Below are 123,111 nucleotides of genomic sequence, written 5' to 3' on the forward strand. Positions count from 1 at the left end.
CTGCACAGCTGCTCCTCCACCAGTCACCCCCAGCCTGTGTTGTAGCCTGGGGGTTATTCCTTCCCAAACACTGGACTTGGTATTTGCCCTGGATGAAGTCCATGAATATCCTTGCAGTATCAAGTCAAAGAGAGTGAGGAGGCAGCAAGCTCTTGTGGACTTTCCCGAGTCACAGGGACTTTCACTTTGTAATGGTTTGGAAAGTCCCTTCTAGCAGATCATACCCACACCTTAGAGGGGAAAATCTGCTTCTTTGGGATGTTGTGATGGCTGGAAGCTCAGGCAGGAATATGGGTCAGTGATATAACCAGGAATCAGAACCACCCAGTGCCGAGGTGGGGACTTGGGGAACACAGGGCTTTTCACACCAGTATGTCATTGCAAAACCCTCAGGAGTTAGGGGCTTCTGTGTCCTCCAGTGGCATGGTACAGAAAGGAGGGAAGGGGAAATGTGTCCTTCCTGGCTTTGGGAGTCCCTTTGGCTGCCTGGGTAAGATGTCCCTCCACACACGTTCTGTTTACACAGCCCTTCTGAGTCAGGCATTTGTGCATTGCAGGAGCTGAGCTTTGCATCATTTGGACTTCTTCTTGCTGGTTGTTTCCCCTTGTGCCCAGGTCCCCCTGGAGCCCACTCTCAGACAGTTTGGTGTTTTGGTCTGGGATTTGTTAATCACCTTCCTCTGCCGTGTGTGTCCTTTGGCCAATGAGTGTGTCAGGAGATGGGCATTGCCTTGGTGGAGACAAGGGGTGTTCTTCCCTGAGGAATATCCAGGGAGAGCAGGATCCTTACAGGCCCTTGTGAGACCCCATCTGGACTGCTGTGTCCAGATTTGGGGTCCTCAGAACAAGAAAGACATGGAGTTTTTGGAACAGGTCTAGAGGAGACCACAGAGAAGCTCAAAGGGCTGGAGCCCCTCTCCTTTGCAGACAGACTGGGAGAGTTGGGGTGGATCAGCCTGGAGAAGAGAAGGCTCTGGGATGACCTTAGAGAGCTTCCCAGTAATTGAAGAGAGCTTATAAAAAAGAGGGAGAGCAGCTTCTTACACGAGTAGATACTGATAGGACAGAGGGGAATACTAAGAGGCAAGAGTTTTAGTCTAGATGTTAGGAAGAAATTCTTTACTCAAAGTGTGGTGAGGTACTATCACAAATTGGCCAGAGAAGCTGTAGATCCCTGGAAATGTTCAGGGCTGGGTTGTTTGGGGCTTGGAGCAATCTGGTCCGGTGGGTGGCATCCCTGCCCATGGCAGAGAGGTTGGAACAAGATGATCTTTAGAGGTTCTTCCAACCCAAACCATTCCATCATTCATGTGAAGTGAGACATGTAGGAACACGTCATTGCTTTTCTGGGGATGAAGACAAAGACCCCCTTGGCTCCCATTCTTCTCCAGCTCACCACAGCAGCAGTGCAGGGTCTCACCCTCACCATAGAAAGGTCCCTTCCCTAGACCAGAGTATTTATTCCCAGGACTTCCCCGCCCCAGGGCTGCTCATTCATCTCTTGCAGACAGAATGGAGCCTGTCACAAGAGCAGATGCAGAGCAGGCAGAGCTCCCCATGAGACCCTTCACCACCAGAGACGATAAACAGATGGGGAAATCTGCTGGGAAATGCATTGACGTAAGGAGGTGAGAGGCTGGAGCAGTGTCCCCAAGGAGGTGCAAAGACGCTGAGAAAGCTGCATGCAGAGCCCGGTGCACAATAGCTCTTTGATTCCCCCAGACGCTGCTAATGGGCCGTTTCCTCTCCCAGCCCTCCCTGTGGATCCGAGATGTCTTGCTGGATGTTTTTGCCCTCCCCTTATCTGTCTCCCTGACTTCTCTCTGGGATTTCCTCTGATCAGGCTGCTGGGTCATCCCAGGCTAGTGTCCCCTGTAGGATCCCTCTGTCCCCAGAGCTGCTGTGGCCAGAAGCATTTCTCTTCAGAGGATAACTGCAGGATATGTGAAGGGAGCGTGGAGAAGCCTCAGCTTTCCCATCTGGAGGGAGAATTGGGCTCAGGTACTTCAGGATCTCAATCTGACCCAACAGCCATCCTTGGCGGGGGGGTTTACACCAGGACTCCACCCTGATGCATTGATCATTGATCCTTCTTGGAAAGATGAGGCCATCAATGCAATTATTTGTATAATCTATGTGATACGCCTCTCCCTTTCCCTCCAGAAATTAAATGTGGGACCCCCTGGCAGCCCACTCTCCCAGCCAGACATCCAGGAGAGCAATCCTGGGACCACCACACTGGGCACAGCAGGGACAGGCACATGCCTGAGAAATTCATCCCTGCAGCTTCAAGGTGCTGAGCAGGTCTTTATTATCAAATTTTAATTACTGTGGCTGAATTTTAATAGAGCAATTGTGCAATTCCACTTTAGATCACATCCCCTAGGCCAGGTTGCTCGCGTCACACTCCCTGATGCTGCTGCTATGAGTTTTTTTGGCTAATGCAGCAAAAATTCTTATTGGATTTGGAAATAGAAGAAATTAGTTGCCCTGGGGGAAGGGGAGGCAGAGGTCTGCCTGGCATGCAGAGCTGCCAGGAGGCTCTGACAGCCAGACATCTATTGCTGTTTATAATACTTAATAGTGAGCAGCTCTACAAAGTCCTTTCTTTATTCATTTCTCTCCCTAGCACTTCACAGCATGCAATAACTTGGATTTATAAATTAAACATGTTCCTTGTTTTAATACATCATCTACTTTTTATTCCTTAGTCCCATAATGGGATTTTTAATTGCCTGTCATAGAATCGTGCATCCTCCTGGCAGCCTGGGAGAGCGAGTGCAGCCATGAGTTCATTGGCCCATGTTGGCATTAAATGGTGCATTTAAATCTTCACATTAACAAAGGCAGGGAACACGAGCGGGAATGTGGAACAGTCATCATTAAGAAGAATTGTTTTCTGTGGCAGAAAATGAGGAAAACCAGGCCAAAAATACAAACAGATTTCCCCCTCCCTCCCCCCGGCTCCCCAAAGGGAAAAGCGCTGCACAGTGTTTTAATTATTGCTGGGTTTATTTTCAACTGATGCGTATCCAACAGCTCGAGCCCACATTAGAGTCCAAGGGGCTGAGGCAGGGGCTGGAAGATCCACTCCAGGGGTGGCCACACACACACATTATCTGATGCCTGAACTGGACCATCCAGGTCCAGACCCCTGTCCTGCTGCATTTGCTGCAGAGCCATGGCTGCCTTTCCCTGCTTCTGTGCTCAGCAGTGCTCAGATCTGTGTGTCTGGGTGAGGCAGTCCAGCCAAGACGTCCCTGCCAGAGCCCAGGAACAGGCAGGAGGGGACACAGGTGAGGGAGATGGAGAGTGGGGCGCCAGGTACCCCCTGTTGCTGTGTTCAGCCCCAGTGTGGCCAGTGAGCCCCATGTACTGCTCAGATCCCTGCACCCAAAGAGGGTGTGCTGGGGGACAAGGGACAGAAAAAGGCAGATAAAAGGTTAACAGGGATGGAGCTCCTGCCCTGATGCAATTTAATGTGATTGCCTCTTGCAACACTTGAATATCTGCTCTTTGTAAGAATTGGCTGTATCCAGGAGCTTTTTATCACAGCTTCTCCTTCCTGGCAAAATAAAGTTAAATCCTCCAACCTTTCTACTTTTTTCTTCGTATCTTAATCTTTTTTAATTAATTAACATCTTTGCCAAAGCGTGCCCTAAATAGGAGACTTGGTCCAGCTGAGACCTTATCAGCATAGAGGCAAGCTGAGCAATTACCTCCTCTGGCTTACACACAGCACTCCAGTATTGCATCCAGAAAGGAGATTTGCTTCTGCTGGTGTTTTCCCAACTGCAGATTTCTCACCCCCATCCTTTGTGAATTGCCATTCCCCTTCCATTTCTGCTGTACTGTCACTGGATAAGAGCTCCCCTGTGGGTACTGTGTGTTTGATATGCTCCTGTCAGAGCCATAGTTTGTATTGTTATTTACTGGATTTCCACTGATTCAAGTCAGGCTTTTTCTCCAATTTTTTCCAGGTAGTTTTGAATTCTCATCCAGTCCTCCCAGGTGCTTGATATCCAGCACAACCTGCATATTTTAGAAAAGCATTCCCTGGGCCATGGCTTGAGTCAGTAAATTAAAAGGCTGAATAGGATCACCTTTATGCCTGATCCAGGAACACCCTGCTCAAAATCTCCTCCTTGTGTGACTGAAAATTATCTGCAGTGACTCCAGCTGTATTTTATTAAATTGTCCCTAAATTCACTTTCTCGTATTTCCTTAATTTAAGAAAATTGGTAAAATGTCAGATGGGACTATCTCAAAAGCTTGGCTTAAATCATGGCACATTTCAGCTGCCCAAGAGGGAAGCAGAGTTGAACATTACTCTGGTTTGGGCAATTTATTTTTGACAAATTTATCTTCTCTTCTTATTCCGATGTCTATATCTCCTCTGGCTTTGTATCAGCTGTTTGTTTAATAATTTGTTCTGGGTCTTTTCCAAGACTCGGAGTTAGGCTCTGATGTATAAATCTTGCTTTTTAAAGGGAGATATTGTGCCTGCTGATTTCTGCTCCATAGGGTATTTCCTAGCCCAGGGTGTCTGGGAAGAACATCCCAACTCCTTCCACTGCTCACCTCCCTCAGGATCATCCTCTGCTTGTGGTGACTCCATCTCCTCTGTCCCACCTAAACCACCTCTGGATGATTTCTCTCTGCTCCACCCCTTGGTGTGATTAACTGGTAATTACAGTCAGCTGATGATAAGGAACCTTTTTTGTGAACACAGCACTGGCCTTTCCCAAGTCATCCCTTTGTTCCTCTCCTTCTTCTTTCTTCTGATGTGTTTACAGATCCTCCTATCGGTTTCCAACTCGTGCTAGCTGAAACTCATTCAGGCTGTGTGGTTTCACAATGGGGCAGGTTTTGATGTAAATACACAACGACCTCCCACAGTTCCACCTCCCTCTGCCCTGGCTTTGCAGCTGGGCCTCTGGTGTAGGGCTCAGTGTTCAGGTTGTCTGCCTTCCTCCTGGTAGGATAAACCACCCAGTGTCCTTAGGCCTTTCCCTGCTGTGCTGGCTCTCCTTCTCCCTCAGGAGGTATCCACAGCTTCCCCATGTGTGCCAAAATCACCTGGTTTGGGTCCAGACTCCCTCTGCTCCTGCTCTTGCATCTCCCTGTTTGTGAGAAAGATTAATTCTGCCACTTTGTGATTGCTCTCCCCAAAATCACTGTTCCTTCAGTTCCCAGCTGGCTCCTCATGGCCAGAGCCTGATGAATGTACTGTTTGTTCATCTGAGCTGAAATGTTGTCCCCAGCATCCTAGGGATTCACTGGACTGGGATTCTGTCTCATTTCCAGTTGTGGGGAATTAAAATAACATCCCTCACTATCACTGTTGTTAACTGGAAAATCCTCTCCTACCTCCTCCTCCTCCTCAGCTCTCCTGCCATGGTCACATCCCAGGCCCTGCTGTGTGCCCTTCTGGGACTGCCTTCCTTTCCTCTGCTCTTCCCAGATTTTCTCCTTAAGGACAGAAATAGGTTTCTGTGCTGTGCATTCTCTGTGCATTATCTCATCATTTGGACTGTGTCTAAGAATTCACGGTGTATTTATTTATCTCCTTGACTCCTGGGGTAAGTTGATAATCACTGCATTGTCCTTTTCCCTTTGTTGGGTCACTCTTAGGCCAGCACTGCAATTTCTCCAAGAAAACTGGATCCTCCCTCTTCTCCTATAATTGTGGATCAAGGTGGAGGGTTCTCAGCTGTGAAAATTCAGCCCCCAAAATCTTCATTCCCAGCCAGAACTGGCTGCCTTTTCTCTCATTGCTCATCCCAGTGACCACACAGTTTGAAGAATGAGGTGTTTGGGGGGTAAGGAACTTGCACCTCCCAGCTTTGGTGTCCCACAGGCATCCAAGCCTAAGCACTGAGCCCTCTTCTTTTCCATTGGCACCCGGGGAACCCCAAGCCCCACAGGCACCAGGGGCTGGGGCTCACAAGTCCCCACCCAAACCAGCAGGTTTAGCCAACCTGCATCACAAACAGGAGACCCAGCATGTAGCAAAGGGGTATTTAACATGAAAATTGGATTCTGAGAGTGGCCTCAGACTGTTCAGGCACGTAGTATTATAATTAACTGTGAGATGTCTCTGCAAATGTGGCTGGCTGGAGCAAGAGACTCGAGCATCCTTTCTCCGGTCTTATTCTGCAATGCAAGAATTTATTTACTGTACATTTCAAAACAGAGCCCTTCCCCCCTCCCCATTTTGTGTGGAACAAACAATGCTATGTCTCTCCTGCCACTGCAGTATTAGAAAAAAACTGGGTCATGCATATAATTCTGTAGAGGGAAACAAAAGGCCATTCTGCCCCTCTTGGATCTCGTATTTATGGATGCTGTGGCACATTATGGTAATTCTCGCTTGAATCCAGCATATAATTAATAGCTAATAATTAGGCTGGGGCATTTTTACATGCAGATACAGGCAGAGATTCATGACACAGTGGACAAGACAGTAAAATATGACTGACACATAAAACTGCTTGCACACTTTCCAAGGCACCAGATTCCCATCTCTGCTTTGCCTTCTGGCTTTTCACACGCTTGAGTGTGAAAAAACTCTCTCCCTTTTTGGTTGTTGATAATAAATTCTTTCCTTTGTTTGTATTCTGTCCAACTTAAACAAAAAAAAAAAATTACACCATGTCTGCATGCAAGGCTGGACGGTTGGTGGATTTATTATAAGTTTGAAGTCGACATCTGTTCTGGACTCACAGAGGGGTAATTCCAGGAAGGCAGTAAACTGTGGGGACACAGAATAGACTTGCTTGTAGGCTGTACATGTTGATTTTATAAATGCTCATGTACAAAGTAGAAAGAACAGCTTTGGCTTGATGAACAGCTTGAAACCACCAGAAGTGAAATCTAGTGTAAATATATTGATTTCTGGTACATTTTAGTGTTTCTTTGTGCTCCCCGGTGCATTTAGCCAAGTATTGTCTGTTATATATGCACCCAGTGACTCGTTGCAGTAAGAACATCCCCGGGCTGAAGAGATGAAAATAAAATAAATAAAAAAACCCTAGAAAACTGTTTCCATGGCTGTGACTGGGAACAGAAATGTTCCTGCTTTGCTGAGGTCAGGATGTGACATAACCACTCCCCTGCCAGCAAGGCTGAAGCAAAGAAGGTGATGAAGCAAAAATCACTCCCATTATCACTCTGGGATTATCCAACATAATACTGCAGGGTGAGATGAGGTCTCAGGGAATAAACATTGCCCTCTAAGTGTGTCCATCTCTGCACACTGCTGCTCCTCCCTGGCAAATCTGGGGTAACATATGGTCCAGGAAATCAAGGCTACAGACCCCCCTCTAACTTCCCCAGGCACACACACAGCTCTGCATCATTACACATCACCTGAACACTAAATATCTGCTGCACATTTTGTTTGTGGGTTTAATTTTCAAAAAACAGCCAGCTAAGGTTGTGGGTGTAGTGGGTTGGTGCTGGTTGGATGCCAGGCACTCATCAAAGCTTCTCTATCTTTCCCCTCTGCAGATGGACAGGGGAAAGAAAATGTAACAAAGGGTTCATGGGTGGAGATAAGGACAGAGGGAGATCATTCACCACATATCATCACGGGCAAAACAGACTTGAATTAGAGATATTAATTTCATTTATTAGTAACAAAACCAGAGCAGGGTAATGAGAAGCAAAATCAGACCTTAAAAATACATTCCCCCCACCTCTCCCTCTTTCCCAGCTCTACCTCCTCCCCCAGCATCTCAGGGAGACAGGGAGGGGAGGTTATGGTCAGTTCATCACCCGTGGCTTCTCCCACTGCTCAGGGACAGGAGTCGCTCCCCTGCTGCACCCTGGGTCCCTCCCTCCAGAAACTTCTCTAGCATGAGTCCATCCCATGGGCAAGAGTTCTCCCCAGACTGCTGCACTGTGGGTCCCTCTTCCATGGGGTCAGTCCTTCAGGAACAGGCTGCCCCATCGTGGGGCCCCACAGGGTCACAATCCTACCAGGAAACCTGCTCCAGCATTGTCTTCTCTTCTCCACAGCTCCCTGCCAGGACCCTGCTCCTGCACAGGCTTCCCACAGGGTCCCAGCCTCCTCCCAGGCATCCACCTACTGCAGTGGGAGCTCCTCCATGGGCTGCAGGTGGAGCTCTGCTCTCCCATGGATCTCCATGGGCTGCAGGGGAATCCCAGCTGTGGTGCCTGGAGCAGCTCCTGCTCCTCCTTCTCCAGTGACCTGCGGAGCTGTCAGTGTGTCTGCAGTGTGTCACAGTGGCTGCAGAGCTCTTCCTCTCACGTATTCTCACTCTGCTCTTCTCTGGCTGCAATTACACCTGCTCAATAACTTTTTTTTCTTCTTCCTAATTATCACAGAGGCATTACCACTATTTCTAATTGGCCTGGCCTTGGCCAGCAGTGGGTCCATCCTGGAGCTGCCAGGGATTGGCTCTGCTGGACATGGGGGAAGCTTCTGGCAGCTTCTCACAGAAGCCACTCCTGTAGCTCTCCTCCAACCAAAACCTGGCCATGCCAACCCAACACACAGATCTGCACAACCCCATTGCAGCATCTCCTGGTACTGCAGTGCCCACATATGCCTCACCCAGGAAAGCTCAATGTGTGCCATTTATGTAAATTGTAGGGTGGTTTGGGTTGGAAGGGACCTTAAAGAACATCCAGTTCCAACCCCCTGGCATGGGCAGGGACACCTTCCACTAGCCCAGGTTGCTCCAAGCCCCATCCAGCCTGGCCTTGAACACTTGCAGGGGTGGAGCATTCACAAATTGTTTGGGCAATATGTGCCTGTGAGTATTTCCCCTCACTGACACTCCAAATAACTGGTGTGACTCAAGGCACTGGAAGAACTTGTGTGATAATTCAAAGCACCATTAAAAGCTGATATTGCTCTATAGCATCCCATTCAGAAGGATTTTAAGCAGCCCAAGCCCTGGTACACAATCCTTTGTGGGTTTGCCCCTACTGACCTGAAAAGCAGTGGAACAGCACTGGGAGTGATGGCTACAGCATTCCTGCTCCTGGATAACCATGACAAACACACCCAGCATCCCTGCAACCCCTTGTTACACATGGAGCTGGGGAATGCAGTCCCTTGGGATCATGGGGGAGAGCAGGAGGTGTGTGGGGCTGGGGCTGCAGGAATGGCCAGGCCATGCACACCCTGCCCTGGAGGGGAGAGGACTCTGCTGCTCTGATTAAACACACCTTACACCAGGGTCATGCTGGCACTGACACATTTTACCACCTTAACCCATGGACTTTCTGGGCTTAGGGAAAATACTTGACATGCCCCATTCCTCACCTGCTCTCTGCCCAGTTCCTTCCTGCTGGTTTTGTGCCTATTGTAGCTGCTCCACTCTAGATGAAAAGAAAGAAAAATGTGAGTGGAAAAGAGGGAGGCTGAGGCATACATACATTTAATTTTTATGGGCCTTTCACTGTTTTTCATCTGTCTTTCCTTTAACACACTGGTGACATTTATGCATTTCCTGAAATGCCACCTAGGAAAGAAAACACATTAAGGAACAACTGGACATAAAGAGTGAGGTATCCTTCAATGGGCTTGGCTGGAAATGTGCAGAGCAGCCTGCAGGCACAGGCATCCCTCTGTGCTGAGCCATCCCTGGAACCTCTGGGTTCCAGTGATGAGATGCTCCAGTTCCATGCAGCAGATCAAAGCAGCTCCTGCTCCCTAGTTTTGTCTTGTGTGATCCAGCTGCCACTTGGAAGCAAAGCTTCAGTCTGGAAAATAGGAATCATATTTGCACAGAAGTGCTCTCCCAGCTCCTCCAGCTGTGCTTGTACTGTGTGCTGTTCACTGCTTTAGTGACCTGTCCTTTCTAGGAAACTGCAGGCAGGCACAGGGGAGACCATCATAGTAGTAATAATATTAGTAATAATGATGATGATGATGATGATGATGAAGGCTGTTAGTGCTGGGATGCAGATAGCTCCTGGTTCTGGGATGCTCCCTGGGCCAGGCACACCAAGGGAACAGGAGCAGGCTGGTGAATTATTTTGCCCTTTAGACACAGGAGCTTTGGAGCTAATAACACCCATCCTTTACCAAGGAACTGCTGCTCAGAGCCTTAATTTGGGTGATGGATGGTCTCTGCTGGGAACAAAACACCTCTGCAGCTGTAGCTGACAGGCGTGGTACAGACAGGCAGGACCACACTTCCTATCCTCCATAGTGTATACCACAGAGTCACAGAGGTTTGAGGCTGGAAAGGACCTTACAGATCATCTAATTCCACCCTCTGCCACGGGCAGGGAGATCTCCCACTAGACCAGGTTTCTCCAAGTCCCATCCAACCTTGTCTTGAGCCCTTCCAGGGCTGGGGCATCCGCAACCTCCCTGGGGAACCTGTCCCACTGTCTCATCACCCTCACAGAAAAAAATTTCTTACTTGTATCCAACCTAAGTTTCTCCTCTTTGAATTTGTACCCCAATATGATTTTACACCTGCTGTGGCAGTTTGGGTGTGCAGCTTAGCCCATAGAGACCATGAGTCCTTTGTCCCCTAACCCTGGGTGAAGACCTAACCCACCACTTGTGTGTGTCCCTCCCAGGGGAAGGGGTGGGGTGCTCCACACCCACCTGTCTGAGCACAGCCCTGGGGCTCTCCAGTTCCAGGCTCAAGAGCAGCTCTGGAGCTGAGCTGTTTCATGCTCTTGGGCAAATCCCTGGTACAGAGATCATCATGGCCAATGCCAGTCTCTGAGGGGAGCACAGAAGCTTCATTAGCTGATGTTTAGGGAAGGCTTTGGGCAGGAAAAGTGTATTCAGTGTTAAAAATGAATGAGCATCAGTAATGCCAAAAATGTCTGTGATAGAGGGAGAGAAAGACAATACTGGAGGACAGAATGCTCAGGGAGCTGGGAGCTGGCCCAGCAGAGCCACAGAATTCCTAGTGCCCAGGCACAGGGCATGGCTGCAGCCCTGGCTGTGCACAGTGTCCTTCAGGGACCTGTGGCCCAACTGGCTTGCCCCACCTTGTCCTGGCACATGGATCAATGGAATACTCAGCACTCTCTGGGGAGCAGCAAGCAGGAGATGTGCTGGTACCACTGTCCTTCCTCCATCCCTTCATCTCAGTCCTAGACTTGTTGGGCTGAAGACACCTCCCTTCCCCTGAGAAATGGGGAAGAAACTGCTCATGCTTCCCCCCCCACCACTGCCCAGTTTTACATTTCCAAGGCCACACTGAGGAATGACACTCACACAACAGCACTGGACACCTTGAAATGGGAATACAAGCTCTGCCTCTCCTGGTCATTGAGCAGATCTGCTTATACAGGGTCTGTAACAAAACTACTGAGCATTCAGCAGGTCTCTTACAGGGAGCAGCCCTGGGAAACCAGACTCACTCCTCCCTCTTCTCCTAGGACTGAATGTAATCCTTGGTCCTGATCAGGAGGCTGCAATTTCCTTGATTACAGAAGCAGGTCAGCATGGAGACCTCCCCACGGGGAGATGAGCCACAGCTCTCTGGGCTGTCCTTGCTTTTGTGGTGACATTGGCTCGGGCTTTGTGCTGAAGAGCTGGGGGTGAGAAGGTGTGGAAAGGAGGAGCTGGGAGCATGAGCACAGCAATGACTGAGAAGGTGAATTTGCTGACTCACATGGCTTCCCTGCTGCTCTCCAGGGTCCATCTCACACTGCAAGGAACCTGCTAGCATCCCTGTCCATGGCTTTGCTCCCTGGAGCAGCTCCTGTCCCTCCCAGGCAGCTCATATCTTGGCCAGCAGGAACACAGAGGCTCTCTGCAATTCCAGCAGAGTTCCCAAAGGCTTGGATGGGAAAGCACCTTATAACCCTTCTCTTCCCAGCCCTCTAGCAGAAAAACATCTTTGATCTCTTGTGTATTACTACAATCTCCCTTGTGACGTGGCTCTGTAAGAGGGAAGGAAATGTCCCTTGGTCCCATCCCAGGTGAAGGTACAGCTCTCATGCACACATGCTGGAGCACACTGTGCCTCGTGCTCGTGGGGAAATGAGGACACTTCCTCCTCCCTCCCTGAGGAGCACAGCTGAGCTGCTTGCAGGGAAAGTGCTGCCAAGCTTCCCAGATGAGCTGCATGTCACTTCCCACGTCCCTGGTGTAGCAGCTCTGACATTGAGTTAACAAGTGCTGCCAGCACGCTGGGAGCATTCCCCCTTCTGGATGTTTTTCCAAAGCAAATCCAAGCTCTGAGCCCATTTCACTGGTGACCCACTGTTGCTGCAGGGCAGGGAGGCAGAGCAAATTATATGAGAGCCAGGACAATGATAGCAGGGACCAGGAGAACCTTTGGAATGAGAGAGATCCCACACCATTGCAGTGGGATCTGCAGAAGGTTCATGCTATAGGATTCAGGCAGGATTGAATGCAAAGTGAGCAGGACAAGGTTTTGCTGTAATCAGAACTTCTGCTCAAAAGCAACTTTCCCAATACCAGTGCTGGGTGCAGCCTTTCACAACCACAGCTTTCTCAGCCAGCCCACTCCAATCTAAGGGGGGAAAAGAAAGGAAAAGCAATGAAAACTGTTTGATATTCCTCATTCAAGAGAGAGAAAGATTCAGAAGATGGATGTTGGCCACGGGGCTTAACAGACGTCTTCACATTTCTTTTTTTATGATAAATATCATGTGTGACCCTTGGCAAATCAAAAACTTACACTCCATTGGAACATCTCATTTGCTTTCTTGTTTGACACAGAATTATAAGATGTAACCAGCTCCTCCTGTTGTGTCCAACAGCTTGTGTTTGACTAAAGCACAGATTTCCCATCTGTTCTGCAGTCTCAGTCCTTTTTGCTGCAACACTGCATTGAGAGCTGGTACAGATGATCCCCCTAAATCCCTCAAATCCTCTTCTAGACACAGTGAGTCCCCATTCTATAGGCACTGCCTGTGTTTCTTGTTCTCCTCTACATCCCACAGCATGGAGAAATATTCATCCTACGCTCTTGGAAGAGAGACAGGCCATGGTACAACTGCTCTCTCACTGATTACTGATTATCCCACCAGTCTTTCTGCAATCCCCAGCTCTTAACAGCAATTATATTAATTTTTTTCCCTCAGTCTAGTGGCAGAGTTGATCAGTACTGGAATTAGCAGCTCTCCCTCCAGTTTCCAGTTAGGGAAACAGAGACTTTTATTTTGCCTGTAGCTATCTGCACCATTTCAGGCTAACTGGGGGTTATTGCTTCAGTAGGTCTGGATCATCCTGCACCCTGTAAGGCTCTGACACATGGGCTACTGCCCCAAAGCAGCCCCTCCATGGGAAGACCTCAAGGAGAGCCCATCTTTAACAGAAGAAGAAAAGGAAGCTGCTGGAAGCTATTACATAGAAGGATATGGAAACTCCTGGACTTTGGCTCAGGTTAAGACCTTGTCCTCTTGCTTCTTGCTCTTCTGGAAAACTGGCACAGTGTTCCCTAAAACCAGCACAGTGGTGCCTCCAAGTCTCAGCAAGTGGAGGCACAACAGAAAGGAGGTAAAAGAAGGCTGACAATGCCAGAGCTGACTGGGAAGCCCCACTTCCTTGAAATTATGCTAGGATTTGCAGAGTTATTTTCATGTGGGATTAGAAGAGAACTTCAAACAACATTAAAGAAAGCAAAATCTTGCAGTTTTGTTTTGGAAACACAGATTTTTTTTTGAAAGCAAATCTGGCTTCCAAGATGCCTGGCAGCTTTTGGATCCAAATAACAGAATGCCCAGGGGTCTCAGGGCTGCTCAGGGGATGGGCAGCTGCCAGAGAGACCATGGCAGATGCCTCTGTTCAGTACAACAGGTACATGGACACTTTTACTGATTGCTGGGTTGTTATTTGATTACAGAGATCCCGAGAATCTGACATGAGATTTTGAAGAAGGCCAGTGGTGGAGGTGTTGGGAGGGGAAGGAGGATTAGTAGGAAAGGGAATAACCAATTTCATGCCCTTCGTGCATTTAGCTAGACCCACCTGGAGTTCTCATGATGCCAGCAGAGCACATAGGTGCAGACAAGGCTGGGAGTGAGACTGGTATGGATGAACAATTCTTTCCAATGTGATTTTTCCCTTCCATTCCTGCACTCGTGGGCAGCCAGCCTCCACCACAGGAATACTCCCACATCCCTCCCCTTGCTGCTGAGGGTCTCTGAGACACATCAGGTTCCACTCATCCAACACAGCAGGAGCTGTTGTGAACACAACCCCAAGATCTGCTGCCCCTCCTTCTGCTCCTACACCCCGTGGGCACTCTCTGTGCACAAGCCCGGGGTGTCCCAATGCTGATTTGAGGCTGGGGGCTAAAGCCAGGGGTAAATGTGACTGGTTAAGCAGGAACAGGAGTTCTACTGCTGAGAAAGCAGCTCCATATCAGCTCCTCCATATCAGAACTCAAAATCACAGCCATGCACAGCTGTGCTGGTGCTTCTCAGCAATGAAGGAGCTGATGCATTCCCTGCTGCTGATGTGAAGATTTTACTCAAGGAGGGAAATGTTTTAAGGAAAGTGGAGGCTCAGCAGAGCTTTTGATTGCAGATTTCAGTCCCTGAGTGATAACACAGTGAGGGTCCTGAAACAATTTGACACAGGAGACTTTTAGACACAGGAGGTTTTTAGACACAGGCTATTATCCTTCAGGGCTGATTTGAAACAAATCTTGGGGGCTAATTCTAAAATAGTGAACACATTGCACATCAGGGCACAGCAGGCATTAACACGTTAAAGCCTAGTCATCAAACACACCTTTCACTCATAAACACCTGAGAACTTTGCCATTTACCAATCAGCCCAGCCCAGGATGCTTTTGAGATGCCTTTGTATGGCAGCCCAGGGCCCAGTACAGAGAGCAAGGCTCCTTTTCATTGCTGTGAGTCATGAAGGCATCCTTAGGCAATAGATCCCCCAAGGATTTCAGTGCTCTTCAGGCTAGCCCTTTACAAGGCATCAAGGCATCTTCCTTGTGCAACCTTTACCCTGTCCTATCCTGCCCAAGCTGGATGAGTAATGATAAAACCCAGCACGGAGGCCAGCCCCTGTCTGCTTGGATTCTCAGCAAGACTGAGCCTGGGGAGAAGGGCCCCAGCACAGGTTCTGACCACAGAGTCAATGTGGAGCCTGCCAAGGCAAAGGCAGAGCAGTGGTTTGCAGCTCAGCTCAGTGGGAAGGAGATGGGCACCAGAAAAAGGGGAAAGGAGTGGCTGGAGGGCACATGGAGATGGGAGGGGAGAGAGGCACTGCTGCTCATTCCTAAGGCTGCTGCCCCTGAAGCACTGCCCTCATACCATGCAGGGCTGTCCTGGTTTGAGTTATGGGGCTGCTTTTTCCTCCTACACAGCCTGACCAAATGGCAGGAGGATGTCTCCTTCCCTGTGCTCAGTGGCGAAGAAGTGAGGCATGGGAAGACTGAGGATCTCAGAGAGCAACAGACCAGGCAACCCCAGCAGCAAATTGCTCAGGGCTTGGGCAGCCCTTTTGGAACTATGGGGCCGCTCCAGAGATCTTGGGGTCTTTTGCAAATTTTGTGGTAAGAGCAGAAATATGAGCAGTCACTGAAGCCCCCTGGTGATGGCTGCCATGGGTGGCTTACCCAAACAACAGCTGCATTCAGGGGATGGAGGTCCTGGGACGCATCCTGGAGTCTGGGCTTTTGTGACACACCAGCTGCCCAATCCAGCTGTGGTGCCTGGCACTGCTCCTGTGCCACCCTGTTGTGACCTTCTGCCAAAGCAGAGCAGGTGGGATGGGAGGGAAGGCACCTGGTGCCTTCCACAACTCCGCATTTCCACCAAACTGGCCCATGAAGTGGTCTGCACCAAGATGCCTGAACCACAGTCCTGCCCAGCCACGGTGTGGACACAGGTTCTGCACAGTCAGATCTGTTTGGGAGCTGTAGCTCCAGGGAGGACGTGGGACTGAGTTGAAAAGCAGGGCAGAGGCTCTGTAGATGGATGTAGCTATTTTTATAGTGCATGTGACATGGGGCTCTTTACATTTCCCTTCCAAATGGTGCCCTGCAGTGCCCAAGGGACATCCCCCAGAGAAGCTGACCCTGCTGAACACAGGGCTCTGGTGGCAGGTGGGAATAGGCAGAGCATGGTTTGTTCTGTGTGCTGGGCATGCTGTGCCAGCTTCCCTGAAGGAATGGCTTTCAGCCACTGTCTGTCCAAATGAGCACGCTCTTGCCTTGATTTGTCTGGAATTTGTCAAGGGAGCCAAAGCTCAGCATTGCTGAGAGAGAACATTTTAATTTCCATTTTGAAACATAATCACTTTCAGTTTTGTCTTATAAAAGTCTTCTTTGCCTTTTCCCTGACCTTGAGGTTGCATGGTATGATAAGGCTGCATCCATCCTGTTACACTTTTACCTTTTAAAGGAATGTGTGCATCCAGTTTGCTGCTGGGCATGGCTCCTGTGTTGGGTTAAGCCCTGAATACACCCCAGGACTTGCTTGGGGAGAGCTGTGGCCAAGTTTGTGTCTATGGCTGTCCCACCAAGATCAGCGTGCAGACAGCTGGGCACCAGTGCCTGGACACTGCATTCACACAGATGGGGCCTTTGTGTCCCTCTTTGGGACCAGGCACGCTGCCACCATGCAAGGGTCTTCTCTGGCAGCTCAGGGTCAAGGATTTGCCTTTGTGGAAATTCAAGTGGGAAAGTTTCTCACTTTCACTTCTCCATGGCTTTTATGTTCATAAATGAAAACACTCAGACATAGAGGAAATAAATAGAAAAGTGGAGGTAGTGGGAGGGAAGGCAGCAGGGTTTAAAAAGAAACAACAAAACATTGATAACAGAGTTGTAGTACCAGTTTAAGGTGAGGTTCCAGCTGAGAAATGCTCTGCACAGGCAATGTGTGTCCCTTGGGGATGGAAGGGCTTTGAAGGGGCTCAGCGTGGATAAAGGGGGGTCTTTCCAGCCCAGATCCAATGAAGTGACCAAGCCCCCCCATTCACAGGCAACCTCCTTCAAGTCAGCTCCAATCCCCTGAGGAAAATTTTTCTGTGCCTCTTCAGTGTAGAAATGGTGCCATCCCCTGCCTAAGGAACTTCAGAGACCTTTCTAAATCATACCCTGTGTGGTGAGGGAGAGAACAAAAATCACTGTTACAGTGTAGTACAGGATTCCTGAAGGGCAGAGGGGTCCAGGCTGGCTGGTCATTCCTCAGGGAAGAAATCCTAGAAGTGCAGGAGCATGCTGTCCCCATGTGACACAAGATGAGCTGGTGGAGGAGAGGACTTGGCCTGGCTGAAAAGATAGCTTTGGCTGGAACTCAGGCTAAATAAATGAGTTTACCAGCTTTGGAAGAAGGGGCTGGCAACTCAGGAGGACTACAAGGATGTTGGGGGGTTATGCAGGGAGAAAATTACAAGGGCCAAAGCCCAACTAGAAATTAATCTGGCTACTGCTGTAATGGACAATACAAAATGTTTCTATAAAGTTATTCACAACAAAAAGAGGGCTAAGGAGAATCTCTGTCCTTTATTGGACGCAAGGGACACATAGTGACAAAGGCTGAGGTACTTAATGCCTTATTTACCTCAATATTTAAGTCTTTTAAGACCAGTTGTTCTCCAGACAGCCAGGCCCCTGAGCTGGAGAACAGATATGAGGAGGAAATGAAGCCCCCCAAATGCAAGGGGAAATGGTCAGTGACCTGCTACACCACTTGGACAAACAGGAGCCTATGGGGCTGGATGGGGTCACTACCCCTGGAGGTATTTAAAAGATGTGTAGATGTGGTGCTTGGAGACATGGTTTAGTGCTGGGCTTGGCAATGCTGGGCTAAAGGTTGGGCTTGAGGACCTTAAGGGTTTTTTTCCAACCTAAATGATTCTATGATTCTAATTTTAGAGAACTAGCTCAGTTTTTTTAGATAACAGGTAAAGCTGCAGCCCCTTTTGCCAGCCTGGATGCTACTGTGTAGGTAAAAATCTGTTTATATGATTTAAACCACTCAGGCATTTGCCACCCTTGACAAATCTTCCTGATATCTCCATAGCAATATGCTCTAGCTGGAAAGGTTGCACTTTTCCCTGACTGTTCCAAGCCTGTCCTGTTCCATAAGAATGCTTTTGGCTTGCATCCCCAACCTAAATGTGTTCTCTATGAAACTCAATTTTTGATTTTGCACGGTCACAGGAGACAAACGCCAGTAAATTGAGTTGCCAGATAGGAAAAAAAGCCAAGCAGGTTGGACCTCTGGAGGCTTCCAGCATTAGGCATGGGAAGCGATGCTACAAGGCTCTGTTCTGAGCTGTATTTTCAGCAGTGTGGCGGATGGCAGCTGCTGCCTTCACCTGCTCGGTGCCTGAGGGCGCCCTGTGGCCAGTGGAGGTGCTCCCAGCGCTCTCGGGGATGCGATGCCGCTGTGGAAAGGCAGCTGCGGTGCCCGGGATGCTGCGGGCAGCAGGGCAGGGCTGCCGGGGCTGCTGAGCTGAGGTACCCACCCAGCGAGTGCCAGCAGCGCTCAGCCAGAGCTGGGATGGGCAGTGATGGGTGACTCCGTGCTCATCCTGGGCTGGACCTCCGGAGCCAGCAGGGTGGGATGGGCATCAGTTAAAAAAGAATAAAGGCAGGTTGGGAAAAATGACAGAGAAAACAGTGGCTAGACAGAACCCGTGGGGTTTTTCAGGTTTTGGGGCACCTCTAAATTTCCCCAGGCAGGAAGCAGGAGCTGCAGCAGCGCCGGCAGCCAGGCTGCCTCCCGCCCATCCCGAGCCCATCCCGAGCCCATCCTGAGCCCCAGTCCCGCCACAGCTCCGTGGTTATCCCGGCAGCGCCACGGCGTGCAGAGCCATCTACTGACAGAGAGATGCAACACAAGGAGGGATTTTTAATTTTTTTTTTTTCCTCTCCTGTAGGTTTTTTTCAACTTTGTCCATGCAGTTGAAGGGTTTTTTGCAATACAGCCCATGGGCAGTACAGACGGTGTGGTGTGGCTCCTGCACACAACTCAGCACAGGAATTACTCTGCCAGCCTGATACCTGCTCTTCTCTATAAGAAATGTTCCAACATTGCCCCATCTTGAGCTATGGATCTGTCATGCAAGACAAAGAAGGAAGAAATGAAATATTTTTTGAAGTATCCTTGGAAGCCAGGAGACAGATCCTTCCCTCCTCAAGCAGGAGCTCTGCCTGGAATCACAGCACTGTGAAATAATTGATAATGTGGACACAGGCCTGGAAGTTGTTTGAGGACATGGCAGCATCTGGAGCGAGAGGGACAGGCTGAGCAAAGCTGTGCTGAGGCCACAGGGCTGCAGTCCCTGAGTTACCAATGAGGCAGGGGCACATCTGCTCTAACAAAGTTTCTTTCCATGCCTTTTCTCGGGGCAGTTTTTTATCTGCTGAAAATGTACACAAGCCCCAGCACTTTCATTTTGCATCAGCTCATACGGATCGCTGCCTTCTCTCCAACAGCAGCACAAACAAACCTCTTCTGCCTGACCTAGGTCTGCAAAACAGACTGTGTGTTTATTCCACCACAATAACAACTTCTTTATCTGTGTGCAAACAGCAGGCTTCAGGAGGAGCATGATTCTCCTTTGCAAAGTGAGAATCATGCATAGCTCTGTGCCTTTGGGGTAGAAACTCACCTTTCCTTTAAAGCTATAAACAGATGCTGTGATTCTTGGGTTTGCAGGGTAGCTGCTTCACAGAAAGCGTAGAGCAGGCTAGAAAGAGCTGCTTTTGTAGCAAAATGTGGACATTAGGATGGAGTTTGAGAGGATCATAGAATGGTCTGGGTTGGAAGGAATCTTTAAAACTCACTTGACTCCAACCTCCCTGCCATGAAGTTTTTCCTTAGATCAGGTTGCTCAAGCTGACCTCAGGGTGACTGTTGCTCTCATGACTGCTGTAGTTGGTGCTCATCTTGTCCCAGGTGAGCACCTGTGGGTGGATCATCTCCCCTCTGCTCCCACCCTGGCTCACACTGTCAGTTCCAGCTGTTTGTGATACCAATCCACTGCCTCTATCTCCATCTGAGAGCCTCTTTCACAGCAGGAGCTGGGCTTGCATTTGCGGTTGCAACAGAAACTGGCGATTCAGTTTGTGATACTTTGGCAGAGATGAAATGAAATCAGAAATGAAGATGAAAAAAAAAAGAGTAACCAGGCTCAAAAAGTCATAATAGCCATTCCCCTAGGAAAAATAGGGGGCGAAGAAGAAAGCTTTTAAAAGGAAGGTGAGAGAGCTGAGTCTTTGTGCCATTTTTGGCTTGCCCAGAGTGGTACCAGGTGGAAGATTGCTGCTGGCTAATTAGGATATGCAGAAAAGGTGAAACTGGATCATGCTACTCCTGACACAAAGACTCTCCCCATGGCACAGAGCACAGGTCTGGCCTCTTTACCCTCAGCCTGGCTTTCATGCTGGCATATCTACACTTTTGTGGACAGGGACTGATGTGCATTGAACAAATATTTCAGTTCTGTGTCTGCACAGAATACTGATAGGAATGGGCAGGTTCTATGTATTGCATAAATAATAAACACCTTCATTCTCTCCAAAAAAACCCAACCATGTGTGAAATAGCATGTTACATACTTCAAAACAGAGCCTTAACTTTGCCCATTATCTTGAAATGCACCCTCATTGTGTGTGTGTCATCAGTGCATTTCAAGACCAAAGTGTGAAAAATGCCCTTTATATATTTGTTACTTACTTATAACATTTTATTTGTTTGATTTTAAGGATTTTTTTTATGACCCCATAGCAAGCCTGGGCTAAAACATGGTATTTCTGGAGTATTTTCATTAAGGCACCTATGACTGAAGTGCTTTATTTGCCCCACTGATGTGACACATCTGTCCTTTGCACCACATTCCCTCTAAAGTTTTATTGTCTTATTTTGGTGTTACGTTAAAGAACATTTGCAAGTCAGAGACATTCTTCAGTGCCATCTAACAACAGTGTGGCAGTGCTGCTCTCACTGCTGCCAGTGTGAGACACCCAAAGGGACACGGTGCTGCAGGGGGGCAGGTGCCCTTCTTTGCCCATCATTCCCTTCTGGGAAGGTCTGTGTGGCTTCAGAGAAGATGGAGCTGGTAACAAATTAGGATCAGAAAAGTAATGGAGCAAATCAGACAGCAGATCATAGAATCATTTAGGTTGGAAAGGACTCTTGAGATCTAATCCAGCCACTGACCTAACACACCAAGCCCACTACTGAATCAATGTCCCTGAGTGCCATGTTCTACACATCCTTTAAATACCTCCAGGAATGGTGGCTCCACTACTTCCCCGCTCTGAGCTGGGCCAGTCATCTTCACCTACTTTGCACCACTTTGGTCTGAATTGTCAATACAGACTTGTTTTCTGTTTTCACTTAACATCTTTCCCAGAACTGCTGCATGCCAAATACATCAGGTGACAAACACTTGGCAGGGCCACCTGCTTCCCTGCAGCCCTGCTGAGACCTCCCTGCATTCCCAGGAAAACATCTCAGGAAAACATCTCTGAGATATTCCCAGGGAGCATCAGAGGCTGGGTCACCACAGGCTGCAGTGGCATTTGCAGCCTCTTGTTTCTGCTTTGTCCCTAACAGAATGCAGTGGGGAGCACCAAGATCACATGAAGGTGGCATTGCTCAGTGTGGGAAGTACAGGACATCTCTACAAACAACCTCCCACACATTTGTTTGCAGCCAGCCCTGCTCAGTTTTCCTCTTAGATTCATCTGGACAGGGAGCTCTCAGTTTTCCTGGTGAATTTCACTCAGTTTGCCTTGATTAGGCTGCAGCATTTCAAGACAACAATCAACAATATCAATTCCATTTGGCCTGACCCACTGCCCCACACAAATCAGGTGGTGATTTGTGGCTGCTGATGGCCTCCACAGAGCTGTGCATGAGGGCCCTGGCCAAACTGGACAGCTCTGCACGGTGGGAAAACTCAAGTTTGCAGGGCCAGCTTGAGGCACGTGGATTTTGATAACACACAGGTACATCCTAAGTGTAAAATCATCACATTGCTTAGGTTGGAAAAGATCTTTAAAACCATTAAGCCCAACCTTTAATCCAGGGGTTGAGGGATGAACCTGCTGCCTGGGGCTCCAGCAGGAGCACCATGGGGTGGTGAAGATGGTCCCTCCTCTTCTCTGGGGGTATCTTGCATGGCCAGAGTGTTTGTGGGAGGCCACAATGCTCACCCAACCAAAAGGACTGTGGGACTGGCAGTGTGCAGAGCCCAAGCAAAAATCAGCTGTGGGGATGCTCTCCTGCTGGGTTCATGGTATTGACAGGCTGAGGGAGGATGAAAAAGGTGAAGGCTTTGTGTAGCTACCTCTCCTCCATGCTCAGGAGCTACAGTGAATATTGGTGTAATATATACCACTCCTTTGATCTTTCTAATAATTTTTTTTTTCAGGCAACTTCTCCATCTAAAATTCTTTTTGAATGAGTTCCATGACCAAGACACCAAGGAAAAATATGGAGTTTTTTTGCCAAATGCTCCCTTCCTCAGAGGACTTCTTGTGAGATCCTAAATTTGACCTGGTTTTGGATGGGTTTTTTGAAGTAATGTGACATTGTCTAAGACAATGAACAAACTGAGTTTTGTGGACCAGCCTGCTGGATGTGCAAAAATGGCCAAGTGCCCTCTTAAGTGGGGTTGTGATCACATGGAAAGAACTTTTGGCCTAAGGCTAGCTCTGTGCCTCTAGTTTTGCTTGGAGAGCTTTCCCAATATTTACACCTAGGAAAGGATGCATAGGAAAGGATGCACACATCCCTCTAGAGAGCAATGCTGGAAGGCAAATTATTCATGCATTTACTTAACACAGGATCTTTCCTACATTACAGTAACTTTAATATTCTGTCCTGGGGTGACTTTACAAAAAAAAAATTACTCAAGAAATTTCCTACAAGAAATTTCCCATTAAAAACATCAAGTTCTGTAAAAGCTCCATGGTTAATTAATGGTTGTGCATGCCAGCATTAATTATACTCTGTTAGATTATAGTTAAAAGGGTTTAATTTCAAAAATTATGTAATTAGTGCAATTTAATCTTTGGTGTGACTTCATTAAATCATTATGAATAGGAAAAGTATTTTAAGATTAAAGAAGAATATTGTTTTTAATGCTCTTTTGAGGTTCATTGGCTTCCAGTTTTACTTAACTTTGTTATACCAGAACATATATGTTAGAAAGAAGATTTCAAAATTCCATAAAAGAAGGGGCTGTATGGTGGGAATGGATCAAGCTTTGCCTGATATTAACAAAACTCCAGGCTTGAAAAATGCTAAAATTTTTATGCTCTGGGTCAAGTTTTATTCTGAAAAGCACAGGGATTTATTTCTGCCTATGGATGAAAAACTGTCAGTTAAAGGGTTAGCATGGACACCTCTAAGATGTTTCATGACAGAGCTGCCAAGCAGGTGGGAAATGACCCCGGGTTAGCAGTGAATCCTGCAAGCAGAGATGAGGAATCACTTTTCTTGGCTCAGCCCATGCAGAGGTGCTACAGATCCAGGAACAGAGCAATTCACCCCCAAGAAGAGACAGACCATATGCAGACACTCAGCACCACCAGTTATCAGCTATTTTTAGCAGTTTTTTGGTTTGGTTGGTTGGTTTTGTTTTGTTGTTGTTGTGTTGGTTTTAAGTTTTTTTTTGGTTTGGCTGGGTTTTTTTGTGAAACATTAGAATACTTTCACTTTATCTTTTCCCATATTTATTTAGTAATGATGCATTCAGAAAGGAAAGGAAGTATCAGCTGGTGTTCTTCAGCTCAAACAATATGCTTCTTGTAAAACTTCACAAGCAATTAATATCTGATTAAAGTTGGGCAAAACATTTTTCCCCTAACTTCAGAACTGCCTTTCTATTATGCTTCTCATGAAGGAAAATGCTTGTTGTGAACAATAAAAGGAAAGTCCCACTTTCCTGTGAATAGCTGTAACATCAAACCTCAGGCTTTCATATAATGGGCTCCTATTCTCTTCCTGGACTGAAGGGCGGCCTAAGTGAAACGTTCCCAAAAAGAGATGTGGAAAAAAATCCCCTAGAAACAATAAAAAAAATTTCCAAAAAACCATACACTCAGACTTTGCCTTGTGCCAAATCTCTCTGCTTTGCTATTTACCTGATTGTGTGCCAACAAATGCACAGATTATCCCAGAGCAAGACAGGATCCTTTTTCCTGCACCACAGCTTTCACAGGGAAAGTAGAGACCACGCAGATGGGAAAAAAAAGAAGTAGAATTTCTTTGTAAAAAGCAAGAGGACAAAGATGTGCAATATAGATATGAAAGAGATGGATGACTCATTGACTAAAAAGGAAGATGCAGCCATTTTTACCATCATGTAAAGCTTAATTAAATCATGCTCTGAATGGGGACACGGATGGGGACTCCCTCTGTGCCTCTTCAACTCACTGCACCATTTTGTCTCTTCCTGCCAGGCAGGAAGAAAGGACTTTACCTGCATTGCTGAGCTGTGAGAGATCACTTAATGATTGAAGAGGATTTTAAAGATGGGAAGTGTGCAGCAATACAACTGGTAAATACCAGGTGGCTCAAGCTTTGCCCTCAGCTCACGAAGGCAATCATCTGGACTTTCACATTTTCATTCATTTTGGAACAGGTTCAGTTTGTGCTTTGAATCATGCTTAGAGAAACGCTGCAAAAAACTACTGTCAAAACTCTCAACTATGTTTAAATAAAAACATATAAACAGTAGAAATAAGAAATATCAGAGAAAAACAGTATTATGGAAGCACTTCAGATCTGTCAAAATACTGTTTCCTGGCTAGTGTGGGAAACATTAAAAAAATACTCAGAAAATATTTGAGTTTGGGTTTATCCAACCTTTGCTAGAGCAGCTGTTTAATCATACAGTTAGATTTCAGGTATTCAAACAGAATAAAATGTGCTTTCAGTGATCAAATTGTTTCTCTCTTGCATGCCTAGTTATAAAAATGAAAAAATACCTTTGCAAAAAAATCTGTGGTATTTTAGTTAATATGTATTTGCTTACTGTTATCTGTCAGAGAAAAGCTAAGCTGCTGCCCCGTGTGACAAAAGTCCTGAATCGAATGGGTTTGGGCATGATGAATTCATGCCTATGACTACTATAACCATAGGGACAAATATGAAGGGCAGAATAAGATACAACCAGGAAATGGAATGAAAAATAACATGAGGACATTCTCCAAAGATACGAAAGATGAGTTAGTCCAGTATGTGAAAGGAAATGAGAAATAATAATAGGTGACAGGTTTAAGGCCTTTTTTCCTTCAGTAGTCACTTAAAGAAAGGAAGTTTATTTAAAATGGTTAAGTAGCTGTTGCAAGCAGGATGAGATGTTAGTGATCCTCCCTGAGAACAGTGTGGTGAGGACAGATGAGGTTCCAGGGCACTGGAGAAGAACAATTAGGGTGACTGTTTTCAGAAAAGAAGGAAGGGAGATTGAAGCAGTCAGGCTGGAGAAGGATTGTCCTTCTCGGACATCCCGACTGGCTATCCAGCACCGCTAGCACTACGGGGGCACTATCCCCATCTCCGTGGTTCGGGACAGCACCTGAGGCAAACACTCTGTGCTACGACAGCAGAGCGACCTTGTGGTAGGATGTGGCTTGGCTTATGGCTACAGTCAGCAGAAACAAGAAGAGAGCGCTCTGCAGCTGTGGTGAACCCAGGTTTATTGGGTCCCAGGGGAACCCACAGCCAAAGAGAAAGTCCGGGCGGGCGGGGGGGAGGGAGGGAAACAGGGGAGGAGTCAGTCCTTGGACAAATGGAGGTTTTAGAGGGGAGTGGGATACAAAAGATTGACTTAGGGAAAACCTCAATGGGGATAACTTGAGGGTGGGGCCCCAGCTCCGGGTGGGGCCCCAGCCCCTGAACCAATCACTCGATGCTGTAGCTGGAAGTTTCTAGAGAGAAGGGTGGGAGCACTGAGTGACGGACAGGGCACTGGGGAGGGATTTGAGAAAGGGTACATTAGTCTCCAGGGCAACTGGGGAGGAGTTGGGATAACTGGCAGCATAAAGGAGGGAAGGGAGAACCAGGGCAGAACCATTACATGATAGGGGGAACAGAACAGTCCAACTTATACAGACACAACACAACAGGAGATGTATTAGAATTGTCCCTAATCAACCTGATTGCATTTCCTGAAAAAAGAACAAAACAGTGTTTGTAAGATGCAGGAAACATCTTATTAAGAAAAGCCAAGGCAGGTTTGTAGACAATCAGTTGGTTCCACCTGTAAGATGCTAAAATATCCTTGCCAGTCTAGATGGCATTGACAAGGCTGCAGATGTCCTTGGTTTGGGAAAAACACTTGATATAGCCAACGAATCCATTTCTAGAAACTTCTAGACATTTCTAGAAAAAAGAGCAGCTGGAAAAGATTTTAACAACCCTTAAACATAAAATCACTGCTCAGAAGAGGAAAAGAATTGTTCTTCTTGTACACTGTGAAGGGAGATAGAATAATTAAATTACAGAAATTACACTTGCACTGATGTTTTGAAGTCCCAAGTGACTGAGCTGTTCCAGCTTGCATTTGCTGCAGTAAATTCTGTCCTCTCTTGCTCTGCAAACCAGTCCTGCTCCACAGTAAGTGATTTGTTTACACTAAATGCTCTCCTTTGTGGGAAGTTGGTCTGGCAAAAATCATTGTTATATCTCAAACAGTGAGTCACTGAGCTTCCTCTCTAGCAGGACAAATGAAACACTTTTCACCATCAACCAAATAATCCCTGTGGATCATGTGTTCTGATTGTTGGAAATCCTTGCAGACAATCATTATAAAATTTCCTTCCTCTGTACAGAGGCTCCTTCTTAATAATAGAGTGCAAGGGAACCAGGATTACCATATGCTGCTGCTCCTGGTCAAAGAATATCTTCCTATGATTTTTTCCTTTGAACCTATGCACAAGAGCTTGGAAGATGGCAGAAACAGGGGCAGTAGTGTGGAAATCTGAAGATCTTTGCTTCCTTTCCACAGCAGGTTCCTGAGACAGACCTGCAAGGCAAATGGTACAACAGACAGTTCAGGAGAAGAATTCACAAAGCCCAAATTCTCTGTGGGCTGGATGGGGAAGTTTCCAGACCAATGGACGGTGATCACCAGCAAGATGCTCCCAAGGGTAGGAGCTTCCTGAAGGTCTCTCTTTGCTTTTTGTCAAATTTTGGCTTTACATATCCACACAAAAAAAAAATCCAGCAAGCAATTCCCTAAGGGGCTCCAGCCCCAAATAAACACCTCCCAAGTCAGAAAAAGGGCTGCATGCCATGGATGTTTGGTCCATAGGGGCCTTCCCTTAACAGAGGTGGAGTCTTTGCTGAGACAGTCCTGTTAATTGGAGTACAGTATAGTGGGGATTCAAAGCATTTCAGGAAAAACTGCAGCTGTAATATGAAGTCTTCCTCCTGGGCAAGAGATCTGGGCAGTGGGGTTCCTACAAAAGATAAGCATTGCTCCTGGCTGTGTATGGGGGATCACAACATTGGTGTGCATGTTACACAACTGGAGTGAACCAGGCCTGTGAGGGTTCCCAGCTTCTAAATTCTAATTAGCCCTTGGCTAAAAATTAAGTCCAGAGAGGTTTAATCCAGACCAGTGTTTACTGAAAAACATGTGAGTAACCCTGGGATTCACATGTACTGCGTTCCCACTGAAAATGCTAGAAGCTCCAAAGCAGGCTGTGTGCTTCAAATGCCCTCAGTGTTAGTGAGACTCTTGATTTTTTAAGCATCAGAATTTTAACTGAGCTTGCTGTGGTATGGAGCCCCTGACAGTTAATTTTAGGTTGTGCTCCTGTGAGCAGAATTGTGCCATTCTGATGCAGCATGTGTGCAGTGTAGATATGGGGCATTTTATTGCCGTGGCCTGCTGCCATATCACCTTATTATTATCCCTTGAGAAGGAAACAATGTAGATTTATGTTTTTCTTGAGCTCTTTATTTTGGTTGTTTTTTCCTGCCTGGTTATTTTTAGTGCAAAATTGTTCCAAATTATGTCAAGGACAGGAGAAGTTGAACTACAACCATGATCGAAAGTGCTGATGTCTGTGAGGGATGTTTCTGTGAACAACAAAAGCCAGAGATATGTTCTATTGCACAACTCTAAAGAAATCTGTAAAAAGTGAAGTGCTGCTTCTGTTATCTCCAGACAGTCCCTATTCCAGCCCATCCTGGTGAGAAGAACCTGGCTGTCAATTTTAGCAGCTGCAGGATCATATTCTCTGACGTGAAAAAGCCTCTTTCAAGAAAAAACACATCTGTGTAAGGACATGAGCTAGCTGGCACAGTCCCTCCCCTTCCATTGCTTTTGAAGAATACACAATATTCAAACGCTGAAATCACTTGCAGGTTTACATCCTCTGCTCAAGACATTTAACATCTCCCTGGGTTATTTGCTTTTGGAGACAGACCCATGGCATTTCCCAGAAATTAATGAACAAATTCACAACCTCTTTTGCTGGCTTGGGAAACAGCAGCACGGATGAATTCTCCATGGATAAGGTTTTAATGTTGAGTTGTCAGAGACACAGGTACCTGACAGGTCTTGAAGATTAATTATGGAGCACAGCTTTCTCTGCTCCTGTCTGCCTGCTCCAAAGAGACAACTGTGTTTCCTTCCCTTTAATGAATGTGTGCTGTAATAACAGCTTGCAAATATTTTACCTCTGGAAGCAATTACTGAGTTTGTTTTAAAAGCTGAGCTAACACTGAAGACATGTTTACTCTCCAAGTAGACACCCTGTATTTGAGCTATTACATTTGTTACTATTTTTAAACCAATGTTGTGAATGCAAGTTGCTTCATCTGCTACAGCAAACACCCTAGTTTGTTAATAAATTAGCTAAAGGGGAAGCGAGGGAGAGGTTTCAAGAGCAAAACAATGTGTTGGGAAATCACCTCAATTCCAAATTAAATTAGAAGTGTGTGATGCTGCCAGACGTTGTGAAAGCCATAATGAGCTGTGTAATGCTCAAAGCCCCTCTGCTCCCCTCCCTCTGAATATTTCTCCATTCCATGGTGCCTGCAGCTCCTGCTAAAGACGTTTTACACTTCTGGGCTCTTTGCTTGGGTCCATCACTTTCTGTCTCCTGTGGGAAAACAGTGGCAGCAGCCAGGGACAAGGCTGGGACAATGCTGGCCTCCACTGGCACTTTCTAAATCCTTTCTGTAGCACTATAAACCTTAATCTCAAACAATCTGTAGAGATTAGGGCCAGTCTCCATTAGTCTGCTCTTGGGAGTAGCCTCAGATGGTTTTCTCCTCAATTAATAATTGCCACCAGCTCTTATGTCAGGGATTACTGAATTAGTGGAGACCACCTTTGGAAGTGACCCCTGGCAGGCATCTGTGTCACAGACAGAGTCAAATTCAAGGGAAGTTGTTCTTTACTGAATATGATGGAGTTTAGGAAGATGCAAGCTGGACAAGTGAAGTTATTTCCAATTTTTTCTGTGTTATTTTTCCTTCCTTTCCTGTGGGGAAGCTTGCTGTCAAAATCCTTCTCTAGCAATTGGGAAATGTAGGCAGAGTATCACACATCTTGTGTTGATGGCTCTCTGCATAAGAACTAATAAGACACCTTTGAGAAGAAGGAGGCAGCATTATATCCACAGTGGGTGGCATTGGATTTTGGGAAGTAGTATCCCATTTCCCCTCAAAAATACTGTGCTACAGCATCAGCACAGTGTGGGAGGCATCAGAGCCACCTCCTCTCTGCCACCACCATGGCACATTCAAGGTCAGGTTGAACGGGGCTTTCAGCAACCTGATATAGTTCAGGATGTCCCTGCTCATTGCAGGGGCCATGGACTTCAAAGCTCCCTCATAACCTAAACCCCTCTAAGATTTTATGGTGCTGTTTCAACTCAGTACAGCCCTCTGCCCCCATCCTTCCTTTGCTCCTTCCCCTTGTACCTCCACTGATCCTTTTTGCTCCATTGCTTGTCTCCTTTTGGCATTTTGGTGAAGAAAGGAAAAAGGACAACAGGTGGAAAATAGGGGGCAGTTCCTCCTGTCCCTGGGAGCAGAGAGTCAGTGCAACACAGCCTTGGTTCTGTTTCCTTTCCACATGGGGAAATTTAGGATTCCATCACACAGTAAAAATACAAAACTGCCTCATTGTCCTAGAAAGCTGTGTAAGAATCTGAAGCAACTTTTTTTGCACAATCAAAGTTGATGAGAGGTCTTCCCACCAAATTCACAAGCAGCAGGACCAAGTCTGTACAATTAAAATGGGAGCTCCAACATCAAAGGCAGGCAAAGAAAGGGCACAGCATGAGCTCATGGGATTGTTTACTATGCAACCGTGCTCTGCACGTTTTCAAACCTTTTGCTTGGTTTAAAAATGCTTGGCTTTTCCTTTGAACTCCAGGCAGCGTGCATGTTTAGGCCCACTAAAATACATGATGTTTTCTAACAAACTACAATGCAGATTAGATCAATTCTTTAATCTCATGTTTTCCTCTTGAAGACTGCAATCAACCATTTTATGCTCAGTTGGATATAAAATTAACCCAGGCACTTTAGCTTTATTTCAGAATGTTCTGTATTCTAAACTGTCTAATTTTGCTGGGAATATGCCAGGGTCTTCTCATCCATAAAGGTGAATAGATCTAAACAGAAGGTGCACAGCTACTTCACTGTGAAAATACTGGGTGAGGTAGAATCACACAAGATTTTGATGGATATTAAAGAGAGGCCACAATCACAGGCACTTTTTTTCCAGGGAAAATGAACAACATGGAGTATGCTGGTGAATCTGCATAAATAACTTCTGAAGAAAAAGCAGCTCAAGAAAATATTTTAAAGATCTGAAAATCCCAACAACAAGACCACCACTGACAAAGTGAACCATTTGCAGTTACTGCTCCAGCTACTGTCTGCCAGTGACTGTCTCTTACAGGCAAGTGTTTTCCTTGAGCACATGGATAGGGTATGGTAACAGTCAGAGAGCTCTTCTATTCTGTAAGAAAAGGTCTGAAAAGTATTGGGAAGCTTGTGATATCACAAGGTCTTTGTGATACTGGGAGACAGACCTTTATGTAATTTACAGGAAGTGCTTTTAGCAACTTTATGACTACAATTTCTATAAATATCTGTTGTAGAAAAAACACAGGGACAAAGGAAGCTTTCTCAGAAAAACAATAAACTGTCATAAGTGATTGCACTTTGCAAAAACTATACTCAGAAGCTTTGGTTTATATTTTGAAGAAGTAACCTGCAGCCTTCCACTCCTACTGGGCTAAACTCTGTTTTTCTAAAATCTGCCTGTTGCTGGATTCCTCTTCTTCCATTAAGTCCTTTTGATTCTCCTCCTGGGCTGGACTAGTACTATTTTCTTGTACTTCTTGGAATAAAATTTGATTCTGGGCAGAATTGTGGCCTGTGTCATTTCCCACATGGGGGGACTTTTGGGAGCAGGTTTTTTGGAACAGGTGTTTCACAGTGCTTAATGCAGTTGCAGCCTTTTTCCAACACCCCAGTAAACCATAAAAGTGCTCTCAGCTTTTCTATAATATTTCTGGAGAGCCCTGGATGGCAGCAATAAGGGCTGGCTTTGATATCTGTGAAGGACTGTTGTGAAAATTGGTTTGAGCCCCAGCCCAGACACCTGAGGAAATTTCCTTTCCCATCACACTAATGAATCACTGTGTTAAATATGACACCAACTTGTTAAAGGTGGAGAAGATAAAAAAAATAGCATGTAATGATCAGGAGCACTTCTCCCAAAGTTAAGCAATAAACAAAATAAAACCATTTGAATTCTCCTTCTGTAATTTCAGGGTTTGTGTCTCCAGTACTAACACCCCACAGGGCAGACTCTGCGCCCTGTCTCTCCTCCCAGGATAAAAAAAGCTGATGACTCAATTCTGAACAGCCCTTCAGCCAACCCAAGCTCCTTCTCTCTTCTGGCTCCTCTGGTAAGCAGCCCCTTTTTGACCATTATTCCTCTTCTTCAATCATTTCTACCCCAAGACCCAATGTCCCCCTAAGACCCTCCTTACTGTGATTCCTTCTCTCTCTTGTTTAAATGTACTTTCATGCCCTAAATCTGCAAGCTGTGAAAGATAGATCACTCACTCCAGGCCTGTTTTGGCTTGGTGAATTGGCTCAGGTTTTTCTTGTGTTAAGTAATTGTGTAATTTCCTCCCTTTTCTCATGTCTTTTTACTTTCTTTATTTTTTTAAACAGAAATTCTCCAAATATGAAGAACTTAAATGAAACTCCAACATCTTCCAGATGGCTTCCTCAAACACAAAAATTAATCAATTTCCCTAGGTGAAAGGCTTTAGTCTCCAAGGCTCAGCTCAGATCTATCTGGTACAAAGCTCTTGTGTGAGGTAAGTTTCCTCTCCAACACTTGTGCTCATTTCCTGGAGAAGGCCTTTGTTTCCCTGGTGTGTGTTTGCTGTGTGGGCTACAACTCTTTATCAGTCTTTTCCTCACTCTGACCTCCTGTCTTTTCAGCTTCTCTGGTTTGCATCTGTGCCTGGAGTTCCTTTGCCTTCCCAGATCATGGGTTTTCTATTCTCCTGCTCTGGTACTGCCTCACTGCTGCTGGGATCGAGCTGTGCTCCCACATGCAGACTATCTGAAATTGGGGCTAGGGGTTACTTTATGAAAACCAGGTGACTTATAAAATTAGACAGTCAAAATTACAGGCAGTTATAACACATTTGTGACTGTTACAACTTCTTTGGGGACTGACTTGACAGGGTTTTTAAGGCAGCAGGTGAATAGCTGGTACTTCAAAGACAAGAGTCATCCTGAAGCTCATTGCAAAAATTATCAGCATTTCCTGCAAATGGCAAGATACATAGAACAGACATCTGGATTAGATACCAACTCTTTTGTAAATGGTTTTACAGAAAGAAATAAAAATGAATACACAATTTAAACAAAAATAAATAGTGGAGATGGAGGTGAGAAGGACAAGGAGAAAAATTGAATGGGCAAAGGGAGATAGATTAAGCTGTTGAAAAAACGCCAAATATATATGAAAGTCAACACAGCAGAGCAATAGGAGACTGAGGACTGCATAGAGCAGTGCTGTTGTACTGACAAAAATAAGTAAGTAGCAGGAACAAAAATCTCATTTTCTAAGAAAAGAAGTCACCATGCAAAAATGACATAATGGGTCTTGTTTTTTTTCTCCCTTCCTCTCTTCAAATGCAGTCTAGGAGAATGTGGTTTCTACATCACATGCATCACATTTTCTCCTGGAAGTTACAATGCTGTTACCAGATACTGCCATGTCACTCATCCCACTGTGACCTTCTTCAAGGACCTTGTAGAGCAAAACTCCAGAGTGTAGTAAAATTAGGCATATTTTGTGTCTCTTTCTTGTCTTTGGTAGGGGTGAAATTTAACTCTGTGCATATTTTATGTGTCTCATAATAACACCCACTCATTCATTGCAGAAGAGGCATTCTATTGTCCTCCTGTGACACTTCCTTGGGATTGCAGCTGGAGGATGTGTCCCTGGGACTTCCCTTTGTTCCCTTGCTCTGAGCTAGACACTTGTGGCAGGTGCTGGATTGGCACCTTACAGAAACAGATACTCTAGGTCACAGCTTGCACAAGTGGAGACAGTTTAAGTGTCTGGCTTGTGTATGGCACTATCGCTGCTGCTGGAGCACAGGGGTTAATCAGCAGCTGTCAAACAGCACTGTTCCAGCACTCCTGGGCTGGGGTGGTATCTCAGTATTGTGGGACAACAGCCAAAGCTGAGAAGCTGAGAGAGAAGATTTCAGCTTTTTTTTTTTTTTTTTACCTTTTAGAGCAGGAGAGTGCTGTAGTCATTACTGCAGGTCTTGCCTCTACCTGCCCCTTTTTAAGGATGTCCTTCTGGCAATCTGAAGACTGTCCTTCCTGGGAAAAAGAAACAGAGGGAAAGTGGGACTGTGATAACCCATTAATAAACCTAGTCTGATGAGGAGCAGCTGAGAGAGCTTGGGGTGTTCAGCCTGGAAAGAGGGAGGCTCAGGGGGGATCTTCTCACTCTACATCTCCTGACAGGAGGTTGTACCAAGTGGGGGGTGCTTTTTCCTCTCAAGCAGAAAGTGACAGGACTAAAGGAAATGGCCTCAGGTTGCACTGGGGAGGTTTAGATTGGATATTATAAAAAAAACATTCTTTCCAAAAAGGTTGTCAAACATTGGAACAGGCTGCCCAGGGGAGGGGTTGAGTCACCATCCCTGGGGATATTTAAAAGATGAGTAAATGTGGCCCTTGCAGACATGGTTTATTGGTTGTGTGAACTTGGCAGTGCTGGGTGAAAGGTTGGACTTGGTGATCTCAGAGGTCTTTCCAACCTAAACAATTCCATCCTTCCATGCTATGACTTCAGACTGCAGACTGGCCAGCTCACTGAGATTTTTACCATGACTGCTGTCACCAGGACTCAGATTTGGCACTGCTAAGCTTGCCCTGGCACCTGTGTGCTGTGTTGGAGTTGCTCCTGCATGTTTGGACATCAAAGGCAAAACAGGAAAAGTGAAAGCCACACTGTACATGGTATCAGCCTGTGAAGGTACGCAGATGCCTGGGCCCTTTGTTTTCCACGGACTGGTAAGAACGTGACCCTTGTGCCCAGGACTTCTAGAAGATGAATAAAGAGCTGTATGCATACAGCACACACACACCTACAAACATATATTTGATATGTGTGTATGCTAATACATGGACTTAGGGAACAAGGTAACCAAGGCCTTTTTCTTGCTACTGAAGCAAATCACTGAATAATAATCCGGTACATAGAAGGAACAAGATTCATCCTGAGAACCATTACTGTCACTTCTCTCCAAACTCCTCTATCAATGCTGTTGCAGAATATCATGGCAGTGCTCTGCCATAATATCTCTTTTCTAATTTCCAGTCTAAGCACATCCACCACCATTTTGTGTCTATTGATTCTGAGCAGTGCTGCTTGTAAGCTTTAGTCATGAGCTAAATCTAACTCTGCATTGCTGATTTTGTTTGCAAGCAAAACAGAAGTTTAGCAGAACCTAAAGGCAAAACTAACACAGAGATGCTGCAAAATGAATTTATATGATGGCATTTGCTTTATCCAACTTAAGTCAAGTCTAAGGTGGTTGTGTGTTTTCCCTCCACAACCATCAGAAAGATGCTGGCACCTTTCCAGGGTTTTTATCACTCAGGCACTTATTTGAGGATCTGAAGAACTGTTTCCCATCAGTGCTTGCTTCTTCCTTTCCATAGATTGTCAAGTGAATCTGCATCACCAGAACAGCTGAAGCATGCACCTAAAAGCAGATGAAATGAGCCCCTCCTCACTGTTTATCTTAAAATCCAAAAGAATATTCCAGTCAATGAAACTTGGATTTTTTGCTCTTGAGAAGAAAAGGGATCACAGAGAAGTCAACTAGAATGCCAGAGAACTGTTTTAAAAGAACTAAACTCCCTAAATCTGGTCTTTATCGACAAGTCATGAGACAAATATAAACACTGAAAGAAAAACATGGAATGTTTAAATGATTTTTCTTTCCCCAGAAGCAAGTGGCTTTTAGAATATTCATCGCACAAATTGCTTTAATTACAAATTAGAACAAGAATAAGTTTTGGAATTCTGATTTCACATGTAGAGCTCTGATTCTATGGTGAAAAAATTGCTGAAACAGGAAATTTCCTTCCTTCAATAATGTGTTGCTCTCTGCCCTTATATCAGACCAATTCTATCTTCTAGGAGCTCGCTCTGAAAAAACATGATCTTTTAGCAGACCACTGTATTTAAACAAAACTATTGTTCTCCCTCTTCTTTGTGACAAAAGGTAATGAATGGAGACTGGGAGTTCTTGAATACAGCAGGAGTTCTGGAATAACTATTAACATGAATTTCTGAAAATGAAGGAATTTGATGTGAAGGGCTGAAGCATAAAGACAAATTAGATAGAAGAAGATATGCTGATTTTCCAGTCTGGGCTGGAAATAACGCCGATGGAGAAGTGAAAAAGAATAGGAAACATTGTGTCTGCAAACTGTTCTCTCAGTGGATGTTTGTGGGAGAGTGTCAGCTAAAGAATAATTTTTGGTAGGATAAGTATGTGTTACCCATGTCCAAATTTGTGGGTAATCAACTCACAAATCAGCTGATGAGTTAGTTAAATGTTGCTTCCTTAGGAAAAACACTCAGGTTTGCAAATACCTTTGATGATATACTTTTGGCAACTCAGGGGCATGCTGGAGCACGTTCCCCTTCTCTGTCACACGTTCCCCTCTGCACTTCCCCATGGGCAAATGCAAGTCCAAAAATGCAACAAACTATTCTGTATTAATTTCTTTGTGGTGTTTTTCTCTGCAAACAAAAAACTTCTGTAAATCCAATCTTCTGTTTGTGTCTCTAACTTCATTGGCTCTGAAAGCAAAACAGGAGCTGCTTTTCCTCCTTCAGGTTGAGATTTTGGTAACAGTTAAAATGGGATTACAGAGTCAAAATTTACACTTGTAGCCAATGAGTGAAACAGAAAACTCATAGTCTGCTGCTTTTGTGGGAGGGAATACACTGTGGTAAAATGAATAATCCTCAATACTTTAACTTCTTAGGAGGGAAAATATAAGGCAATCAGGTGCTCATGAAGTGCTCAGTCTGTTTGGCTCAGTTTGCTGCCTCTCTAGAAAACCTGATGTGTATTCTTGGCATCAGGCATCAGTGCCCCGAGGGAGAGGATATACAAGCCTGCAGGAATGTAGATAAACATCTAAGTTCTTACTCTGCATAACAACAACAAAAAATAATCAGTGAAAGCCTTCAAAGTGCTGCCAAGGGGCCCTTCTTCATAGTCACAAGTTCCATACTAAGAGGAGAGCTTACACTTCTCATTGAAAATATTTAATATTTAATAGATCCAATAATAATTCTGGCTTTTTTTTTTTTGACAACAGAAAATCTATAGGGTTTTATTTTTCTGGGGCCAAGCAGGGGGAATGGCCAAGCATGTGTGTTCTTTCTAGCACTGGGCTATGTTTTCCTTGTAGTAATGCCTAATGGTTTTGTCAGTTGTTATTAACATAATAACTTTCAGAACCAAAAATGCAGGAAATATTATTTTGTAAAATTTAGTAGCTTGCTGGGAATAATTATACACTTCACAGAAGCATCTACTGAAGCATCTACTCTAGAAGCACACAGAGTTCAGCTGGTATAACTGAAGGTGAGGGTGTGTAATTGTCAGGGGAAATCGTGTTTTATTATAGAATTTTCTAACAGTGGGTATTTGGTCAACTCTGGCAATTCCACAGATATTCAGAATGACTGCCCTTTGGGGATGCTATTTATAAACTCAAAAGCGCCTGAACGGCACTCACAAAAATGCTGCCAGTTTCAAGAAAATTAATGACAATCTGACATTGTTGGAGGATGAAGAGAGAAGAGGCTTTGTGCTGAGCTTAAGGCATGAAGTGTGTTCGCACTTTGTCTTGGTCTCTCTGTGGAAGCCTGGGGTATTGATGGGAGCACCCGGCTCACGGAGTTGTCAGTTTAGGCAAATCAATGCAGGAAAATGTAAACTTACAGGTAACCTCACATCCCTTTCTCCTAAAGGCTCTCGAGATAAAACGGTGTCTTTGTGACCTGGAGCCTTCAGGGTGTGTCTTTGCTGTACTTCCATTAAAAAACAATCCACAACAAAACCACAAAAGACAATCACACTCAAAATAGTTCCCTGAGTGCAAGTAGTTTGTGCAGAGTTTCTGCACTTGATCCAGCCTTTTGGTGATAGACTGGTTTTATATGGAATTTTAAAAATTCCAATCAGACATAGTTCAACTACACGTCCACACTGCTCTAAAGACTAACAGTTCCCTGCTTTAAATTTTCCTGCCGGATGTCAAAATTGAACTTACTGTGCATAACCATCAGATGAGCACCAGAACCAGCACAGGAGTGAGAGTGCCAGAAAGAGAAGTTCAGTGTCAAAGAATGACATATTCCAGTTGCTGTGTCAGTGCCTCAGCTGCTGGTGGCAACCCAGCAGAAAGGGCCTGCACAGGTATCAGTGACTGTCTTTGAATAAAAAAGCACTTTCAGTTGATACCATCATCCTGCCAGTGGCACAGAAATGCAGGCACATATATAATGTGTGTGCATTTACTGTGATATGAGTATTTAGATATCAAATGTTTTAATAAAACTGACTTCTGAGCAAACTTTTTATCTTCTAATCACTTCAAGTTGGGCTACATTGCTGTTACTGATGGAGTGAGGGGAAAATTACATTTCTAATGCTGTTTGTTTTGTATGAAGTCATCTGTGCAGAAAAAAGGCTTTGTATCCTGCTCGCAGAGCATGTGTGAGAACTGTTACAACAACAACAAGCAGCTTCCCGTCACTTTTATTTTGGAAGGACAAAATGGCTGAAGGCCACAGCTGCTGATTTATTCAGATGCCGAAGGAAACCATTAGCCCATTGGACCCTGAAGATGAGATTCCTTTGTGCTGAATGTTAATATAAGGAAATCCTAAACAGGGGCTGCCAAAGGGACATAATACAAATGCAAAATGCCAAATGTACCTAGAAAGGAAAGAGGTTGATGGTTGTTTATTAGAGAAGAGAAAAAAATCCAGTGGAAAGCACAGTTTGCTTTTTTTCTCCTTCTTCTTAAGTACAGTGTGATTTACAAACTATGAGATGAAAACTCTCCTGTGTTCAAATCAAACAGAATATCTTTGAAACACACAGCTATACATATGGTTGCAAGTTAATGACCGCATGTCCATGTGAACTGGTTTTTATCAGCATAATGCAGATGGAGCTGCTCCACACACTCCCTGCTGTTTGCAGCTTTGTTTTAATTAGTTGTAATAGCCCAGTATAAATGAATTGCATCCTCAGAAGAGAGGTCAAAGAACATACATAATAGCTGTCATCAGGGTAGGCAACTCCTCTTTCAGATTGCTGCTGTAATGGCCTCATGGCAGAAAAACATGATTAATCATTGCCTGTATTTAGCCTGAATTTCACAAACATCTCCCTCTCCCCCAGCTCTTTTCTTTCAAGATTCAACAGTTACAAGTACTTTATTCCATACCTGTGCAGGAGTGACATTTCTAATACTTTATTCAGAACTTCAAAAATATTTAGTACAGGACAAGCTGTCATCTACAGCAATGTTTAAATCAACATGGGGTCCTATTTGGAGGATGTATATTTATATGTCACAACAAGACCACAGAATTGAAACTTGTCCTGGCTCCCTGTCTTGTTCTCAGCCGAGCGAAATGGAGCTTCTGGCATGTGGCAAAGAAATGACAGAGGAAGAGCAACAGTACTCACGAGTCAAGGCTGAACTGATTATAGGAAAGAGAATGTGATTGACTGAGGAGGTTGATAATAGTAGAGGAAATAGACCAAGAGTGGCTGAAACAAAGGACAGAGGAATTTGTTTCCGCTGGCTGATGTTCCTCCACTTTTCCAACTAAGATTTTAACCAATAAAAAACAAACCATGTTTGTGGTGTTGTCACAACAGTTTCCAGTTAAAGACAAATCAAATCAGGATAAACTTCCAGCATCCCTCATTTTGGTTGGTTGCTAGCCAAATGAATGAGAATGCAAAATATGTTTGATTTACAAAGTTATTTGCAGACTGCTTCTTATAGAGTTCTTATATAGCATTGACCCACATTCCATGGTTTGAAAGATATGGCACTAGGACTTCATTCTTTCAGCAGCCAGAAAAATGGCCCCACAAATTCCTTATTATCACTGGCTGTATTCTGGTGATCCTTGCTGTGTCCAGCTGGTGACAGTTTTTCACTGTCCTTTAGCAATCATCTGCAAGGCAGACTCTGACCAGTGCTCTTGGCTGGCTGGAGGGAGCTGTGCTGTACCCAAAGGGTCCAGCCTGTGACCCTGTGTATCTGCTAAGATGTCCCTAATGGAGTGTCTGCAGGGGGGAGGAAGAACAGGAAAAACAAAGTTGGCTTTGCTTCTTTGAATAATGATAGAATCTGAGAATCATTAAAGTTGGTAAAGACCCCCACGATCATTGAATCCAAGCTTTGACTGGAAACCACCATGTCAAGTAACCCAAAGCACTGAGTGCCACATCCAGTCTTCCTTGAGGAGTTCCAGGCATGGTGACTCCACAACCTCCCTGGTGGCCCCTTGCAGTGCATGACTACCCCCCCTCACTGATGAAATTCTTCCTGATGTCAGTCTGAACATCCCCTGGCACAGCTTGAGGCCATTTCCTTTTGGTCTGCCCACCCCCCACCTGGCTGTCCCCTCCTGTCAGGAGCTGTGCAGAGCCAGAAGGTCCCCCCTGAGCCTCCTTTTCTCCAGGCTGAGCCCCTTTCCCAGCTCCCTCAGCTGCTCCTCCTCAGACCTGTGCTCCAGAGCCTTCCCCAGCTCCATTCCCTTCCCTGGACCATGCAACCACCTCCATAACAGGTAAAAAAAAAAAAAAAAAGTTTCAATATTAGTATGCAACCTTCTTTTTCCCCTTGCTTGAAAATCTGCATTTTGATACAATTTTTATTTACAAAAAAACCCTTCTCTGTGGTTTTATATTTTCTCCCTTATTTTTTTAATAAGAGTCCTGCCTCCTTCTGAGGAATAAACAGATTCACTCTTCACTGATTATGCAGTGAAGGGAAAAGTACTGTGTGTGTTGAATTAATATTTTTCCAGTTTGTATGTTTTTAAATGTAATATATCTGCTGCTACTTCAAACCAGCAGAGGGAGTTTGCTCATACAAATAATTTTTAAACTTCTCAACACAATCCTATTTTTTCAATACTGTTGTTACCTGGCAAGAGCTGCTGCTGAAAAGAAAAGGTGAAATTTTACCATCCAGACTGTTTAACTCCTTAGTCTTAGAGGCTGCTTGCTTCCAGTCAATTTCTATGGATGTCATTGTGCAGGAAGTTGCTGCAATGAAAAATTCATAGAGAACTAAAAACATGAAAAATCAAGTCAGCTGGAATGTTTGGGAGCAAACTACTTGGTTAAAGGGGAATGTACAATTATTGCAGTGCATGTGCCACTCAAAAGTGCATGAAACCACTGTGTGGTAACAGCTGACACACTTTTTTTTTTTTGGAAAAAAAAAAAAAAAGTCAGTTCCTTTATTTTTTGCACTCTAGAGAGAAGCTTTGAAAGTTCCTGGTTTAGGTTTCTTTATTTGGAAATAATGGAGTAGTTTTAAGATGACCACAGTGGCAAAAAAGGTCAAGTGAAATGTTCACTGTAGCAATACTAGGGAGAGTCCCATTACTACTAGGGGGTTTTGGGGTGTTTTTTTTTTTGTTGGTTTTTTTTTTTTTGTTTTGTTTTGTTTTGTTTGTTTGTTTTTGGTTTTTTTTTTTTTTGTGAGTGAAAAGAAAGCAGCTCTAGTGGTGACAAATTGTATAATTCTTATCTTGTGTTATAAAACTGCATAGCAGGAACTATACAATGACCTCTCTTGCAAAATAAAATTATAGCAGTTACTGATGTTAACAGTGGATATTATCTTGATCTGCAAGTATGTCACAACTCTTCCTCTCTCAAAAGCAAGGTAGAAATTCAGATATTTCATTAAGCTCAATCATAAAACACTTAAAATGCTAATCTTTCATTTAAAAAAGTTTTCTTGAACAAATTTGTGAGACGATTGTGTTATTTCTGGGAACCTAATTGGATTTGAAAATACTCTGAAACAAATATGCACTTTTATAATTCCATAGAGTCAGAATATCAATTCTCTACACCTGGAACTGAAAGGAAGGTCGGAATAAAAAGCAAGAGCCAGTTTTCCCTGTATATCTGTCAGAATATGAGTAAAACTATTTTCAAAGGACTGCATAAATACCAATTATTGGCTAATATTCAAGGGAAAATGGCTCATTACAATTTTCAGCTTTTACTGAAGTGGAAAATGAGGAAGGAAGTCATTGTAGGTGATTTAGAACGCAATTTTCAGTAAATAAGCATTTAGCACATGCCACCAGACATAGAGCATAGAGAAAAGAAATTAAGTAGTCATGTGATTTAACAGTTGAGTGAAAATAGTCAATAGGCTGGCACAGATGTATTTTCTTTACATGCATTACAATTGCCAACCTATATGAGATTGCTAAATACAGGTCCCCATGCTGCTCTGAGTCACACATGAGCAGACTCCTGCACTTTTGCAAACCTCAGTGCTGTGAAGTCTTGTCAGACTCAGCGAAGCGTGGGGCAGACACAGCTGCCAGTGCCACACACTTCACAGGGCACAGCCCAGCTCTAGGCAGAAAACTGCTCAGGCTGCAGGGCATGGATTCAGCAGCATCGCCCACAGAGAAAGAGACTGGGGCTCAGCAGCCCCCAGAGGGGCTCCCTCAGGAGCCATCCCATTTCTGCCTCACTGGTACTGGAAAGAGGATGGAGGCTGAAGCACAGGACCAGCAGATGCTGGTGCTTTAACATTGGAGCAGATGGCTCAGAATAAAACTCAGGTTTTGTACTCAGGCTGCTAAGAAGCTTTGAGCTAGACCTGGCCAGAGTTATCAAGGCATGTTGAAATAAAACAGAATTTCACAAAGCCAGTATTTTACCTGTCCACAGCATAAGAACCAAGAACCAGGGCTTTGCTCTCCAGCCTGTTCTAGGCTGAAGGGAGGGGCAAAGGCAGCTTTATGTCAGCATAAGTGAATATGAACTGGAAGGAGATTTGGCCAGCTTCCAGATAGAAGGCTACATGGAGCTCCCTCAATGCTCTCTAAACATGTACACTACTGACATTTTATTTCTCACCTCTTGTTCATGCACACTTAGCTTTGTGGCAGAATTTTAAAAAGTAAAAACTGCTACATTAGATAAAAATTATAATTCCTCTTATCCTTTATCCTTCTTTTTTAGCACATAGCTCTACAAAGGAAGTGGAAAAAAGTGATACATTAGACAGATGAGGATAATTCATTCTCATGGAAGTTATTTTCTGAATTTTTATTGGAAGAGGCTTCAGACTCTAATGCTGATGTTTCCTTTCTGTCCCGAACCTCCTCTTCTTATTAAGTACTTTAAACCTGGGGGTGCAGGAGGGTTGTAGTTTTATAAAAAACAAATTCTTCTTTTAAAGGTAGCATCATGGTGCCATTTATCAGCAAAACACTGCACCTGCTTCAAGGAAATTCTGATTATGACTTGTGTAGTCTCAGTTCTGCAGTTGAAAAAAATGGAAGCACCTGCCTCAAAGTATGGTGAAGCAGATAAAATACCATAATAAAATGTGATATATAGTTGTTTATACTCTCAGACTTCATGTTGTGTCTTTAGTGCTCATGATCTGACTCATTTTCCCTTTCTGTGCCATGAGAAAGATGCTAAGCAAAAGCTGACTCCTGGAAATACTTGACATTCTTTTCAGGCTAATTTTGTCCTGAGCTTGGCTGAAACAGCTCATTTGGAACCACTCATAAAAGGATGTCTGCAGCCAAAAAGAGGGAATATTTTCACTTCAGAGAGCCCTGCTGTGTTACATTCCCTGATTTTCATCAAAACCAGACCATGTTTACTTGTCCTTTTGGCCTCAGAGTCAGGGTTTTTTCTTTAAATTTCTTCAGTTCTAAGTAGTTGTTTCACTCATTCCTGAGTTTCCCACAAAGACCTAAACAGTGGCAGTCTGATATAGCTTGGAGCACTTTCCTACATGCATCTGAAGTAAAAAAAAAAAACCACACCCAACAAAAAAGACCCTTACCCCATAAACTCTTCAAAAGCAGTGCACAAGCCCACAAACACGTGTGTGATGTTGATAACATTGGCCAAGGGGATGGTTAGGTTGGGAAAGTCCTCTCAGACCATCCAGTCCAACTGTGACCAGGCAGCACCAGGTCAGCTAGATCCTGACACAAAGTGCCACATCCACTGCTTGCTGAACATCCCTCCAGGGATGAGACTCCACTGTCTCTGAGCTGCCCATTCCAGTGGGTAATCAACCTTTCTGTGAATTAACCTTTCTCCAATCTGAGCCTCCTCAGCCTTTCCTCCTAAGATTTGTGCTCCAGACCCAGAGGAAGAGGAGGACTGTGTGCTGGGAAGCAGGGCAGGGATGTGGGGTGGCCCAAGCAATGAAGGCAGTGGTGAGGGGGACAGTGCTGTTCGTGAGTCCTTGAGGGAAAAAGGCAAAAGGAATCCTGCGCACATTAGGAAGAACATTGCCAGCACATCAGAGAGGTGAGTCTGCACCTCTGCTCAGTCTTGCTGAGGCATATCTGGAGTGCTGTGTCCTGGTCTGGGCTCTGTGAGAGACATGGAGCTCCTGAAGTGAGTCCAGTGGAGACTATGGAGATGAAGGGAGTGGAACATCTTTCTTACAAGGAAAGGCTGAGGGAGCTGAGGCTGTTCAGCCTTGAGAGGGGCCTCATCCCGGTCTGTCCCGTTGCAGGGAGGGCTCAGAGCAGGGCCCAGGCTCAGCTCCTGGGGCTCAGCAATGGCACCAGAGGAACGGGCAGGAACTGATCCCAGCATGTTCCACCAGAACATGAGGAAGGACTTCTTTACAGTGCAGTGACTGAGCACTGAACAGATTGCCCAGAGAGAGTGTGGAGTCTCCCTCACTGGAGATGTTCCAGAACTGTCTGGACACAAATCCCACGCCATGTGCTCTGGGTAATTCTGCTTGAGCAGGGAGGTCGAACCACTGTGGTCCCTTCTGACCTGTCCTGTTCTGTGATTGTGTGAAGGGGGTGATGAGGGGAATGATGAGGAGGCTGATGAAGGGGCTGTGAGGGATGGTGAGTGGGTTATGAGAGAGGAGGCTGACTGGGGAGTGATGAGGGAGCTGTGAGGGGCTCATGAGAGGGGATTTGATGAGGGCAGTAATGAGAGGAGCGCTGAGGGGCGGAAGAGGCGTTTCACGCCAGGTCTAACGGGGGGGCCGATGAGGGTGTGCCGGGGGCGGGGCCGGGGGCGGTCCCTGCCCTGAGGGGCGGAGCCGAAGCGGTGACGTCACCCCCGCCTGGCAACGGCGTGGGGGCGGTGGCGGCGCGCGGCTCTCGCGGGACTTGGCGCCCCCCGCCGTGGGCGGAGCGGAGCTGCCGGTGCCCAAGCTCGGCTGAGGCGGCAGCGGGAGCGGCGGGACGGGACGGGCGAGCGGCGCTTCTGCCCCGGGCCGCCCGCGGCTCGGAGCCGCCCCTTCCACGTCCGTAGCGCCACGGATGGAGCCGCAGTGCCCGGCTTGAGCGTGTCGGCGGGACCCGGAGCCGCTCCGCCGAGCCTGGGCGGGCGGTCGCAGCATGGGTGAGCGCGGCGGGGCGGGCGGCGGCACCGGCCCCCTCTTCCCGCTTCTTCGGGGGCGCCTTCGCCGCCCTTTGTCTGAGGGCGCGGACCCGCGGGGCCCGGGGCAGCCCCCGAGATGCCCGGGGCGGGAGCGATGTCGGTATCCGGGGCACGGTGGAGGAGCTGCCGGGCCGGCGAGTGCGGCAGGTGCTCGGTGAGCGCTCCCTCCTGGGAGAGACCGGGGCCGCCCCGTCCCGCCCGGCCGGTCCCAGGAGCTGCGGAGGGGCCCGGGCTGGGAGGAGGCGCGGGGGGTTCCGTGCGTTTCGGTGGGGAGAGCGAGGTGTACACCAATACCTAGTGCTGCTTGGAGGGAGTGGCTTGGTGAGCATAAAAGTTTTTATGGTTAAATCCAGCCCTTTCACCTTTTTTTTTTTTTTTTCCACTCAGCGTCAATTTGAGCTGAGCCTTCGCCCATTTCTCCACCAAGGCGGAAGCACTCACTGTATTTTAAAGAGAGTGAGTGTAGACCCCCTGGGAATGTTCCTGTGTTCAGGATGTGCCAGTTCAGGTTCACACTGGGAACAGTCATTTGTGATGGGTCTGGTTTTTAGTGTAAGCGTCGGCATAGGGAAGTATCAACGAGTGAACTTAAAACACCGCTCTTGAGAGCCCTCTTTGCTTATTGCGACTTCCCCTTTATAGAGATTTCGGACCTCACTGGGGTCCAGAACGGTGCGCGGATCGGTTTGTCTGTCTGTCGTACCTCCACCCTGCTCTGCTGTGCAGCACCGCTGTACTCGTGCAGAGTGTGTGCAGGGGCGCGGGTGGCTGCGGCTTCAGTGTCCTGTGTGCTTATGCTGCTGCTCTGTGCAAACATGCTCCATCAGAACGGGAGTAAAGCTTTTTCAGTGGAAGGGTACCTGGGTTTTGGATAGCTTTTCTGCCTCCCCGTTGTGCATGGAAATGAAGTGCACGGTGTGCAGATCAAACGTGTAGTTAGTGAAGCGATAAGCGCTCCTCATGGCTGGTGTTCTGCTGATTATCAAGATCTGCTTTCAGTGTGCTCATCTCAGTGGAAGTTGTCTTATGAGGTCAAAGCACACTTAAAATGAAATCTGAAAATAGAAAATGAAATTAGTGTTTTGAATTCTGGTAGAAGCCAAACATCTCACTTTTAGATACTTTTTGTGATTATTCAGAATAGGTAAGACTTGCTCTTAATTGCTTTTTGGGCTGCATTGTTTTATTTGCAAGTGAGAAATGTCTGCCCAGGTCATTATAGTGGCCTGTGATGGTAGTTCCTAAAGCATAAAGGCTTAGTGTGCTAATTAAACATATTGAACTCAGGCTGTAATACTGAAATGGGAAATAACTCAGGATTGACCTATGGTGGTAGGTTTGGGTTATTAAAGTCCTTAGTATACTCAATTAGTACAGTTAGGAATACTGTATAGGGACTGAGTCCAGTTCATGATTGTATGTGATTGTTCTATGACATGGTTTTATGTATTTTTGTCCTTAAGTTTCCTTTTCTAAAGGAAATCCTCTTCTGATGAGCATAATGAGCATGTTATTACTGTTCTAGATATGACTGAACTGAGGGGGTGAACACACTGTGAGTATTGCTGTTGTGTGAGTTATTTATTACCATAACAATTTGTGTGTATGTGCAGTTGCAGAGAAGTTCCTGCCAGGATGGTGACCAAGCTCTAGAAAGGACTGTATAATAATCCCAGAGCCTTTTAAACAGATTTTCTCTGAAGGTGTTGTCCTTTATTCAGATTTTCAAGTATTGTTTATTGTGGTCAGAAGGGGTGAGGAATGTACAATAAAACAAAAAAGTAAGAGTGGAAAAAAAGTAACTGTAGTGTGCTGTGCACTCACTGTAATTAGTAGTTGCCTCCCAATTTATCTTGAGAAGTCATTAGTTGATTATTTTATTACTGGTCTCATGGTAGAGCTGGCTCTTGATAAGAGATTGTCTGTTTTGTCAGCTTGTGGAAGGGATTTTACGTGTAAGAGGTGGCTTAGAGGGGAGTGTTGAGGTATCTTTGATGAACTCAAGGATTTTTGAGATTTATGGAGAAGTAAGAACAGCCAGTATGACTCTGCAGGAACCAAAAGGAGAAGGGCAGAAGTACAGAATGCCTTGGAAACAAATTCTTTCATGTTCTTCTGGTAGCTGGAAATTAATGTTTCAAGAGCATGTGTCATTCAGGTGTCTGAAGGATGGGGAGGGAGATGTGATCAGAGGTGACACACACAAGACCATATAGAGTTATTGGTGATGTCCAGTGACACCCTTGAGTCCTGTCATTATAATTCTCTACCTTCTGCACTAGAGTAATCATATGTGTATGACTCTAGAAACAGCTTGGTAAACAGATTAAAGGGAAAAAAATGTATTCAGATGTTCTAGGTAGAAAAGACTTTATTTATTGATTTGTCTTTTGCTGTTTTGGGTTGATATTAACTTGGAGAGATTAGCTTCCAGCTAACTGTCATATGGGTTTATAACTAAGAAGGAAACATTCCAGCAGCAGCTGATAAATTGCCACAGTGGAAAACTGCAATCCACTGAACATCTGTCAGTATCTTCTTAGCTATACGCATCTCCCCATCTTTTTTATTTCCAAAAATTTATGCAGACTTTGATTTGTGGTTCCCATGGTTAGTATATCTGCACTTGCTACATGTTCTCTTCAGAAAAAATTATAATTTTCAGATACTTTAAGAAACCAGACATACTTCTTCATTGCCAACAAAATAAGTATAAATATATTTGGTCTACAGAGTAAGTTCATTAACATTAAACTTGTGTGAAGCCTTTTGATAGCTTCATGTTGGCAACAAAAAACAATCTAGGAGGTTTTTGTAAGCAGACTTAATATTTTTGACATATTGCTGTGCAGACAGTGTCAGTTTCAGTATTCCTCAGTAGTATTCCAAGAACCTGTTAGAACATTACTTCAGGATTCGTTCTTCAATTCAAAAAGAAACAAAAACCCCCTCACAGAACAATCCCCCAACCAAAAATCTACTCCATACACCCCCAATCAAATGGGGTAGGATAGATGAAGAGTCCTGCTGCTGCTGCTATTTTTACCAGGAAATATGTAAGGTGGGATGTGCAGTTGAGCGCATTTTGCAAAGTAAAATGATTATCAGAAGTTCAAGTTGTTAAAAAACCCTTCTGCACTCAGGTACTTGATGAGCCTGATGTTGACCAGCTGTACTTGTGGTGGTCAGCAAAGTGGTTTTGTACTACCATGTTCTTTTTTGTAGACAAAACTATAAGGGAGGGTGATGTAAAACTGACTCTGGAAGATACATGCCTAAGCTACTGGGAAACCAAATTACAGTAACTGGGAAGAGTTGATGGATCCTGACTTTGGGTGAAGACTGAGCAGAAATTGCTTCAAAAGGTGCTAGAGATTCTGTCAGCTCAACTCTTGCCTTTTTTGTTTTTTGGGTTTTTTTCCCCCAAGAATGTAAGAACTGCTGTGCTCAGAGTCCTGACTGTGGAGACAGGCAGGGAGGAAAAGGATATGGAAGGCAGGTTTGTAGTGGAAAGTTTTTTTGTTTGTGGTTGTTTGTTTTTGTTTTTGTTTTTTTTTTTTTTTTTATAAAAACCCCTAGTCTGGCAGTAAGTGATTATGAACTTTCTCGGAGGTGTTTGTGGTTTCACCAGATCTTTTTTTATACATAGTTCAAGTCCGTGGTTGTCCATCCCTAAGGGGCTCAAAAAAGTCTTGTGGTTTTTGCCAACCACTGTCTGTGACAGTGGGAATCCCTGTTTAGCATATATGGAAATGAGTGGGGGAAATATGTCCTTTCAGCGTGAGTTTTTTTTTGCCCTGAAACTGCTCCTTGTTCTGCCAGACTTCTTTGTGTTTTTGAGAAATGGTGGGTGATTGTTTGGTGGCTTCATACTGACAAGTCTTTCTCTACATGTACTTTTATCATGTGCCAGTCATTCCAGGTGCTGGTCACCTGGATAGTTAATTTAGTATTGATCATTTTTTCATCTTGTTGAAAAGAGTTTTTCATGTTATTCAAGAGTTAACTTTGTGTAGGGGTGGAATTATATTTAGTGTCTTGATTTCTTTTGTTTTTCTAAAAGTTCTTGAGAGCTTTAGTTTCAGCTAGGTAGGACCTTGCCCTCGAATTACCCTCACCTTCACAGGCTGTCTCCATTGTCTGCCTGTGCTTGTTTTTTTTCCCTTAGTGGGTTTTTGTTGCATAAACACAGGAAATGTGTGGTCGGGCACACTGCGCTGTCTGGGGCTAAGCGAGGTGGCTGCTCTGTCCTGCTCTGGCTGTCACAGCTCTGCTCTTCTCATTCATTTTCCTTCTCGAGATGCTGTCACATGTGACTGCTGGTCTGCTAGTTCCTTAACCTGGCTTGATAAAAATGATTTGTTAGGAAAGAGCAACAATGAAAAAGCTTCAAGTGACTGAAATCATCTTGACAGAAGTGGTGAGTCAATCAGGTGAAATTTGTTCCTAGTGGGTCTGGGTTGTAGCGATTTCTATCAGCTGTGATTGCTCTCTGGGCACTTAAAATGTGTTCTGGGCCTTGGCAGGGGTTTAACCTTTTTCTTCTGCTCCTTTTAAAGTGGGTATTTGTTTGTCTTTTTTTAAACTGGCATCCTGTAAGGTTGCTAAATTCCATTCTGCTTTTTCTTTCCATAATGTTGTTTTTTGTTTGTGGTCTGAGTTGTGAATGTGCTAATGATCTAAAATGTTCCCAGCATTCAGTGGAGGTGGTGCCTGAGCCTTTGCTGTCCCTTAGTTTGGATGTGGGGTGGTGAGAAACAGATTTCCCCAGTGCTGTGGTGTGGGAGCGCACCTCTGCTAGAGCATCACCCGTGGCTGTCCTGGTGCACTGGTGACTGCAGGACTGAAGTACTAACACTGCCTTTCCAGTTGCCTCTTTTCTGATGTGAACTCTTGCTATGTTAATAAGTGTCCTTTCACCCTAAATTATTCCCTGTTTCCCAGCATAAACTTCAGACTTCATTTCACCAGCATGGCTATTTACTTTCTCTGACTAATGCCAGCAAGAGTTTTTGGGTGGGATTGTGTTTTACTTCACTACTTCCATGCAGAATTGACTTTCTTCATATACAATCAGTATGAAATACTTCTTTTTCAGAAATCTTGAACAAAGAAAAGGATACATTGCAGATATTTTTGAACAAAAAATTAAGTCTTGCCACTGCCAGAGTCCTAAATCGGGCTGAAGGAAAAATTGCAGTATGTGTCTGTCTGCCAAATGAGTTAAATCTTTCCACTTTGGGATGATGTACATTGTAGAGAGTATAATATAAGGTAAATATTAAGTTCACTTTTCTTAAAGGAATATTTATTGCCTATAATATGCTCATGTCCCTGAGATTGGCTCAGCTCATCAGAGCCTGGTGCTAAAAACAGCAAGGTTATGAGTTTAGTCCCTGTATGGGCCATTTATTTAAGAGTTGGACTCAATGATCCTTGTGGGTCCCTTCCAACTCAGAACTTTCTGTGAAATCTGTATTAGACCAGGACTGCTTTCAGCAGAATAAATTAGAATATAATATTTTGAATAATTTAAAAAATGAAGCATTTTCCTGTAATTTCAGCAGTTTATGCAGTGCTGAGCTGTGGTGTTACAGATGAGGGCTGCAGTTGCTTTCCACTTAGTGCTGAAGAACTTTGTGATTGCAAATTGAGTTTAAATTTGACATTGTTGTTGAAGAAACTCAAAATGAATGTTATTGCTTTCTAGTTTTAACTAGATAAAGTGTTGCTTTAAATTATTTAAATGGCTTAAGACTGCACTGTTTCTTAATAGTAAATAAATCCCTGTAAACATGGTACATTTTGTCATTAGAGGCAAATGGTTTTGGAATTAAGCAGTGCTGGGCAATCTCATTATTTTTGCTTCTGCAGTAGCTGTGAATAGGTTTTTGTGGATGGCAGTTATTAATGATTTTTACTTTAATTTTAAATAAAGCAGTTTTGCTAGAGTTCCTGGAAACTTGCCTGACTTACTATTTAAAGAAGACTTTTAAGTCATCAGTTTCTGCCTCCTTGATAAAGTTACTAAGTGGTTGGCCTTTGTCAAATGTTTTTGACTGTGGATATAGTTCGATCTTTTTAAGCTGGCACTGGAGTTAAGTCTGAGCCTTTGCTTACCTCTGACTAATGAGCATTGTTCTCTTCCCTTGCTTGTATGAACCAAATAATCTGAAACTTCCCTGTCTTTCTGAATCAGCTTTCAGCCAGGCTGGCTGTCCAAAAACTGAGACTGAGCTCATGGCTGCAGGAGGAGGATGAGGATGCTACTGACACTGATACCAGCTTTGGCACACTTACAGGAGTTGTCAGTTTGGACACAACAGAAGTTTTGTGTCTTCCAGTTTTGGCTCTTCATTTCAATTGTGGCTGTATTGGTAACATACCAGTGTTACTTCATTCCTCTTAGTGTGTTTTTATTTCCCCAAGTTGCACTGTTTCTTCATTTTTCTGGAAAAATATAAAAGCAAACATTCTTATCAGAATGTTTCAAGTTGTTTCTTCTCAATGCATCTTTGGCACTCAGGGAGAAGGGTCTCCCTCTTTACTGCTTGAAGAAATAAAACCACTAGTTTCATGAAGTGGGGAAGAATCTCACCACTTAACTCTGAACTTGCACCTTGAGCTATGAACAGATTTGTTTGAAGGCTGCTTTGCATATAATCTCCCTTGTCACACTGTGGGTGCAGTTCCAGGCTGTGCTTTAGAGATAACTCCAGGCTGCTGCTGGAGCTGTGCAGCGCCTGTGTCTGGCTCCAGTGGCCATGGGCCCTGCTGGGAGCTGACCAGCTGCCTGGTGGGGGGAAACTCCTGTGCCAGCTTGGCCATCGTGCCAGCAAGCTGGATGGCCTCACTGGCTGCAGTCCTTACCTCTTGGGCAAGAGAGTGGACAGAATTTCAGGAGTCAGGGAATGTACAATGTTTTTCCTTTTCCATTTTAACCTGCAGTTACTTTGCACTAGATCCATGCTATAATTCCATAAGTTTCTTCGGTGTGTCTATATTAATTTTTCTCCCTAAGTGTTCATGATCAACCAAACTGGTTATTTCACAGCATTCTTTTTCTGAATCTTTAAAGGGTTTTTTTAATCCCTCCCAATCCATTTTAAGCCAGCCAAATGTTCCTTTTAAACTGTACCTCTAATTTGCAATTTTTTTATTGATTTAATAATACCTTTAAAGAGAAAATAGATTCTAAACAGTTAAAACCTGTTACTGAGGTGCCTTTTATATTTCTGTAGGTGTTGGTTTTGGTTGTTCTCAATAATGTGTATGTCTAGAGAAGAGACACATATGTGAAGACATACAATATGTAAAAGTATGCATCTGTTCTTCTGTATCCTGATTTTTTGCAGTTGGGCTGGACTTGCAATGTTCCCATCACTTAAATGCTTTTATGTAGTTTGTGTTTTTAGCACTATCATAAACCAGTAAATGCAAGATTAAGTAGAATAAGCCTGCCTAAAACTTGAGGTATATCACATTGCTATTTGCACTCATTTTAACATCTAAATGTTTCTGTCAGGGAAGTTATTAATTGCTAGAACAAACTGCCAGGAGAATGCTAGATCCATCATTTCTTGGTATGATCAATCCCTGGATAATGCAGATATCAGAGTGTTCTTTAATCTCCCCTTTTGGCAGGTTTAGTGATCATGTGTCCATACAATGATCTAGTCCAAGACACTGGCTAAGGCTGAATCCAGCTGGAAGAAAACCAGCTGGTTGATTTGGCAGCAAAATAGACTGACACACCCTGGAGCAGCACAACTGTGAGAGCAGCACAGGGGAAGAGGTGGTGAAATGAGAATGAGTACGGAGAGACCATGCAGGGTCACTGCTTTAGCCTCAGATTGGAGTCACTGTCAAACTCTGGTTTCTGTAAGTGACTAAAGCAGTCCTTCCTGGAAAGCAGAGCCTTGTCTGTTTCCCTTTCCAAAGAGGTTCAGTGAAGAATATTCTTTTGTTAAGATATTTTGGTACAGGACTTGACAAAATTAGCAGGATTTACAAGCTGCCTGAGTGTCTGCAGGGTGAGCCGTGGGCTATTTGTTTGAAACCTCAGTGTCCTAAGCAACACTTCTTGCTGTGTTCAGCTGAGTTGGTGCTGTTCAGAAGCCAGGTGGAATGAGATGCTGTGCTGCAAGTGGGGCAGTGGAAGTGCTGAGGTGAGCAAGGCTTTTGAAGCCATGAAGATAAAAGCAAATATGTTAATCCCATGCTCTCCTGGGTATGGTAGATAAAGAGGCAGTGGATTTTCTTGAGAAGTGCAAACAGCAGAATGTAGCCTTTTAATTAAGGATAAATTATCGTGAACTGTGCTGTTTTGCTCTTGAAAATCAAATACAGGGCTTCCTTTGCCTGACCCGCAGGTTACTGAAAATACATCTCATCCTTCAGCACAGGGAAGGAGAGTGTCTGTGAAGGGGAAGATTATACTAAAAACCACTACATTGACACATTCACATTATCAGAAGCCTAAGTATAACAGGGTCTGCTTTTACAGCCTACCAGTATCTGAAAAAGAATGTGGGGTCAGGAGGTAGGGGAATTGGAAACTATCTCCCTTTGCAGCTTGAGGAGAGCTTGAAGGCATTTTTAAAATCATTGTGTGCTATAGGGATGTATATATAAAAATTAACTGTGTGGGGTTGTCAAGTAAAAGCACAATTAAGAGTGTATAAAATTGCTTCCTCTTGTTTTCATGTGCTCATCACCTTACTAGATGCTTATTTTGTGGGAAGAGTTTGCTGTTTCAGTCTTAGCACTTCATCCTTACTGAGAGAGAACTATAAGGTACATGTATGGATTGTAATGTAAATAGCTTCTAATGTGTAGGTTGTAGGAGAAAACCTGCCCTGATAGATAACCAGTAACAGAAAGCCTCAGGCTGGATGAACAGCAGATGAAATAAAGCTGTTTATGAAACAGGAGATGTGCTGTCAGTACAATAAGGCACAGCCTGCCATCTCCATGCAGCAAGGAGACTGGAGTGATTTCCCATCAACACAGAGCTGCTGGATCCTGCTGTTCACTGCTGTATCCTGGTTTTTCAGTTCTGAGCAGTGACTGAAGTCGTAAATCCTGACCTTGGTGTTTGAAAAAGCTGAGGTTGTATTGCTGACTCTTCTCTCTTGATTTCACTTTTTTTTTTTTTTGTGTATGTTGCTGGGTTCCCAGGATTATGCCTGTACTTGTGAATATGTGGGAACAACCAAGGGTATTTCCTTTGTGTTTCTGAAATCCAAACTATGCCTTCAAGTGACTGTGTTGAGAACAGTGGAGGTGAGGGTTGGCTTTCTGTGAACTTGCCTCAGGTGCTTTGCCTCGTGATGGCAGCAACTGCTATCCCTTGCTTTTCTGCTATCCCAGACTGCTTTTCATGAACTCCTGTAAGGCCTCTGATCCCTTCTCAAATTCTTCAAATACCAATGGTGGTATTACTATCAATTAACTCTGTGAGACACAGCACATGCTGTAGCTGCTTCCAAGCTGCATATTTGGTGATCAGCCAGCCATCAGGTTAGAAGGATAAGTGTTGGGGCAGTCCTGAAGTCTTTTCCTTGGAAGGACTGAGATTTGAGTGCTTCAGTGCTGACTCTACAAAAAAACCTAAAAATAAAAAAATATACAGCTCTTTCTTTAGAGATGCTGCTCTTCTGGCATGTTTCAGCCAAATGGGTGTACAGGGGAAGAACTATTGGGAGTGAAGCAGGAGGATGGGCAGGTAGGGATGCTCACATTACACTGATTTCTTCAAATGCTCAAGATTATGACCAGGTACCTAAAAACTCTCCAGTGAATGGGGTGGGGGATGATTGGTGTGCTGCAGTAGTAATGAACTGTCTGCCAGGGGGCGTGGGCAGGACAGTAGCCAGCAGGTGATGGGAAGTGGTTGTTCCCTACTCCCTGGCACTCAGGCAGGCTGTAAAATACTGTGTCCAGTTTTGCTCCTCCCTCCCCTCAAATGCAGAGGGAATGCCACTGAACTGGAGAGTTGAGGGTGGTTGGGAGGCTGATGCATATGGTGTGCAAGGAGTAGGTGTAGCCTGGAGAGAACAACTTACTCTCCTTGGAGGCACGGTGAAAAATTATGAACCAATGCCTGCAGGTTAGGGCAGAGGTAATTCCCACTGAATATAATGTAGAAAAATTATTATGAGAATTCAGTATCAGAAAAAGGTGCTTGTGGTAGCTGTTTTATCTCCATCCTTTCAAGGCTTCTAAAATATAGTTGGACAAAGCCTTGAACCAACCTCATTTGACTTTGGGATTAACCTTGTTCTGACCAGTTTGGAATAAGTAAACTCCAGGGGTCTTTTCAAACCCTATTTTCCTGTGATTGGAAGCATTGCAAACCATGCAGAATGAAATAATGATCTTAATAAGAATTACTTAAATCCTTCTAAATACATGTGGAAATGGATATTTGAAGGACTTGCTCTTTGAACTTTTAGAACATAATTGACCTAATGAAACAATTTTGCCTCCTTTAAAACTGTCTGATTGAGATTGTAGGGTGCCCTTGAGCATCTGCTGTTTTGACTGGCTTTTGTGAAATCCATTTCATAGAGATTTCTTTCTGTGCTTTTCCATCAGATGTTCAGTTTATTTTCTTGACTAAAATGTCCACAATAAAAAGTAAATGAACTTTATGTCACAATTAGTATGCCCTGACAGCATGGAGTCAGATACACACACTTGCTCCTGTTGTAATGCTAAGCATATTTTGTGGTTTTTGCAAAATTCCAATCTGGGACCATTCAGACTCTTGCATCATGTCTGTTTTTACAGATGAAGGGAACACTTTGTGCATGCTCCAAATAATGCTTTTAAGTTCCTGTAAATTTATTTCAAAGCCAGATTCTTGCCATGTTTGCACAAGTACTAATTGTCATTCAGAATTAGAGATGTGCCAAATTGTAGGCTGTCTGTCAAAGCATTTCTGCATTTCTTCGGAGTGTAAAAGGAGTTTTCATTTAAACCCAAAAGGCTTTAGGAGATTTTCTTGTTTTCATAACTCTTGAATTCATAACCTGGGGCTATGATCATGGTGTCCTTTTTGGCTAGGAGACTCCTGGAACAAAAAATCTGCAGAAGAAGCTGAAGCTTTTATAGTAGTGTGGAGTCCTAACAGAAGAAAGGAAACTTCAAATACAGTTTTTTATTTTTCAGGGGAATGACTTAAAAGAGTTTTCAGATAAGCAACAGCTTCAAACTTATTTTTGTGAGCTAATTATGTATTGAAAGCTTTAAGGGAACATGAATAAATATGGCGTTGACCTTAAGGTACTTTCACTGCTTATTTGGTGCTTTGGATTTGAACAAAATATAGATGAGGTACGATTCTTTTGTTCTTCAGTGCTTTTTGGCATGGCTTTGTTTTAGCAGAACTTGTAATTCGGTGTTTTGTGACTCACCTTGAATGTTTTGCCAAATAGATGTTATAAAATTAACTTAAGGGAAGGAACAGAGGAAGAGGCATAAATCTATATATGGAACAATGTCTGAGTCATGGCTTCAGAAAATGTGGTGTGGTTTTTTTTAAATACATTCCCCTGTGCCCTCAAAGATCCCTGGTTTTCTCTGCAATGTGAATTAGTAGCATTTTTTCACTTCCGCTTGTGGAGACATTGGCTGCCTTTCCTGCAGGTGTCACCTCTCATTTCTGGGCTGGTTTCTTGCTCTGAGCTCTGCTCACACTGAGGGAAATCGCATGTAGCACAAACCATCACTTTCTGCTCCATCAGAAGCACTTCCCAGGAAAAATGTTTTGACCTCCCCTATCCTTATAAAGTATTAAATACCTGGAGGTAATTGAGGTTTTATTGTAATACTTCCCATTTATGTCTTGTGCTATAAAGGGAAGAGCCCAGCAATGCTGCTCGTAGAAGTGGGGGGTCAAATTAAATCCAAAACTGTAAAATTTATTAAATTTATGACTGAGTTTAAGACAAGTATTTCTGATAATATTGGAGGAGACACGATGGGGTTCTTCTTCTAGAGCTGATAAATCTGGAGTGAGGTATCCCTAAAACATTTTTCTTCCCATCTGGTTGTCAGTGGTGACTTATCATCTGCAGCACAGTTGTAAAATTATGAGGGTATGTGTGAAGACAATTTGCTTTAGGTAAGTGAAAATTGACAAACATTCAATTTTCAGTTGTGTTTTATCTTATACAGTGTTAAGCACTATAATGCACTCCAGAAGATTACAGGAACCTGGAGTGGGAAAATGAGGCATATGTGGTTTGTGTCTTTCAGAGCAGGCTGCTGGGCAGGGTTTCTGCTATACTTTCCTTCCCAAAGTCTCTTGCTAATTGCACCCGAGCTGGCACAAGAAACTGATGTTTGAGGTGGTTGCTGTTAGAATGCAATGAGTTTCTCATTAGTTAAAATAATTTGGGAGGAAAAGCCTACATTTTAAACTGTTTTCAACTGTTCATTTTCCTAATTATTTCAGGCATTCTTACTGGGCTTTAAAATTCAACACAAACTTTTTATTAAAAATGCATGGTGAGTCATATCTTGGAGAATGCAGCAGTGCCTTACCCAATCTAAAAATGCCAGGCGGATCCAGGGCGGCTTCCAGATGGACGAGTTCTGTGCTGACAGACCCAAGTCTCCTGGCTTTAGACTGTCTCAAGGGTAGACTGCTATTTTTGTTTTTATTTTCCTTTTTTTTAGGCAAGCTATGGATGTAGAGGAATTGTTGCTTTAAGTGGAAAGCTAGAACTGGGTAATGCAGCACAGAGCAAGTTACAAAATAAGTAAGGAAAAATAGTATAGGATACTGCAGGGTGGACAGAAAGAAAAGGAAAAAGAAACTTTGAATAAAGTTGCCTTGTCACAGACTTGAGACACTGGCACAGACTGCTCAGAGAGACTGCAGATGTTTCATCCCTGGAAGTGTTCAAGGCCAGGCTGGATGGGGCTTGCAGCAGCCAGGTCTGGTGGCAGGTGTCCCTGCCCATGGATGTTCTTTAAAGGTCATCCAAGCTATCCTGTGATTCAGGCACAAATTTATTTTATGATGTTTTTTGTTATAAAACATACAAATAAATTAACAAATCCCTGCCATTAGCATGTTCTTTTTCAGAGACATCTTGTAACTTTGTCAGATTTCTTATAATCCATGAGATCTCTCATATACCTCTCTGAAGTTTCTTACTTACACTTTTGATTTTACCTTTACAGCTGACAGGAAATTCTGCAAAAGTTGGCCAAACTGAAATTAGTCTCAGCCACTAAACACTTCTCCCACAAGTACCGTCTCACTGCAATGCTACTGACATCCAAATCACAAACTCTCAGACAGTACAGTCCCCAGCCAGCTCCTGGTGCTGTCTCACCACCCTCAGCAGCAGGGGTTCCTTCCTGAGGTCTAATCTCAATTTCCCCTCTGTCAGTTTAAAACAAATGCCTCTAGTCCTGTCAGTACAGACTTGGGAAAAAGTATATGCTGAAAGGATGTAATAAGGTAGTTATCACTAGAAAGGAGAAAATGTGGTGAGACCAAATGGGAAAATAGCAGAAGTGCCTTTGTGCCAGCTTGTTCCTTCCTCTCTTGCAATGGTAGTTTTTTTCCACTTAACGTGGGAAGCTGACAGTAGCTGGGCTGTTGGTGCTCAAGTGTGGGGAAGCAAAGACTCACCTGAGATAGGAGATACTGAGTTTCAAAGTTGCTTTGTTGCCATTGTTGTTGCTGGTTTTCTCTTTGGTGTGTGTTTATTCTGACTTAATTATTTTTTTTCCTAAAAGCTATCTTTATAGCAGTTTAAAATATTCTCAGTGTAAGCACTACAGAGTACTTACAAAGTTTTTAACAGGTCTTGTAAACTATCACATATCCAACAGTTCTGGCTGGTCAGCCCATGTGCTGAGGAAGCGGAAAGGGGTTTGTTGGGAATTTAGCCTGAATGCAGCAATGTCTGACTGCCCTCACTCATCTAATGCTGTTTTGAACTGCTGAGCCTTCTTAGATGGGGTGTGTTGAAGAGAGAGTGAAGGCTCTTACTCACTTCAACATGAAGTTACTTTAAACAGAGCAAATCCTGTTGTATCCAAACTGAGTCCCCACTGGGTGACAGCAGGGTGTTTGTGGTGCTTCCAGAGACTGGGTGGACATAGCTGAGCCGGTTTTATGTAGAATCAGCTTGGGTCCAACACTGTGTGTTTGTATGTATTGGAGGCATCCTGCTTGAAAGGAGTGTTTGTTTGCCCAGCAACCTGAACTAATAAATTGTACAGATTTAGGTCCTCTGTCTTTGAAATAATGCATGACCGGAATAATTAGCTTACAGCTCTTTGGGAATTGTATATGCTTAAAAGAAAATGTACATAAAATGGCATGAAAATATTTCTATTTTATTGGCATTGTGTTGTATTATTATAAACTAATGAAAGAATTCTCATGGCTCTGGGCATTTTGCTTAAAATAAGACCATAAGTCAATATTTGAATAAATGAGGTCAGCATTGTCTTAAACTGTAGAGAACCTCCTCTGCCACATCCCTTCCTTGTGGCAGCAGAGTTTGCTTGGCTGGCACATGGGATCAAAGCTTCAGGAGCAGGAGGAAGTGTGACTGCTTTGGGTACAAAGCTGTTTATCTGGTCTGGAGCTGCACAACTGGTGTGTGGCTCCCTGGGGAGGAGGCGCAGGTAGAAATGGCTCTGCCATGTGTCACTGCCACTCCAGGGGCTGTACAGGAGACACCCGACCTCCTTCTGAGCTCCTGTGAAGGTAAAACATCTCATTGGTGATGCTTAATGCTTGCTGTAGCCCTTGTGATGCAACTGTTTGTAAGTCCTCCACGTGGAGTGTGAGGCGATGGCTCTGCATGGCTCAGCCCAGTGAAATGTCTGCTCTTCTGTGTGGTGTGGCTCAAAACTGGTGACTGTACAGTTAAATATGTGTGGACTGTATGGTCTCCATTAGCTAATGACACTTGTTCAGTTTCTTAATAGCATGGAACTGCATCCTTACCCTCAGAGTTGACAGGAATCCAGTGGCCTTAAATCAATGATGTGTTATGTTAGGATGTGATTTCATGGCAGATATTGGCTTTGAGCAAAGCAGCAAGTGGTGAGGGGCAAGTTGAGTGGATCTGTAGGGGGAAATTGCTCGTGTGAGGGACCATATTCAGATTTCAAGTTTTGGACATTTTTATACCATTGTAGTTTTAGTCTTGTCCCATGAACACAATGCCTGTTAAAGATTAATGTGCATTAGGTGTATTCCTGGGTTTAGTTTCAGTGAAAATTCCAGATTACTTTGTGAGACTGTTCCACACTGAACTGAACCACCACAAATGAGGGTGGTTTGGAGCTTCACTGAGCAGGGCGCTCCTGATCTGGGATGTAACAGGGATGTAGAGGTTGATTTAAAGTGGGTTTGAAGCAGTCCTATGTCTGACCCTGCAGAGAGACATCTTAAGGAGATAAACTTGCAGAAAGTTGTCACTGCAAGCTTTCTCTTGAACTGTTTTCTTTATCTGATTCCCCAGTATTATAAATAACTACCAATTTAAGTAGAGAGCAGGGGAAGCGACCACTGAATGCACACAGAAGAAAGCAAGGGATCACAACATCCTTGGGTTAAGCTGTCTTGGAAATACAGCTCCATGGGTTTCCCTACTCTCTGTTGGTGATGTAGCTTTATTGGGCACCATGAGAAGGGAAGTAGGAAATACTGAATGTTTCCATTGTTCAAAGTTCAGTCCCTCGGGTGTTTCTCAGTTGGATGGTTATTGGGGTGTGAAGGGAAGGACTTTTGCACAAGACCAGTGCTCAGAGTGGTTTCCCTGATAGTGGGAAATGTGAGGTGCTCCCCTCAGATTGAGGGAGAGCAAACCTACATCTGTACCCCAAAGGAATACTTGGATCTTTGGGGAACAGGTCATTCTGGTCATTTGTAATCAGGAGTGTGAAGCAGATGCAGAGCCTGGAGGAAGCCTGGCTGCAGAGCAGTGGGAGCTCTTGGCCAGGAGGGATTTTTCCTTGGTTCCCAAACCCTGGTGCTCACCTTGTGCCTGTGTCTTTACAGGAGAGCTTTGTAGACAAAGCTCACAGTTTTGAGATCAGGAGCTAGAATTTTAAGGGTAAAGGGAAGTCTGTCAGGCCTTTCTATTTAAGCATCTGGGTTGTCATGAGTGAGTCAGGTCTGGGTGACAGGAAATTATATGGTATTGAAGTGGAAAGAAAACATTCTTATAATCACGTCTTATGTTTAACACTTACAGAAGTGTTTTCATTGTTCAGCGTTTAAACACCTGTGCTACTTTTTCACTGTAAAGGTCTGTCTTAAGTGGCTGAACATATACTATTGTATTAGTATTAAACCAGCTGGAATTCCCATAGCTCATCAATGGTAGAAGCATTTTTGTGGGAAAGCAGTTGGAAAGATCATTTTCCTTAAGTTTGGCACCTGATTTTGAAAGAGTTGTGAAGAGTATGGTAGTGAAAAGGGTAAGATTGTGTCCTCTGTGGTCTTTTGTCTTTAGCCTAAACTTGGTCTGCTATAAAATAAAATATCTTTGTAACTCTATTCATACATAATAACAAAATTGTTAGGCTTTGTTTTATAAGAGACTAAACTTGGCTGGTTTTACATGATAAATGTACAAGTGGAAATAACAGTACTAATGAAGTTTTAGACATCTAGCAGCTGTCTGTTGTGATAAATTGGAAAAGCAAAAGCTCAGTTTCTAACATAACTGCAGTTCTGCTGGCAAGGTACTTCTGGAGGTCACACGACTTTACAGGGTTGTTGTTCCAATAAATGACTTTGAACTGGCCTGAAACCTGCCTGAAGAGACCTTTATGGAGCACTGCAGCAATTCTTGCTGCTTCACATTGGACTCTGTCCCTCCAGGCCTGCAGCAAGTTTCAGCAAGACTTCCCAGTATATACAAGGATTTCAGTCATCTGATGAATCCCTCTCTCCTCTTTTTAAAAAAATGTATAAGCTATTAAAGTGTATTTTCAATGGAATTTATTTTAAATCTGGTTTGTCTTTTTTTTTGTCTACTACAGAAAAGTCACTGGATTCTGACAACATTGTAATACCCTAAACAAAGTACCAAGAATGTGAAATTGTGCTCTTTGCTGGATGTGTGCCTATTTCTGTTGAAGACACAGGCATGCTAGAATTTTGATATATTTTCCACTCTTCCTTGATTTGTGTTTTGATTTCTATTTTAGGGCTACCAGAGGGACTTAGTTACCTCTTACAGGCAACTTCAGAAAGTGTCTGAGTAGCTGAAGGCGTCCTTTGTTTAAAATCAGAGAAGATGGATATAATGTGGCCATGCTTTTTGGGAGACTTGGCCTCTGGTTTGGCACTGTGATGTGGTTGGCAGAAGAGCTGGTTGTGTAAGGTTTGGACAAGTGGGGAGTCCAGCTGTGCCAGCAGTGGCTGAATGCCTGGTGCAGGCAGTGTTGCTGTCTTGGCTGACAGTGGGAGCTGTTTTGTCAGAGGTGTTAGGTAGGACACTTTGTGCTGGGGGGAATAACATAGTCTGTAGCTGCTGCTGACTGGCTTTGATGGGTTTGGTGTGTTTTATCTCAGAATCAACCAGGTTGGAAAAGACCTCTGAGATCATGGAATCCAACCTATGACCAAACACCATCCAGACCACTAAGTGCCACATTCAGTCTTCCCTTAAACACCTCCCTGGGCTGGCCATTCCAATATATGAGCACTCTTTTCACCCTTTTATGAAGAATTTCTTACTAATGTCCAACCTAATTGTTTCACTCTTGTTTTGTTAGTGAAGTTGTCATCTTATTAAAAAAGCAAGAGCTGAGCAGACCCCTCCCACAGAGCCATCTTCCTCCAAGTATATCCAGTCAATAATTTTTTTTGTAGCTCTGTTGCTTTAATCAGTCAGTTGCCCCTGAAAATAGGTCAGAACCTTCAAAAAACACCATCTGGAAGGTTTCCTGAGTATGTTGGAAAGCTGTCATCGGATGACAGTGTGTTTATATATGTTTAAGTGGCATTTGTTTGTTTTCATTTTGTCCCACTGCCTCTTGTGTTTTCATTGGGCACTGCTTGGTCTTTTCCACACCCTGATCGATGAGATATTCCTGAGCCTTTTCCCAGCTCTTTCAGCCTTTCTTTGTATGCAGATACTGTGAAAACTCAGGAGAAAGTTGTCTGCCTCTCTCAGGTGAACTTTAGTGTTTCTGGATGTGCTAGAAAAGCACAGTAAACCTCACAGTGTTCCTGCTTAAGCCTAAGACTGTTTTTCATTTGAGACTTGATCGTTATGGACTTTAAGCTCCAGATAATTGATTTGAGTGAGGTTTGAAAAGGAGAAAGCAGTGTAAAAAAGCAGAGGGCAGATAAGATAGGGGGATTTGATAGCTTGTGTTGCTGAGGGGTTCTACACCTTCTACCAGTTGAGAATTTTTAAAAACAGTTTTGACTAGCTTATACTGCTGGAGTCCACCTTACTGCTGACTGATTGCAGTGTATCTGTTCTTGAGTAAAACTTTTAAAAGTGAGTACCTGAAGCATTCAGAACTAGTACAAGCATTAAGAAGTATAATCAGTAAACGAATGCAATTTCTAGTTAGTGTTGTTATAAGGAGTTGTGATTCCTTAAAAAAATTTTCTGTCATTGATGGACTCTGTTTTTACTTGGGTAAATATAATACTCTAGTATTTTTCAGAGATTTATTTAATCTGGACTGTTTTGGCAGTACAGAAGTTTCTTGCCCATCGCCCGGATGATTCAACTAGTGCTACTTGCTGATATTGAAAAGCAAAACTTGTAAGTGTTCTTGAGGACCACATGGTAGCAAGACATGGGATGTGTAGCTCCTTGCTGATCCTCTGCCATCATATGAAAAAAATCTATGGGATGAAACTATTTTAACATTCCCCATGGTCCCTTCCACTTCCACAGACAAGGCAACAGAATTCATACCTGTTTTGTCTATGTATCCATGACAGCAAGGGGTGGCTTTGGGTATCACTCACAAATACAGGAGGAAGTTCATCACCTCAATTTCATGTGTAAGAAGCTGATGAGTGTTTACTGCTATTTGTCTTTGGAACATAAAGACATGTGGATGATGACTGGGAGGTTTTTCAGGTTCTCTATTTGTTGTTGGCATGACCAAGTAAGTGTTTTGTAGTCTGGAAAGGTGACCAAATGAATGTTCTGTGCATTTCAAACACAAATACAGGAATGTTCTCCCGAGGGAATAAATAAGCTTTCAATAGAATTGGTTCATGTTGACACAGTGTGGGTGTGATTATCTACTGCTGCTGTGGAAAAAGGACCAGGTGTTTGGCAGTTCAGGTCACTGCTGTGAGCATTTGCCATGACTGACACTCTTGTGATCCATTTTCCATGTTTAGCTTTGTAAAGCTGTTCTATAGGATATGCTGTCTGCTGATGTGCTTCAAAACAGTGTATCATGAGAGAAATATGTGACATGGATATTTCTTACATCTTTCTACATTTATAGGTTTCCAGAATGGCTGGGTTGAATTGGTTGGAAGGTGATGTTTTCATTTGCAGACTCTTAGGTGATGAATGGCTGTTGTCTTTATGATTTGTGACTGCCAGACTTTCCTGTATGTTTGGCAATATTTTGTCAGCCACTCAAGAGACAATTGTGTGCAGAAGCAAGACAGAACTACTCTGCTTGCTGCAGGCAGTAGTGGGGGAATATGATGCTTTGAAACAAGCTTAAAGAGTACATTTGGCAAAGATACATATATACAGTACAGAAAGATGTGCTAGAAGTTCCAGGTGCATATCACAGGCAGATAACTCTGGTGATGACTTCTGTTCATAAGGAGGAAAATGATTGTTTTTTGTTAAAGGAAGAAAGTTTAAAAATTAAGTCTTCAAAAGTCTTCAAATTAACTCTGGCAAAATTAAGTCTTCATGTTGATGTCTACTGGTTCCTTTGTTAAAGGGTGCATTCAGAAAATAGTTTGCCTGACATATCATTCAAGCATCTCTTGCATTCATGGCACCATCATGTAGATTGGTGTTTTACTAAGGGTTTTCTGGCTGTCCATAGGCAGCAGAGGGATAAAGGCTTAATTGCAATCACTGCAGCTGCCCTTGTAATTAAAACTGCCCACAGATCAGAATTACACATTGGTTTAATGCAGCTTTAAGTTCAATAACAAGGAAATAATGCTTCTTCCTATTTGATTACTTCATTTTTAAATTAATTGCTGTGTATTATTATACACTGATGAAACAATCTAACCTGGGAAAAATACTTCTGCAACCTTTCAGGATTTCTGTCTTTTAAACTTGTGCTCTTGTGCATTGTGATCTGCAGAGGAGAGAGAGGTTTCAGTGAGGACAGTGTTTTAACATTTGGCAGTGCCTGGATATTTGACTGAATTTGAGTGAGAAGGAAGATTACTTGATTGCTGCAGGTTTGTGGAAATTTCAGGCATGAACAGAATTTCTTGATGAACAAATGGGTTTTTATTGCCAAACAAGCCTTAAGCTGCCAGTGAGCAACTCTCATGGATCTTGTGCAACAGATGGACATGTGTGTGAATACACTGCTGTGCTCCTCTGAGTAAACTTAATTGTATCAAAAGTAAAGCTCACTTGCTTATTCTACTTCAGACAAACCAAATGACTCTGAATGAGGGTGATTTTTTACATATTTGCAATTTAAGTTGTATGATATTGTCAATCACACGCCTTCTGGCTGTACTGAATTTCTTGGATCAAACCTGCAAAAATTCTGTGTGTGCAGCAATTAGTTTTTTGCAGACATAGTAGCAGGCTCAAGTATGAGGATTAACAAGGCATTGCAAGTATGTACCATACACACAGTGTCTGATCCTTGGCCCCAAATGGGCACTGAGTCAGAAGCACTTGCCCTGTGGGCAGTGATTCATAATTGGTAAATCTTCAGCTGGAACTTGGTGGGGAAAAAAATCACTGCCAGCAATTCCTTCCACTAGACTTGAACAAAAACTTACCCACGTCCACAAAAATATGATCTGGTGTCCTCTTCCTGAATTTACTTTATTCTAATAGGTGACTATCCAATTGTTTCTCCTTCTCAAAAATATGTGGGAACGTCACAGTTCACAAATGAGCATTGCTGTGAGGGAGATGCTCGTTGTTAGCGTTCATTGTTAGGTTTGCCTTTTGAACATGCATGGCTTTCAAGCTTGCATTTCCCAGTCTGGGTTGTATTCATTGTGCATGTTTGTTGTTTTTTTTTTTTTTCCTTTTTAGTGGACTATATTGTGGAATATGACTATGATGCAGTGCATGACGATGAGTTAACAATCCGAGTTGGGGAAATCATCAGGAATGTGAAAAAACTGGAAGAAGAAGGATGGCTGGAAGGGGAGTTAAATGGCAGAAGGGGCATGTTCCCTGACAATTTTGTGAAGGTGAGTTTTCTGCATTGGCTTGATTTTACTGTGATGGTGTGGCTGGGTCACTGTTACTGAAATAGTTGGAATACACAGAAGTTGTATTTGTAACAGGATGGTTTATTTTTTTAATGGGAAGACATTCAAGGTGCTAACATTTTTTTAATATGCTTTTGAAGATTTTTAAAATTAACTTCTGCTGTCTGTTCTTACTTTAGCATTTATTTTGCCCTGTATCCTTGCATTATGTGTTCTGTGTCACTCTGACTTCAACCAAATTGTTTGTAGCTATGGTTATCTGCTTTAGTGGGATGAACTTATTAAAAAAACAAGAATATAAAAAAACCCTAAACCTACCCCTGCAGAAGACAACCAGCCATGAGAGAGTTAGCAAAGCGGGGTCACAGGTCATCTATAATGAAAAACTGCATCCTCAGGCTGTGCTGATGTGGATTCTTCAGCCTTGTTCAAGCTGCTTTATTTGAAGGGGCAATTCTGTTTTACCCTGGACTCTGCTGCTGGCACTACCTTTTTTTGTGACCCTGCAAACTCCTTGGTGTAACAATTCCATATAGTCCAAGTGAATGTAGGTATTCCTGCCCCTTTTGAAGTGAAATGAATTCCTTTCAAACCAGAATTGTCCATTGTATCTTGCTGTGATACTTTCATGTTGCAAAAACCTAAGGGGATATTGGTCCAGTGCTATAAGCACTTCTTTACACTTACTTTAAATTTGACAATTTTTCTGAAAAATTGAAAAAGTGAAATTATTATTTTCTGATTTACTGTGAGGGGTTTTAAGATTTTCCTTTTAAAACTGATGGGAACAATCCAGTTGTTCTCAGAGAGGGTCTCCTACCAAGGGAAAGTTTGTACAAATGCTTTTCACTTGTCTAACATTTTCAAGTTGTTGGTAGTTTAGTTCAAAGTAATTTTTGGGTTTTGAGTCCTGTATAAATAGTAATTTGACCTCAATTGGTGTTTGATGATCACTGTGCTGATGTTCTTAATTAACTCTCAAGTGATGTGTAGGGAGAAAGCATCAGCCTTGGCTCTTTGCTGCTCTGTTTGTCAGCAACTTGTCCTGGGTCAGATGTGACATGTTTCTGTGTTAATTACCGTACTTGTTGGGTCTTTTCTTGCCCTTCTGCAGCTGTGGCTTTTATAAATTTTGTTTAAAATTATTTCCATCCTGATATCTCAGCTGCAGGTATTTTTAACTTTCCAGCTGTTCATATGTGCATGGCATGGTCGGATGTCCTGAATTACAGAGGACAGTCAGTTTTCTAGAAGGTGTAGGGTTTGGAGAAGCAGAAGGGAAGTTGTGTAGAAGAAAATGATCACTTTTGTTTCATGACAACAGGGGTTAACTTGCCTTTTTGGTGCTGGAGCTGAGTGCAGTTATGAGGCTGATCTTGGGAACTTTTCTTCAAGATGGTATGTTTAGGCTGGAAGGCTGTTGTGCAGTGGTGAGATCATGGGAAAGCATTAATTGTTATGGACGTGAAAATGGTGTGTTTTCTTCATGGTTAATTTAATTATAGTTTCTTTGTAAAAGTTAATTTACAGATAGTGATAGCTTGAGAGACTATTTCTGGGAAAGCTGTTGCAGGAAAGTGTTTTGGTGGTGTGTTGTTGTTGTTTGTTTGTTGTGCCTCCTCTCAAACCATGCTCATTTGCTGCTGAGGTGGGTTGTTGGATCATGCTGCAGGATCTATGGGATATTTCTATGACCAGACTGCTGCAAGTACCAAGCCTCAGCAGCTAAACTCAAATGCCCCTTCTTGGCCTGGTGTGCTGTTAACACCTGCAAGGTGTGGGTGGCCTGCTGGAGGGGGGGGGAAATGAGCTCAAGCAGGGCTGGACTTTGGCCCTGTGAATGAGGAAAGTCCCTGGAGAGATGGATTTCTTTGTTTGCTCCTGAGAGCAGCCACCACCATTGGGAGTGGTAAGAACAGCGAGGATGCTGACAAGAAATGAGTATTGCTGACTTCTCATGACCCACATGAAAGGGAAAGAGCACAAGAGTCTGAAAGAGGACAGAAATGTGACCAGAGAGCACAAATTGCTGTGGGCAGTACTAAGGGTTGCACCAAGTTTTACATGTTTGGTTATAAAATTCTGGGGCTCTACTTAAATATTTATCACTTCCTGAAAGGATCATCTTACTCTCCTGTTATGAGTGTAATTTCATGCATTAAATGAGGATCTGGCCTAAATGCATTATGTGGTTAAATTTGTGGCTTATTGGTAACATATATATATATATACACACACTGGTTTGTTATGAATTGAACTGTGGCCAGGATATAGCCTCTCCATGGATGGTAAATTTTAATTTGTGCTGATCTGGAAAAGATTAAAATTTGAAGCTGAAAGTGCAAGTATTATCCACTAGATTTGCCTTCATGTGTAAAATTTAAAAATATAATAAATATGACAGATTAAACTGGATAAAGACAAACGTGTTTTCTTTTTAAAATGTTAGATGCTATTAGAGAAGATATTTTTTTTTTTTTAATAAATAAAAGCCTTTGATTTTCATCAACTGGCTGAGAATTGGGAGGAAGTTTCTAATTCAAGCTAGTTGGTTTTGGCTAATTTTGTTAGTTTGTCTCTTCTTCATCCTGTGTGAGGGCAGGAAAAGAGCTTTTTGCCTTGGTGCCAGGTGCAAACTGTCCTTGGCTGCTGGGCAGTGCAAAGCTGCTTTTTACCTGTTAGAGGGACAAGCAAAATGTGGACCGGAGGATTATTGCTGCATGCTGCCTGAATATGTTGGATGCCCCAGATTCAGACTGTATCCTCACTGCTAAAGCAGATCAGTCCCCTTCTGTTCCCTCCTTCTGGGCTCTGCCCATACATAGGATTTACTGCCATTTTATGTCACTTCTAGTGCTTTGACAAATGCATCTTTTCTGTCTGAAATATGACTAAGTGCTGTCAGCTTCATTTTGGGTTGTTAAAGCAGGAAATAGATTTTTTATTATGTCTTCCTTTTATTTCTCAAGTCTCCTAAATATGCAAAATAATTTTAAATCGTGGTGGTAGGCTTGTTTCATGCAGTGTTAGCAGTTGGATCTTTGCTGTCAGAAGTACAGCAGAGGAAGCTGAGACTGTATTTTTAATTGGGTTAATTTGTTGTACAGTGTGGGTGTACTAAGCACTATGTGACTTTGAAGCACTCCTGTGGAGAAGGGAATTGATGGAAGCTTCTTGTGGATACTATGGATACTAATGTAATGCTGATGCTTGGCACCTTATAACATCATTTGGTAACTTTTTGGTTGGGTTTTAATGGTTTCTACCCAAGCCTTTTCCATATTGATAAGGAGATCCTGGAGAATGAGCTTGGTGATGTCTGGTTCCTGGTGCCAGCTGAGACCAGGATGTTTTCTGTGAGCCCATCACTTGCTGGGTTAATGAGCAGTCTGAGATGCTCTGTCTCAAAAGGTGCAGCTCTTGGTGCTGACTTGCATCATTTTGCTTTAAAAGAAAGAGAACTGGTAGTCTCAGTTAAAGGGAACCTCATAAAGTTTCTGAAACCTCCTCAGATACTACTGTTCAGTGCCACCGTGTGGGGTGGGGAGTGGGAGGTGTTGTAAAAGTTTGCTGTGAACTCTGTTTGGGGGATGTCCAAAGCAGTCCTAAAATGAGGAGATGGTGGTAAATGTACAGTTGAATACAAGCAGGTTAAAAAAAAAAGTGCAAGCAAAAAATTACACTGCCTACTTATGAAGCTCATTTCCTTGAATTCACTTTTCAGTGCTGCAGCTTCTTAAAGATATTCTGCCTGTATTGCAGAGCTGGGTTTTGGAGTGCACACGTCTCCAGTGTTATTAACAAAACCTAGTCTGAAATTCCTGGTTAAACTGTGTGCATATCCTCTTTGAGTGGGGTTGAAATAGAGTTCTTGTTTCTGACATTGTAACTTCCATTTATCTGCTTCTTCCTGTATGGGCAATTTAAAATAAACAACTTGATAAATTCCTGAAAGGATTTAGCAATGGAACCTAGCAGACTTTTATTGTTTTCTTTGAGAGCAGCTTTTCCTTTCTAAAATCCATCACGGTGAAAAATGTGCACACATTTGTGATTTAGAGAAATGTAGTAATGCCGTTAGATGGAATGTGTGAGGGTTTTTGAGATATTAATGTGTGTGGAATGTGGAAGACTTTTTGATTTTGGGTTGGGTTTTACCTGTTTGCTTCTAGACTTTATATAGACTTTACTTTCAGTTCTCTGAAAGTAAAGATTGAGTCCATGCCTCCTCTCCTTCAGGAAATTCCCCAGACCTCCCTCTTTTCTCTGGCCCAATGAGTCTTAACTCCTTTTTTGTATTTACTTTGACAAGATGGACTAAGATTCGTTTTTGTTGATTTATTTGTTTTGAGTAGTTCTATTCACTCTCCAGACACCTGTTGTGTTGATAACTGAAAGTGATGATTTCGTATTCATCCTTCTGCTTATTTTCTTAAGGTTTTTGTCGCTACGTAGCTGAGAAGTTTTTTTTAAGAACTGAAGTTCCTTGTTTTATTTCATTTATTGCTATCTTAGTTTTGTAAATAGTTGTATTGTGAGTAATAGGCTTTACATGGTAGTAAAACCAGTTTGATCATAAGCTCATGGCAGTAACTCAGATGAGGGAGGAGCAGTGCATAGATTAATCAGTAGCTCTCGTCAGTTAAGGCAGAGAAGTTTGCCAGCAGGCTCTGGGGACGTTCTGGTGAGCGAGCAGGGCACTGCTCTGAGCGAGTTTGGGCCATGCAGCCCCTCAGCCTTGGAGCTGGTGCAGGGGCAGCCTCCTGCCTGCACAGGTGTGAGCAGCTGCTGCTGCTCTAGCACCGAGCCTGGATCCTCTCCAGGTTAACACGTGAACTTTGCTCACTGTGACATTTTTCTTCCTCCCCCTAAATAAAAAAAAATCTGTAACACTGGGCGTGTTCGAGCAAATATGTCCTTGGAAGTGGTAAGCTTGTTTTATTTTCCATATGTTCTTAACATCAAATGTTGTAAACAGACTTTGTGTTCGGGGTAGTGATTGGAGACAGCATGAATTTAAAAATAATGCTTGCAATATGATTTTGAGAGTTTACTTAGTATATGATGTAAATTCTTGGTCTTAGAATTGTTTGTGTAATAAAATTACTTGGGGTTGGTTTAGCTCATGTCCCCTTCTGTAGTATAGGGAGATGCTTGGAGATTGCAGACAGCCAATTTGCTTGCAGAAAGAGTTCCTTTCTAAAAGGATGATTTGTTTTTAGTTGATTCTTTATATTCAACTTCCTGGTCTGTGTGTTTGTGGAAACAAAACACAGCCCAAGCCTCTTTTCTTCCCTTTTCATCACCCCTAGATGAACACTTTAGAGTAGCACAGCTGATCTACCTTCTTAAGCCTGTGTTTGCTGCCTCTGTCCTGTATTACCACTGTTGGGATGCTGTTAAACACAAGTGTCCTCTGAGCCAGTGAGAGTTTTGTCTGAAAGCTCTTTCAAGCATAGCATCTTCCTTAATTCCTTTTTAAAAATTGATCTCACCCAGAACTTTAAACAGGACTCATGGAGCTGGGAGGGATCACAGACAAGACAGACTCTTCTAGGTTAGTTCTAATCTGGGCATGATTAAAGAGTGTAGTAACATCAGTTAAAAAAGCAGATGAATAAATAAACTTCTTCAGCAATGGGTATAGGTTAAGCCATATTTAGTTTGAAATAAATAGGATGTATTTAAGGACTAGAATAAAATATCTATTTCCAAAATGTTGGCATCTGCTTCTTAAAGTATTCTGTCCAAAATCTTTGCATCCAAGTAAGGCTTGGAGAAAGCAAGATACACAGCAATTTATCAATCCTGTTGGTCAAATTACAATTTCAGTTTATACAGCCTTTTTCTTTGCTTTATTATTGTTTTGAAGAAACTGTCACCACTAGCAGTGGGTTGTGCAGGGAGGTGACAGAGTGCTCAGAGCAGCAGTGCTTCCCATGCAGAGCAGGGAGCCCTGCTGGTAAGAAGGTGATGTTTGCTTCAGAGCTGGCAGTTCTTGTTTCTCAGAAACAAAGATTACATGCAAGATTGAAAGCCATATTAAGTAATTTCAGTTTCAGTGCTGAGTATATGAGAGAATTGCTGGGCTCTTTGTCTTCAGGCAAGGAGTGAAGCTGAGCACCCAGGCTGGTGCTTTAACACCTGTTGCCAGTACATATGATGTCAACCCATTGTTCCTGCTGATTTTTCTTCAGGCTTTTAGGGGAAATAGGGCCACTGGAGGAGAGTGTCATTTCAGGGGGTACCTTGTGGGTTTGCCTGAGCTGCACCTGTTAATCCCATCCATTGGCACATGCCTGGGATTTGTGAGAATGGTGATAATGATTCCTGTGCTTGTGGGGTGAGAGACAAGTCTCTGCTATCCAACTGTTTTGGCTGGAATAAACAAGGAAACAGTTTTTTTTTCCAACTGGAATGTTGGTAATTGGCTTGGGTGAGCCTTGCTTAGGATGTGGAAACTATTGTTTCTAAAAACAACAGTAAAGAAAATTAAATCAGCTGAAAACATTGACAGATATAACGAGTGGCACAGATATGTCAGCATTTTCGCTCTCTTTCAGAGCTCACCATGATTTATTCCCACTCCTGTGATTTTCCAGTTGAATCACTGAATTGACTGCCTGGGTTCAGACCAGTTGGGTCCCAGCCCTGTGAAGTCCCTTTGTGATGTGACTGTCTCTGTCATGAAGAGGGGAAGTCTGGAGGTGTGTTTGATTTAGCACGGTAGAGCTGCTGTTGCTGACCCAGCTCTGCCCACAGAGCCATTTGTGGGCACCTGTGTGTCAGGTTGTCTTTTCAGCTGTCACCACATCCACACAGGAATTTCCTTTGTTGGTGTTGGTTAGGGATGTGTGAATTATTTCATATTCCAAGGTAGTATAAGTGTCTTGTTTAGTAAGAAAAAGCATGCAAAAAGTTGACTATTTGAAATATTTATCTTGATGGTCTGCTAGATCTGAAGTGTCACAAATGCTTTCCTCAAAAGTGAGCTATTTAACTGCAGGAAATTTGTTGAAATTATGTGCCCCTTTCCTTGTCGAAGATGACATGTGCTTCAAGATGTTGAAAAAAATCACCTGAGAAGAAGATTTCACTTTGCATTCACAAACTATTGTTTTATGTATGAATATTTAAGAATAAAAATCTGTGGTGTTGTGAAGTCTTCAGTGGCTGAATGTGAACGCAGAATAGGGAAAACACTGGTGATTCTTGTAATATTTAGTATCTTTTCAAATATGGAATATATATATGTTGATACTGTGTTGTGAAGAGCATGAGAGAAATGGAAAAAGCTTCTAAGTTTTGGCTCAGTGGCAGCACTGATATGGAACTTTAGGGAACTTAAGGTGCTGTTCTGAAGGACAGAAGGATAAAGTGTGATTAATGACCTCTGTGAATACTGCTTAATATGCTAATCATTCCCTCTGATTTGAGTTATCCAGGTTTGTTGCTTGTACCTGTGCCTCTTGCTTTCCTAAATGCCATATCAGCTTGTGATGTTGCTCTGTGGTAACGGCACACTCCTGGATACTCCCAGAGCTGCTCTGATTGAGCATGATGGTTTGTGTGGAATGAGCAGCAGGTTTATACGTGTCCTTATTCATGTAATCACGTGAAGCAGTCTGCTCCTTTGTCCATCCTTATTTAGTTGTTACACTTCGTTCACGTGTAATTTTATAGCTTTCTCTCCAAGCAGAGGAGCAAGGCAACCATTCCCTGCCTGGAGGCTGCAAACAGGGTGTGCTTCATCAGGAGGTGTTTGCAACCATCACTGAGTAAACTGCACAAAGTATTGCTCAGGCAGCAGAGACTGAGTGGGCTTGTGCAGGAACATGACTTTTAAGTTTAGACTTTCCCTGTGTACAGAAGTCTTAAAATGCAGCTATAAATATGCACTCTGGAATTAGCATATGTAATAAGACCAAAGAAGTCAGTTATCCAGGTACTGTTTGCTGTAATGTTTGTTACATCCCAGGAGGCTCTGGCTGCACATTCCAGCCATGTAATTGTAGTCCTTTGCCATATGTCTCATAAATCAATGTGTGTATACACCGAACACAGTTAATGATAAATCGGTTCTTTTGCTTTTTATGAGGTGGAACGAAGTAATCTAAGTATGAACTTGAAGCTTAAACCTGCACAAGGGTAGCTCATCTCTGTCCTGTCATCTCTTAATATTTGCACCAATCGTGAATTTTTTGTTTGGCGGCTCATCTTTTTGGAGGGGGAAATTAGGTGTTCTCTACTGTAGTGCTTTCAGTATTGAATTTCAAATGTATGTGTTCCTTGAACACTGGCTTTATTCAATATTATGAGCTGATCTGAAAGTTTATTGTGGTAAGTATTTTCTAGGTTTAACAAGCTTTTTTAATGCTCTTCACTTTGTAAAAATATATTTTGGTGTATGTATGTGAATTCATTAGCTCTGGACTTGGAATAAGCTTTTGAATTCTTAGAAACTGATGGTGATAAGCATATTACATAGATGCTTTCAAAACAGGAGTAGAAAGCAAGATGCATTTTCAGTTAAAACTGTTAGTTAATGTAGGAATCTCTGGTAATGCCTAATCTTTAAACCTTTTCTAATATCCACTGAGACTACAGATTTATATTTTTAGCCCTTATTTGACAATCTCTTAAGCATTTAATTTTGTGCCCTGGGCAAGACTTGTGGAGGGATGTGGATGTGTCGGTGTTTTAACTTGTGGCCACGAATGAAATGCTGAAGGTTTTATAGGGAATGCAAAGAGATGATGCCTTGGAAAAAGGATGCAGGGAAGAAGAAAGCTGGGTGCAACAGAGTGGAGGCAGAAAGACAGGTGATGGTGAGGAGGAACAGGGAATGTTCTGAGTTGAGCATCAAAGTGAACCTGTAGTGGTTACTGGATCCCACATTTCTCTGGACCAGCAGGAGAGGCAGTTAACTGGGAGAAGGGAAAGAAATGTCTTCCTCCCTTCCCGTGGGGGGGAAGCGGATAAAACGTGCTGGAGCTCTGTCTTGCCTTCTGCCACATGTGATTCTTGCTTTCATTGATCTGAAGCACTATTTTGTGGCTGATGGTTGACAGGACATTAACTGTTATTGTATAAAACAATTGCAAGAAATAGAATTAAATTTTCATATATATGTATTAGCAAATATAATAGAGAATAAATGCAATCAGCATTTTAAAACACTTTTATCTGGCTATGAACATGACAACACGGTAAAATATTCTTAAGGTATTCTTTTCAGAAGTATTTTAAAATGAACTCTTTTCTTAATTAAATGGTTGGGAAACATTGATGTAAAGATCTGTGCTTCCTCTAGTTACTCCTGTTAATTTAGGATTCCTTGCTCTGCTGTTGGTAGACCTGGTGAGCTGACTGCTGAGCTTTCCTGCATCTGGGCTTTCAGGTTTTGTTTGAGGTCTCTTTTGTATTTTGCCAATATTAACAAGACTTCATGTCAGATTCTGTTTTGACACTTGCTTGGTGCAAAGTTTTTACATATACAATTCTCCATGAAAAAATTGAATTATTTGTATATATAAAAACTATATGCATGTATTTTTATAATCTGTATCAAAATCTGAAACTTTGAGCCTACTTCTACATTACCTCTATAGAGTGTTCTTTATGTAGAAAGTTCAGCTTTTTCTCTGCTCTTGACCTTCAAGTATCACAATTATTCGATGACTCAGGTTTTACTCTGTAAACCTGCAGCAATTCAGTTAATTTTTTATGCTTCCTGGAGATCCCACTTACTCCACATGTTGCATATTGTGAGAAAGAAGTGATGGCTTGCCTGATTGATAATTGTTTTCCTCCCACACAAGGAGACAGTGTGATTAAAAGATCTATATTTAGCATAGATTATAACACATGTAAAAATATTGGTAATTTGTTAAACTGTGTTATGTGATGTGGGTGTGGTTTAATAGAAAGCAACAAGTCAGACTGTGAAGAGACAAAGGCAGGGAGTGATGCTGCCTCTGTTGGTTCAGCGTGATGGAGGGTCAGCACTTAAACCCAATGATTCACTGTTAAATATTCCCTACTTCAACCATAAATTAAGCCCCCAAAAATAAATCCATGACACCTGTTACACTCTCCAGGAGGTAAGTTGTCCTGCAAAAAAAAAAGGCTATCCATCTTGTCTGTTGTTCAGATGGTAGCTGTTTTCATCTTTAGGTGATTTGTTTCTATTTTCAAGAATAATGTTTAATTCTCTGGAAGGTCAGGGGCAGCTTCTCACCTCTCCCAGCCGAGCTCTTCTCCTGGGAGCTGGAACCTGTTCTGATCTCCTGAATGCTCCAGGGAAGGAGCTCAGCAGCTTCTCAGCTATTTTGGTCCATGGATTTTCTTATGTTTCCCTTTAGCTCAGGTAAAGTAATGAGACAGGTAGGAATAGCTGCACATTACTCATCTTTCTTTTGTTGCCTTTATTAAATATTTTGCCTCTGGGCACCGACATTGAGGATGAGAAGTCATGTTTTCTACTCAAGGAAGAGACACAGGCAAAATGAAAGGATGTGGGATATCTAAGGTTTAAGTGACTGGAGCTCTTAAGGCTGCCCTGTGCCTGCTTGTCTGTTGCCGTTACTAAAACTGGAAATGTGGTGCCTAAATAATTAGTTATGTGAAGATTTTTGTGCTCCAGGAACTGAGGTTTCATTGCTCTTGAACAGGTTACAGATGACAATCTCTCCTCTCTAGGCAGCTGTACAGATTGTGATATATATTTATGTACAGTCACATTTCTATGTGGCTTTTTCAGGAATGGGATTTTGCAGGCTGTGAACTTGTATAAACAGAATTATTGCCTGCTTCCAATCCCTCCCTCTCCCCTAAAATGACAGGTTCAATTCTGAGTTACTTATTTTCTACTCAGTAAAATGTGAGTCATGGGCTTAATTTGTCAGTCCATGGGTTCTTCATTGCTATTCTGATGGAGAAGAAAAGAGATGAGATAATTGTATGTGTAGGCTCAGACATACATTTGTGTATTCTTTATCTCAGCCCCTTTAGAGACTGAGACCATTATCTGCTGCTTGAGATCTTCCTTTAAAATGTACTCAGCCACTAAGAGTAATGCACATCATTTTTGCACAAAGTAATGTTACAGTGGAATTAATATAAGAAGTCTAAAGATGATTGTTCCTTGTATAATAGGAGGAGATGGCAGCTGATGCTTTAATATTTATGCTTGAAGAATCTAGCTAAGGATTTAGATTTGCTGGATAATGAACTTCTCTGTGCCCTATAATTCAGGAATAGACTTTGTATTTTTAAGTCTTGGCCTTTCAGACGCTCTGACCTGCTTTCTGCATCTCCACTGCCTGCCTGATTTGAGAGCTCTTGGCTTCTGGCGAGGGAAGCGGGGAGGATCCAGCTGTCCCCGCTGGAGCCGTGGTGGGCGGGCAGTGCTGGAGGGGAGGCTGCTCCTGCTCGCCTCGGAAGTAGGTCAGGAGTGCCCGCTTGTTTTAACCGCATCGAGAGGCTGTGCATGCATTTACATGTGTTGCATTTCTGCATGCATATAAAGAATAGTTCTTGCATCACATATTGCTGCACTTAGAAGATTTTGAGATTTTTATTTGTAAACATACACATTTTTTTGAGGGATTATTAAACCGTGACAGATGCAATTAAAGCAAAAAGCACTTTTTTTTGTTTGGCTAGTTAAATTTATATACTTGTTTTTTGCCTATCAGGCTGCAGTGAGTTTTAAGTGTTGTGAAATACATATTTAGTGAAGATTATGAAAACTTCAAACCTTTATGACTACTGCTGTAGTTCACAACAGAGCAAGTGGGTGGTTGCTTCCCAGTGGAGTGTGTTTCATGCCAAGAGACAGTCTGTATTGACCTTGTACTGCCAAGTCATAAATGCATAAAATCTGCGCTGCTCATGGAAACACTGACAAGCCTTGAACTGCAATGAACTGGCAGAATTAAAATATTAAAATTTCCAGCTGCAGTTAATGTCATATTTCCATTTTGGTTTTGCTGGCATTGGCCGCACCTCAGAACAAGATGAAGCATCCTGGAGCTTTTTGTTGGTATTATCACAACACAGACTCTCTGATAATTTGTGTAAACAAGGCTGACTTAAAACCCCACCAAAAACAAAGCAAGAAAACTGCCTTGTGAAACCCATGGACAGGAGTCTTGGACATGTTCAGGTTGGGTATTGTGGGACCTGTAGGCAGTGTCATTTTCCAACACTGAAGTTCAAGCAAGCTGTTTGGAAGAGATGTAAGAATTGCAAACTCATATTAAATGTTATTAATAGGGCATGAATTAATGTTTGCATCAATAACTGTCAGTTTCGAGAGATCTTTTTGTAGAAATTACTTCCTTTGTGAAAGGAGTCATAAGAATGATACCCAGGATGAAGATGCTGGCAGGGGTGATGGGTGTGTATGTCAGAGGATCCTGATGTGTGCTTTTGAAAATGAATCTCGGAGCACTTCCCCTGCTGTTAGAAGACTGATGTGAACTACAGGGTTGTGGTGTAGTCGACCACATGCAGGTGTGGAGACCAGGGATTCCTGAATTTGTTTCAGTTTGGTTTAATTTTAATATGGTTTATTATGCCCCAAGGAAGGATAATTAATGTTGCAGTTCTTCTCTAACAATGAGAACAAAAAAATGTTCTTGCTTTACAAGAATGTTACAAAGGGTAGAGGGTTAAATATGAAAAAACAGTTCCTGGCCCATTTAGGCATTGGTTACTGACACCTTCTGTAGTTCTTTGTCAAAACTAGATTTATGCCTGGCTGCTGTGGCAGAACTCTCTTGTGTGGTTGTTTCTTCTCTCCTTGCTGCAAACAGCTCCATGTGATGCTCCAGTGCTGTTTTCTGATACACAAAGTAAAACGTCACAGTCGACTCTGATTCAAACCTGGCTGGTACCAGTGCCATACCCATGTCTGCTCCTTGTAAATCTGGTACATTTGCAGTCTCTGCTCCTGTTTTTATCACAGTCACCTTGAACTTCTCCTTACATCCTCTTTGCTTTGTGTGTCTTGGATTAGGCTGATTTCTCTTAATTGTGTATTGAAGTGTTCCCAGCTTTCCTATCCTGGCTGTGGTAGGAAGGTACAGAGAGTACCTGGTGTTGCCGGGCTCTCCCACTGTCTGATTGTTTTTGATGTCTGCTGAGGAAATTCTTCATCAGTAAATCTTCACCCTTTGAATCAGGCAACAAGATTTTCTGTGTGTAATGACTATACACAGAATTATTTTTGATCCTATTTTTTTATATAATTACACTGTACTTCCTGCTAAAATTTGCCATTCTCTTGTGTTAGACCCACAGTATTTTCTACCTGTCACTACTTCAGGTGGACACTCAAGCCTGGCAAGAAAGTTGCTTAAGCATTCCTCTTTTTGGTTTTGGGTCTTTGGTCTTTTGTAGTTGGCACTGCTTTTGTCTGAAATAATTTCCTTTTATTTATAACCTATCCATTATTTTCCTGCCTTTGATGCTGGACTTAAAAGCATATTGTCTGTTTAATTCAAATTACTGATAAGGTGGTGCTTATCTCATAATATTTTCTAGCATTTGGAGTGGTGTGTGTGTTGGTTTTTGTTCTTTTTTCATCTAATAAATAAATTAAAAAAAAAAAGTAATGTTTTGACCGAACTGCCTGTGTGGAGCTTGCCCAGCTTGCCCACTTCTTTTTTGCATCTCTGTGCTTTTTACAAAGCAATTGAAACAGCTGCTTCTGAAGTCTTTTGCAAAGTGCTGACCTCGGGAAGGAGCCTGGAGCTGACTCCTCACTGGAAAGTGTTAAAATTGAGAAACCTGGGGAAGTACTAGTTCCTGGTGCAGCTTGGAGATTTCAGAGCCTGTATAAATTGCATAGCGAAAAGTAAAAAAAAAATTAAAGATCCAGGGGCAGGCAGAAGCACTCTAGGCAGATTTTCAAGTACCAGTATGTTTTTAAGATGAGCAGAATGGCCTTGTCAGCAAGGCAGCTAGAAAGGCGTTTTGGAGATGACAAACTTTTCAGCTGTAGCCAAATTTAATTGCTTATGGTTTTATCAGACTTCTAAGTAATGGGCCTGAGAATGACAAAATCTTTGAAATGTTAAATGTCTACTCAAATGGGAGGTAGGCAGGATACTGTGCTATTCAAGAGGAGTTAGTTTTTAGTTTGTTTTGGATTTTTTTGAACTTGGAAGATGGCATGGATCTCAGCAGAGCTAAGATCTCCAGGGCAGAAGTCACTGTGGAGGAAGGAGAGTAACAGCAGGAACTACTCTCGACTGTTTTCTAAAAAGCCTTTTTTATGTAATGTAGATGAGTGGGAGGAAAAATCCTGCTGTCTCTAGTCTTGCTCTGTTCTTTTGAGAAATTGAAAGATGCTTTGGTCCGTTTAACTTGAGGTTCATAGTATGTTTGAAAGCATCAGTGGGTGTTCAGACCTGCTGAGTTTTCCAGCTGGACAGCTACAAGTAAGAAAGCTGGGCTGTAATAGTCCAAAAAGCACCAGACAGACAGTCCTGGGGAATATGTTTCTCATATTTTTGGCATTTTATCAGTGTATGGGCTTTTTTGTCTTGAAGCTCATGTTCAAGAGTTCACATGACAAGAGTAAGTGTATATATATGCCTTGCCAAGTCTGTTTTCAAGTATTAAATATTTTACTGCAGCTACAGCTGCAATAACTCCTAGAGTTGTTAACCAGTGGCTACTGATGGTGGATACAAGAATTGTGAAGTCGATCACAAAAAGCTGCAAGTACTTATGGGTGTTTGCATCCCCAGGGGTGCTGTGGAGCAGACAGGACCATGGGTTAGGAAAGGGATTCAACAGCTCCAGCTGCAGGCACAGGAGGGAGGGGAGGTGATCCATCTCCCTGATGGAACCCTTATGGGTGCTCTGGGAGCATGGGAGGATCTGAGCTGCAGGAGCTCTAAAGCGCATCTGGGATTTTGGCTGCTGGAAGCTGTGTTCTGCAAGAGATGAGCCATTGATCCGACTTAATGGGTTTGTTCTTGTGCAAAGTGATGATTTCCTTCTTTCAGAATATCTGGTCTCCAGTGGAATCCCATTAAATGAGCTGATGCAGTAGAGTGACTGTTGCTGCTTGGCCTTTTTGTCAAGAACTGGTGCTTTCGTGTTTATAGGCTTTTCAGTCTTGTTTGGCACAATCAATTTCAGTGCTACCATTCTAATTTAGAAAGATCAGGAGAGTGGGAGACATTAACCAGAAAAATGGTCTCTCTTTTATTTTCCTCTTAGATCTTCCCCCTCACTTGCTCCCACTCTGTTTCTAGGACTCACTTTCTTTTCTGCTCACATCTTTCAGCAGTGCAATTGCATCTCTTGTCTGTAAACACCTTGGAGCTTTCTGGGGCAGAGATGATCACCTAATACAGCTTTATGTATGAAAATATTTTAGTACCCTACCCAATGGTCTGTCATTCAAGTAATATTTATATTCTTAAAAATGTTTTCAAATATGAGCTGTTTCATAAAAATTGTAATATGAGACTTCTGGATTCAAAGCTCCTTTTCTGAGATTTAGAGTAGATGGCTAAAATACTGCCCCTTTTTCTGAATTTTCTCGGTGCATTGCCTGTTTACTAGCACAATTATATGGAAAGGTCAAATTTATTACAGTCTTGGGTATGTTTAATTGTAGGATGAAGGCCATGATTTTTGAGTATAATATGTTGTTATACCTCAAAGGGTAAGTACCTGAAATGTGTCAGTCTAAGGTGCACCTGTTTAAAAGCACTGACCTCTTGGGTGATTTAAGTGGCCTCTGAGTCTTTAAATCTCTTGTTTCAGGAAGTTAAGAAGGATGTAGAGCCCAAGGATGATGCTGTGCCACTCAGGAGGGAGAAATCTGGCAATGTAGCCAGCCTTGTGCAGCGAATGAGCAGCTATGGGCTTCCAGCAGGAGGATTTCAGCCTCATCCCCCGTCCAAAGGCTTCAAGAAGAGTACGTGGTCTTTCCAGTTCCTTCAATTGTGCATGCTGCTGACGTGCATTTTAAAAATAAACATGAATTATTTAATGCATGACTTAGTTTTAAGGTTACGTGGAAAACTAGTAACATAGGAGGAAAAACTGATTCAAAGACAAATTTTGCTCTTGTATGTATGGGCAGAAAGCTTAAATGTAGCTTTTAACACCAGTAATAGGGATGAATTTTCCTGTGAACAGGATTTAGACTCCTTCCAGATGTCAGAGAGCTCTGTAACTTCATGTGAGCTCTGTTTGTATTATCAGGTATGTGAATGGAGAGCTGCAGGCCTGTTCATGATAATAAAAAATTTTCCTGTGGTCATTTTAAAAGAAAAATTGAAGTTTTGCTACAAATTCAAGGCTTTGACAAGGAAGGACTGTATAGTTCAGATTTTTCCTGATAGGCTTGCTTCTGGTGTGAAATAAGGTGCAGTTTGTGGTATTAACAAAAAATAGTAGTTTTCCTTTTGTTCTAACAAACAGGATGGCAGGAGTGTAGCACTGGTGCTTCTGTATCTGTGATTTCTTTGTTATAATGCCAGTTTTTATATTAAGGTGACTAAAGGCTAGAGAAGAAAGCTTACCATTCCCTGCATCCAGCAGATGGGCTTGTGATTTGTATTTGGTCATACCAATCTCTTGTAAGATATTGCTTTAAATTACTGTGGCTTCCTCTGTCTTAAAAGGTTTTGAAGGCATTTATGATTTAGGCGTGCTTTTTAAAAGAAGTTGAGACCTTACTGGTTCTGGCATGTTTATGCTTTGAGGTTTTGCTTATATTCCACTAGTAGTTGTTTGAAACCCTGAAACAGGACCACCACCACCCTTACAAATATTTTGAGACTTTGTTCCAGGAAACTAAGGATTTAAAACCACTTTTTAGTGACTCTGATCTGTGTTTGCATGTTGGCAAAAGCGTGTAGGTGCCTATTGGGTGTTTACACAGCAGACTATGGAAAAAATATAACCTGAAAGATTAATGCTGGTCCTAGATAAATACAGCCAGGCTCTTATGGGTCCATCCACCCGGAGGTACTGTAGGATTCTGTGAACGTGATCTCATACCAGTTCAGCTGTCAGCTATTGTTCTGGTCACCTTAACCCTGGAATGTTCCCATATTTTCCATGTCACATCCTCATGCTGGTGGCTGTGGCCAGGGTAGAAGGTACAGCTTGGTCTCTTTGCAGGGCTCTGGCTACTCTCATCCTTCTGGAGAAAGTGGTGTTCAAGCACTTCCCTTTAGGCACACAGCTGTTTACCTGCTGCAGTGACAGTCTCTGCATTTCCATTTCACTTGCTGTTCCCTTTTTCCTGGAAGACTGTTTGAACAGCTCCTGCAGATCCTGTTTGCTATGTGCCTGGGCAATCACTTGCTTTCTAGAGCTAAGTTATCTTTGTGTTTCTGGTTTTTCACTTGCTGAAATGAGGTTCACAGTGTTAAAAACAGAGTTAAGTTTCTTTCATGCAGCTCTCCCTGAATTCAGGTATTTTTGTGTCAGGTAGGTGGTAAGCTGCAGGCAGAATTCCTATCAGTTAGATGTCTGCCTGTGTTTAGCAGAAAGAAAATACAGAAGTTGTGCTAAGTTACAGCAACAAAGAGCTAAATTTGGTTTACCCTATGCAAAACAAACAAAACCTGAAGCCACACAAGTTGTTTTGGGAAGGGACAGAATTGCCTGCAGGCTGCCAGCCCAGCAGTCCTGCAGCAGCATGTGAAGCTGGAGTTCTGTTCTCTGAGAGGACAGGCTCCCTTCCTAGGTTATTCTAGGGATTTTCAAAAGTGGGAGGCAGTACTTCCTAAATTGTGTCACTGGAAACAGACCTCAGAGGAGAGGGAGATGTGAAATGCATCCATGGGTTCCCTCCCACTTCCATTTAGATATAATTACACTATGAAAAGGAACACTGAGATCAGATTTATGCCAAATGGCAGTGACTTTTAAATTTGCCTTTTTTTTGGTACCGGTTAATCTCCTACCAAACAGAAGCCTTGAAAGCACTGCAGGAGGAAGTAAAGGCTATTGAACCATTTATTGCAATTACTCTGAGCTGAACAATCCCTCTGGGCTCGTGCATGAGTTCCTGTGGAGGTAAAAGCAGGGTATATTATGTGGGCAATTATGTGTTACTAGAAATAACCCATAAAGCTTCATACTTCTGGCTTATTTGTTTCTTGCATAGATCATATACCAGCATGTAGAAAATTCTTGATTTGGTGAGCCCTCTCTCAGAAATTTTAGATGCTTGATGCCTGGCCTGTTTTGTACTGAGAATGCTGGGTGTGGTTTTTTAAATGCATTGCTCTGGACTTTGAACAGTGCTGTAAAAAGACAAGGATCAATCTTGGAGGCACTGTCTGTGTTTTGAAATGTTTTTACACAGCTAATCTTAATTGCTGAAGCTTGAGTGTGGAAGGAGTACAAAGTCTAAGAGAGAGAGCATGGAAATCACACAGCTCCTGTAAGCTTAGGCTTTACCACTTCAAGCTTTTGATTGATATTTTCATTTAAACTCTGGCAGATTGTTTTTGAGGAGGATAGGGAGCATGCATGGGTCATAGCTCAAGATGATAATTGTCTTCAAAAGCATGCTGGCTGCTCTGTTGTGGAAGAGGTCTGAAGGCATGGCCTCTTGTTTGAAGGAGAAGTGCATAAACTAGGTTCAGTAGGAGCAGCGCTCCAGGATATGTGCAGAGTAATTAGGCAGTGTGGGTTCACACCACTGTGGCTGCAGGGCTTGAGTTCTCAGAAGCCACTTCAATGCTCTCCCCTCTCAGGATGTCATTTAGTCTTTTTAATGTCTGCAGTGCTTTAGTGGTATGGGGCAAACAGCTAAAAACTGCACTTGATTTTAATCTTGCCTTTGTTGAAGACTGCTAATTGACAGTTTGAATTACTGGATGCCATACTGGCACTGAGAAAAGGTAGGGTTTTTTTTTTTAATTCACAGATAAAAATGAGTTCAGATTTTGAAATATGAGCCCAGCAAATGTTGGCATTACCGCAGAGCTGTGGTTAGCAAGGTCCTTGTTAGAGGCCTGAAGGTCTGTGAGCTCTCCAGTGTGGTGCATAACAAAAGTTCTTCCTGCTTTCAGGATTACTTAAGGACTGGAAGCTCAAACTTTTCTTTTTTTTTACATTTTCTTCCTAGTAGATACTAACTGGCAGTGATTGCCATTCCTGCAAATTTTGGTTGGGAAATAGCTTGAGAAATCACTGTAGTGGGGATTTACCTGACTTGCTTGTGTCAACATGCTTTTTATAGCAGGTTGGAAATTGGTATAGTGTTCGTTTATCAGAACCATGGCTCCCTAGCCTAAGGTGACCCAAGCAAACCACAAAATCAGGATCAAAAGCTACATAGCTTATTGGAATGGTTTCTGGGTCTTCAGGAGCAGGGTGTAGGAAGGATGGTTCTCCTTTATGAATGTTCTTACTTCTGGTGTTTCCCTTGGATCAGGGTCCAAGAAGCGGCAGTGCAAAGTGCTCTTCGACTACATCCCGCAGAATGAGGATGAGCTGGAGCTCAAGCTGGGGGATGTGATTGACATCATTGATGAGGTAAGCTGTTCTACAGAGCTGGCCATTCATGTGCTGAGAGTCAAACCACTTTTTTGGCTGATTATTTGTATTACAAGCATGTCGGGAAAATAGCATGGGAAGTAGTGTTTTTGCGGCTAAAATTAATAATTCTGGAGTTTTTTCTCTCAGGATCTAATACTAAAACTATGAATGCTAGATGTTTAGAAGAAATATTTTATCATCACAGTAATAAATTGTGATCTATTACACAGATTCATTTTTTGAAAGGGTTTTGCAGTTCTTTGGCCCTGTCTGTGTGATCCTTGGCTTTAGGATGCTTTGTGGTAAAACTGTTGGACCAGTTTCTTTAGGCAGACATACTCCAAATTGATACAGGTGAAAATGTTATTTGACTTGATTTGCCAGTTTCAAGTTCTCTTGTAAACCCATTGAGTTGGAGTGGTGGTTTCTTATCTTTTCTTACCCATGTGCTTCCTTGGTGTCTGTTCCATTCAATAGCAGTGGTGGGAAGCTTGTCTGTGTCAGAGGAGTGTCTCTTCCAAATGTGAAATCTGTCAGGGAAGCTGTGGAAAAGATCAGAGTGATTGTGGAAGGAACGTTTTTAGAACTCAGTGGAAAACTTCTGCACAGCAGGCTCTGACCTTCCCACCCCTTCTGGTGCCATCTCTTCCTCCCTGAGGCTCCGAGGAGGGAGAGTGAAGTTTTCTTCCTAGACATGTGCTGTTGGTGGTGCTTTTTAAGTAGCTTTATGGGACTGTGTTTTTCATGTGCATGACCCTCTTTGGAAGAGAGTGCTAACCCGACAGTTGCCAGGAAGGACTTTTCCATTTTCCTAGCAAGGAAAAAACTATGTCCTTAGATGCATTTGCACTAATACTTCCAGAATTTAATATCTGAGAGTAAACAGAGCAAGTGACTTGCAAAACCTGCTCACTAAACTCACAGTTTCATAAATGCCTTCGTGTGTGGGTGTTTTTTTGAGGAGTGTTCCTGGGTAACCTCAGCAGTTTAATTTGTGGATGGTGCCTGCACTGGCAGTTGTGACTGGATGGTCCAGTGTAAACATTCATGAGAGAGCGCGTACAGTGAACTATTGTGGAAACAACTCTTTTGCTTGCACATGTTGGCATCTGGAATTATTTTCAGAGGGGTGTGTGGTGTCATGTACCAGAGATGGCCAAGTAGCCAAAGAGAATAAAAAAATCAGAGCATTTCCTCATCTGGTTTCTTAAGGAAGTGTGGATTATATTTTATTATTTAGATTTTTTTCTGTTAGTTGCCATGCTTATTCCTTTTTTGATGATTTGAAAATATGTTTTTGTACTACCAGGTCTTTGCTACTTCTTTGACAAATTTTTAGGAAAATGCTACCTGATAGAAAAATAGTGCAGCTTAGTATGGTCACAGAACTGTTTGCACAGTTTTCATGGTGATGTAGAAAAGACCTGACAGGTGTAGACTGTGTCTGTCTGCTTCATGAAACTGTACTGATGGGACCAGAAATGTAAAGAATGGTAGAAAATCCTGTCCATGGGTTGTGCAATATGCTGGGATAACTTGTCTTAGGTAATTTGTCCTCATTACTGTGAGATAGTTTGCGTCTTTATGTTTATATGTAAAAGGTGTTGTTTCTGTGCATGCAGATGACTTGTAACTTTTACTTCAAGGAAAAATTGTTTGGTCACCTCTTTCTGTGGGGAAAATAAGGTAAAATCAGCTCTGTGATGGGGATTGGCTCTATCAGTTACTTGAGAATAATTCAATATTTAGCCCTTGAGTGCTTTTTGTAAATCAAGTTGATATAAATGACACCACTGATCATGAAATCAAAGGTGAAGGCAAATGGGTTCAGCAATTAAATGGTTGATATTGAAGAGAGCAGAAGTAACTTTTTGGGAAGAAAATTGTGTAATGTGCTGGCTGAATCCACAGGGCTTTTTGTTTCTAGAAAGTCACGTGGGTTTTACACATGAAGAACATGCACAGAGTGCACATGGTGACTGTCATTGCTCTAAAACCTTTGTTTCTCCTTTATATCTTCCCCTCTCTTCTGTCAGGAGCAGCAATAAATAGCAGATTTATTTTTGTAGTATTATAGTTTTAGTATTTGCATGCTGTTTTTTCAAGCAAAATAAAATGTCATATGTCATATAACATCATTAGGGAAGTTTTTAGAAAAAAAAGAAAAACACAACAGATTGGTAAAGCTGCTTATTCCAGCCTTCTTCCCCATTTTTTCTTTGGAAGTCTGCATTTTTGTACAAATAAGTTGATGAGATTGACACTGAAAAAAAAGTTCTGGTGTGTGTACCAGAGCTGTACCTCTCTCTTGTGGAAATTGGATCATATGATAATATTTTGGAATGGTGGAGAAGGGTTATGAAATTGTCATCTGTGTTGCTGCTGCTAACAGATGTGCAGATGTTCTCCACCAAAGCATGGAGAGCTTCTTTAGCCTGTGTCATAATGTTGATGAAAGAAACCTTTTCTGGCAATGCAGTTTGTGTCTAGTCAGGGGTTTATATAAAGGCAGTATGGTGAGGAGGCTGAGCGAGTGTGCCCAAGAAATTTTGGGTTTGTTCCCGAGTGCCTCTGAGTTGGCATCACTTTGCTTTCCTGTAAAGTGCTTTGCTGACCACATCTCTTGGCAGAAGAATAAATGGATGCTCAGGTCACTTTCTGTACTGTAACTATTAAAAGTCCCTTTCTCAGGCTCCTGAGTGAGTGGTGTGAGTGAGTCAAGGCATTTGTATTTTAATTTTCTGTTATGTGTTCCATCAAACCTGAGGTGCTGGAGCCTGGGCAGCACTTGCCAGAAATCTGTGCTTAAAATTTGTTTCAGAGGCCCAATCTCTGAGTTTGAACCATCCACAACAAAGCTGTATTTTCATACCAGGATGCCTTTCAAAACAACAGTGCTATTTTCATTGCCTGTGTCTGCAGCTGCCAGGTTCTCCCTGGGCTCCGCTTGCCTGGAGGTGGAGTGGCATTTAAAAACCATGCCTGTGTGTCAGGCATAGTGACCTAAAAAGCCAGGCTATAAAAAGATAGTGCAAACAGCTGCTGCTTGGTTGGCTTTTTCCTTTTCCTCTTGCTTTCCTTTCTTAAAAACAGCTTTCCAGCCTCAAAACAGGGCAACCTAAATAAAAGATTCTGAAGATTTATCTTCATTATAGTTTTTAACTGGTGCTCACTAGGTAAATAAACTGAATTCATTTACGACATTTTGAAAATTGTTCATAAATTCAAAGGGCACAATTCTTAGTCCTTTGGTATCATTTTACCCCATAACCTCTTCCTGCCCTGCTTTTATTTGTTCTGCTTTAGACCATGTGGAGTACTCCTGATAAACTTTCCAATATGTTGCTAGACTTAGGACTGTGGTGTACCTTCACAAAATCCTTGTGGACTTGGTGAGGTTGGGGCAGGTCCCTGCCCCTGTGGTGCATGTAGGGCCAGGCTGTGTTGTTCAACCTCCTTCTAGATGGAGTGGATAGCTTAATTTTCCATTTCTCTGATGTCCTTAAGGACTTTTCTGTGTTCTACCCCACATTATCTGTAGAAATTTAATCTTTCAAACTCATCTTTTGATCAAAATTGTGTGAAGCTGCCCTGTGGATATGAGGCCATTTGGAGCAGGACTGGTGGAAACTGGACAAGACAGAGGAAAAGACAGATGGACAGCAAGAGCACATAAAAATTTCCATGGAGACACAGACTCAAAGTTTCATCTGCATTTCATTAACAGTTTAATACTTCTTTGTTATGTTAAATGTGCAATGCCTCTTATTCTGTTTTGAGAAAGTTGATGAACATTTTTCTGCTTTTTGGGATTAACTAGACTGGGCCTTAGTCTCCTGTTAGGATCATTGCTGTAGTGATACAAGTAACATTAAATTGTTTTCTTCCTCTTCTTTTTGTCTAATACTTCTACATGTTTGGTACGTTTCTGTACAAAGAAATTGTGATAATTTGAACTTTCCCCAAAGCTGGTTGTAGAGTTTGTATGGAATTGAAAGCAATTTCCTTTTACTCCATTGATAACGTGCAAAATATTTCTATACAGGTAGAAGAAGGATGGTGGAGTGGAATACTAAATGGCAAGGCAGGGATGTTTCCTTCAAACTTTGTGAAAGAATTGGAATCAACGGATGATGGAGAAACACAGGATGCTCTGGATGACACAGGTAGTGTTCTGTTTGTTGCAAACTCTTAGCAAAGTAATTTTTGATTTCTGGTATAATTTGGGGTATTATGGTTAAAGTACAACAAAGTTGTAAAGAATTCAGTCTTCCTAAGAATGATGTTCTCATTTCTTTCCAGAAAGAGTTAATGCTGAATATGAGGATACATGTCTGCTCCCATTTTCACTCATAATAAAATTGCAGTCAAAGTCTTAATCTTGCAAATGTGTGGTATACACTTTATCACTAGAAATTTTATCATATTCAAAGTTGATATTTTTTAGACTTGGATATAAAATTATTCTTTTGTTTAATAGCTTTTTTCAGTCTTATTCTCACAGACATGAGCTCTCTAAAACAGAAAATTCAAGTGTTTAACCAAGTCATTTAGGAATCAAAACAGTGTGGAGAGCCTCAACTTAAAATAAGTCCACGAAGGAGATCCCTGTTGAGTTTGTGAGTTTCCCAGGATGAGGTGAGAGATGAGGAATCTGACTCCATGTTCTCAGAAGGCTGATTTATTATTTTATGGTATTATATTATATTAAAGAATGCTATACTAAAACTATACTAAAGAAGGAGAAAGGATACAGACAGAAGGCTTAACAAGAATGATAATGAAAAACTCGTGACTGACTCCTCAGAGTCCAGCACAGCTGATGGTGATTGGTCATTAAGTAAAAACAATTCACAGGAAACCAATCAAACATACACCTGTTGGTAAACAATGTCCAGACCACATTCCAAACACAGGAGCAGCAATCAGATAATTACTGTTTTCATTCTTTTCTGAGGCTTCTCAGCTTCCCAGGAGAAGAAATCTTAGTGAAGGGATTTTTCAGAAAATATGACCATGACAGGTCCCAGTTCTTAGGCCTTAGATTATGTTTTAATCTAACAATAAGATGTTTTTAAGGCAGGATTTACATTTGGCTGTCCTTTTCTGGCCATGACTGTATAGCTAGGGCAGAAGCAGATGCTCTGTGGCTGGACAGTAGCCTGGGTGGTGCCAGGCAGGTCTGTGCTTTACAGGCAATTACTCTGTTCCCTTGAAAATGCACTTTAGAAACATTTCAATCTGTGAAGATGAATTTGAAGTGGACTTGTCATATGGTATTGCTGAAACAGGAATGTTTTTTGGGAACATCGTAGCAGGAGTTAATTGATTTTTAAAAGACAGTGGTCTAACATTTGAGAAAAACAGGGTTTTTTTTTACCTTGTGGTGATGTGCACCTTCATTTGCGTGGTGTCCAGTACTGATTGCTTCAAAAAAGGTCTTGCTCATACATAGGGAAGAGCCTGGCTTGGAATTTTTTTTTGGAAATTGTGGAAATCACAGTAGCATAAAATAAGAGTTTGACTTGAGCAGTCCCAAATGGCTCAGTGGCTGTTTCCTTGGAGGTCAAGTTCCCTGAGTTTAGTGGGGTCTGGTGCAGTGAATTTACAAATGGGTATATGTTGATCTTAATTGTTGGATTCTGAGATCAGTGACAGTGCATAGTAATTTGAAGTAATTGTATTTCCTGTCAGTACCTAACAAGTTGGGGTGTTCAGCCTCTCATCCCCCGGGGGTTGTATTTAATGCTCAGTACTTTCACAGTCAGGGTCTGGAGTACCTTTTGGTTCCCACCTCACTCTTGGGAAACAGTCCTTTCACTCACTTGTGGCCATTCAAAGGTGCAGCCTGGGCTTTGCCCACCAAAGGGATGTTTAGCTGTCCTATGACATATGAGGGGGGTATAACTAAATAAAGAGCAGCTGGGTAGACAAAAGGTGAGCAACTGCAAGAGAACTTCGCTTCACGGTACCATCAAAATATCTTAAATTAATGATAGGAGGAAGAGGCTTTAATCTTTATTGCAGTTCACAGGCCTGCATGGGCTGAAAAGAACTTGACGCAAAGACTAAAAGACGTGGAGGCCACTTTGACTCTGGTTTATAAAAGCTGTCTGCTTTCACATGACTGTCTCCTGGAATTCTGCATGCAAAAGTTGCTTGACTATGTATACTAATTTGTGGACTTGAACAGATCTAACCATAGTTTAAAAACTTCTTAAAAAAAGAGTTGCAAAGCTCTTAGCAACAAAATTAAGTTATTCTCTGAAATACATTTCTGGGGGGTGGATAAATGCTGTCTCTTAAAACTGAAAGATTAAAAGAATTGTAAATAGTTGAATTATCCAGCAGTGATTAATTTCCAACAACTGTATCTGGTTTGAATGCTTGGAGCATTTTGAGCAGTAGGAAAATGTCTCTTTGGTTCCTTGAGAGGCATCACTCTGCCCCTGAAATACACTCTCTTTTCCTGTGACAGTTGAAACATGTTTGGATTCATTATGGACCTTTATTGATTATTGCTTTCTGTGCTTGTAGCTGTTCAAATGAGAAGCTTTTAAATGTTGGACTAAAATGCCATTTTCAGAGAGTGCATAAGCAGCGTCTCATAAAACTAATGGAAACCACTAATGTTCACAGGCTGTGGAGCCTGAGTGATAATTGAAATAGCAAGAGTATTAGTGAGCTGTTGACTTAGTTGCCAGAGTAATCAGGACAAAACGGGTGTGATTTAAGTTGGTCTTACATTAAATATAAAATGAGAACAAATGTGAGGTGTTACAGCTACAGTGGTGTTCCTTAAAAAGCTCTTTATCAGGAGGAGTGCACAAAACTGTGCTGCTTCCACTTTTTTCCCAGAAGAGCTAATAAATAATTTCAGCATTTAAAATAGCTTTCCCTTTCTTATTTTATTTTCAGAGCCTGTTTTCAATAGTCCTACCTCACCTGTGACCTCTCCAGGAAATGGGAGTGAACCTGCTTTGGGACCAGCACAGCCAAAGAAAATCCGAGGTGTTGGGTTTGGAGATATCTTTAAGGAAGGCTCAGTGAAACTCAAAACAAGATTATCCAGTAATGAATCAGAAGATAAAAAGCAAGATAAGGTTCGTAGTGGTACATATCGTTCTTTTGAGATTTCCTGTAAAAATAATTTAGGAGATGTGGAATCTGACCATTACCCTCTCATAGGGCTCTTGCCTATAAAACAAAGCAAATCTCCTTGAATATGTTTCACAGTAAGTTGTATTTAACATTGATTCCAAAAGGTCTATTCAAATGTCTTGGTATTTAAATCATTAGAGACTAAAAACCAAGCTGATACATAAATTCTCTTTTCAGAGTCATGTGGTGAAAGACACAGTGGCATCTCAAACACATCTGCAGTGTGAGGTCCCTCTCGTTCACCTTGTAACAGACTTTATGTATAGTATGGGAGAAGATTAAGTCTACCAATATAAGTTAAATTTGTTTTTTAAAACAAGGAATATTTTGGCATTTCTTTGTGTTTTGGCTTATTTGGGTTTTTTTCTCAAGTTTTGGCGGATGTTGAGACTGCTGTTCTAGGTGTCAACTGCCATTACCTTCAGTGAGTGCTACCAAGCTTCATAAATTACTGGTTACGTAAGCCTGTAAGCCTTACACAGAAATGCAGTTCTAGGATTTTGCATTTTCTTTTCCCCATTTTTTATGGTTGAGTGGGAAAAGGAGCCCTTTTATTCTTTGTTTGAATTTTATTTTGATCTGAACTCAAGAGCACTCTTACTCCTTGGAAGCACAGCAACAATGCTCAGTCCTTTAACTTGAGTTTACTATTCCAAGAGCTTATATATGGATTTTCAGCTTTTGGTAAATTAAAGGCAGCTGAGATAATCCAGTTTTGACTCAGGTGATAAAGAAAGCTTTTAAAAACTTTGTCTATTTCAATTTCTGTTTGTGGGTTATGGTCATTAATGCTGTTCTGGTGAGTGATTTGTTTTCCTCTGCCATGGTAATAATTGTATTGATGTAGGGCAATATGTGAGGTGAGTCCCTGGGAGGAGGGAGGATCGGAGACTTCCTTGAATGTGTTTTTCTTCAGTAGCAATGCTCAGAGCAATGGCATGGTGTGTGTAGTGTTTGTTTCTGGTCTGGTCAGAGCATCAGATTTGGAAAAGTTGCAAGTGTGTTGCCTTGTGTTTAAAGCTTGGGGAATGTTGCTTCCTAAAGAAGGTGTTGTTTAGAAAAGGTCTGTGGCAGACCTTACTGCAACCTTTCAATACATAGATGGATATATAGATGGAGAGAGACTTCTTACTGAGGTCTGTAATGAGAGGACAAGGGGCAGTGGTTTGAACTAAAAGAGGGGAGACTTAGGAAGAAAAGAGAGGAGGTAAGGAAGGTGCTCTTCATGGTGAGGGAGGTGGGGTGCTGGAACAGATTGTCCACACAAGTTATGATTACCACATCTTTGGGATTGTTCAAGGCCAGAATGGAAGGGGCTTTCAGCAGCCCGGTTCTGTGGGAGGTGTCCGTGCTCATGGCAGGGAGTTGGACTTGGATGGTCACTGAAGGTCCCTTCCAGCTCAAACTTCTCCATGATTCTGTGAAGTCACATGGATTCTCCTCATTCCTCCCCTTTGTCCCTTGATGTGGCAGGCTGTGATCACTACTGTGGTGTTCATGTGAATGCTATTAAGAGTAGGTTTTCAGAACCTAGCTTCCAATTTGCTTTCTTGTCATGAGATTGATCATTCAAAAGGGTGCCTCCCTCCTGTCTGCCTTGTCACTTGGGAATGTAAAGAGCCTTTCCAAACTCGTGCAATTAATATGAAGTCTGCTCAGACCTTTTGAATTGTTCTATTTGACTAAATATATGCAGTGACATATGCTGTGCAGTTTTGGTTGGCCTGTCTGGAAAGGTCTGGTAGATAATTTCACATCAAGAGAGGAAATTAAGTGAGAAAACAGTTTTGCATAGCTTAATGTCAGAGAAATAAACATTTTAGTTTAGCACTTAATATTCCACTTAAACTTGTTGCCAAAGTCATCCCAAAGGTGGACAGACTTACAGAACAGCATGGAGAGCCCAAGGGAGATAATTCTCATGAATCTCTTGTAAAAATAGATGGCTTCCTTGGATTTATGCTTAACTTGCTTTGGCGCTAGCTGATGAAATGCTTGGAGAGCACTGTCAGTCTTATAAGACAGTAAGAAAAAAATAAGAAAGCTGTGTAGAGGAGAGGTCTCTTTTCCCTTGGAAAATTCAAGCTGTTCAGCACAGGAAGACTGAGCACTGATGGATCTGATGGGCCCAAGAATGTAAATGCTGCTGCAGGAGATCCTTCCAGCTCTCCCAACATCCCATGTGGGCTCAGGCTATTTATACCCTGTCTGCCTAAACTTCCTCTCTTATTCCTAATTGCATCTTACATTGGAAGGGGAAATGCAGAAAACTATTTCCATGTTGGAGGTGTTTAATCTCAGAGGAGGGTTATTTTAGTGCTTCCTTCATATACCATTCTGGAGAGAGTTAAATTGCATAGGTACTGCAGGAACATCCCAAATGACCTTGGCTTCTTCTATGGTATGTCAGAGGCACCAAGCATCAGCCTACAGGCATTGTCTGGCTCTAAGGAGAGTAAATCCAGTTTCTCTGACAGTAGAAGATCTGCAAAGTTGAACTGTAGATGAAAATGAGCAGAGTAACTAAAGGCAGTGGGATTTTTCATATCAGTAATGCTGTTAGGGCTGCTCAGGTGAGTACTGAATGTAAGATCATATTCTGTGTTTGTAGCTCTGGGTGTGAAGAGGTGGATGCAGCTGAAGCTGTCGGAATCTGCCTGGCAGCTCAGTAAGTTTCTGAGGGGAAAAATTAAATATTCTGTAATTTATTTTAGTTAGATGTTAAACTCTGAAACTTGTGGCAATGCATCTTTGTTTTTTCATTTAGGAGAAATCTCTAGTGACACTTGAACTGTTCTGTACAAATTGCTGAGAGAGAAGGGAAGCTGGGATGGGTTTTCATGTTCTCTTTCATTTGTCTGAATAGTTAAAAACTGCTTGTCTGAAGTGCTGTATGGCTGCTGAGTATCCCTGCCTTATTCCAGTGCAGAGTAAGCATGGCCAGAGAGTTACTGTGAGCAGAGCTGTTAAATAACTGCTTCTGTTATGTGCTGGAGGAGGCAATATTCAGGCTAATGGGAGAGTAACACCTGGAACGGCTGAAATACAATTGCTAAAGTATATTTGACCATATCCTGAGATCAGCTTCCAGTTTGAAAGCTGTGCTCTGTCTTTGACCAGTCGACAAACTCTAAGTGCAGTGTCTGTAATGAAGTAAATACAGTAAGCTAAGTACTTAGTGGGAAAACTCATTAAATCTCTTGGAGATGGTAATTTTCATCATCTCAGCTAATGAAAAATTCAGTATCTTCCATAGCCTAATAACAAACAAAACTTGAAAGAATTTTTGTTAACAAAGTTCTTTTTCCTTAATATAGCCATTACCTAACCATCCTCCTGGAACAAAGTTAATTCATTTTCCCAGTACAACAAAAACTGAAAACACACCTGAAGTAATAAAACCAGAAGCTGAAAGTAAACCAAAAGGTAAGGTTGATGGATATTTACATCTGTTATGTGGTAATCCTTTCTTATGAACTATTTGGTTATCAGTTTGTTTTTTTGGTGTTAAAATCTAAAACGTCTACGTGTACTGAAGTTTTGTGTAATGTTCTGTACCCTTGAGGAGTTAGGCAAGTGCAAAAAAGTCTAAAGTAATTTTTGCTTACATTTCTTCAGAAAAAAAATCAAAAACATTTGTAGGGTTATCTCCTAGAACAAAATAAGGCTGGGATAGGAACTTTTATTGCAATAGTCGTTTTGCATTAATTTTCTGTTGACATGTTGTTTACTTTCTGCCTGGTTTGATTCTGAGGGGGTGCTGGAGACCTATTTCCATGGAACAGTCTCCCAGCACAATTTCTGTCCCCAGGTTACACAAGTTCCTTTGTAGGCTCAGGATTTTCTGTGGAGGTGGCAGCATGCATCTGAAAGTTGGTGCTTAGATTGTGTTGAGGTCTCTTCCCTTCATAATCCAGTTCCATTGTGATTCTGTTTATGCTGTTTTTTTATTTTTCTTTTTTATCTCTTAAGAATTTATGACTTCATTTAGCTGCCAAATTGCACAGTTTTATCAAGAGAGATATTTTTAAGTCAACCCAAAACGTCTTGTGGGAGTGCCAATCCCTATGAAAAATTAACTTTGATTATGTGACGTGTAGACTGCTCATTTCCCCGGTTCCATAGCAGACATTTTGTCAACTTCTGTATTGTAATTTTAAGTATATTTTTGTTTTATGTGGAAGTACCTTATTTTGGTGTGTTGTTTTCTATGGAATGCATAATTTGCAGAAATAAGAAAACTGCAACATCTTGCTTTTAAACCATTCTAGTGCTATTGCTCTAAGAACCAGCAAGACAACATGCAGCCCTGAGCATTGTGAAATTTGACTTGTCTAAAAATATGCATAAAAATTAACGCAACTCTGCCTAGAAAAAAATGCCAACATTCAATGCTGGACACCCAAAGCATTCAGTATTTAGCTCCTTTAATAGTTTCAGGTGCATCTCATGCTAAAAGCATGGAAGTTGATCTAATCCTGTAGCCATGCGGAGTCTCTCTCCCAGAGAAGCAAATATGTCAGAGAGGAACTTAAATATGACAGTAATAGAAGCTGTGGGAGAACATCAGTAGGTAATACCTACAGACACCACAAAAGAACATCTTAAACCTTAGGCTTGTTTTTCTTCCTTAGTGTTTTATTTAAATATAGACCATAGTGTAGTTGATGTGTCTCATCCTCAGTTTTAAGAGACCAGGTTTTAAAATAAACTGTGTTCATCTCTTAGCAGATAAATGCAGACCTCTGAAATGTTTAGGCTAGGTTGGCTTATTTTGCAGTGAGGCTCTTCTGGTTTTGGAAGTTTGTTTTGGCCTCTGATGCAAGTATATAAAAATATTTTCTTTAAAAAGTAAAATAATCACAATTTGATCACTTTTTCCCCCAGTTATAATAGGATACAAAATCTATATATATTATCTCTTCAAGCTTGGCATACTTTGGCATTTTAACATAATGGTTATTACTCCTTTTTCTTTGTGAATACAAGTTGTGCATTTTTAAACTAAAGATGTGTATCTTGATTAAACAAAACACAACAACAGCAAAAAGGTTTGACTGCAACTGATTTATTCTCTTGCCACCCAGCAAAAGCTATCATTAAGAATTGCAGATGATTCTGTGATTCTGTGACCTGATGGTGTGCTGCTCTAACTGGAGGGTGAAGCAGCTGCTCATTGTGCTGTCAGTACCAAACACCTGATAGGTTATGGCAGCAGCTAAAGAGTCCTTTCTGTTTGCTTCCTCTTTCTTAGTGTGTCAGATACAGAAATACAACGTTTTTAGCTGCTAAATTGTTTAATATGTGCTGGGGTTAAAAAGTCTATGTTTATGTATTTTGGCCTTTCTCATGATTGTTTTTGTGCCAGTGTGGGAAGGAAAACAAATCCTCTTGCCTTTTCAATTGTTACCACAATTTAAAATGGATTAGTTTTGAATTGTTCCAAATGGAAAGAAAATAATTATTCTTTCTGCTTTTGCAGAAGAGGCTGTGGCCGAGAGTTGATGGCTCAGATGAGCTCTGGTTTCAGGTGCTTAGCCAAGGAATGCCTTTGCTTTAGTTACTTGGTTGTTTCACTGCGCAATATCTGAAGTCTGCTGCCTGAAATTTCTGTAGCTGTACATGTTAATCAGGGATGTATCTTGAAAACAGCTGCCTGTATTTAATTGGGATTGCAAATTTGAAATTTAGATCAATTTTGAGAAAACAGATAAAAACTCTAATAAGCTTGTGTAAAGTAGCTCAAAATTGAATATATAAATGCTATTGGGGGGGTAGGTGTGCTGTAACATTTTTAACTGTTACACTTTTAATGCCTCTTTTTTCCCTCTGAAATCAGAGGGCTTGAATAAAGTTGCTGTTGTGAAAAAAAATGCTTTAGGGCTTATACTTCTAACTTCTCAAGGATCTATTTCCTTTGCTCAATAAGTATATAATCTTATTTTTGCTTTCATTTGAATATTCATAAATCAGTCTCAGGTGGCTGGTCTAGAAGGAAAGTATGATTATAGTGTGAATTTCTCAGCTCTCAGACAGCATAAGTAAGCTGTTATAAGGAATGTTACTACCCATGGTATCCAGATTAATTATGCTCCTCTGTTCCAGCCAAGGAATATTGCAGGACAATATTTTCCTATGATGGCTCAAATGATGAACTTAGCTTTAAAGAAGGCGAGATCATTCAAATTATCAGTAAGGTAAGAAAGCTGGGTCTGCTCTGGCCATGCATATGGCTTTGGTGAATTTTGTACAGGGAGGTTGTATATGAACTGAGAAGCAGGAGGGTCTGCTGGAGCAGATATTCCTGTAGACTGATTTCTCTCATGTGAGAGTCAACTCTTTGCTTGTGCACTTGATGAAGATACAGATGACTTCAAAGATTGTTCCAGAGTGGGCGTTATCTTGGGGTCCTCAAAGGCCAATGGGATCAGTGTACACTCAGTACCAAATGCCTTTTCAGTGAGAAAATGGGAAAAGCTTTCAAACAGTCCCTTTACCTTCAGAAACAGTTCTTGTTCCCTGGGATTCAGAATAACCAGACAGAAATTAGTGATACTTTCTGTCTGTAAGAGAAACGTGATTATTTAGTTGAATGTTCTCATTTGTGTTGAATTCTGAAAGCACCTTTTTGATAGATCATTTTGATGCAGAGATGATTCTAAACAGAAAATAAACCTACCCATAATTAATTTCCCTGCACTATTCTGCAGTCTTTTGTTAGTTTATATGCTTGCCTATATTAAGAAATAATGACTTTCCTAAAAAAGTGGAAAGTTTAATCTTCAACTTTCGCTCAATTGCAGAAGAAGACTTAACACATTTTTCTTTATTAAAATTTTAATTCTATGGAATTAAGGGGTTGCTGTTATGAGCATCATTGATCATAAGTACAGTGGAAATGAGTAGTTATGGAAGCCCTTTTGTAAAAACAGCAACCCTTGCCCCATCTTCACTCAATCTTTTGCCGCTATGTCTTTTTAAATCAATTTATCCCAAGCACACACTGGTTCAAAGTGGACCTAAGAAGAGTTGTGCAGACTGAGTGGCATCCCTGCCCATGGCAGGAGGTTTGAACTGGGTGATCCTTCAGGTCCCTTCAACCCAAACCATTGTAGGTTTCTGTGATTTTCTTTGGATCTGAGGCACAGGGGAAAGCTGTTATTTATGCTGGTAAAGTGTAACATCATACTTTGTGTTATGGACAGAGGCCTTCATCCAGTGACATCATGTAATGGAGTTCTCTGCCACTGAATTAATTATCCAATACTGTATTTTCTTTTCTCATAGTGTGGTTATTTTTTCTCTCAGGGGGTATATTCTTCTGCTTCTTCACCCTTTTCAGACCAGTGGAGCTGATCCATCACATCAGAATCACTTTTATTTAGTAGAATTGTGCGTCATGCCAATAACATTTGGAGTATTTACTGAATAACTTGCTGGTCAAGGAAGCTGAGAAGATCAAATGTTGTGTGTTAGGTCTTAACTGGGTTTATGTACTTTCCTTCCCTTTGCAGATCTTATCCTTACACCCTTATCTTATATGATGTAATATAATTTCATCCTGCATTTTAGAAAACAAACAAAACCTGACCAAACCTGATCCAATCTGTAACTGTTTCCCCTTGTTAAGCTGGCCAATTTCAGACAAACAATTACTTTGTTATGAGTAAAAGGGAAGAAGCTGTTGTGTAACTGTATCTGGTCTGGGGAAGAGGTAAATACTGGTTGAAATGACCTGTTGTTTGTTTTAGGACACTGGAGAGCCCGGCTGGTGGAGAGGAGAGCTCAATGGTAAAGAAGGAGTCTTCCCAGATAACTTTGCTGTTCAAATACAAGAGTCTGATAAAGACTTCCCTGTAAGTTCTTACACCCATTGTTTAGTATCACAAAAAACTATTAATGAAAACGCAGAGAATAAAAGAGGTCACAGCACATTATGCTGCTTAAAATATTACAATTGTGGCAGTTTTAACTTTATCTTGACCTAGATGTATAAAAGAAGAAAGATGAAAAGATTAATCTTTGTGTTTAACTTGTCCATAAATACTAAAGTGAGGCATGTTTTTTGAGATTAACTCTAATTAATGAGGATGATCAGGTCATTTAGAAAAGGATGTAGTTCTGAAAGCATGGTGTTACATGTTACTGATTACTAAATTAAACCCTTACTGTTTAGGAAGGAGATAAGCTGTTGGTTTTTTCCATCTCAAGTCCTTAAGTAACTGTAATTACAAAATGCTGATGACCCTTCTGGGTCTGATTGGGATTTTTCCATGTCAAAACTTGCAGTAGGCTGCAGTATAAGAAGGATATTTTTTGGGTAGGATTTAGAATTTTTTTTTCACCATCTTGTGTACTAATTTGTAGAAATTCATGTTTTCATGTGGTTCTCAATGATCTTATAATTTTGGTCCTCATTTTACAATGGGGTTTTTTTGTTGAGATTAGTGTGATGTTTTGGTTCTGTCACGTTTGTGTAGCAAAGATGGTTGTTTTAATTCCCAAATGTACATCAGCCCCAGGTGGAATGGATTCAGCTCCAGATCAGGAGTTATTAATTTATCATTTATCCTGAATTGCCTCACATACACAGAAACCTACCTACCCCCAGTCAGAATTTTCTTTACAGATGGATTCTCAGCACTGCAAGGGTGGCATAAGTGTCATAAAATACAAGAAGAGAGGGTAGGTAGGGTTGCTATTTCACAATACAAAGTTGTTTCCTACAGAGCGGGGGGCGAAACCATTCTTTTACCCTAAACAGCATTTCCCTGCTTTGATCCTTTATTCTGCTTTGTGCAGTGTCTCAGCACAGGGATTCACCTTGCACTGAGCAGCTTTCAGGTTCAAGGCATTGGATGGCTGGTGATCATAATCAGCTATTTGATACTGACTTCATGAAAACACAGAGCAGAACTGTACAATGGCAAGTTGATGCTGAAGTCTGTTTAATTGTTTTTGGTACAGGCAGCAATGCTGCACAGCTGGATAATGTAGTTACTTCTTGGGAAGAAAGAAAATAGAATCTTGTTACTTAGGTACACTCGCTTTTGTGTCCTCTGAAACCAGAGAAAGAAATTGAATACGGGTTCTCCTGCTTGCTTAGTTACATTTCACATGTTAGAATAAAATCTTGTTGCATTAAAAAGAGCTTATTCAATAGCTGTAGGGGCACAGAAGTGAAATCCATCCATAGTAAATGTTTGAAAAATTCCCACTGCAGGGTGTTTTTGGAGGGGGTGTGTTACACAGAGCCTGTATGGTTTCAGCAGTACCTCTGTGAAGAACAAGTGGTTTTGTAGGCTTTTGTATCATTTTATCAGGGAATCTTGTCCTTAGTACAACCAGAAAGGCCCCTCTTCTAAAGCAATTTAATGACTCACATTCCAAGGATGAGTGGTTGGGATCTCTTCTGGGAGGTGCCAGTCTCCTTTCAGCAGGACAGAGATTCAGCTTCCAAGTGTATCAGAAAGTGATGAATAACTGTTTCAAAATAGTAATTTCAATGTACAAAGTGTTGCATTGTGATATTTTGGATATTTTGTACATTTTTAATGGCTGGCATAGTTTGTCCATCTCTCCCACTTAAGTATAATGGTAAGGGAGCTCAAATCAATGTTTTTGATGTAACTGCAGTCTTTGAGACAATTGCTGACAGCATCTATTAGTTTTTTCTTACACTTGTAATTTAAAAGTCAATTAATGGAAGCCATTCCTCTGATACTTAATTCAGAAATCTGTTTTTATTGAAAGTGAACATTTTTGGTTCAAAAAATTACCTGGTTACTCTTTTAAACTGGCATTGTACTAACGAAGATTGAGTTTTACATATTGAAATCAAAATGAGTGTGATCAGAGTAATTCTTTGGACTACAAAAGATGCAATTACTGGATTTAGGGTTTTTTTTCCCCTCTGTTTATGCACATTGCTGAAGCACTGATTTAATTTCAACAGACCTGAATTTTGTTCCTGAATTTTTATAATTGGTTGTCTGGGAGATATCAGAGGAATTGTTCCAGGTCTTTGTGTTTCCTGTCTGAATTGATTGCCTCCTTTGTGAAATACTTTAAAATCAGCTGGTAAACAAGCTCCACGTTACAGTATGCAAAACAAAACACAAATGAGGCTGTCTTGGATACAGAGAATATCTGCTTGCTTGCTTGACTTTGTTTTTTTCCCCTTCATTTTGCAGAAGCCAAAGAAACCTCCACCTCCAGTTAAAAGCCCAGGTATGTAGTACATGTCTGGTGGTCTGAGAAATACTAAATTGCAGAAGCAGTGTATGACTTCAAAAGAAAATTTAGAAGTAGTTTTTTATTTTTTAGTAATGCAGCCATAGTCACACCTTGAGCTTACTTTTCATACTTTATATATTTTGCTGTTGCTGTATATTTTTAAAATTATGATGGAGCCTACTTTGGAAACATTTTAACAATGGCTCAGAAAACCTTTTTCTGGGCTCAAGTGAGTGTTTGTAAATGGTATTACAGTCCTTGCAAAAGAGAAGACACAACTTGGCATTAGTTTTATTTTTAGTTAGTGACCAAGATAATTAAAGCTCTTTGAAAAATGTCTGTGGTTTGCATTTGCATTCAGCTTCAAGACCTGAATTGCCAGCTGGAGAGAAGAAATTCCTTCCTTTGAGGCCAGAAGAAAAAGGTAAGGACAGTTTTCTTCATAGTGACTTGGCTGCTCTGGCAATAGGGTCTCTGTTCAGGAGCCATCATACAGACTCCCTTGATACCATTTACTGAAGTTGTCAAGTCTGTGATGTTAAAAAATGTCTTTGGAGTGGTTAGAGGCTAAACTCTATTAAAATCTTTATTTCTTGTTATTATATGACATTCTGAAGATTGGTTATTGTATTGCACAGTAACATAGTTACTATTAAATTTCTGAAGGTGTAGTTCTGTGACAGTGGCTGCAGTTTTGAGCAGCAGTAGTAAGTTATTAGAAAGGCAAAAGTCAACTGCTGCAAAAATCAGTCTGGTCAGAAGTATTTTGAAAGAGCTACACAGAACAGATACAAGACTCCTTAGATAGATGCGACAGTCTCAGAAATGGAGATTTCTTATCCTGTTAATTCTTGCTATATTCCATATTTTCAATTTCCACTGAATTTGGAGACATTTACTACTTTATTCTTAAAATTTAAAGGATGTCTTTTTCCAGAGGCAAAGCTACTGTTGTCACCTAAACAGATTCTAAAAGGCTTCTTTCCATGTTTGAAAAAACTTGCCAAGTGAAAATGTTTGATTGTGTTTAAAAGTGAGAAGCTTAAACAAATGTGTTGGTTGGGCCTTGCAGAAGAAATCCTGCAGCTTAACCAAATTACAAAACCACTCTGTCCTGTGAATGGAGAACTGTGGCTGACCAGCATTTCTACTAGTGTGGCTCCAGATTGGTTTCTTGGCTTCCTTGGGCAGTTTTATAACCCCCATTTTAACAAGGCACCCTCTCAGGTATTGAATATGAAAAACACTTGTTAAAATCAGTTCTGTTTGTTCTGTATGTGAGAAAACAGTAATTTCTATCTGTTGGAGCAGTGTCTTCAGGTGTGAATTAAGATCAACTGTATGATTCCAGATCTCCTGGCTCCTTTTAAATACTACTAAACTGAAACCAGTTTAATTTTAAACTCGTTCTGTTTGGACTATAGTGTTAATCTTTGCATAGTTGAGCTCAATTGTTCATGGAGGAATATAGGAAAAAATGTTGAGTGACACCATCCAAAAAACACAGGAATGTGAAATCTTTTACAAAAAAAAATTACATAAGGTAGAGAACTCTTCTTTACTGAGCTACAGGGAATGAAGGAGGAAAAATTTGTTAAGGATTCAGTTGCAGATCAGGTCATAAGAATTAGTTTTTTAGATAGCACTAGTGTTTTACTGGAAGATATACCCATTTATCAGTGCTGTTGGACTTGTGGAAAAATAGCGCTGTTAATACTAGTAATTGAATCCGTTAAGTATGAAATTGTTCTGTAACTAGTTCTCAGAAAAAAAAAATTAATTGAGCAGCTCTAATCAGAAGCTATCAAACCATGTCATTTTTTTTTATTCCTATTGGGAGACTAATCTGTCTTTAATTGCAATCAAAAATTGATCAAAAATTAGAGTTTCTTTGAGTGTTTCTGTATTTATAATGAAGGGCACTTAGTGGTGTCTGTAATGTAGAAATTTTTTCCCAGTGTAAATGTCTTCAGATTTCTATCTTCTATTTCCATTACTAACCTATTCATTTTTAGCCAACACATTTTCATTGAGAAGCAAAATCCAAAAAAAGACATGTCATTTTGTCCAGCAGAAATGCCCAGTTTCTGTGTTCATGGTGAACCTCGGCCTTTGGTATTAACTTATTCCACTTAGCTATAGACATTTTTTATATTCGGATTTTGAGTGGGAGTATAGAAGGGAGAACTGAGAGTTCAGGAATAGGGTTTGATGACAGCAATTTTTCTGCCCTGTTTATGAACTCTCTTAAAAGCAAATTCTCGACTTGTGCTCAGCACAGCTTCAATAAAGCCGATTGATCTTGCACTTAGTGCTGGCTGGTGTCGGGTGTTAAAACTGGCAGTGTTGTGTGTTGGGTGGGGAGGCAGGAGTGGCTGCTGCTGCTGCTGATGTGCTGCTTTTCACAGGGCAGGCAGCCCCACCGTGTGGCAAATCCTTCCACTGCTTCAGCATCCTGTGCTCTTAGCTCCATGCTGAGACACTGCAGGGAGATGGCAGCCAGTTTTTCTCCTCCTGGTGTTCAAGTGTCCCAAAGCAGGAAGACAGTTCTGCCCCTGAGCAGTGCTTTTGGCAGAAGTGTCTCTAGGATCTGTTGGCTTCTCAATACTCCTGTGAAAGAACGTTGGCTTCTTCCTGTTTTGGGGTTGGAGGGGTGCTCAGTGCCTGCAGGACTTGTCCAAAGGGAATCAGCCCTAGACCTGGCAGTTCAGACACTTTGCTGGCATGGAGCTGAAGCAAATACCCAGCCCGGCTCCCAGGTCCATAGCATACATAAACAATTTACACCAGATCAATACTTGGTTAAAAGCAAATTGCAGAAGGGGAGGATGGGGAGAATCAAAGCTGAAGGTCACTCTCTCCATCCCAGTTTACTGATTTACTGCCCTATAAGGGCAGTAACTGTAAAAAACTGTAACCCTTTGCTGTAACCTAACAATTATTTTTTAGAATATTCAGTACTTAGTGTATACTGAGCTGTGGCATGGTTTTACAGGGAAAAGTAGGTTTGCTCAGGCTGTCCAGCAAGGTAGAGTTAGGACACATGGGTTCAAACCTATTCAACTATTGCTTGTAAGGCAGCTTGAATTTTTCAGTGTCCTATATGTTGTATGCCAGCTCCTCTGGACAGGATTCAGTTAGGTCATGTAGTCATTAAACAAATAAATAGTGGTTTTTTTTTTTTTTTTTTTTTGTTTTGTTTTGTTTTTTTTTTTTTTTTTTTTTTTTTTTTTTAATTATTCATACCTAATTTCCATCTCTTTGTAGGAAGGCAGACTTGAGATAAAATAAATTCAGCTATTCAGATAAAAATTAATTTCTCTCCTCCCCTTCGTCCATAGATAAATTATGCTGTTTGTGTGTGTAAGAAGTCTAGTTACAACAAAATAAAAACCCCTACCTCTTTAAAAGAAAATAAAATTAATTTGTAGAAAAGACAATGCAGTACATAGGCTTTTGGTTCTTAGCTGTCATTTGCAGGGCAATAATGTGAATCCATAATTTATTACTACTGTTTCATGTCAGTAGGAAGATTGATCTTACTCTTAGATAAATCTTTTTGAGCTCAGGTAAGTAATTTGTGTGTTTTGATAAGGTGTCATTTAAGACACTTGCATATGTATTTTTCATTTTGATCTTCAGAGAAGGCATTTCTGACAGCAAGTGCTTTCTAACTGATTAGCAGTGTAAGAATTCTAGACAATGTGGAGTTTTAAAAATGTGACTTCCTTTGTCAGATGAAAAAGGAGCTTTGGATCAGAAACCTTTGAAGCCACAAGCTCCTCAAGTACCACCCAAGAAGCCGATTCCTCCAAGCAAGACCAACAGCCTACTGAGAGCAGGGCTCCTGCACCCAAAACGTCCAGACAAACCTGGTTTGCCATCATCTGCATCCAAGTCAGTATGACTGAAACTGCAGACACTAAGTATATTCAATTTGATTTGTTGTTTGATCTTCCCTCATGGATGAGTTGGGAAGAAATGTGTGCTTTAAGGGTGAAAAGGATGCAAGGATAAGTTTTGCCTTATACCTACCATTGTCTTAGTTCTCCACGTCTTTATGAAGGTGAACCTAGGCTTTTCAAATCCTTTGAGACATTGAATCCATTTCAGAGTCAGTATTAGAGCATAACTGACCATGGTGCAGATGAAATTGCTCATCTGATGGCTGCTGTAGCTACACTAACAAGGGTAGAATAAAAGAATGTGGGCATGGCCCTTGAGAATTATTACTGTGTTGAAAAAAACCCTGAAAATTTGAGCTGCCTCAGTGTTCAAGGCTTGAGCACTTTGTATAGGGTAAGATAGATGGAAAGGAAGAACTGAGGTTCTGTGCTAAAGGTACTCACTGTGGTACTCATGTCTGCTCCTGGGGAAGGAAGCACTTATTACAGAACCACATTCAGATGCTCTACTCTTGAGCCTTCTCACTTGAGTTACTGGATAAACAGGTACAAATACTTCTTCTAGATCCACTTATTTTTTTTTCCTCATGAGTTTGAAACTTCCACTAAAACTAATTTTGCATCCATACAGTCTCCCACACATAGAATTTTCCTTTCTGTCTCCACTGCAGCAGTTGCTAGGCCCTTACCCAGAAGTGTAAGCCAACAGCTGACTGGTAACTGTCCCTTTGGGATTTTGGCTTGAAAGAACCATGAGAAAGTGAGGTTGTGATACACTTGGCCTTGTGCAAATAAAGCTGCTACATCAAAGAGCTTGCACCTTAAATAACTTTTCAGTATGGAATTGTGTTATATTCACTTGATATTTTGGAGGCTTTCCCAAGTAAAGATTATTTTTTTAAAACCACAAGTCATATTCTTTTCCAGCTTAGAAAATAATTGTTGTTCTAAAGGGATGCACATGTGCAGTTAAATAGGGGTCTGTAGTAAGCTGTGGGCTTTGATAACTGAAACCTTTAAATCTTAGAGATATTTAAATGTCTTAAAGTGTTTAGCATTGTTTTAGGAAGATCTGGCTGCTATCTCTTTTTCTACTGCAATAAAACTTTTACAGGCTTTGGGAGCTGAATTAATGAAAGGGGCACACTTTATATATGACATGTACAGGCCAACCAGATAATCAGGCCTGGTTAGCATGGGTTTGTGATGGCAAGAACTGTAAAGGAAAATGTTTCCTATTATTTTTTATTTATTTTGGTGGGGGTTGCACTGCTTTGGATTTTTTTCATTGTTGTTCTTGGGGTTTTTGTTGTCTGTGAATGATGTGAGCAGATATGGAAGGAATGCATAGTAGAACAAAAGCTACAAGGTGGCTTTTTCCATATCCAGCAAGAAATACCTTGTTCTTGTCAGCCCTTTTTCCTGTACAGGAAGTTTTCTTTCATGTCAAGGGGTCAATTTCTGAATTATTTCAAGAGGTATTAGTGAAAATATTATTCAGCTCAGCTGTTGTTTGAAGTGTAATATTTTGAATTGAAATGCCAAAGTATGTCCTAAAAGTTCTGGATTATTTTCACACGGGTTTTGTGCACATCTAGCAACTCTGCAAGAGATGGAACAGAAAAATTGGTTTTCATAGGAGTAAAATTGATCTCCAGAAACCTTGATTTTAAAACAAGGCTTTAGAAAGTGATAAAATCTACCATAATTTTTCAGTTTGCTTCTAATTCTTGGTATTTTTCCCTTTTAAACTATTTCATCTCTTGACTAGGCAGGTTTTGTTTTTTTTTTTTTTTTTCTTACCACAGAACTAATGGAGAAGTTGTTACTCTTCGACCAAAATCTGAAGTTGAGCCAGTAGCAAAACCAAAGTTAGACTCTGAACCATTGCCACTCAGACCAAAATCAGTAGAGGTAGATTCACTTGTGGTAAAGAGCTCTAAAGAATCAGGTAAGAAAAGAAATATTCTTTTGTGCCTTTCTGTTTGGATTGCTGTGTTTTACAGGGCTAGAATAAGCTTTTTGAGTGATTTACTCAAAATGCCACTGAGTGCATTTATGCCTGTGTATTTTTTTAGAAGTGCTGGAGGCAGCTGAAGGTAAGAGTCAGGAGGGGATGAGCAGATGTCAGCAGGGTATTTGCAGGTAGCTGCTGAGCTCTGGGTTGAAACAGTGGGTAGGAAGGGAGACAGAGATAATGGTTTGTCCTTCTAATTTGAAAGCTTGCTTTTTTTGCTGCCACTTTCATCTTGAGTTTTTATGAAGTTCTTTTCTTAATGGCTGGTTCAGTTTGTTCTGCTTTTGCAAGTCAGATAACTGCTTTTCTAGCTAACTTCAGAATTCTTGGCAATGCCATTACCTTTGGCCTCCTGTGATTTAGTTCAGAGCTATTCTAGATTTTGACTTTATCATACCTTTAATTGGGACCTTAAAAAAGCATGGAGCATTGTACATTTGAATACATGCTTATGGCTTTACTTAAAGCACCTTGAGCCAAACCTGGCATCTCCTTAATTCTAAATATATTCAGTAAAACCCTTGATAGTGGTTAAAACACCCACATTTAATGATCAGAACCTCTGAACTACTGTATTGATACCATTAGCCCTAGACTGACAGTGCAACTGATACCAGACCTCTGTGTGTCACTTAGGCAGAGATCAGCTGCTGTGGGCATATTTTTCTAAATTCTTAATTATTTATATTTTAATGATTAACTACTTCAGAAAAAGCTGTAGTGAATTATACCTGCAGTGTTCATCTTACATATCTCAAATGCAACTTTTTGTCTCAGAAAAGATTTCAGTAATAATAAGTTTAAAAATAGTATAAATATGTTTATTTTTAAGGCAAATTAAAATATTCTAGTTGTAGAATAGTTGGTCCAAAGTATAATAAATTCATCTGGAAGATAAAAATAATGCATTGAAAGAGCTGAAGCAGTTAAGGAATGGAAAAGAATACTCCTGACTTTTCTTTCATTGAGCATTTTAAAATATGCTTTTTAAGTGTAAATGCTTTATATGAGGAAAGGTTAATTCATGTATGTCTCTAATACAGAAGTTATGCTACTCAGGTTAGATTGTAGAAAAAAATTCTTTAATATGGAGGTGGTAAGGCCCTGGCACAGGTTGCCCAGAGAAGTTGTGGTTGCCCCAGCTCTGCAAGAGTCCAAGGTCAGGTTGGATGGGGCTAGGAGCAGCCTGGAATAGTGGAAGGTGAAGATCCTGAAGTTCCCTTCCAACCCAAGCCATTCTATGATTATCAGCTTTCTAATTAGTATAATAAATTCTATGATTATCTCTAGGGTTGTGTTTGATGTGTTACTGTATAGCATAGTATCATTAAACTCAGGAAAAACTCCCTATGAAAACAGCTGGAATATCTTTTTGTTCCTTTACATTCAGTTACCTTGAAATCTTTAATAACCAGAGTGGCAACATAGTACCTGTGTTGTCAGGTGTTGTGTATATGTATATATATATATACACAACACCTGACATGTATATACTGCAACTCAGAATATTCTGTGATAGAAAAAGAATAATTTTACACAGATTGTTTAAAAAAAAAGATTTTTTTTTGGCTAACATAAGTTTTTACAGGCTTCTGGAGAAATTAAAGATTTTAATACCTAGGCAGGGCACAGGGGTACACAATGTTCAGTTCAGTTGCATTTGGTGCACAGCAAGCAGAAGAGGCTCAGGCAGTTCATGTGGGGCTGCAGCACTGAGAAGGGTCAAGGAGCTGTAGTTGAAGGAGAGTTTCAGAAATCCTCTGTTTTGTCAAATTGACATTCCTTTAAACAATCTGCATAAGTCAGTCCTACTGCTCTTGTAGGAAAAAGGGACTGATCCAAACTCCTGCCAGTAAAATGTAATGAATCTCATGCTCTAATTCTCTACATACTGTGCTGCTAAAGACCTGTGCAGCATACCCTGTGCAGCCAAGTCTATATTAAAAAAAAAAAAAAAAAAAGATGTTGGGTCCTTATATAACTTCTAAGACTGTTTAACCTTACAATAACTAGAATAGGTATTAACAAAAGATGAGGGAAAATGAATGGATGGGGCTGGCAACTGCTTTACCAGAGTCTTTATTTTTTATTTCTTCCCCCCCCCTTCAGTTTATGATCATGGGGTAGATGAATTGATGAATTTTTAGGATTTTTTTTTTTTGAATTATGGGTCCTGCTTTTTTGCAACATAGTTTGACCATGAAGTGATGAAGTTTAGATTGAGCCACTTTCAGTTCAGCGTAAGAAGCTGTAAATATTCTGTTATGAAAAAACCAACCCACCCCATGCCAAAATTGTCACCAGCTGTCAGATAAGGACAAATAATCAGAACCGTTTAGAAACATTGATCACATTGAAATAACTCCTCTTGAAGTTTTAATTGAAAAATTGCATAAATGTTTCTCTGTTTGATTAGAATCAAGTATTATAAAAGACTAAAGCTGTAATGCTGGCATGCTGAACATGTAAAGCAATTCTGTTTCTTCTACAAATGTTTCTTTTTCCTGCTTTGTAAAATAATTTTTTTGTTCAGAATCTTTTTCTAGACATTCCTCTCCTTGACTTTTCTTTCCAGATTTTGTTTCCTATCCTGTTTGCCATGTTTCCCTTCTTACGTGTCAGGAAATTACCCTACCCTTCTCCATTTTGGTAAGATAACAAACTCTAAGGAAATCCAAATGCTTTATTCCATACACATCCTCTTCCTAACATCGTGAATGTGGTTTTCAGTTGCAATTATTGGTACTAAAACTTTGGGGTTTCTATTAAAAATGCACTTTTTTTCTTTTGTTTGAATGCCTGTTTTCCTTAGCTTTTAAAGAAGTTACTTTAAGTAGGCTTTTCCTTTAGGAACTGGTGGGGACTAACAGTAAGAAAAAATTTATAGTTGAGCTGTTGATAAGCCAAACTTTGTGTTTGTTTGTAGTGAAATGTGTTCAGTACCTTTAGTACATCTGGTGTATGTAGGTTGAATGGCTTTATCATTCTGTACACACAAAGAACACAGTCATGAAGCTTCTGAGCACTTAAATATTTTATAGCTTATAGCTGTCCCCTGAATTTTTGGGGGCAAATCTCAGCAAGATGAGTAATATGAGAAAGGATGGCATCTTTTTACTCCACAGATTAATGTGAGTTCTTATCTTCTAAAATATTGAATGCATTTCACTTGTATCATGGGTATTTAAACCCCAGCCACATGAGATGGTGGAACCATGATTTCTTCAGCCACCCTTCAGCTTTGCTTCTTTTTGTGAAGGCTTTTTAAGACAAGCTGCTATGAATACACTTGAAACATTCACAAATCTTAACAAAGCCTCTCATTATTTGTGCCTGTCAAAGCTCCTAACAGCTCTGTGGTAGTTCTGTGGTAAGCTTGTAGAAGAGACATTTCTAATTGTCCATGCTATGTAACTTTAGGCTTAGTTCATCTTCTTAGAAAGGTGCTTTTGCTCAGTGAGAAACTCCTTTTTTTGACCCAGATTATCACCAGTTGTGTGGTATTGCTCTTTTGGCACTATGATGGGATTTCCTTCAACAATTGCTGACAGGCTGTCTGTAAGAATCCTATTTGGTAAATCATTTTATTGATTGAAACGGGCGTAGACTGTGAACTTTCAATGGATTTCATCAGTAAACCCCTTAAGCCTGCAGTAAAACCAATCAGCCTACCACCACCACCACCAAAAAGCCCAAACCCCAATCTCCACCAACCTGTGTTTTAATTTCTTCCCTTTACCAAAGCAATAAATTGGAAAAGTAAAAACAAAAATTGAAGTAGAGTCAGAATTCCCTCTTACTGGAATCTTCTGGCAATCAGTCTTAATGTTGAACAATTTTCTCAGGCGTAACAAATTCCTTTAGAAGATGTTAGAAATGTGGAAAAAGTCCTTGGCTTTTGTATCATCCCACTATCTATATTTAAATAGTACACAGTTCAGGACTCTAGCGGTCTTCAAGCCTTGTCAAATATTGTGATTTTTTTTTTTCAAACTTTACATTTTTCTTAATATATTTTTAATATGTTTAATATGCCTGATGTTTACTATTCATGGAGACAGGACTGGCATTACAATCATAATAGCAACTAAATTTATAATTCTTACTTAAATTTCTTGCAAAATGATTTGTCATTTCTGTGGAATAACAAAAGAAGGATCATTTAAAGTCAGAAATTAGGGAGATGAGGGGAAAAAGGCATGAAAGTTTTTCTTGTTACCTTTTTAATGATACCTAACTAATATAAATCCTAATTTGACCTTTGGCAGCCTGGTCTAGGGGAACGTGTCCCTGCCCATGGCAGGGGCTCGAACAGGGGGATCTTTAAGGTCCCTTCCAGCTCAAACCCCTTTGTGATTCTGACAGCTTTGTACTCTGGGATTACTGAGAATTGAGTAAAGGCCATGCAATGACCCTATGGTCACTGTTGCTTGCAGTGTATTAAAGGAAATATTTTATTGGCACAGACTAGAACAGAAATCCCTTTTCATTTATTTCTCCCTCATCCTCTTTTCCGTCAGCTGCTTGCCATTCATCACTCTTCTGTTTCTTCTTTCTTTTTTTTTCTCCCCTGCTTGTTTAACTGCAGGTGTGATTGCATGTTTACACAAGACTGTCTTGACATTCTCTTGAATAGAAGTAAAAAGCAGCAAAACTGATTGGTGACCATGCTATAAAGGAATGGGTGATGAAGTAGGTCTGGTCAGGGCTATCCAAAGGAGCTGAATCTTCTAAGGCCTTCAAGGATATTCATGCAGAGAACAGATTAAAATCAATTAAACATTCAGTGGAAAACTTAGTACCTACTTAGTACCTACAGGTATAAAATAGCTTTGACAATGTGTGAGTAAAACTTGGGTTAATCGGATGATTTTAAGACATCCAGACACTGAAGGAGTATGAATGGTCTGGCTCAGTGTACCCAAGGCTTTTTTCTTATCTGACCTTTAATGGGAATGCAGGAAAAGAGATATCATAGGTTCTATTTGCTAAATCATAATGTCAAGGAAGAATCAGAGGTCATGAAAAAAATCAAACCCAAAATCTTGAATGTTGTTTATGGTGCCTGTAATAAATACTGTGTGGTATTTAAGTTAGTCTATAGACTTTAGTTTATAAACTAAGTGATGTATTTGGGTTGTAAATGATATATAATAACTGTAATCTCATGTCAATGCTTAAATAAAAACCACCACTCAATCTCACAAAACATCTATGGCAGGTAAGTATACTTACTTTTGTGGAGAAAAGGCCAAGTCCTGTTGTTACTTAGGTGAAATACCTACGTTACTAAGACTAGTTGTGGTCAGTTCTTCTATTATCAACTTTTTTCCTGAAGTTGCCTGTTCCCAGAGGATGTAAAGCATTTCTGCTGATCTGACAGAGAGAGTTTTCCTAGAGGTGTGAGCATAAAGAGCCTAATGAGCAAAGAGATCTGTGTGATTGAATAAAGTACAAGAGAGGAGTTTTGAAGTGTTTTATTAAAGTCTTTATGAAGTTGTGTATTATCTTTAGGTACTGGACATGAAAAAAACTACCCTGCACAGACATAGGTGCAGTTAATGTCTTGTTAGCTTTCACCAATATGTGGAGTACACCAGTATGTAATTTACCATTTTGCTTTTATTTTTGTCTTAGTCACTAAACTTGCATTTTTATGCTTTTCATGTGACAAGAAGTCAAGTTCAGTGACAAGAAAATATACTCTCAAGTAGTTGAATATGGCAGTTCTTAGAAAAAGTAATAAATATATTTTCTGCAGATGCTGCCATGTTGCTAAAGCATTTCTTCTGTTCACACAAATTAACTTGAATGTAAGTCCTAGTTGAATTAATCCTTATGTTTTTTTCAAGTGGGGAAAATAGAGTTTCCCAGATATGTCAGTCATGCAGGTGTTTCAGATACCTCATGTGTCGTATAGGCTGAAAATCCTCAAAACAACAAGAATTCTGATAATTCTTTTTTTGTGTCTCAAGTTAAAAAAAAAGTGATAAAAAGAACTCAGCAAAACTTTCTGGTCTTGATGGTGGTCTCTGTTTTCCTCTTTTTGTAGATCTGTTAAGCTTTGATGATGTCATAGCTACCTCAGATAATCTGTCACACCCAACTGCGAACCGGCCCAAGATGCCTGGTAGGAGGCTGCCTTCCCGTTTCAATAGCAGTAGTCCTGTGAGTATTTTGGGGGTGTTCTCCTAGTAGGGAACTAAAAACTGGCTTCCCAGGAAGCAGGACTACACTGGGGAACAGTCTTTTGAGCCAGGGCAAAATGCTGCAGGGGTTCAGTTCCTGTAGGTTTTGTGTGCAGGGATCCATGCCCAGCAGGGAAGTGAATGTCAGAGAAACAACTGGAACTGTGTTGCAGTTGAAGGAGTGTTTCTGTTTCACGGGGTGTTGCTGCAGGAAATGCTCAGCTCTTCTGGCCTCACTGATGGTGCAATAAGTGTTGTACATACACACAGCTCTGAAACTGTCTGTAGTGACTTTGACAATTGGCCACTATAAATTTGTAATTTAATGCTGCTGTAACAGGGGGATTATGATCTTAGTGCTGATGTGAGGTTGTCAGATAATGAGAAGCAGGTGGTGCAGAGTCCTTGAAATCAGTTTTTCTCACTGGATGTTGCATAGTTATGCCAGTTACCATCTACAGTTACTGCCCATTTGTGTTTTGTGGAAGAACCTACAGGCTCCCCAAAGTGTCACAGACTTAAGTATTGCAAATATGCTTGAAAATCCTGCCCAAGATTCCTGTGTTTGATTTAAGTTCAGCTCAATGTGGAGAAGGAAAGTTCTGACTGTCAGGGACAGAAAAGTTTGATAGTGTAGCAATTTAACTTTTGTTACTTGGTTTTCCCCTTTACTATTGCATTTTTAGAAACACATGAAAGTCTTTTTTCCTTTTTTTAATTTACTTTTAATTTTTGTTGTTTTAATTCTGAAAACTTTTCATTCCTTATGACTGGTTTACCAGGCAAGTCAAAATGTGGGTCCAGAAAAAATTTTGAAGGTGCAGAAAGAAGAAGAAAGTGCCAAACCAAAGCCAGCTGAAACAAAGAAGGTATGATGCTACCAAGGAGCCAGAGGAGTACCAGGCAGCTTGGTGTTCTGTTCATCCTGTTTGCATTTCCAGTACAGGTTCATGAAACCATCTGAATGCCAGTGCTTGTAGTTGAGTACAAGTGAGCTCAGTCATAGTAAGAAATTTAGTACTGAAGTTCATTTATACTTACAAAGTGCATGAGTTCTGATGAGAACTGCTGTATCAGGTGGTATTTCCCAAATAAGTTCCATATCTGCTCAGCCTTCAGTCTCCTGATAGACAGAATAACAGCAGATCAGCAGGGTGCACAAAAGTTTGTTTATAACGATCCAGTGGAATCCATTAAATCACTTTTTTTTAAGTGAAGGGGACTGAAATGTAAGTACTTTCTTTAGTGATTACAGGGCCCTCAGGTAAATCCTTAATTAAGAGCTGTATAAAGTAACTATCTCATATACGCCAGTAATCCATTCAAACTGGACTTTTTTTTTACCTTTTAGGTAGAAAATTAAGGGAACTTATGCACATTTAGCTCCCATCCTGGTACAACCTGTGTGCTGTAAGCATTCAGTTCATAAAGATTTCACTTCTTACCTTTCTGCCAATTTATTTTTTAGCCATCTGCATTCAGCCCACTGATCCCACCTTCATCTCAGAGACCAAGCTCTGTCATACTCGACTTTTTACCTGGAGACCTCCAACTGAAAGGAGAAACATATGAGGAAAAAATTTCTGTGGAAGAACTCAGGACTCAGATTAATGATTTAATGGGTTTAGTAGACGCCCTGAAGAAAGAGCATGGGTAAATTTTCCTTTGTCAATCTGCAAGGGCTTATATAGGCATCTTATAAATGTCGTTAATGCCAAACTTTAAATTAAGAAAGGTATCCTCTGCTAATAACATTAATACATAAATTCAGGTATTTTCTATTTAAATTAATCTTACTAAATGTCCTGAATAAGTACAAATTTGATGTCAGAGTAGTTTTGTAATTTGTACACATTTTTTTCCCTCCTAATTTGCACTCCTGCATCCATTACATCATTTTGAAAGTATTTCTTTAACAGTTTGTGCTTTCTTTGTAAGGAAAACTAGTTAATTTTTTGTGGTAATGACATAAGTACATGGTGCAGACCTTGTGTAACACTGTGCAAAAGTACTTGCAGTATTGACATGACTTATATTCTAAGTAATTTATTCTGTGTGTAGAAGTAGCTGTGTTATTTTAGGTTATTTTAGCTTGAATTCAACTTTAAATATTAAATTAACAGCACAAACATTTAAGTAGCTTCCTTAAAATTGGGATTAAAAAATTAGGGAGAGGTGAAAAGCAGTAGGTAAGAAGTGTTGAGTGATGGTGGAAACTTGTGGTCCAACAGATGTGAGTAACAATTCACAGGTGGGCATGTGCCTTGTTTTGTGCACTTGTAAAATTTAAACAAGGCCTCTGCATCCTGTCCTCAGTAATGTGAAGTTTCTTTTTCCCCCTTCTCAATTCTGTTTCCATCTTAACTACTTTTAGGAGAGAACTGGAAAAACTAAAGAAGGATTTGGAAGAAGAGAAGCTGTTGCGAAGCAATCTCGAGGTAATGTTACCACTTTGGGAGGGCATGAGGAGTTCAGAGGTTGTGTAGGCTTTGTTCTGGGATTTGATGTCACAGGAAAGTCTTAACAAACCTGTCCAGTCTCTTTTTGTGTTGCTGTTTTATTTTGTGATTGAATGAATGCCTCCTCATGAGGCATTTGGATGCATAGAGAAGATCCAAGTTCAGCTTTCTTTTTCTGGAATATTATTTGTAACAATCAGTGTGGGGGTTGGGGTGGCAGTTCAGTTTAGTGCTGTTGGGTTCTGCTCTTTTCTAGAAATATGTCCAACTGGACAACTTCCAGGAGACACAGTTAATACTTTGCATTTATAAGATTGAAAGACCTATTTAAGTAATCAAAAGAAAAACAAAAGTAAACTTCTCTGCATTTTTGATGAATTGTTTAAATATTAAGTATGGATGATTTGCCAAAAGAACAGAATGCATCTGAAAAAATTCCTGATGAATGAATGCCACTCCTCAATTTACTGATGAAGAACACTATCTACATTGCAGTATGATGCCATTAGGTAGTTAATAGGACGAGCTCATTGTAGGAAATTATTTCAGTCTGGTACAAAAGGACATTTTATTTGTGTCTTGCTGGCTACAAAGCTACTTGAAACACATGAGAGAAACTTCTGGTGAGTCTCTCTTTACTGTGACTCTAAAGCAATCAAGGTGCCTTAAATATGCAGTAGAGATGAAGAGGATGTAACTCCAGGTGTCCTCTAAGTCCATGTCAAGAAATACAAATTAATCCAGGCAGTGTTCTGCATGAAAGGGGCGGTGCAGCATTACATGGGGAGACCTGTCAGGTGATTGCATAACCCAGCTTTGACTTCTTTTTTCAGAGAGAGTTTATCCAGATAAACTGATTTATCAATCAGATTTTATTTTTTAAATTTTAAAAAGATTGTACCAGAACTGTTGTGAAATTTTTAATCCTTTAAATTCCTGGTTTTTTAGCAATATGGTGGTACAAAATCAACTTTAAATACTGTACTGTCGAGTGGTTCTATGGTGTAATACTTAAGTGTCTTTGAAATGTAAAGGTTGTAACTTTGGTGGAAGCTCTGAAGATTTTATAGCTACTTTAATAATGACTTTCTTTTCAAAATGTTTGTTTTTTCAGCTTGAAATAGAAAAATTGAAGAAAGCAGTGATGTCTACATGAGACAGCTATGGACTCAATGTTTTTAACTTGCCAGGAATTCAAAGCTGAACACAAGGAGAACTGACTCTTATTTCATTATAATGGATGCTCTGGTGTTCTACAGTCTTAAAGAAAAAATATAATTAAAAAAAAAGGAATATAGTCTTATATTCAGAGAGATAAGAAAACAAAAAAGAATGGTGTAATTTTTTTGCCAATATAAAAGAGGCCTTATTTCTTACTGTGCTGGAATTGCAGACCTTATTTTTTTGGTTTGCTTGAAAATACTACTGAATCTGTATAGAAAGGAGAGGGAATTCTTAATAGATTTTTATTGAATACCTGTAGCTTAATTTTTAAAGAGATCTATACTATAAATAGGGTGATCTGTCTTTGCAACTAATCTGTAAAATAGTCTGTTGGAAGGGATGGAATGACTGTATTGTAATTGTAGTCACTACTTTTCCCCTACATGCAAAAGGGAATATATAATATTTGTATAATTTTGGCAGTCTTACCCAGGGTTATGCTGTTGTGCCTGTCTGCAGTGAGAATACTCAACTTATGAACAGCATAGTCTGAATAATGAGATAGGAATTTGTTAGTGCAATGAAGCAGGTGAAACTCCTATGCATTGTAGAAAGATTGAATGATCTAATTCCAGTAGTTTAGCAGAACGGTTTGTCACTTGCACTATTGGATTAAAAAGGGATTTAAGACTTAATTGTGAAATCATGACAAAATTAACTGTTAAACCACAAAATGCAAGGAATACAGAAACAAAGCGAGGGTCCAGTCTCAACTCAACCTGTTGTGCCTAAAATATTACAGTGTAGAGGATGAAAGAGTAAACCTTAAGTCACAGCATCTGTACTTCTGTGTTTCTGAAGTCATCAGTCTTTCTAGTGGTTCAAGTATGCATCTTGATTTGTTTTTACAATAGTCAGGTTTTGTTTATAATATATCTCCAAATAAATCCCTTTGGAACTTTGATACTCTCAAAAGCTCTCAATATTTATATATTTATGCCATAAACTTTCTCAGTATATTGCGTACCTCTAAACTTAGTAACATCTTTGTATTTTAATAAGTGATTGGAACAATTGCTTTGACATCATTGTGCTGGTGTCCAAGATGGTGTCTTTACTTTATGGAAAAGAAGTTGAGGTCTTGTGGATTACCATTATCTTTAACCCCTGGGCTCAAAACTTGCACCAGAACAATACACAAATAATATGCAAAGTGATGGGAGGCAATGGTATTTATTGATGTGTTTGTCTGATTAAAGAATTAAAAAACATACAGCTTTAGAAAGCCAGTCAAATTCATTAGTTCTGTTAATCAGCTCATCTCCTTCAGGTCTGCTGTAACTTAAAAGACAAAAACATGCCTCATAGTTTGGCAACTTCACCAATAAAAGAAAGTAATTCAGCTTCTCTTCATGGGAGTAGTCATAAATCTAGTAATTATTCAGTGTGTCACTTGCTGAAGTGACATGGAAGTATTACTTTTTGAGAGTAATCCCACACCATGAAATTCTTCTACAGTTTGTGTCATCAAATACAAATGTCAAAAAGTTAATTGGGGAATGTTTGTCCACTACTGATTCAAATAGTTCGTGAAATCTCATTGAAATCTATTCAATACACTATGCAGGTATGGAGTAATATTTGCTAGTCAAATTGCTAGTAAGCTGATTTACTCTTAATGCTTTTAACCTTGAATTGCCCAAGTGCATCACAAATGAATTGAGGAATCATGTGCTGTCAACAGACACTAAACTCCTACCTGGAATTCATGCCTGTAGAGCAGGTGATGAAAAACAAGAATTGAGCCTAATGGAGGACCCAATTTTGTTATACAAGCTCTTCACTGTGATTGGAGCATGAAACAAATCTTGGAAGGGGTTGCTCTGCAGAAATTGTGCCTGTGTGTGAGCTTGCAGAGGATGAACAGAGCAAGACAATCAGCTAAAGCCACAAATGAGAGGTGTTTGTTATTTAATGGCCTTTGTTCGCTCTAGCAATAAATGACCCAAGTGCAATGACTTGATTTAATAAACCCTCCTTTAAAAGTCGCTGCTATGAGTATTTGTAGCCGTAAGGAAGTTGCCCTGATGTGTGTCTGTCTTGTCTTCAGCTAGTGTTACATACTGGAGTGGAGGGGGAGAGGGTAATGGTTTTGAGACATTCCACAGTACAAGTTCCTAAGAGCAGTGTGCTTCACTGACTTGTCTACCGGTGCTGTAAAATGATGCATGCTATCCAAACTCAGCAAATAAAATGAGTATAAAAACCTCTTCAGGCATCTGCTCAATTCTGTTCAGGATTGTTTTGTATGCCTTTAAATTCTTTTCAAGGAGGAGTGGGGGGGGTGGAAGCAAAGTATTTATAATGGACCCCTTTAAAGTTTTCAGATTTCCATTATCTCACTGGGATGCTCTGGCTCCTGACTATCAGGGTGGTTTAGGATCCTTACAGTTGGAAAGCTCTGTTTTCCTTTGCAAATGTAACTGGGAATTTTTAACTTTTCAGGATCTACTCATTCCCCCCATTTTTTCCTCTTGGCCCATATTGAACTAACCTTATTGTGCATCTTCAGAGGCTTTATTTAAGATCCCTATTGCCAGTCAGTAACATGGATAAATGCATGTTTGAATCCCTTCTTAAGTATATAGTGAAAACTGAAAACTGAGGGTATGGCATGTTTAATAGGGATATGGAAGGGGGAAAAGGCACATAAAGAATGAAACAGCAGAAGGGCATTTTTAAACTGCCAGGTTTTCATTTAATCTTAAGATTCTCTAAAAATCTTTTGGTAGTACAGAAGGTATAGTTTAAAAAAGCAAAATTACAGGTGTACTTGATTTTTTTCCACAAAGATGATTTTTTTTTTCATTAATATTCATGGAAGTGAATTTCTGATGGAAACCTGTGGTTATTGCAAGGTTTGAATTGTATAGCAAAGTATCTGTTGAAGTTTTAAATAAATACCTTGTATTCATTAAGATAGCACAAGTCTGTTGTTACCTCTTTCCAAAGGAAATGGTAAACCTAGGCTCACACAGCTGCCTTTTGGCTGCTCTAAAAGTTACCTGAGATGTTTCTGATCTCTGAGAAAGCAGTTGATGAGCACAGCTGGTTGCAGATCTTGGGTAACTGGATTTTGCAGGAGCTGAGAAGACAAACCCCTCCCTGCATGTGCCTGAGGAATGCAAACAACCCCAACCAGCTTGTAAAGCATCAGACTGATGCTGCTGGGGTCAGGGTTTGGAGTGCCTCTTTGTTGAGTATCATGGTTTCAATCTCTTTCCAAGCCCCCTGGGAGCCCAGGTTGACACAGCTTCCTTCTGGGAGAAGCATGTGGGTGTCTGAGCACTGCAGGATGCTGGGCTTTGTGTCCTTCAGAGAACTCTTGATGTTGAGGAGGTGTTGAGAATCAAGGGCCATTCAGTTTTGCCATCGCAGTAAAGGTTCAGGGAGTGTGTAGAAGCACAGCTCCAAGACATGGGCAAGAAGCTTTCTGAAACCTGTCCATACCTTGATGTGATTTGGTTTTTAGCATTTCTTACTATAAAGTATTTTTCTAATTGATCTCTGTCTGTATTGTATCAAATTGTATCAATTTCACCTTCCCAGGTGTGTTCTGTTGGCTGTGCTTGATTGTGCCTGGCTAAATTCCTACTCGATCCTCATGTGAGGCTGGCTGTATCAAAGCAGAACAGTAAATAATACCTGTCTTTAGGTTAAAACTGTAGACATGCCTGTAACTGAGGACTGGCTGGAGTTGTGACAGCAGACAAAATGACAGGAAACCCCATAAGCTCCTGATGAACACATTGCAGGAA

General features: G+C 41.6%; 1 protein-coding gene and 1 long non-coding RNA gene across 3 annotated transcripts; both read left to right on the forward strand.

Moving 5' to 3' along the window:
- The first annotated feature begins 31,727 nt into the window (after window positions 1-31,727).
- LOC139595818 (uncharacterized) lies at window positions 31,728-36,285 on the forward strand. Its single transcript, XR_011681141.1, has 3 exons — window positions 31,728-31,862; window positions 32,134-32,282; window positions 35,164-36,285. It is a non-coding gene; the product is annotated as an uncharacterized lncRNA (long non-coding RNA).
- An 8,628-nt stretch (window positions 36,286-44,913) lies between these two features.
- On the forward strand, window positions 44,914-121,563 carry CD2AP (CD2 associated protein). Of its 2 annotated transcripts, XM_071439537.1 has the most exons (18): window positions 44,914-45,167; window positions 66,446-66,606; window positions 82,420-82,573; window positions 86,060-86,160; window positions 90,209-90,329; window positions 93,082-93,266; window positions 96,642-96,750; window positions 99,430-99,521; window positions 101,076-101,180; window positions 103,518-103,554; window positions 103,922-103,984; window positions 107,298-107,457; window positions 109,274-109,416; window positions 115,535-115,650; window positions 116,453-116,539; window positions 117,139-117,323; window positions 118,045-118,108; window positions 119,244-121,563. In XM_071439537.1, exons 1-18 carry the CDS (start codon window positions 45,164-45,166, stop codon window positions 119,283-119,285), a joined length of 1,929 nt encoding a protein of 642 aa, XP_071295638.1. In that variant the 5' UTR covers window positions 44,914-45,163; the 3' UTR covers window positions 119,286-121,563. The 2 variants fall into 2 exon arrangements, with proteins under 2 accessions (XP_071295638.1, XP_071295647.1); XM_071439546.1 differs by lacking the exon at window positions 66,446-66,606.
- Window positions 121,564-123,111: the final 1,548 nt, after the last annotated feature.

This window comes from Agelaius tricolor, unplaced genomic scaffold, assembly GCF_023055355.1.
Source record: "Agelaius tricolor isolate 1412-34295 unplaced genomic scaffold, bAgeTri1.0.p SCAF_1, whole genome shotgun sequence".
Taxonomy (NCBI): domain Eukaryota; kingdom Metazoa; phylum Chordata; class Aves; order Passeriformes; family Icteridae; genus Agelaius; species Agelaius tricolor.

What these genes read in the sequence shown, in the direction of transcription:
- CD2AP (XM_071439537.1), top strand. An exon ending in TGATTGACATCATTGATGAG is followed by an intron (nt 86,161 to 90,208) that starts GTAAGCTGTTCT and finishes ATTTCTATACAG; the next exon opens with GTAGAAGAAGGATGGTGGAG. An exon ending in AGCCAGCTGAAACAAAGAAG is followed by an intron (nt 116,540 to 117,138) that starts GTATGATGCTAC and finishes TTTATTTTTTAG; the next exon opens with CCATCTGCATTCAGCCCACT.